Source organism: Corythoichthys intestinalis, chromosome 18, assembly GCF_030265065.1.
Source record: "Corythoichthys intestinalis isolate RoL2023-P3 chromosome 18, ASM3026506v1, whole genome shotgun sequence".
Taxonomy (NCBI): Eukaryota; Metazoa; Chordata; class Actinopteri; order Syngnathiformes; family Syngnathidae; genus Corythoichthys; species Corythoichthys intestinalis.
This window is the reverse complement of record NC_080412.1, coordinates 24,144,144-24,258,526: the sequence shown is the minus strand read 5'-3', so window position 1 is coordinate 24,258,526 and position 114,383 is coordinate 24,144,144. Positions and strand designations below refer to the sequence as shown.

The 114,383-nt window shown below is 38.5% G+C and overlaps 1 protein-coding gene and 2 long non-coding RNA genes across 4 annotated transcripts; 1 reads left to right on the top strand and 2 right to left on the bottom strand.

The window, feature by feature from the left end:
* Positions 1 to 2,105: 2,105 nt before the first annotated feature.
* LOC130906165 (uncharacterized) lies at positions 2,106 to 14,741 on the bottom strand. 2 transcript variants are annotated; one of them, XR_009061238.1, is made up of 5 exons: positions 14,603 to 14,741; positions 12,219 to 12,250; positions 8,090 to 8,252; positions 4,893 to 5,018; positions 2,106 to 3,673 (listed from the first exon to the last, which is right to left on the bottom strand). It is a non-coding gene; the product is annotated as an uncharacterized LOC130906165 (long non-coding RNA). The 2 variants fall into 2 exon arrangements; XR_009061237.1 differs by having other exon boundaries at positions 8,090 to 8,241.
* Positions 14,742 to 15,765: 1,024 nt separating this feature from the next.
* On the top strand, positions 15,766 to 53,288 carry wnt11 (wingless-type MMTV integration site family, member 11). Its single transcript, XM_057821360.1, has 6 exons — positions 15,766 to 16,033; positions 20,573 to 20,762; positions 33,524 to 33,768; positions 39,173 to 39,450; positions 39,541 to 39,833; positions 50,932 to 53,288. Exons 2-6 carry the CDS (start codon positions 20,680 to 20,682, stop codon positions 51,104 to 51,106), a joined length of 1,074 nt encoding a protein of 357 aa, XP_057677343.1. The 5' UTR covers positions 15,766 to 16,033; positions 20,573 to 20,679; the 3' UTR covers positions 51,107 to 53,288.
* A 34,805-nt stretch (positions 53,289 to 88,093) lies between these two features.
* LOC130906277 (uncharacterized) lies at positions 88,094 to 89,320 on the bottom strand. The gene is made up of 3 exons (XR_009061278.1): positions 89,240 to 89,320; positions 88,972 to 89,067; positions 88,094 to 88,303 (listed from the first exon to the last, which is right to left on the bottom strand). It is a non-coding gene; the product is annotated as an uncharacterized LOC130906277 (long non-coding RNA).
* Positions 89,321 to 114,383: the final 25,063 nt, after the last annotated feature.

Here is a 114,383-nt window from a genome sequence, read left to right as displayed (position 1 = left end):
ATTGTGTGTGTGAACTGTCTGTTATTGAAAATTAAAGATCAAAACAACTCTTTTGACACCAAATCTGTGCTTTATTCTTCATATACTTGAAACATATGTACACAGTAAATGATGAAGTGCACCAACCAAAAATACGACATAAAGTGATAAAAAGTTGGCAGTTTTTGGCCGACTGTGTCACCGCTTCGTGTGGCCACTCGATTCCGACCACCCACGTCTCGGTGGTTCTTCCATTTATTTATTTTTTCGATCGCCGACCTTGCCATTTGGCAGTCACAATAATAATTTCTTGACGAGACTTGCTCTTCGATGATACTCCCGTCGGCTCGGTGCATTTTTGCGTGTAGAAAATAATGTTTGATTCTATTCTACAATGGCGGTGTTTTCGCCCGGAAACAACAGTCTGAACGGACCAATCACAGTCCGTTTTCGCTACGTCAACGCGTCTACGCGACGCGAAGGTTAGAAAAATCGAGAGGTGCGCGTCAGGCTACGGCGTAGGGTCGTAACTCGATTCTTCCTTGACGGCGTAGGTCTGACGCGGAAGTATAACTCGGCCTGAAGTACTACCTGGTCTACGCTTCCTGCGCCAAAATAAAAGCACACATCACAAAACAAAAGTCAACCTTCTAATCAAATACACATTTCACCAAAGGGCAGAACAGTCATATTATATTATATATAAATATAGTAGCAGTATGGCCCTACGTTCCTCGGTTTTGTGTAACGTGCAGGCAGTACAACCGAATGGCAGATAAATTATACTTTCCCTAGAGATGCAGCCGTAATGTAGTAATAGTAAAAGGACACCATAAACTTTTTTTTTTTTTTTGCGCAAAACATTATTTTTTTCCTGCCAAACCTCAGAACTATCCCTGGTCTTGTCTGTTCTGTATCCTGATGGCACTTTTGCGGGACCATACGACATCTTCAAAAGTGCCAACCATCTGTCACATGAAAAGACTGCCCTCTTAACACAAAAGAGAAAAGGAATGTAACAAAATGGCATGCACAAGATGTAGGTCTGGTTTTGTCCTCCAGGGCACAGATTGGACAGAGGTTGGTTTTGGTTTTTTTTCCTTCCGTGGTTTCCACTGTGGGCCACACCATACAGAGGAAGGAAATTAGATTTTCACGTTTTTTTTTTAATCTGAATCTGTCATTGGCCTTTAAGCAGGGATAATTTGACAATTACCCTTTTTTCTGCTACTTCCTGTTTTTTAATGGCAAGAGACAACATGTTGATAAGGAATTTGTTTATTTGTCTATTTTGTATGCAGGGATGATTCCTTTTGATCATATTATAGCTAAGCCCATAAACTTCATAATATATTGATGGGGTGCGGGGCTGATTAATAGGGGGTCTATCTCCGTCAAAGCTGACCGAGTGGACACACAAAGAGCTTTTTACGTTGAAAATTCTTGTGAATAAATGCTTAAATCCCTGAATTCTTTATAGATATGAACGTAAAACAGTCTCAATTCTTGATTAAAAGCAAAAAACTTGGGAGTTAGCGTTTATTTAAGGTAAATATTGCGGATTATGACGCCAATAATTAATGTCTTCCATTTACTTTTTTGACAGCGTTTCAAAATGCATGCATGGTACGAAAAATATAATTACCTTGACTCTTCGAACAAATCACTCCCGAGACAATCCTTCCTGTTTGTATGCGGTACAGCTTTCGTACTTTTTCAACCTAAATCCGGCGTTGGATCGCTGCATGTGTTTAACAATAACTGTGACCGACCTAAGCGGCGAGTGGGACAGTCCACTACTTGAAGGTGTGGCGCATTGTCTGGGAAATGTGTCCCATCGATATCATGAAGTCTATGCTAAGCCTTTCGCGATATGCAATAAGTCCATTTATTGCACGGTAAATAAAAATGAGGTTAGTTTTCTCGGCTGCGATTTCTAGCCACGTGGGTGCGTGCATATATTTGTGAGTACGTGTGCTGCGTGCTCTTGGCCCACGTGCATGTTGATAGCATATGAGACTCCAATTCCTTTCACAGATGTTTATTTGTCATCCACACGCCGTAGAATTAACGTTTAGACATACAAAATATATAAACCAGGGGTCCTCAAATACAAATGTTGAAGGTCCAATTATTTTTTTCATACAAGCATGGATCCATTTATTAATGTCGGTCAAGTACAAGGCAGGTCCAAGGTGGTAAAAAGGGGGTTTTCTTTTTGACCAAACAAAAATACAGTGCATATTCTGATTCAATGAAAAATAATTAACGAAACAGAAACTTGACTTAAAATAAAAATACCACCAAAAAAAAAAAAAAAAAACAATGCAAATACAAAGTTTACACATGTACACTAAATAATTGACAAGATCTGTCACTGAGGTGCAAACAATAACTATTGACAGTACATTTTGTAACTGTAGAACCCTGCTGGACAAAAAAGAAAATGTGCAAGTAGTACAGTACATGTGCAAATGTACAGAGCATAAATGACAAGCCATGTCATTAAGGTGCAAACATAATATTTATTGACAGTAACTTTAACTCTAAAACACTGCTCAATGAGAGAAATGGCATTTAGGGGTCACAAAGCTGTTTACTCACATCATCAGCCAGTATATATATATATATATATATATATGATCTTTATTCAGGAGTCACACGGGGTGTCCATATCACACAAATCAACATAAAAAATGACATAAGAAACACAGAAACAGAAACTGAAAAAGCAAAAACATGAAAAAGGCACAAACTATCTGCACAACAAACAGGCTTTTACTCCAATGGTGCCACATGCTTGACCTACATCTATAACTATTTTTAGGATCCGTTATTTTCATTAAAATACTATTTTCGGACTTATTTAACCGACACATGAACTTATACATCAGATTTCTTAGTAGCGCTTTAAAGGTGGGTAACCCATTACTGACAAATAATTGGCTGGCGCTGTACCATCTAGGCACCTGCAATAACAGCCTTCAGTGCGTCTTGTGGTTGATGAATCTGAGAGTGAGATTTGTTTGATTTTTGTTGTCACTTCCTCCTTTTCTTTTCCTTCGAACATTGCTGCAATCACTTCAGTCATACACTCTTTTATTATTTCTCCATCAGAGAACGGCTTATGTTTGGCCAACACCTACGACACTCTGTGTGAGCACTCCGTTGCAATTTGTTGTTGTGTCATAGATTTAACAATAACCTTCCTTGACTCCTGATATGACTGTTTCAACCTGTTAATTTCTTGCCTTCTTAATTCTGATTTAGGAGGAAACTTCTCTTCAAAAGAGCTGTGCTCTTTAACATAATGGTGTTTCAAATTTTCATTTTTTATCAGAGCAACTATCTTGAAGTATATTAAGCACATAGGTTTGGTACTTGCAGTTGGTAAAATGGACGCATATTCGTCATTCCATTCCTCATTGAAACAGATTTTCATTGTCCAGTTTTCTTCTCTTGGTCAACTTTGAGCATGCCATTTTGTTAGATTCGGTCTTCTACTGGAGGCAAACAGAAAACAAACAGCTTGCAAAGTGCCGGGTGCGACTGGTGTTTCACACTGCTGCGGTCCGTCCACTCTTGCTAGCTAGCAGCATGCAGGCTCTCTCAGCCAATCAGCACATCCATGCACGCTCTCTCAGCCAATCAGTGCATCCATGCAGGCTCTCTCAGCCAATCAGCGCGTCGTTATCTTAGAGATGACAATAGAAGTAGGAACATGGAAGATATTTGACTAAAAATGAAACTGAATTTAGTAATAGAATAGTAGCGCATAGCGATAGATCGGCAATTCATACAAATAATATATGTTAAAAAAAACTTTTTTTTTTCTTTTAATGAAAAGTGCCGTTTTCCCTGGGTCCGCAGAGAGGTGTGCCGTGGTCCGGTCGTGGACCGCGGTCCGCTAATTGAGGACCCTGGATATAAACCATTGTAAAACATTGTAAAGCATTGCTAAATTAAGGCTAATGGAAAAAAGACAATATACCTTAAAACCTTGGCAGTCTTCTCCAAAACGCAAACTTGCAGTTAAAAGGTGACACTTCAAACATGAAATAATAATAATTTGGCTTCAAATTTGCTGACATGCGCACTATGCTGGACAAGTGGACATTTTCGACTAAATAAACACTTTTGATGGGCTGTAATTGGCAGAGAACAAAAATGGCTTCTGGTTTCTCACCTATTTCATATTCTGCACTTAGTTCGCTTTAAAATGACTCCTTATGCATTGTGTGTGTTTTTTTTAAAAAAACGTGTATTATATTTAATACAGTTTCTTTATTTAAGAATAATGATTTATTGCATTAGAATGGGTGATTTATCAGGATGTATTGTCAATACATTTGTGGTTGAATTGGTTAAAAAAAATGACAATAATATTGCATATTAATATCGGCTATTAAAAATTGTTATCATGACACGCCTACTCATAGCACACTGTTTTCCCAATAATCGCAAAAAAAAAAAAAAAATGGTAACACATGGAAATAAAATTAATAAATATAGACAAACAAACAAACAAATATAAAGTAAAATTAAGAGATAGCCACTTATAGGGAAGTGTTTCTTAGGAGAATACTACACTTACACTGCCTTGTTTAAACACGATTGACAACAGGAATAAAGAAATACTTCTTTCAGGGTTTAAATTTTGTCTTCACTATAAATTATACCTTCTGCAGGGATACTGAATATTTACAATATTCATTAAAAAAAGTCCTCAATTTACCAAAACATCTATTTCCACCTCAAGCCACGTATGAGTCAAAATTAGAAATTTGCTTTCAGCCAATCTCAACATGAGGGAAAAAAAAAATACTAAAATGCTCCTATATATGGTAAACTTCATCCACATCTTTCAACAAGCACGTGACGAGCACATTACCGATTCTGAACTCTTAACTCACCTCACATCTCCCCAAAGTTGTCATCCCTTGTTGTGTTACTCAGAAGGTGAGATGAATGAAAAAAAAATCAAAGGCTTTGCGGGTTGACCTCAGTTCAGGAATGAAGAGGCTGAGTGTAAAGTCTTTCTGAAAGCGCCACAACACCCACACATGTAACAATCTGTGCCCATTCACAGTTGACTGCAACGTAAAACACATCTGCCTGGAACCACAACCTGGAACATACACATACTGAATGGCCACAACATTAGGTACACCAACTCAATATCTTAACAAAAACACAAATAATGATCCCTCGCTACTTCATGGCTCAACTTTTGCACCTTCCGTGCATCGCAGATTTAGAAAAAATATTCATCAAAAATTCAAAATCGAGAAAAAATATTCATCAAAAATTCAAAATTGAGAAAATATGGTGTGAAAGCAGGGAGAGCCCGCACAACTCAAAATCCACCTCTCTGATTGGATGGCCAGCTAAGGGATCCCTCCAGACACGGGAATCTCGCAAGTTGATTGGTTGAGACGTTTCACCCAGCTTCCCTGATGTTACTTTTTGCTGTGCCTTTTCTTGTGCCTTTTTGTGCGAAATAGTGCTTGTGACACCCTCGAAAATGGCTCCTGGCATTTCGGGTTCACTTCCAGTAGATATTTGGTTACTTCCAGTTGATTCGGGGGCATTTCAGGTTCACTTCCTGTACGTATTGGATGATTGCCTGTTGATTTTGAGGCATTTCAGGTCACTCCCTGTTGATTTTGAGGCATTCCAGGGTCACTTCCTGTAGAAATCAGGTCACTTCCTGTTTATTTTGGGGGATTTCAGGGTTACTTCCTGTTGATTTGGGAGTACAGATAGTCGCCGGGTTACGAACGAGTTCCGTTCCTACGCTGGCAATGTAACCCAAATTTCGGCGTAAGGCAATTAACCCTTTAAGTACCTTTTAACACCCTCCAAATATATTTTTTAAAAACTATCCAAAAACACGTATTTTACGTCATATTAATAAAATGATGTTTAAAAAAAAAAAAAAAAAAAAAAATTATATATATATATATATATATATATATATACATTAGGGCTGTCAAAATTATCGCGTTAACGGGCGTTAATTAATTTTTTAAAAATTAATCACATTAAAATATTTGACGCAATTAACGCATGCACTGAATGAGCCGCTCTCGCATTGCCTCAAACAGATTTCAATGAGGCCGTTTATGGACATTAAGAGTGAAGAGAATGCCACCGGCCGCTTGGGGGCAGTGCAGCGCCATTCCATACTAATGTTATTCCTTCTAATAGTGGGAGAATTAGTAGTTGTGAGACGTTTATGCTGTTGCTTTGTGCTCCACACATATTTCGGTAAGTTTGCTTACTTTTAGTGGCAGTTATGTGTCTCTTGTTGTATTTTGGGTAAGATATGCTCAGAGATATATCTGTTATAAAGGCGAGTGGACACAGGCGTTCTTTGGGCTGCGCCGTTTATTGGCATACGCTTCTGCAACTCCTTCACAACAAACAGAAGTATCATTTAGTGAAAGCACAACAAAAATAATATTGCTATCTCTCAAAAAAAATAATGTTCACAAAAAGAAAAGCACTTCAGTCTGTAGTAATGAGGCCCTATTCTCACACAGCTAAACAACAATGCTAAGTGAACTGGCATTACTCAGAGTTTGGTCACTCAATTCTTATTATTGTTATTTTTATTCTTCTTATTATTATATTAACTCTACTTTTGCTTGAAAATTGTACAAATTTTATTAAAACGAAAATATGAAGAGGGGTTTTAATATAAAATTACTATAACTTGTAACTATAACATTATCTTTTATGAACTACAAGTCTTACTATCCATGGATCACTTAACCAGAAAGAATGTTAATAATGCCATTTGTGGATTTATTGTTATAATAAACAAATGCAGCACTTATGTACAGTATGTTGTATGTATATATCCGTTTTGTGTCTTATCTTTCCATTCCAACAATAATTTACGGAAAAATATGGCATACTTTAGAGATGGTTTGAATTACGATTAATTAATTTTTAAGCTGTAATTAACTCGATTAAAAATTTTAATCGTTTGACACCTCCTAATATATATATCTTTTTAAATATGACATTACTTCCCGGGAATTAAAAAAAAAAAAAAAAAAAAGACGAGAAAAAACAGCAGACGAGACACGCGTAGTAAAGTCGAAATCTCTGAAGTCGGATACATCACATCCCGGGTACTATCTGTATTTCTCGTTCACTTCCTCTAAATATTGGGTCACTTTATGTTGATTTTGAGGCATATCAGGGTCACTTTCTGTTGATTCTGAAGCATTTCAGGTTCATTCCCTCTTGATTTGAGACTTTCCAGGGTCAGTTCCTGTGGATTTGGGGGCATTTTGGGGTCACTTCGATTGAAAAACAATGGGAGTAAATGGAAATTTTTGTGCTATTGAAATGAATGATGTGTAGGGCCAGTGGGTATGTGTCTGGCAAATTTGGTCCAAACATTACGTTTTTAGCAAAAAGTAAGAACTTTTTTGCCCCTTAGCGCCTGGATTTTAAAAAAAAAATTTTTTTAGAAGTAATGTGATTTGGACAAAAATTGTAGGAAAAATAGCATTTTGAAATTTCACTTTTGAATTTTTTTTTAATTTTATTTTTTAAACAAACCAGCATTTTGAGGGAGTGGGCATTTTAGGTGTATTAAATGAAGGAGAGCCCGCGTTTTGGTGTATGAACAGTGTTGGTGGGTCAATTGGTCTTGGCTGGGCGGCGCGCTGAATAAACGCCGTTGAATATTATAGAGGGTAGCTTTTGCATTGCATGCAAAGCTATCATCAATTAATATTTTATTGACATGTTTCAAACTATTTTTGATGTTCCAATGATAACATATGCATGTATATGGTTTTATATACACTAAGTGATATGATATACATATAAACAAAAAACACATGTTAAATAATATAGGGGGTGACACTACTTCCCAGTTTTTCACTTTACACGGTCGGTTCTGGTCCCAATTAACCGCGATAATTGAAGGATCACTGTAATGCTTTACGTTTACTTGCGTTTCGGCTACACTGCAGCACAGTCCATTTTATTTTCGGGTACAGCATTAGAAAAAGCTTTTCTAAATACTCGTAGCTGGATTCTTGTGGTCTGTGAGCGCGTCAGCTATGGAAGAAAAGCCTAGCAACACCTGATATGCAGCACAACCTGACGCCACCCATGTTCGCTCTAGCAGCTGGAAGGTCAAGGTCTGGGCAACAGCTCACTTCTGCCTCTGCCGAAGCATTTGGAGTGGAAGATATTCTCAGGATAAACTGGTTCTCCGACGTACGGTACCACTGACTGGTGGGTTGCTCACAAAATGGAAAAAACATAGCAACATCAGACAGATTTCATGACATTTGTGTGTAAACAATAAATTGTGACCAATTGCATCTATATAAACACAGTGTTTTGTTCAATGGGAAATATGGGGTTATTTCACATTATTTATATTTGTTGTATTATGGTTTTACATATACAATATTACATTGTAATTATTACTCAAATACACAAGTCATTTTAAAATCCATCCAAAAATAACTGAAATAAAGATTCAAAATAGCAAAGTTACCATGAAATAATGGGTTGAGTGTTGACAATGTTAGCGGTATTGTTTGCATTTTATTTACTTACGTGAGAGGAGCAAAATATAATGTGATTCAGAATACATTAAACTACGACCAAAATGGCAAGAATCAACATATTGTGAAATGGATTCTTCTGCCAGAGAATATAAAATGAAATAAATTATTGGAAAATGTTGGATATAGCTTTTGAGAATTACTGTGGTGAACGAGTTGTCTTGAACCATCCTAAAAACCACAAGTCTGTCATTAAAATAAAATTCTCCGTGTAATCGGAAAAAAACGCATACAGTGGTATCTTGATTTACAAGTCCTTCGACATCGCTTCCGAATTGCGAGCCGTCGCCGGGTCGAGCTGTCTTTCTTTGTGTTCCCAGGCCAAAATTTGAATTATGAGCAAATTTCAGATACAGTATGCTGCCGCTAGTGTGAAGTGAAAAGAAGAAAAATGTGCGCTCAGATGGGTACTGAACGGGGCAAATAATTAAATAGTAAACGAAAACACTCGTTGGCATATTAGGAAAGTTAAGTTTCTATGCGAACATTATCAAAATTCACAATTTTGGGAAAATTTAGAACTAATTTCAGTGTTCCAAAAATGAAGTAGTCCATAGTTTGTTTGTTTGTGAGGTTGAAAAGATTTTCTCAACAAAAGAACCACATTCACTAACACAGATTTAGACAGATTTGTGAACAATATACGGGGTGGCAAAAAAACTAAAAAAAAAATAACTTTGTAACAATCCATAAAAACCTAGAGTGATGGAAGAGAACTATTGCATTCATAGTAATTGAACCCTTAAAACTAAAAACAATTATAGAATTTTCCTGCATGAATGCATTCTCGAAATCTGCTGTTGACCACTGTGACAAGTAAAAAAGTATTTGGTGAAAAGAATACTCAAGTAATGAATGAGTAACAATGTGAGCAAATTTTACTCACGTAAGAATAGCGTTACTTCAAAATGATATTACTTAAGTAAAAGTAAATGTAGTCATCCATAAAATGCATTCCAGTATAAGCAAAAAAGTATTTGGTGAAAAGAATACTCAAGTAATGAGTAACATTGTCAGCAACTGCTTAAAATGTTAGATTTTTACAAATAATGTTATATTTTTTTCTCTAAATTAACTGTTATTATATAGTATTATACTCAGAGGTGGGTAGATTAGCCAAAAATTATACTGAAGTAAGAGTAATAGTACTTCAATATAATATTACTCAATTACAAGTAAAATTAGTCATCCCAAAAATTTACTCATGTACGAGTAAAAAAATATTAGTTGAAAATAATACTCTAATAATAACATTGTGAGCAACTGCTTAAAATGTCAGATTTTTACAAAAAATGGTATATTTATTCCTCAGCACAAATTCATCTATTTGAACTGTTATTACAATGTATTATACTCAGAGGTGGGAAGAGTAGCAAAATTTTTTACTCAAGTAAGAGTAGTGTTACTTCAAAATAATATTACTCAAGTAAAAGTAGTCATCCAAAAAATGTACTCAAATACAAATAAAAAAATATTCGTTGAAAAGAATACTCAAATAATAACATTGTGAGCAACTACTTAAAATGTCAGATTTTTACAAATAATAGTATATTTTTTTCTCAGAAAAACTTCATCTACTTGAACTGTTATTATACTGTATTGTACTCAGAGGCGGGCAGAGTAGCCAAAAATTTTACTCAAGTGAGAGTAGCGTTACTTAAAGATAATATTACTTAAGTAAAAGTAGTCATCCAAAAAACGTACTCAAGTACAAGTAAAAATGTATTTGTATATGGTGAAAAGAACATTCAAGTAATGAGTAATATTGTTAGCAACAGCTTAAGATTTTTTTTTTTTTTTTAAAACCAATTTTATTATTTTAACAGCACAAAATTATCTATATGAACTGTTATTACTATAATGTACAGTAACCCCTTACACAACCACATTAAGCCAAACAAATAAATAAATAAATAAATAATCATTGAATTCCGGCAAGAGAAAAAAAATTACAGAACTGAAGCATCATTCGTTCAAAGAGCATGAGTGCCCTCTAGTGGAGAAAATAGTCCCTTGTTTGAATAGTTGAACAGTTCCTTTATAGTTCCGATTATGAAATTAAAAGAATCATATCTCAGGTTCTCCGTGGTCATTCAGTAGCAATTAAAAACTGGTAGAGAGTTTAAAATCCGTACTTTCTAGTCATTTTGATGGCAGCGCTCTATGTCAAATATTTAATTTTTTCTGGTTCTTTAAAGACACCACGTGATTGGTCCGCTCAGACAGTTGTTTCCGGTTCAGCGCGAAATCACCGCCATTTTCAAACATTGTTTTGCTATACGCAAAAATGGACCAAGCCGACGAGAGTATCATTGAAGTGCAAGTACGCCAACTTCTACAATGTCTCGTCAAGACATTATAAAGAATGCCAAATGGCAAGGTCAGTGATTGCATAAAAAAATGGAAGAACCACCGAGACAGGTACATGTGTGTTCGTAAGCGAATGGCCACCCGAAGCGGTGACACAGTCGGCCAAAAACTGCCAGCTTTTTATCACTTCATGTCATATTTTTGGGTTGTGCATTTATTGTGTACATATGTTTTCTGTGAGTCTGTGACTTATTTACATTTCACACTTCATGTATATATTTGGTGTCAAAAGAGTTGTTTTGATGTTTAATTTTCAAAAACAGTTCACACACGTGAGACATCATCACTGATTGAGAGTGCCTCGGTGCTTTTATGATAACGGATGGGGGAAGAAGGAGAGGAGTCGATGATGGCTTTCCCCACTTTATTGCGGCAACAATAAAATAAATAACAAAATAATAGCGAGCTGCCGCGCATAGTTGCGGACATTGCAGTATGATCAACATTTGTTGTTCAGTGTTGATGAGCTGAAGATCCACAATCAAGCATTCCATCTCCGTTGGCATTGTGTAAGCAGAAGAAAACTAGAGGAAGTCGACAAGAGTCCCCCTAAACTGTACAAACACAATGCCATACCTCTTTAGTGGCTTGGCAGAGAATTACAGAGCAACACATTCCCTTGCCGCGGAACTATTGAATGCTCATTGACACCGTAGTAGCTTTGCCGTCACTGCAACGCAGAAGCATAACTCAGGCTTTAGAAGTAATTTTTTTTCTCAAAAAGTTACTCAAGTAAATGTAACGGAATAAATGTAATGCATTACTACCCACCTTTGATTATACTGTCAAAAAGATGACACAAAAATCATCGAACTTAGACAACACTATGACCCATTACCCGTCCAAAGAGCATGAGTGCCCTCTAGTGGAGAAAAAGCATTGTTACCTCTGATTGGTATAATGGAGTCATGTGTTTATTGTAGCGACATCTCATTGGTGAAACGGAGACAGCCACTGTCGGCATCTCTGGCAAAATTAAAGTCAATTTGAAGAATAAAAACGAAAAATATAACGAATCTAGTGTAGCCCAAAGTAGTGGAGTAAGAGTATTGTTTCTTCTTCACAGATCTTCTCAAGTAAAACTAAAAAGTATTGCGTGGTAAACCTACTCGAAGATGTACAATTTTCTCCAAAAGTTACTCAAGTAAATGTAACGGCTTACTACCCACCTCTGAGCTAAACATAGACATTATTAGACCCGACACCAGTATAAAGAAGCTTTAAAAAAAAAAAAAAAAAAGGCAGACACACTTAGAGTTACTGTACCTGGTCAATCTGTCGCTGTCTCTTTTCTTTATCTAAAACACAAACAAAGCTTGTAAGAAATGACTATCAAAGTAATGGCTCGCATGAAAACAGTGTTAATTCGCCACAGTTTCGTGGAATGATTGGTATAACTGACGTCACGAGTAGTGGCGGATAAACTAGGATATCCTTATTTGATCGGCTAAGACAGTCTTAATATTTAAGAATGTTTTCCACCACTTCAGAGGACAACTTTCAGGAAATATTGATTACCTTGTGTACAGTATGTATTTGTTTCCATATGTCTGTCTGTGTTTTGTGTTCAAGACAGCTCAAGAATGAATAAAGGGATTATTATCAACTTTTCAACATATGTTTGAGATTTCAAACATTCATTCTTCTTCTGAAATGCTTATCCTTACAATGGTTGTGGGGTGCTGGATCCTATCCGAGGTAACGACGGGCAGGACGCAGTGTCCACCCTGAACTGATTGCCTACCAGTCACAGGGCAGATAGAGACAAACAAACATTCACGTATGCCTATAGAAAATTTGGAGTGTTTAATCAGCCTACCATGTATACACACAGGCACGGAGAGGCTGGAGAAGGGATTGAACCAACAATCTAAGAGCTATAGGACGGACGTGCCATCCACTCTGCCAATGTGCGGCAGGTTCGAAACAGAAGAGGTTAATAAATTTCGGGGTAATGAAAACAACGGTAAGATAGGTCAGAAAATAATTTTGCAATATATTTTTCTGTCTATAAAATATTGAAATTTGCTAATAAAATCTAGACATTTATTCCGGAAGTTTTCAAAATGCTTCTTTAGGAGTTTTTGAAAACAAAGTTTTGAACTGAACGGTGTATCAACTGACCCAACACATATGCACTGCAAAAACACACCTCCCTGAAACTAGTTAAATTCTTTTGTTTTCAGTGTCAATCTACTAGAAATAAGTGAAATGATCTGCCAGTGCTTCAAGTAAATTTTACTCACGTAGATTTCTTTAAATAAGAAAAGTAGCTATGACTTATTTTAAGCAAAAAGTTAGTATATTTAATCTTTTGAAAAAATATATTTGTGTCTAAATCATTCAATCCCAGAAAAAGTTGCGACACTCCAGTAGGACCCGATTGCCAGCTGCACGTCAGGGCAGTGGGTGAAGTTCCCCATGTTGAAGATCCAACTTTGCCGCTACTTCCGACATGTTTGAATGACGCCAATGGGATAAAAGCATGATGAAGCAAGAATAATGGCCACTAGGGCTCCAGCCAGCCATCGGACTCGGCTTGAGTCCAAGCCGAAAATAGCGCACCTAAGGCGGATGACTTTGATGTGAGGCAGCGCTTCTATGGTCTGAGACGAGAGCCTTTGTGTCAAAATGATTCAATCAAACCTTTTTCTACTTAAAAAAAAAAAAAAAAAAAAAAAGTGTGTTTAAAACTTTTAGTACTTCAAATAAAAAATGAGTTCAAAACTTTTTGCTCTCCAAAAAAGTGACACTTCAATTAAAAAAAATATATATATATTTCAAATTTAAAAAAATGTTTTCATAAAAATATATATAGACATATTTTTAGGGAAGGGCCATTCTACTTTTGCAAATGATTTTTTCTTTGATTGAAAATAGTTTTTTTGATTGAAGCAACTTTTTCTGGGATTGAATGATTTAGACATATACCCATAATATGGCCCAAACACAAAAGGATTGCTGCAATCAAAGACATCAGTTTCAATGAAAGATTAAGTGTTCCAATGCAAATTTCTGAGTCTCAAATATTTTTTCGCACTCCTCTATGATTGACTTTTTTAAAAATTTTGATTGAAGTGATTTTTCTTTTGAAAATGTATATATATTTTTTGTTTTGAAGCAACTTATTTTTTGATTAAATAATAAAGACACAAATGTCTGAGCCAAAATGTGTGGCCTGAATGCAAAACTACATCTCTTCAATCAAAAAAGTAGTTTCAATTAAAAAAAAAAAAAAATCAATTAAATAAAAATAGTTTTCAAGTGCATTTTTTGAGTTTCAAATTTATTTTTGCATTCAAACACATTATTATTTTTTTTGATTGAAGTGACTTTTTTAAATTGAAAGTGTATATTTTGATCTAAGCGACTTTTTTTTTTTGATTGAAGCAACTTTTTTCTTTGGATTGAATAATAAAGTCACAAATCTACATCTGTAGTTATGCTGTTATATCGTCCCTACCCAGTGTTGTTAATAACGGCGTTACAATATAACGGCGTTACTAACGGCGTTATTTTTTTCAGTAGTGGGTAATCTAATTAATTACTTTTCTCATCTTGGCAACGCCGTTACCGTTACTGAGGACGGAAAGGCATGCGTTACTATGCGTTACTATATTGGTCGAAAAGTCTGAGGGAGACTGACTCACCGAGACGACAGAGCAGCGCAGGAGTGTGGAGGAGGCAAGAAAGTTGTGACGCCGAACAAACGCGATGCTAGGTAGCTCCAATAACACAATACATGTGGTTGCCGATAGCCTTCAAACTACGCCCGCATGTTATGGTAGATATGGTAGACATGGTAGATATCACATGTACTGTATATAGATATAACTAGATGCCAAATGACAGACACTAAATGCGTTAGTAGACAGCCGCCATCTTGAAGCAGTAGACTTTTTAAGATGGCTCTGTTGTAGAGAACCTTCCTAGCAAACCTAAGTAACTTTTTATATAAAATACTTCTAAATCGGCAAAATCTTGACTTGAATCTGTCTTTAAATGATGAAACAGTTTTAAAACGTTCGTATGTCGAAAGTAGAGAGAAGGGAACTAATGCAATAATGGGAGCAATTCTAACAACTTTTAACACTTGATTCAGGGTAAAGAGTAAATTAGGGTAAAGAATTGGGCTCGGGCCAATTGTACCAAAAACCTTCACAAAAAACTTCACATAGTGTGGCCAATGTTTTTTTTTTTTTTTTTTTTTTTTTTTAAATTGAGGAAAAAAAAAAAAAGTAATTATCACCAATTACTTTGCCAAGTAACTAATTACTCTTACATTCAGGTAATTGAGTTACTAACGCAATTACTTTTTGGGAGAAGTAATTTGTAACTATAATTAATTACTTTTTTTCAGTAAGATTAACAACACTGTCCCTACCAATACTGAGACCAAACCTACGCCCTTGCAAAACATAACCGTAGCTTTCTAGCCACACAAATGTGTGTCAATGTGTTATTTCAATTTTTAAATTAAACTTCATAAAACTAGTTTTTACAGTTTTTACACTTATTTTTGTATTCATATTAAGTGAGAGGGTAGATTTCAGTTATTACAAAAATAAATATACATATTTAGAGTGGAATCAGGAGGCCACCTTCACTTTTACACTAGTGTATTTTCATACAATGAGCTGTTATGCTTCTCAATTAAAGAATACGAGTACTTTTGCCAATTGTTGTGCACTGCATACAAGTTCCATGGGCGCGCCCCGGTCAGGTCACGGCCGCGCGCTTTCTTATGCTAATTCAGGTGTGACATCAGCAGCCACATCAAAAGTGGGCTGGGGTACTTTAGAGCCGAGTGTGCCTTCTCTGGCTCACTCCAGCACAACTTTTGAGTTGCTCTCTGTTTGTCTCTCGCGCTCTCAGACACACGCGCTCAACTCAACGCCCTGGGAAACACACCATGCGTACCTGTCCGGAGTTATTTTTGCTTCCCATGTTGGATTTTTCGGACAAATCTGGCTAAAAAAAAACAGACAAAGACACACAGAGGATATTAGGAACTTCTCTCGTTTGGTTTCTCTCCAATATTGCTTGTTTGAACGTGCCAAGAGGATCGCCGCAGCTAAAGGGTGAGGTGCAAATTTTTTTTTTTTTAAATTAGATTTTAGCAAAATTTTCGGAGTTTGACCAAATTAGTTGATGTGATGGTCAAAAGATGTGTCAGTGTTTAAAAGAAGTTGTCACAAACAGCAAGTGTACTTCCATTTTAAATGCTTTTTAAATGCTAGTTTATGCGTTCAAAAACAATCCAATTAATTTTAAGTTACGTTGCTAATTTAATATTTCAAATAATATATCTAATTTATATACTTACGTTGCTAGTTTAATATATCAAATAATATATCTAAATTATATTCTATCTATCTATCTATCTATCTATCTATCTAGTTTTTAAATGATCTATGTTTTTTGGGTTTGCAACAAGTCGTTCAGGCGTAAACTCGTTAAAATAATCGTATCAGGGATTTTACAGCAGTTTCGCTTGGGCCACTGCCAATCAGCATTATAGGTCCATTATCTCCTACCTGTGTGTTTTAACGCGCTCACTTAAGCGCCAGCACTTCAAAAAGATGACTATCGGCATCTCGCGGTGCTATCAGATGCTGCTGTTGTCCTGCACAGGCTGCAGATTACTGTGCTCCCACTACGGTTTAAATGTTTTTGCATGTTTAGTGAAGTGGCAGTAACACCAGGTTGAAATGCAGACTGAGAAGATGTGAGCAAATAAAGGAGGAGACTGGCACACTCGCTCTTTGAATGTTAAAACTCATACATTCATGCCATACTTAAAAAAAAAAAAAAAAAAAAAAAAAGTCTTTTTTCCTGTTTAATTGTACTGCAGCCTATTCAGTATACTTAACCATGTGTATTTTATGCATCTGTAGCTCAATGTGTGAACTTGGTTTGGATTGTAAAGTGGTAGTTTGACTACCACTGTGGGTTTTCCCAAAGTACAGAAGCAGAAAATGCACTTCGAACCAAGAATAAAATTGGGACTGGTTGCTGGGGAGGTGTCAGCTTTGGCGTACTGCCAAGCTGCCTTTCAGAAGGTCACTTGGACACCTCTTTCTCCGGGCATACTTATATTTGTTTGTCTTATATACAATGAAACAATACAGTAACAAAACCAAAATAAATTACATACTGTGTTTTCCCAAAATCAACTTAAGGGAATACTTTCACTGCAAATTCATGGTTTGTACGTGTATCTACAGATTGATTGCTTGTGTGCCGAGTATGAGGGTGTTGTTGACAGTGAAACAATCCACTTTTTTATCACTTCCTAGAACTCACCACTAATAAAAATAAATAAATAAATCATGTATACACATAATTTTTTGTAGGGCAACAAACGAGTAAGCCCAAATGAAGTTTTAGTTCCAAATAAGCTTCAGATGCAAAATATTTCTTTATATCTTTGTAGCACTTGGCTAGGCCCCATTTCAACGTGTATGTGTATTTATGTATAATTTTGAATATATATTGGGTAGTTATAAAATTTAGTTTTGGATCGGTATGCGTTTTGGAGTTATACGTAAATGAAGTGGAGTGCACTGCGTGGTAATATATGATTTTAAGATTTGAATGTTTCACAAAAACCTGCACAAGAATACACAGAAATTATGATACTACTACAGCAGGTAGTATTTATGAATTTTATGTTATACCTTATATACTATAAATATATATGCATGTATGATCAGCTGTCCCGTCAGGGGTCATCACAGTGACTGACTCGTATGAATCGTCCTGAAATTTTTACGCCAGGTGTGGCTGACAATGAATGCACAAGAATACACAGAAATTACGATACTACTAGAGTATATAGTATTTATAAATATTATGTTATGCCTTATATACTATAGATACATATGCTATGTATGATCAGCTCTTCCTTGTCAGGGGTCATCACATTCAGGCACTCGTATGACTCGTCCTGCAGTTTTTACGCCATTTGTGGCTGAAAATGAATGCACTGATAAGTAAAAAGGTTCCTTTCACTCATTAGGTTTTTTAGTATATGAGAAACAAAAAGCTTTTAATTTACCGGAGACTATGGCTCCAGACTACAATTTTTTTACAAGGAGCACAGTGCTCCCTAATTTAAAATTTTAGGAGCGCAGAAGATTCAGGGTCGCACACTGTAAATCGACTTGCAAAGTTTTCCTCTAAATTTCACTGTTTAACCAATAAATACTTTCAAAACAAATGCATAAAACTACAAAATTACGAATCTATACTTTATTCTCTATCAGTTTATATTTTATTCTCTATCAGTTTTGATAGTTTAGGTTTTTCTTAATGGAGACCCATCTGTAACATAGATACGGAGTGTTCCATTCATGACAAATATATATATATAAATGGGAAAAGGAGTGAAAAAGCAGAAGCTAAAGATAGTCGTGGGTTTAAGTCAGGGGTCGGGAACCTTTTTGACCGAGAGAGCCAAAACACCCAACATATTTTCATGACTATTTACATTGTAAATTCTCACTGAAGGTAATAAAACTATGAATGAACACGCGTGGAAATATGCACTGAACAAAAACAGGTGAAATAACTAAAAAAATGTACAATATTTTAGTAACTTTAAACTAGCCACGCTGTGCTCTGAATCCTTTTTTGCACACGCTTGCCATTACCTGATGAGCTTCAAGAGGGAGTCACCTAAAATGGTTTTTGACTTCACAGGTATGCCTTTTCAGGGTTGATTAGTGGAATTCATTGCTTTATCAAGCTGGTTGGGAACTTCATATGTGTTGCATTGAATGAGGTGTGTCCAAACTTTGGCCTGTACTTACAGTATATATATCGTGGAAAACACTTTGGTGACTTGAACTTCCGCTCTGAGACCCCTAAATTTCAGAATTGTCCGATTTGCACGTGTGCACATCATTGGAAAGCTTAAAATGTAAATTTTTTGGGGGAAGAAAATTTTGTAAAGGAGGGTATTTTAAAAATATATTTTTTTTAAACCGCAAAACCCTAACTGGAGGGGAGAGCATGCGAGAGCAGAATTAAAGACGCCATGATTTTAACGAAATATTATTGCGTACTTACCTTTTTTCGATCCAAAAACTCCATACAGCATGTATCATCGAGTGTCAAGACACAGATATGAATGGCCGCAGCTGGATTTTTTGGGGGATTTTATGGGTGAAACATGGTAATATAACAAGGGTCGCGATGCAGAAATTGCAGACGTCAAGGACTAATTGAGATTTTCATTTTCATATATTTACCCTTTTGAACGTTTTTTTTTTTTCCCAATTTTTCTTTGTTTGGATCGATTATTTATCATCTAAAATATTGGGGAAAATGCGACAGTAACAAAAAAAAAAAAAAAAAGCAATTAAGTGATAGTTATGAGGTAGATATCCATGACTTTTTTACAGATGACAATTTTATCATTGTGACGTAATTTGTTTAAAACTTTAAAATATGCGAGTAAATAATTTTTTTAAAGTCTTTTTTTTTTTTTTGACGAAATATCAGACATCAATTAATGATTCTAAGCTAAAAATGACAGACATTTTGAATAATCAATATAATTACTTGCCTTCTTTTTGTGGCTGGGTTGAAACAAAAGCGGTTGGGCGACGTCTGTAAACGGGGGTTTCCAGGGTAAAACGAACAAATTAAAAATAGTTCGGGGACTTAATGCACCATGAATCTGCTATGGCAGCATATACTAGTAGACATATTGTTCTATCAGACACAACAGTTCGTTTGGCTTAAAATACAGCAGTTTATTTAATAGAGGGGTGCGAGAGCATAAATTGCTTTTTCAGCCTTGTCTGTTTTTTCCGCCATATATGTATACAGTATACCTGTATACATAAACTGTATATTCTATGTTCTGTTGACAGCATGTCCGAGTTCGTTTTGTGAGCACTGTTTCTTTCGTGAACGTATTTGAATGCATCACACAAGAGTGCGTGGTCACGCTCTGCTTTTACAAGCAGTTGTCGAGGTGCGATTGAAATAAACCTTTAGAAAATGTCAAAGAAAATAACATTGTTACGTGGAATGTTACAATCGTTACGCAGTTGGACACTCACCATTTGGAAAATAACAAATAGAAACATGGTTTGGTGTGACGTATATTTCCTGGAAGTGGCGACCATAACTTAATAAATAATTTTCCCCTATGATTTTTTGATTTACTCCAGGTCGCTCAACATCGAGTCTGGAGCTGGCCAAGTGGTGACCGCTTCACACATTGTCCATCTCCACCTTCTTTTTTTCTGTTGTATTTTCCCTTGGTAAACCAGCTTGTTACATTACCGTCAACTAGTGGATTTAACCATGAAGGAGTTAGAAAAAAAACCTCAATGTTACTGCTCGCGCATGTGTTATTAGGTGGAAAAAAATACTCGCACTGGCTATAACTGTAGTCGCAAATTGCGACCATTTGCAGGATTGGACTATTTAATAATAGGTTATTTTTAAATGAGTGCCTCCAGTTTTAACGTAAATGTGGTCTGTCCGTGAGAAGGGAACCGTCATTAGATATTCTCTGAAGTGAGGCTCTGTTTCAAAATGACATGTAAAGCAAAAATGTTAGAAATAACACCAAAATAAATTTTGTTCTTCTAATACAATAGGGTTTACCAGACAAGGCCTTCCCAAGATGTTCAACCTGTAAAGTCAAGACGCCCAAACAAAGTCTTTGGTGTTTTTCTGCTTGGTGAACCACAGTCCTTGTTCAACCATGAGGAGGTGCTCTCACGTTCTGCCTCTCACTGTGCTCGCTGCTCTACTGCTGTCTCAGGTCTGCTCTGGCATCAAATGGCTGTAAGTATCCCTTTCTTCAATTTCCGCCACTTTACAAGCCATCAGTTCATGCGATGTCATGAAAATACACCACGGCGTGTGACGGTTTTATGCACGTTGGGGTGTTTTATAGAGTGAAGTGCCCTTGGCGGCTTTGAAGTGGGCCCTGACATTCTTGAAGTTGCTCCTGATGAGGGGAACGCTTGTGTGTTCAGTCCACGTGTATGTCATGAAAGGGATAGGAGATTAACGGGTAGTTCCTCTGGCTACAAACGGAAACCTCTTTAATAACTTTGATGCGGCTTCAGTAAACAGAGACAGCGAGGTTCACTTCTAAGCTATCTGATCAGATTTACCACCAGCGTATAATAATAACAGTAATAATAACTTTAAAAAAACAAAGATGGGACGGCTGGGCAGAGACGCCTGAAAATTTGTGGTCTTCTGTGATAATCCTTGTGAAGAATGTGAGCGCAAATCTGTATTTGTCACTGTTTTCATAGTACAATAATAGTCAACGCTACCTAGAATAATCAAAGATATAAGCAGACTTGATAGTTTGGGTGTTTGAGTTCTCCACATTTTGCTCAAAAGTCAGACAGAGAAATTACAGCTTTGGTGTGACCTTGAAAAACAACTAGAAAATGGTTACAGTTTATGTCTTAATGCTGGAAACAATATAAATGTACTGGATTCTGTTTACACATCAAAGATACATGGACAAAGGGTATTCAAGAGATGTTTTTTTGGGGGGGGATTACAGTTGTGTACATGCGAGGGTGAACTGATTGTTGAATAGATTTGAAACATACCAAAATGAAATTTTACCAGGTTGTTGTCAAGTCAGTGTAGCCTAAATAGGATTTTTGACAAATAAGTGATGTGAAGTGCCTTGATTGTTTGAAGATAACGCTAAAACAATAGTTCTCACATGTAATGTCTGTCCTTTGTGGAAAAATCCATTAAAGCAACACTAGGTACCTTTCCACTCTTTATGAAATATTTTCATAACATTTGTGATGATATGTCGACTGACAACTAGTTGAATGACACCTCTTTCAAATCTTAAGGGGGTCTGTATTACTTTCACCGGCACTAATTAACTGTGAGGAGGTTGGTAGGAACCCTGCCTGCCACACAAACAAAACTATAAATGTGCTGACTGCTTTACGGCATACGTCACTTCCCCCTTTCCCCATTCATTATAAAGACAGAAGTCGGTGCGTACGCTTTCGCATGAATTCTGCAAAGATGGCAGAGCAACAAGGGACAAAAAGTTTTGTCCGAGGAGGAAAAAAGGGAGGCTAGCAGGATATACAGAATAAACGTTGGCCCGGTTTTCACTCACTGGCGTGGGCCCCCCCCAGACGAACTCATCAGCGCTGACGAGTTCAGGTGGATTGGGGGGGGGGGGGGGGGGGGGTTAGCCACATAAAGCCACAGGTCGCTAACTGTTACATGATATTGTTTAGCCACAACTGCATTTATTACCTTATTACTATTCATCCTTTACACAGCCGATGAAACCAGAAGTGTTGTTTAATCCATCTGCAGGTGACCCGGTGTTTGATGTATGATTAATAGATGATTTTACGACACTGCGGGTGTGCGCTGGTCCTCATGGGAAACGCAGTCTTCCTTAGGGCAAAACACTACCGCTTTTGTCCACCGGCGCCACTAAAACCGACCAGAACTGAAAAGTTACATAGTGTTGCTTTAAAGATCCAGGAATAATGATTATTTTTTAAAATGTACACCATTGTTCAACATTTCACTAAAGAAAACCCACTCATATGCCAGGGGTCGTTACAGGATGCAGCATATACAGTGGGGAGAACAAGTATTTGATACACTGCCTCAAATACTAAACAGCCTTACTTTTAAAGTGGGGAGAACAAGTATTTGATACTAGTAAGTAAGGCTGTTTAGTTCATCTTCAGAGAGGTCAGTTTTATAAACGACTAAATTAAAAAAGAGAAAGTTCTTTCCTCTCTTTCTTTCATGAAAAGCTAATCCTTTGAGGTATAGTACACTTAGGTTCTATGCCTTATCCATGTAGTTTTATGTACTGTAACATTCAGTCTGAGAGACATATAGTACAGTGTAAATTAGAGGCGTAAATTTCCAATTCTTAGATTATTCGCGATTCGGCCGTAGAAGATTCGAGAACGATTCACAAACTTTCAAATTCCAATTATTGAATTATACCAGGTAAAGCGGAAGTAAAACACAGTTAGCGCGGTCTTTGGGGCGCAATAAGGAACGGACCGAGAGTAAATATCATGTTCAACTCATGCCGCTAGATAAAAAAAAAAATCATACCTGACTGGGGCCGACTGCCGCTACAAACAAACGGCTACAGTAGATATCATATATACGTAGAACTAGATGCAAAATGACAGACGATGGCGGTGTTAGAACATGTATTATTGAACAGAGATGCGAATTGACGGACTTGCCTGCGTCAGTAAACAGCCGCCATCTTAAAGCAATAGACTTCTCTGGAAGGCTCTGTTGTAGCGAATCTATTTAACTTTTTATCTAAAATACTCCAAAATCGGCAAAAACTTGTCCTGAATCTATCTTTAAATTATGAAACAGTTTTAAAACTTTGACATGTCAAAAGTAGACAGAAGGGAAATTATGGGCGCGCGGGTGGCCCAGGGGACCACCCTGGGTCCCGGGGGGGGGTGACGGTGGCTCCTTTGCTGGGCGGTTGGAGGAGGGATGGGCTGCGCATGGATCCCCCCGCCCCCCCGCCCGCCCTCCCTCCCCGGGCTGGCTGGGTGTGGGCCGTGGCCCTGGGTTGGTGCCCGCGCGGTCTCTCCGCCCGTCTGCGTGGCTGTCGCGCGCCCGGTGGGGCTTGCGTGCTGCTGGATGTGGTAGGGCATGCTCGGGTTGGGGGTTCCGGTGCCGGGATTGGCGATGCGGCGGCGTAGGGTTGGTCGCCAACGGGCTTTCACTCATAAGAGATTCACACGATTACTGGGTTCTAGATCACAGAACTGATTTGTGTACACTCTACCCCTTTCAATCACTTAGTTTATAGTCTTATAGACACCCCCACCCCCATTCTCCTCTTTCACTGGCCAATAGGCCCCCACATGGTGTAAACCGGAAATACATCTCGCTGACGATAGCACCAGCATATTAGTAACTAGTTTAGATGTTCAATGTATTTCTTGTTGTTGTTTGTGTATGTGTTTCTTTTCTTTCTTCTCTTGTATTTCTTTTCTTCTGTCCCCCCATAATCCCTTCCTGTTCGCTGCTTTGTCATAATAAAAAGGTATTTTGAATGATCACAATGGGAGTATGTCAGACTCTCAATGTGAAACATTAAAACTGTTCAGAATCCGGGCACTTAGACTTCCATTCTCTGTGTCAAACAGCTGAACAGGACAGGTTTAAAAAAAAAAAAAAAAAAAAAAAAAAAAAAAGGAAATTATGGAATAACAGGAGCAATTTTAACAAATATAACGGTTGATTCACAACAATAAATTAATTGAATGTAGTTTAAAGCTGCTGCTACAGAATGGGGACTGGAGTATTTTATTTATTGGTATTTTTGTATATTTGTTTACTGTTATATGTTAACTTGATACTGAAATAGTAATTTGGTTTAGCCTGAGAGGATTTTTGAACAATTTTGGAACTAATGTGCAGAACATTTAAGAAAGAAAAAAAAAAGGACGGGGGTGCATCAATAATCGTTTTATAATCGAATCGGAGCCTCTGAATCGTAATTGTAATCGAATCGTTTGGTGCCCAAAGATTCCCAGCTCTAGTGTAAATGCTAATATACAACTTAATTAAACATGATAAGTGAACCAAACTCAATTTTTATCAACCTGTTGTGAACACAAATTTTAATCGTGTAAGTAGCAATTTAGGGCTAGAAAACGTGCCTAAATTGATGTATCTCATTAAGTCAAATTATTAAAAAAATAATTTTTTGTACCCAGTGTTCTATGGGTGTTATTTCAGACATGCGCAGATCTGCCTCGTCTATTTTGCGCTTTTCTGCCACTAAATCATTCTCGCACATGTCCACGATAAACCGTAGCGTCAACCAGAGCTCTCTTCAGCACTTTCACTTACTTAACTTACTTCACATCGATTTGGTAAGTAAATATTTTACTCTTGGTTATAAAAGAGTAAAATATTGTAGCGACTGTCATTTATATGTTCCGCCGCAATGTGTGATGGGTAGTTGTAGCAACCACGAATGAGAGAAGTGATTGCTGTTGTTATTTCATGTGTGTTCCCTTCAATAAAGTGTGTTGTTTCGTGGGGTTGCGCGATATATAGGCATGTGCTGGTGTGATATTCTGACGGTATGATAACCGTAAGCCAAAATATCACGGTATCACGGTATTGCAATTAATGCTCTAATATGTGTTGGTTTGAGATATCTGGGTATAAAAAAACAAAACAAAAAAAAACAACCTTTTTTCCGTTGAACAGAATTTTTATTGTTCAAAACACATTAGCAATTTGGAACATAAGTATAATGTTAAGTTAAAATAAATTTTAAAATTTGAAATTAAATTAAAATAAATGCAGTCCTTTAGGTGAACCTAATCCCACAGCCACAGCTCAACATTCTTACCATCAGAACAAAAATAATTGAATTATTTTCTATAAAAAAAGCACGTGTGTATGACTCGTATCATGTTTACATTATACACGCACTCTTTCTCAACACAGATGGTTGCCAGAGAGAAAGACACACACGTTTTACCACGGCTAGACACACTAATCACACTAGAGTTAACTCTTGTAGCTGGTGGAAACATTCATGACAGTGTTTACTCACCTTTAATAAATGCAAAATCATATTGGAGGTATTGCCATACCAGCGATTTCGATTTCTTTGATGGGGGGAGTTTAGGAGTTTCACTTCCATAAGCCATCGTGTAGCCCAGCTAACTCACTGACACTGAACAACAACCGGTGGGGGAGGGTTGAGCCTTGCAGCTGCAAGCGAGGGATTTCTCCTTGCATTTTTGGGGCATAAAAAATGGCTACGGACGGTATGAAAAATTTTGTGGTTTTGAAACCTTGACATTTTCATACCACGGTTTTCCTTGAAACCAGTAATTGACACATGTCTAGCAAAGTATGGGGCACTAGAACAGCAAGTGTTAAAAACGAAAGACAGTCTCTGTCATTCTTCTCCATGTCGCTTGCTACAATATTTACTTATGAAATCAATGTAAAGGTGTGGAACACAGCTCGGATAATACTACATAAGGTTATACCTATGATTGTTCATTTCACACCAAGCATTAACAAGGCATTCAGCAGCATGTCAAGAACCAATATCTCTTGTGTCTTAAATGCAGTGTTGAGTATTTTAGAACAGTTTAATTTCCTGGAGATAATCCACTGAGTGTTCTCCCTACATTTATTCTGGAGTAGGATCATTACTGTTTGAAAATGTGTTATGAATTAAATTAGGATGTGCTTTTAATATTGTAGGATTATTTCAGGTAAAAAAAAAAAAAAAACAAGTTCACCCGCATATGACAAATGAGCAGCACTAAAGCTAAGGTAACTAAGGTATTACTTTAGTACTGGAAACTCACAATAAATAAGTTAATGTAATCTAATTCATTCATGTTAATTTAAGCCCTTCTAACTCAAAATTAGCACTTTACTGTAATCCAATTATTAGGGTTGAGTCCTTAAAACTTGAACTAATTAAGTAAAATTGCATCTCATTAATGTAAGTCACATAAATTACATTTTTAAGGCAGCAAGTTTGCATTTTTTTAAGTACAGTCAACTTATTATATTTTAAAGTGTACCTGTATAAATGCCTCTGAAGTTTTATCACCTACGTACAGTGGGGAGAACAAGTATTTGATACACTGCGAATGGGTTTTCCCATTGACTGTGTATCAAATAAACACTGTATGACAAATGAGCAATGAGTTAGACAGAAAAAACACTGAAGGGACCAAAAACCAAAAACGTTCAACCTCACTGTAATAAAAAGAATTACAATAATTAAAAAACCCCACAAAAAAAAACAGCACAGCGGTTGAAATACTACTAATTCATTTACAGCGATATATGCATCTACCCTAAGACCTATAATCTTTCATTTCTAATGTCAATGATTTTTTTTTGTTCTTAAATGATCCTTTATTTATTCATTAATAATATTTAATTTTCCTGAGTTTCCCTGAAAAGATGTTGTGCAGCATTAAGTGTGATTCCAACCAAATTCCTTAATAGCTTCCCCCAAGCAATGCTATCTGTTGACTCCAGCTCTCAACCGAGCATTTTTGCATGTTTAATTTCCTGCTGCAACACATTGGATACTTTGAACACAATGATTTGTTTTATATATTAAATAATTATTATATCTATTTTAATCAGTTACCGCATAGTAGTCTACACATCACATTTCAGCCTGACGAGTAGGTGTGCTTGAGGAGAGCAGAACTAAATACGTGTGTGGACTTCATTTTTGTTATTCTTACTAATGCAACATTTAAAATGGAGCCAAATGAAAAAAAAAAATCCATGAACATTAAGCACGATTGTGGTGATTTAAAAAGATAAAAAAGAGGTCTTAAGACACAAAATGTTGCCTCTTTTACTCATAATTACTCTGCATTGTACTAACGACAAAAAATTGATCATGACAGTCTTCAAATGAAGCAACCACATGATCGTATCGTAGTAGAAATATAATTTGGGACAGAACCAAGCCTTTAAGTGGGGTGATCCCCTCTGCCTTGACAGGTTTGGATGAGGTCACGCTGAAGACAGAAAAAGCAATCACGAAACACCAAAATAAGAAGTATATATGTATGCCATGCTAACTCAAAGTGCACAGTATTTTAGTCCTGATGTTGCACGGTGTAGTATAGTAAAGCAGATGCGATAATAAACACCTGTGCATGACCATGAGTGCTGTGCCGTCACAGTTTATCATTGCGCATAACCCCGTGGCCCCACGGAATCTATAATGTGAAACAGGCCTCGATGCCTGCACCACCGCCTGTTTCTCACGAGCATGGATCAGACGGAGCCTCCCTTTGCCTGTGGTTTCTCTGTAAATTCATGAAAGCTAAATAGGTTGTAATATAGTCCAATATGTTCTTCTAATAGTTTTTAAATAGACCATTAACATTGAACTGAGGCCAAAGAAGACAAACCCTCCCATTGTGCAAAATGGAAACGGTGAGGAGCGCATGCTAGATATGATCTAACTGGATCAGAGAAAATCAAAAATATTTTTGGTAATATCTCATCACCAGTTCTGCAATGAAACCTAAAAGGTCCGAGCCAAGAATATGTCATATACTGTGTTTTATTGATCTCCTACCAATTTTTATATTAGATTTTCACAGTAGAAAAATGTTTTTTTTTCTTTGATGAATGTCACATCAAAACAATCCCTTTTAAATTCAACTGTAATGCCCTTTTCCCACTGAAACTAGTGGGTCAACGCACGTTTTTTCCAAGCCGTTGCAACCCACTAGCAATTGGCATTTGGCACCTTTCCCATTGACAAAAAAAGCCGTGTCTTTTTTTTTCTCTTTTCACCCGTCTAACCCCCCACCCCTCCTCAGCCGTGCGTAAGGTTACGTGACGTCACCACGCTAAGATGAACGTCGACAAGTGCGACCGAATTCATTCAGTTCAAGGAAGTAAACAATGCAGAGCAACATGGAAGCCTCCTTTCCGTTTGTGTTCTCTGTTTTCCTGCTTTTTACTGCCCTCAAAATGGTCGAAATGCGGCAAAGGATCAACACTCTGCTTGTGCTGAGGCAACGTAGGCGACGTGAATTCTTCTTCTACTAGCTTTGTTGTTAGCATCGACGTAACTACGGTTGTGGGGCGTGTTAAATGGGAGGCGACTGGCACGTTGTTATGACGCATCATATAAGAGCCTACATCACCACCTAGATTAGGGTGTTGACTGTTGACCCGGGGTTTTGCTTTCACACTGCATGACGATCAGAGCCGAGGCGATTTTAACGCGGGTCGCTTGGCGTGTTAATTGACATGGGTCGAGGCGGGTCACTGCACCTTTCCCACTGCCACCAAAAGCCGATTGTTAGTGGGTTGGAATGGTTTTTTTTTGGCCAGTGGGAAAGGGGTATATGTTAAACATTCCTTGCATATAACACATCCCATTCAGCTGTGTCTAAAACTGATTCAAGGATCGACAACACCAATAGATATAGCTTTGCCACCTTCGTGAAGTTGAAGTTTGTGCTGCAACGGTTTTGTAGATATTCTACTTTTAATTTGTATTGATGACGTCATGCAGACCCCCTCCTATGGCAGAATTGATTTGTAGTGGTGCTGTTCGTTTGTGCTGGTTTATGCTAGGGGTCGACCTATATGGGATTTTCAAATGCCGATGCCAATACTGATATCTAAAAAAAATTTCAGCCGATTGCCAATTTCAATGCAGATTTTGTAAACCGATATTTGAGGCCGATATACTGTACGTTTTTTTTAAAGCATGTAGATTATGAGAGCAAATTAAAAATGCTTCATCAGCTTCAAATTTACAATAATGACCTGAGACTTTAAATATTAATTCGGTCTAGTGCTACCAAACTAAGAAAGCAGCACTTATTTTTATGATTATACACACTCGGCAAGAACATTCCCGTAATTTTCGGACTTAAAGGCACACCTGACTATAAGCCGCCACCCACCCAATTTGACACGAAGACGGCATTTGTTCATACACTGCTGGCCAAAAGTATTGGCACCCCTGCAATTCTGTCAGCTAATGCTCAATTTCTTGCAGGAAATGATTGCATTTACAAATGCTTTGGTAGTAATATCTTCATTTATTTTGCTTGCAATGAAAAAACACAAAAGAGAATAGGGAAAGAAATTAAATTATTATCATTTTACACAAAACTCCAAAAATGGGCCGGACAAAAGTATTTGCACCTTTTGAAAAATCATGTGATGCTTCTCTAATTTGTATAATTAACAGCACCTGTTACTTACCCGTGGTACATAACAGGTGGTGGCAAAACTAAATCACGCTTGCAGCCAGTTAAAATGAATTAAAGTCGACTCTACCTCTGTCCTGTGTCCTTGTGTGTACCATACTGAGCGCAGAGAAAAGAAAGAAGACCAAAGAACTGTCTGAGGACTTGAGAAGCAAAATTTTGCGGAAACATGGGCAATCTCAAGGCTACATGTCCATCTCCAAAGACCTGAATGTTCCTGCGTTTACCGTGCGCAGTGTCATTAATAAGTGTAAAGCCCATGGCACTGTGGCTAACCTCCCTAGATGTGGACGGAAAAGAAAAATTGACAAGAGATTTCAACAAAAGATTGTGCGGATGGTGGATAAAGAACCTCGACTAACATCCAAACAAGTTCAAGCTGTCCTGCAGCCCGAGGGTACAACAGTGTCAACCCGTACTGTCCGTCGTCGTCTGAATGAAAAGGGACTCTGTGGTAGGATACCCAGGAAGACCCCACTTCTGACCCAGAGACATAAAAAAGCCAGGCTGGAGTTTGCCAAAACTTCAGAAAGTCAAAAACAACTTTGAAGAATGTTCTCTGGTCAGATGAGACAAAAGTAGAGCTTTTTGGGAAAAGGCATCAACATGGAGTTTACAGCGAAAAAAACGAGGCCTTCAAAGAAAAGAAGACGGTCCCCACGGTCAAACGTGGTGGAGGTTCCCTGATTTTTTGGGGGGGTAGCTTGCTGCCTTTGGCGCTGGAGTGCTTGATCGTGTGCATGGCATTATGAAATCTGAAGACTACCAACAAATTTTGCAGCATAATGTAGGGCCCAGTGTGAAAAAGCTGGGTTTCCCTCAGAGGTCATGGGTCTTCGGGCAGGACAATGACCCAAAAAACACTTAAAAAAAATCTACAAGTTGGTTTGAGAGATAGCACTGTAGACTTCTAAAGTGGCCAGCAATGAGTCCAGACTTGAATCCCATAGTACACCTGTGGAGAGATCTGGCAGTTTGGAGAAGGCATAGCCTGGTACACCAGACTCACCGCTGTTCCAGCTATTGAGTCTGGCCACCATTCAGCGGATAAAATTTCCAGGGCGGAGCAAGCCATTGCAAACAGACAGCGGAGTGGACCAATTAGCGACGGCCGGACGTGACGCTAGTAAAGCAACGAGGGACTTGCGTGCGGAAGTAGACATAGGAGGAGAGCGGAGTTTATTCAACATGGCTAGCGCGAGACAGACTGTTGTCAATGACTTGTGTCAATGTGTTTTTGGTAATTTAAAATTGATTTTACTGTGGATTGGAACATATTCTCGGCTCTACTGTTCGCCATCTGTGTAGTTGTGGAGAAGACTTCCAATGTGGAAGAGTGATGTTACTCGTTAAGAACACGTCACGCAAATAAACGAATCCGATTGGACGGTTGATTTTGTGCTTGCTCAAGAGGCCGTTAATGGGCTGGGTCCCAGACTATTCTCACAGTGTTTGAAAAATACAGGGCGAACAGTGCGGCCGTGCCAGGCAGAGAAGGCACCCTTCAAATTTCGGAGACCTGGAGCAGTTGGCCAAAGAAGAATGGTCTAAAATTTCAGCAGAGCATTGTAAGAAAACTCATTGATGGATACCGGAAGCGGTTTTTTGCAGTTATTTTGTCTAAAGGTTGTGCTCCCAAGTATTAGGCTGAGGGTGCCAATACTTTTGTGCGGCCCATTTTTGGAGTTTTGTGTAAAATGAGAATGATTTAATTTTTAAATTCTCTTTTGTGTTTTTTTTTTTTTATTGCAAGCTAAATAAATGAAGATATTACTACCAAAGCTTGTGTATTTGCAATAATTTTCTGGGAGAAATTGAGAATTATCTGACAGAAGTGCAGGGGTGCCAATACTTTTGGCCAGCAGTGTAGATTAGCCGCACTGGAATATAGGCTGCAGCTGTCCTCACTGCATTATGGGATATTTACACCAAAAAATATTAACGGATAACATTTTTTTCTCAGCAGCATCATAAGACTGGCATAAGACTAAACGAACCACTATGTAGCTTTGAACCAATTGGCTGCAAAGCTTCATTGCTTCAAGAAGCTTCATTTGGCCATCACTGCTCACTTGGGGGAGACGGTCAACCTCTGCTCCCACCTGCTGCCTACACTGTTGTTGCCCAACATGCCTCCTAGCATGCATTGCAGCACTACAGATGTAAATAACAATCAAAGTTCATGTTTTGTGCGAATTGTTTCTTCAGTTACTGTTCCAGTTGTTTCATTATTTGCTAGTTATGGTATTTTGTGTCATCCGGCAAATTATCTCACTTTTGAATGGATGGATGTAAAAGATCCGAACTGGACATTAATGGAATCAATGACATAATTTGCCCGATGACACTATATGACATCTGTCATAAGCATTCATTTATGCCCTGTCATGTCATAATTATGACGGTCTTATGGCAATGTTATGACGCCGCTGTCAAATAAAGTGTTGCCTATAAACCCAAATTAATCCACAAATAAGCCGCACTGGCTTATCGCAAGTCGCAGGATTCAAAATGAGGGAAAAAGGTAGTGTCTTACAGTCTGGAAATTGTGGTACATTATTTTCAAATAATGAAATCCACCAGGACGTCACAATGAGATGTAAATGAGTGATAGTTTAAGAGGATGATCATGGTGCTAAAGATTAGTGTGCGAATGCTACACTAATGCTACGAATTGCATTTAGAGTGTAAGGATCACTCAGAAAACATCTTCACAGGCTAAAGCAACATTGCATATTCTCTCATGCAAAATTAGAAAAAAAAAATCATCTTACAATTTTTACAAAATAGGCAAGCCTGATGCTTTCTATAGCAGTCTGCCTTCAAGCTGCTGCAGGGTCCTTCTGGGGTCCTACCGTCACTCAGTTACAACAGTCAACAGTTGGCTTATTTTATTTTTTAATTGGCCGATAGCTGATGTTGAAAAAAAAGTCCATATATCAGCCCGATAAATCGGTCGACCCCTAGTTCATGCTGTAAAAAGTTTTGTTTTTGTTGGCACTGTTTTACAGTTATTACAATTTTTTTTTTAGGTCATCCAGAATTTACCCAACACCTTATACAATGGGTTTAAATAAGAATAAACATTGTTTGTTGTGGTAAAGGCCATAGTAAAAATATAAAATGTGTAATATCAGTAGAACCGTAGCAACACCAAAAACAGTTTTTACAGCACAAACGAAAGCTAACATTTCTGGGTCAATTGGAATAGGGGTCTGTCTGGGTGGACACTGGATGACCTGAAAAAAAAAAAAAACATTATTTGTAATATCTTATAGAGCACAAATGCAACACAAACGAACGGCACCACGGCGGTTCCCTTGCGCCATAGATGGGGGACGTTGTGATGTCATCGATAAAAAAATTAAAAGCAGAATATAGTACAAAACCGTTGCAGCACAAACAAATTTTTTTAATGCACAAACCCGGATGAATGAAGCATAAACGATTGACAACTTTTTTAGCCGGTTTAGATCAAAGTTGACCTCAGATTGACCTATAAAAGAATTGTAAATATTTAAAAAATGATAGGAGAACAAATCAAACATTTTACAGGACAAATGTAGCACAAAGGATTTAACATAATTTTTATATAAATTTGCATCCGATGCAGGGCCAACTTTAGGGAGGTGAGTTACCTGGCATGGAAGTAAATAACAATAACTTACCATCAAGAAATACTAATGTGCTTTTACTATTTTACTTTTGGGGGTGGGGGGCAGTGAATGTGACAGAAGAAAATTTTGCCTACATTCATGAGTGCTTTCTTCCTTTACTCCACAGAGCCATATCACACACACCTAAGACTTTGCACATCAACCAGACTCAACATTGTAAACTGTTGCCTGGTTTGGTGTCGTCCCAAGCTCAACTGTGCCGTAGCAACATGGAACTCATGCAGACTATCATCCAAGCAGCCCGTGAAGTCAAGAAAACATGCCAAAAGACCTTTGCTGACATGCGCTGGAACTGCTCCTCCATAGAGATTCCCACCGATTCATCCAAGTATCGTCCAGACCTTGATCGAGGTATATCCATTTCATTTAATGTAAAGGCTTTCGTTACCCAAAAGACACTCAATTTGATTTTTTAAATCTATTAAATCCATGAAGAAACTTAAGTATAAAAAAATACTATGGTTTTGGAATGAGAGGGAAAATAAAAGCAAACGTCACTGGGAAGCTGATAGTTGAATGCAGGTCCTCACAACTGTAGGTCAGATGTGCTAACCACCGTGCTACCACACCATTCATATTCTAGACCAGGGGTCAGCAACCAAAGACTCCGGATGGCTCTTTGAACCCTCTGATATGGTTCAGTTTTCGATGAAATCAACGAATATTTTAGTGCTGCCTAACTCGAGTAATTTGTTTAGAATTAAGCTTCTGGGATTTGTTTAATTAGAGTGACGTTGTAATGGTTTGTTTTGAAAGTGTCTCATTTAGTTTTATTGATTTGGGTGGCTACACTGCCCTCTAGTGGCAACAGTGAATATGCAATAAGTCATCTAACATAGCTGAATTCAGCTGCTCCCTGTTAAGGCCAACATAATGTATTTTTTTTGTTTGAGCTAATATGTTTGTTTATGCATGTTATTTAGTTTAGAAGTACAATTAGCTGTTTTTGTGGGAATACGTGTTTGAACGATTTCTTCAGAGCTATGTAAAAAAAAAGTATTTTATAGCATTTAAGCTAGCAGACTTGCTCTGCAAGTTAGCCAATTATTCTTTTGTTGTACTTAGATCCTCATTTATCGATTTTTTTTTTTCTTTCTTAAATCATTTGAGGCTAAGCTCAGGTATTTTCATTTAGTTTTAAATGCTTATATTGCTCTTGTGAAATAAAAGTGCATTTCTGCACAGTTTGACTAAACACTCAGGAAATTTATTTTGTATTGCATTTAATGCTCTTTTGCAAGTGCAATCTTAGCAAGCCAACATAAATGTTATTGCAGGCATTAACAGTTGTTTCTTTGTTTTACGTCTTTTAAAATTTATTCTGCAATGCATTCAATGTTCGTAATCCGATTACTTGATCATTCTAACTAACTAATCGATAGATTAATCGATTACCTAAATCATCGATAGCTGCAGCTCTACATTATTTGATTAAAAATTTATTCTGGTGCCTTTGAGATTTAACAAAGAAGTTTAACTTTCCTTATGTAGTCAGATCAAGTCAAGCTTACTGTTTTGTCTTGACTTGTGAGTAGGCTACAATTTCCGAGTAGCAATCGTGAGTTTATATAGATATATATTTACAGTATATATACATTTGAGCTGATGCAATCATTTCAAATGTCGATATGCGTGTGGTGCACAATGTTGTCTTTTCTATGGAAGCATGGTCACAATGGCTCTTTCAGTGTTAAAGTTTGCCAACCCCTGTTCTTGACGCTTCATCTCTGTCCAAGGATGCTTCAATCATACCGCCCTTAAGTCATACATGAGCTGAGTTCTCTGCATTCCAACATTAGCCGTTAATGCTTTGCACATATCATCACCAATTATATCCATGCTCGCTCTGCATGACAGTTGGGCTGTAATGGACTGTGTTTGATCAATGTATTTTGGGATGCCGGACAGGTTATTTTCTGTTTTCCATAATAGATGTGAAATATATTCACTATGAAGACCTACACTTGTCTTTTGAAGTGTACAACCATGTAATATTAATCAGTTCCATGGAAGTTTAACAGCATCAATGTGCTCGCCCCGACATAAAAGATAAAAGATGGTAAAAGATTACGACGATATTGGTTGTGGTGCATTTTTATACCATCCAAATGTCAACAAATATAATAAGCAGGGTGATTTTTTATTAATTAGCTCTAACTCAACATTTAAACTTGTAGATCATTCAATCATTAAAAGTGGATTTTTTTTTTAAAGTTTAAATTAAACTTTTTGATCTCATCCTAATTTGCAGGAATGATAAATAAAGTATCAACATGTATTCTAGTAAATGAATAAAGATTTTACAAACCTCAATGCACTCAGTTTTTAATACAATACGTCGTCAAAATATCCACATTTTCCATTTCATTACATATGGTACATTCTTTTGCCTTTCATACGAATCGGTCCACAGTGAGTACTCAACGCACAGCCCTGGTCAAAAGCCGTCATCCCTTAAAATCCTCTGGATTGTGTGAGAAAAGCAGTGGATGAAGTACTCACTTTTTGTTACTTAAGTAAAAGTATACATACAAGATGGGATGAGACGAGACGAGAGTACTTTAGTAGGTAAAAAAAACGGTGTTCCGCCAAAATGTGCTACACCGGCGAAACGTGCTACAAGAGGCGAATTTGGCGCTTTCCGCTTGTTTTGTTTAGATGCATACAGACAGAACATAATAAAGATGTCTTAAGAAAATACTTAAACGTAGTAATATCAAATAAGGGTGGCTTAAATACGCTCCGTGACTAATGTGGTCAACATCTGCTTTAAAGCTCACGCAAGAAAACACAATGCTTAAAAGTATGAGAGGGAAACACATGCAAAAAGTATTTTGAGTTAGGTAATAAAAGAATCAATAAAAACAAAAATAGTAAGTGCTTGCTGCTTTTAACCGACGTGCGTATGTGTTGGACATCTCGCTGCGTAAAAGGAATTGCAGAAGACCGGCAGTGTTCTTCTAGTGAGTGTCAAACTACGTCATCACCCCGAGCATCCATTGGGCGCATAAAAGATGGCGCACTCCGTAGGTCAAAACATGTACTAAATATTACAGATTTTTAAATCAATGGCAATATTTTATGTGTTTCTAATAACATATTTTGGTAAAGGAGAACAATTGTGGCTTATTAGAGCCTACAAATCTTTAATTGCAAGGTTCCCTTTCTGTAAATGTACAAGTATCTTAGAAAAAAAGTAAGAGTACAAAAGTGCTTTAAAATTGACTTTACAAGTAAAAAGTAAAAGTATTTTCTCCCGATGCAAAAATGTAATATTCATATATACATACATACATACAGAGATCTGAGTAAATATTCAAAGAAATAACCAAAAAATTCATTGACTGCTCAGTTTTATTCAAAACTTTACAGAATGGAAAAAAACAAGCAATAAAATTAACTGCACTGTAAACAGAAGCTTAACAAGCTCAAAAACTGAAAATTATTGGTCTATTGGTCAATATCTTGTTCACCTGCTTAATCTTGCTTGTACTCGTGTTGCTGCCTGTAGTGCTCAGTTACGGTAAAGTTGCACAGGGCTTATCGATTCCACCACTGAAGAAGGGGGCAACAGGTGAAAAACCGTGCAAGACAAATCACTTGAATGACTCACTGCAGCAAGACGAAAGTCACTACAGCAACAACAACAAATTGCTGTACAGATGCATTTCATATTGTGTGAGTATATGCAAAAAAGTTAAAGAGGTAGATAGGGCTGCTGCTATTGATTATTATAGTAGTCGATTAATCGATGAACAAGATGGTTTGAATTAGGGCTGCAGCTATCGAATATTTTAGTAATCGAGTAATCGACTGAAAATTCTATCGATTAATCGAGTAATCGGATAAAACAAATATTTTTAGGTGAAGAGCAATTATAAATATACATGAGAAAACAAGACATTTCATCTAATCTTGAACCATTTTCAGTCAATCAATGTCTTTATTTTCGATGTATATTGTTGAAAACAGCCAACAATGTCATCTCAGATATAACTAGAATTAAAAAAAAGACAAATTCACTGCTTTCACTCAAAAAACCTTTAGATCTTATTAAAATATATATATATTTATACCTAAAAATGCCATTACGCTTGATAACACACATCACTTAAAAGTTAGGATTTTTTCCCACCTGTTTCAATTGAATTTCTATTTGTGTCAAGCCATTTTTAAGTACTAGTTAAGTTTTACGCTACTCTAAACTGTAAGTCCTGATAGGATTTTGTGTTTTTGCAGTGTTCAAGATAAATGTATGATACAGGCTGTATTGGAGCACATTAGGGACCAGTGCTACTTGGTGTTTTATCCAGCAATGACTACTAAGCTAAAATTGATAGTTAGCATTATTGAGTTTTTATTTTACACCCTTATCACTCCACAAAGCTATGTTATGTTAAAACCTGTATGTAAGACACGTTAGCCACGCATCGAAAGTGGTCATAATTAATAGAAACCTAGCCCTCCGCAGGGCTAACGTTAATCTTATTTTTTAGCGCTTAGCGCTCTACTGCTTTAAGATGGCGGCTGTTTATTAACGCTGCCCAGACGCGGCCGAGTCTATCATATTGCATCTAGTTCAAAATACATGTGATCTCTATGAGACTCCTCAGATGCTACCTGCTACCAACTTAACATCACGCGGGCTAGTTTTTAGCAACGTCGGCGTAGTTTGGAGCGGCTGTCGGCTGCGGAAATGTTTTTTTTATATTTTTTTATTGCTTCTTCCTCTACGCACGTGACGTCAGCGCGTTGTCCCGCATTAAAAGTAGTCCGAGCGAAACGTGATGCTTAGAGCTGTCAAAATAAACGATTACTCGAGGTGAATAAAATTACTCGGATCAGTTTTTAAACTCGAGTTACTCGAGTTGCTCGAGTATTCGTTTCAGCTCTAGTTTGAATAATCGCGTAATCGGAAAAGGAACATAAAAAATTTAAAATACCTGAGCTGAGCCTCAAATGGTATTTAAAAAAAAAATAAAAAAAAAAAAATGAGGATCCATGTACAACAAAAGAACAATTGGCTAACTTACATAGCAAAAGTCCGCTAGCTTAAATGATATAAAACTTGCATGTTTTTTTTTCTCACAATGCTCTTAACACATGGTTCAGACACATATTCCCACAAAAAAGGTTAAATATACCTAGAAACTAAATTATGCAGGCATTAAAAAACATTAGCTTGGCTTATGTTGATCTTAACATGAAACAGCTGGATTCAGCCATGTGAAATGAGGCAGACTAGAGGGCAGTGTATCCACCCAAATCAATAAAGCTTAATGCAAACACTTTCAAGACAAACCATTACAACGCCACTTTAATGAAACGAATATTCGAAGCAGCAAAATTTAATTTGAATACTGTTTTCAAATCGAATACTCGAGTAATTCGATTAATCGTTGCATGCAGCACTAGAGATAGATAGCACCTTGTATAAAAGAATGTGATGTCCGGTTTTCCCATGCAAATAAAGACTGATAAAGACTCAAGCAGATGTAATAGGATGTAATAATTGGTATTAATGGGAAAGACAGGGCAATCTGACTCACTCACATTTGATTGGCTCCAATAGTACTAGCGTTTATAAAAGGTCTTGCCTCACTTATAGAATGAGGAGGTAAACATGAGGATTTTATTAAAAATAAGAAATGACATTTTACTATTGACACAAACAAATGGTCACGGTCCAATTGAAAAAGTCTTACTGTTCATTTCATTTTCAGCCTGTGACGTTGATTCTGGTTTCATTCACTAGGAACCAGGGAGTCTGCATTTGTCTATGCACTTTCTGCTGCCACCATTAGCCACACCATTGCCAGGGCATGCACGTCTGGAGATTTGCGTCTGTGCTCATGCGGTCCCATCCCAGCTGAGATCCCGGAGCCTGGTTATCGCTGGGGGGGCTGCGCTGACAACCTGCACTATGGTTTGGTTATGGGTTCCAAGTTTGCAGATGCTCCAATGAAGATGAAACGTGCAGGCTCCCATGCAAACAAACTAATGCACCTACACAACAGTGAAGTTGGAAGACAGGTTAGCAAGATTTAGCCGAAATGTAGGAATATGCATGCTAGCTAAAGTCACATTCTGTCCATGCTTAAGTTTCATGCTCTCTGTCAACAGGTACTGAGGGAGGCAGTGGTGATGAAGTGTAAATGTCATGGTGTATCTGGCTCCTGCTCAATAAGAACCTGCTGGAGAGGCCTTCAGGATTTAAGAGAGATTGCCATGGACCTGAAAATCAAGTATCTATCAGCTACCAAGGTGGTTCATAGACCCATGGGGACACGCAAGCAACTGGTGCCCAAAGACATTGACATCAGGCCTGTGAGGGAGAATGAGCTGGTCTATCTGCAGAGTTCCCCAGACTTCTGCACCAAGAATGAGAAACAGGGTTCAGTTGGTACACAGGACAGGTGAGACTGCCTTTCAACATACTTTGCTTGGTGTATGATTCTAATTAAGTAACTCAAATGAATGATGAGATGTAAACAAATGAGAGTGAGAGTTTAAGTGGATGCTCACCATGCTTAAGCTAATGCGAATGCTACGCTAACACTCAGTAAACACTTAATAACATTGCGTATTCTCTCATGCAAGATAAAAAAATAGTCTTACAATATTTAAAAAACAGGCAAGCCTGAAGCTTCCTGTAGCAGCCTGCCTTCAAGCTACTGCAGGGTCCTTCCGGGGTCCTAACGTTAATCAGCGGCAGCCACAGTTGCCCACACAGATGCCTGATCAAATTTTTTTTATTAGCTTATTTTTTTTGTTAATCATCCAATGGTCAATGTTGGAAAAAAGTCAATATATCGGCCGACCTCAAATTTTTTTTTTAAATAAACACCACAAAATCAACAACAATAACTAGTATTTCAGACTCCCCTCCGGCACAATAAAACTCTTCCAGCATTTAAAGACAGCTCTAAAATTCTTGATGTCCAAATTGCTGAACAGGAAAGGTAAAAATAATAATAAAAAAAACAGACACAAACTAAATTGTGCCGCTGTGTGAAAACGTAGCTCTTAACAACGACAAAATTACACACGGATGAAAATAGGAAATGACCAATCTTGACTGTCAACTTATCCAGGATGTTGACTTAGGGGAGTGATGTCCTGCCTGGTGGCACAGTTTAGTTAGCGGACTGAGTGATAACAACCTGAACACTCTGTCTCTGGCTTGTCTGAGCATGTGTCGCTAAAGACGGCCACTGTGACTGGGATCCTTGTGCTTTTATCTGAAACAATGACTAATGCACTTATACTAGGCCCGGGTGAACTCGGGCTGTTATCAACTGAATGGCGCGCACACAGATTTGGAAGCATTTAAAGGTTTCCCCTAGATAAAGGGTAGCCAACACCATTTTGCTCACTACAACTCAAGGCTGTGTGCGTCTCTCCTGGCGTGTGAGAATTTAGCAGGCGACGAGGAGTCATTTTGTCTGGGAGTCTTACGCATGTTGCGATTTGGCTAAGCTGTATCATAGTAAAAATATGGAACATTAGCATTATCTTTTGAGTGTGGTCAGGGGAGGGTGATTCAAGGCGCCAAGTGTGGTACCTTGACACCTTCCCTCCTCAATACACCCACTCTAAAGCTCCTTTCAGACTTATATTCCGCTAAATTCCCGTGTAAAATGAGGCAGGATTTTCCCATGTCATGGCTTTCAGACATGGGGAGATTAACCGGGAATTACCCGGGTTGGACACTTTCAGACTTGTGCCATGTTGGCGACTCGTGAGGGTGGGGGTTTTTATAACCCGGACATTACGTCACAAAATAAACCACACATTTCCATAGATGGGCAATGGAATGTATCTTCCTTGAATCTAAGATCAAGTAACAATTTAATTTCGTTATGTTTCCAGTTTAATTTCGCTATCTTTCCAGTTTGCTATGTTGATAATTGCGATGTTTGTTTACTGGTTTTTGTCTTACTGCGATGAAACAGGAAATGACGATCGGCCTGCCATGATATTTATTTTATCAGCCTTCGTGCTGTGACCCGGGAATTAAACGGCTGCTTTCACACTTGCCGCGTCATGGGTAAATCCCGTACAATATACTAGGACGCGACCTAGTTAATGTCCGTGTGATCTCCCTTGTCAGTAGACCTGGGAAATTGCTTTCAAACATAAGGGCTACCTGTTTAAATCTCGTGATTTAACTGGAGTTCAGCGTATGTCTGAAAGGGGCTTAATATGTTCAAGTCCTTGATTTTTGTTGTAATCTTTTATTCTGTTACTTCTGTGCTAAAGTGTTTAATCCGCATTACCTAATGGTCTCAGCCCAGAAGCATAGTTTTGATGTTATTTTTTCCACTTCTTTTCATGCTCGTTGTCCTTATCCTCCCCCTATAATGTATGTGTCTCTCTGTCTTTTTTGATGTGGATATCTTTTTATGTTTCTAACATAAAGATGTTTCCCTCATTCTCATGAACATACTCTCATACCTTTCATCTTGTTTGTCTGCATTTTGTACGGTATTTTCTATCTTTTTAATGGATATGACGTACAGTAAAAAAGTCATACGGGAAAACACAAAAGTCAACAACAACAAGTAAACATCTTTATTGAAGTGTCCACAAGGACAACTTCACTTCACTCGGATTTTCAATGGTTTATTTACAACCGAGAGCACGAACACGATTACTGTAAGCAGTAGCAACAAAACAACAGCCTTTGCACTCCCGGAAACTTGTCCACCCCTCCCACTCTCGCTGTATTTGTACCTAATTTTTTGTGCCACACGTCATTTACCAAACAGGCTTGAATGCTTGACACTCTCAGTACTAGTACAGCTATTGAAGCGGCTCTTCGGAAGTAAAACAAAAACCGAAAATCAAGTAAATGCTTATACTCAACATTCTAGGTACAGTTTAATTACATTCTTGGGAGAGTTTAATGCTGCAATGATTAATCAATTAACTCGAGTAATACATACGATCAGAAAAAAGTTTTGAATCAAATTTTGCTGCTTCGAGGATTTGTTTAATTAGAGTGGGGTTGTAATGGTTTTTTTTTTTGAATGTGTTTGCATCTAGTTTTATTGATTTAAGTGGATACACTGCCCTCTAATGGCAACAGTAATTGTGACATAACTCATCTAACATGGCTGGTTCTAGCTGCTCCCTGTTAAGACAAACATAAGGTTGTAAGTTTTTGAGTTAATAAAATAGTTTGTGTATTCATAATTTAGTTTAGAGGTATATTTAGCAGTTTTTGGTCTGAATAATGATGATTTTTTTTTAAGAGCAGTGAAATTAAAAAAAAAAAAAAAGTTAGCGTTTTATAGCATTTAAGATAGCGGACTTTTGGTATGCAAGTTAATCAATTGTTCCATGTTGTACTTCGATGCGCCTTTATTTTATAATACTTAAGTTCCTAATACCTAAGTGAGGCTAAGCTCATATATTTTATTTTTAAATGGATTTATTTTATCTTGTGAAATGAAAGTGCAGTTCTACATTGTTTGAAAGAACACTCGGAAATTTTAATTTGTATTCACATTTAATGCTCTTTTGAAAGTGCAAGCCTTTGTTTTACATCTCCTAAAATTTTATTCTGCAATGCATTAAATTTTCCTAATTAAAATTACTTGATTCTTCAAACTAACTGATAGATTAATCGATGACTTACATAATCGATAGCTGCAGCTTTACTTCAACTTACGTCGATGTATAAAATTTCGCTCCAACTAGGACTTGAACCCAAGCTGCCACAATGGCAATTGAGTGCACAGTCAACTGTGCTAAACACCTTCCAGCATACCCTTTTTAAGAGAAATGAAGAATTTGAGTTATTTCCATTTAAAAAATGAATTAGCATGAATAATTGGAGGTTTTATTTTTTTACAGTGTAGACTCAATGAAGTCATACATCATATGAATGCCATATCAGGCTTCTTTCAGCCACTTTACAGATAAACAGCTGACATGCTTCATGTCAAGGACACTCACTGGATGTAATTTCTGCTGCCTGACATCATCCACACGAAGATGCAACATTTATGCTTTCAACAAATCACAAGGCACTCGGGTTTATGGGGGCGTAAGAGGAAGCACTCAGCAATCCAATGCCGGTGCTCATAACAGTTTGGATTTAAAGGACAACTATTGCAAACTTTGCCTTAAATATCCACTATTTGTCACTCACCGGTGACCACTTAAAGCAGAGGCTTTATCAGTCTTGAGACTTGAATTGACCTCCCGTTTACATTGTTGGACCTGATATGTGCAAGACCTGGAAGCAATAGAAACTCTTGATATTTTCTGTGATGGCGAGACTTAACAGGAAATTGTAGGATAGTATGCAGCATTGATTATAAGGGAAGCCTGAGCAGTGTAAAAAAAAAAAAAAAAAAGATTAAAAATCTGATGTTGAAACAAGGGCGTAGATTTGCATAGGGACGATAGCACATAACACTACCAACTTTTCAGGATGCTCAAATTGTCCCCACCAATCTTTGAGCAACCTTATATGCATTATATAATGAGTTCAGTTATACAGGAAATTTAGATAGTCTTCCCATATGTTGTAAGGATAGAATTGACCCTACCATTATTAATTGAATTATTTTCATTATGTTCAAACTTAACATTTACCCCTTTTCACTTGCAGAATGTGCCGGTCGATTTCGCCCCCCTCAATTGCACATTTGTTTGGCTGATGACTTGACACACACACGCTCACACTCACACAGTTCTGAAAGAAATACATATAGACATATACATGTAGAAATACATGTAGATGAAGACGATCGGATATTAGAAGTTTTTTTTGGCCAGCAGCAGCCACTGTAATTTAAGCCAATGTTGTGGAGGTGGGAAACACACCACTAATTTTGCTACTGAAAGGCCGAAGAGCATCAGAGTTAGCATAAATTAAACTGTGTGTGAACATGCTAACCTGCAAAACTCGAGTAGGAAGCTGTTTGGAAGTGTCCTTCTGTTTGTGTTTTCTACTGTTATTATGAATTAAACTGTGGGAAATGTAGTGAACTCTGCTGGAAACTATAGAACCAGAAAAACGTGAGCAAGAAGCTGCTTAGAGAGAGACGGGTGCATATATGTTGCTCACACAACACAACATAAACACAACATAATAATAATTAACCATGTACATTAAAAAAGAAAAAAAAAAAAAAGTTTTTGGGGGGATGCCGTAAGCTACCCACACTAGCATTGGGATCGACTGGTCGATCGTGATTGCCGTAATGACCACCCCTGATTTAGCATATCAATTAATTAGGTTCATTTTTTAGCGAAATGAAGCCTTGACCCCCGTTCACCCAATCTGTTTTGTCCTATTAATGTCCCATCCCGAGCAAAAAGTGTAGATGCAGATTATGCTATAGGCTATATCGTCCCTACAATGTTGAGATCAAACCTACGCCCTTGTGTTGAGATTATAGGTGTAACGTTACACACAAGTCACGGTTCAGTACGTACGGGGATTACAGTTCGGTATGGGTTTAGTAACACAGGAAAAACAAATAGGCTTTTTTTTTTTTTTTTTTTAACACAGCATCTAAACTAAAAAGCAGCTCTCATTAAAGTGCAAAATAAATAGAAGAAAACAAACTTTTGAATTTGTATTTTTATTCTTCTTGCATTCTTTGTTTAATTCACAGTTTATGTCCAAAAATAGACAACACCTTTGTTTTGTAGGAATTGACTGAGGAAACAGTTTAAGTCAGATAGCACTCACCAGCTGACAACCTTGGAAACTTTTTTTTTATTTTTTATTTTTTTAATATAAAAATAAGATACTACCATTTTCAGCGTTGGCTGACACACAGTTAACTGTAAACCATTACCAGTGAACATACACTCCCACATAAGATATGTATATTTTTATTTTGGATAAAATAAAATAAAACATGCAAATCATTCCAAAACTGAAAAAGCGTCTAATGTAATAGTGCAAGAATAAATACTCGCTCAGTGTTTCAGTGGCTTCAGCCTAGGGCTAGAGCAAAATAAACATTTCTTGATTTGAAATCTAAAATAAATACACTTCCAAAAGGTGTTAATAATACTACATTTGATAGATTGTTCCCACTCTGTGCATTCGCCAAAATTTCCCTAGTTGTTAGTATTTCTTCTTTTTCCCATAATGTTGGTTGCTGGTTTAGGCGCATAACCTCTACTGCCCCTGGAGTGGAGGAGGACTAACTCTGACATGGATTTTTTCTTTTATTTTTACCCCAATGTATTTGCCGAAGCGTGATCCCCATATCTTGACAATACGGGACAAATACAAATAGCTTTAAACTCTTAGTTGAAATATAATCTCACAGTCCTATTGTAATGCTTCACCTTCAGTTCATACGTATGCTTCATAACTAAGGTTGCCAGAATTGTAACTTTGTAATAATGGGAACACCGTAAAAGCTTTAATGTCAAATTCATGACAATCTATCTTAAAAAGAACTACATATTAGCTGTTGTTTTAAAGCAAACAACAACTGTATAAAGTAGAGATCGACCGATATAGGGTTTTAAGGACCGATACGATTACTACTAGTAGTTAGAGGGGCCGATAACCGATTTTTGGAGCTGATTTTCCTTTGCAGTAAAAGTATAAAAATTGGCGTAAACAAATTGAATAATGCAAACACTGAACTTCATTGAAATGCCTAAAGCATGTTTATTGGATCACACAAATAGAAAATAATAGCTCCAGAAGTGCCTGAATTTCCAAGACTCAGATAAAGACTCTTATAAAGTTAAATACAAGGTTAAGCAAATAGCTCTGTGAAATTTTTCCACAGAAAAGAAAGTCCTGATGACCTCGTCTAAGTATCCTTTGAGCAAGATACTACACCCCACGTTGCTCCTGGTGCTGCGTCACCAGTAGGTAGATGAGGATATAGTGTGAAGCGCTTTGAGGGCCTTAAAAGTGTGCAATACAAGTGTAACTCCATGTAGCATTAGCATTTAACCAATCAGAGGACGGGGTTAATACTAGTGCAGGAGAGGCGTGGCTGCATCTGAGCCGAAAGAACCCAGTTTTAAATCAATTTTTCCAATTAAAAAAAAAGGCCGATACTGATATACAGTACGGTAAATTTCAAAATATCGGCGCCGATAATCAACCCGACCGAAAATCTGTCTATCTCTAGTATAAAAAGTATGTGTAATTAGTTTGATGGTGACATCACTGTGGTCTTTCTCACTCTCCACCACTCCAACCAGGTTTTGAATCCACATTGCCCCTGTGTTAGTCGAGCATGCTAACTATTGAGCCATCAGAGAAAAGAATAGAAAGCTTTTATCGTCATTGCACTGAGTACCACGAGATTTAGTTTCACCATAACGTGCCCCATGTAAAACAAAACAAAAAAGTTCAGTAAGGCTAATATGAAACTCACAGGTTACAGAGTACACAGATTGTGAATAAAGTGAATAAGTCACGAGCAGCAAGTGGTCATGTAGTGGCCAAATAACAGTGCGAACATTGCTGGCCGAAAGTATTGGCACCCCTGCAATTCTGTGTGCCAATACTTTTGGCCAGGACTTTATATGCCAATTTACAGTACTAAGATGATAGTGCAAATTATATTTTATGCATAGATGTTGTCTTAAATGTGCAAAAATTGTATAATGTAACTGTGCAAATATACACTCATCGGTCACTTTATTGAGTACACCATGCTATTAACGGGTTGGACCCCTTCTTGCCTTCAGAACTGCCTCAGTTCTTCGTGGCATAGATTCAACAAGGTGCTGGAAGCATTCCTCAGAGAGTTTGGTCTATATTGACATGATGACATCACACAGTTGGTGCAGATTTGTCGGCTGCAAATCCATGATGTGAATCTCCCGTTCCACCACATCCCAAAGATGCTCTATTGGATTGAGATCTGGTGACTGTGGAGGCCATTTGAATACAGTGAACTCATTGTCATGTTCAAGAAACCAGTCTGAGATGATTCCAGCTTTATGACATGGCACATTATCCTGCTGAATGTAGCCATCAGAAGTTGGGTACATTGTGGTCATAAAGGGATGGACATGGTCAGCAACAATACTCATGTTGGCTGTGGCATTCCAACAATGCTCAATTGGTACCAAGGGGCCCAAAGAGTGCCAAGAAAATATTCCCCACACCATTACACTACCACCACCAGCCTGAACGGCTGATACAAGGCAGAATGGATCCATGCTTTCATGTTGTTGACGCCAAATTCTGACCCTACCATCCGAATGTCACAGCAGAAATCGAGACTCGTCAGACCAGGCAATGTTTTCCCAATCTTCTATTGTTGAATTTCGATGAGCTTGTGCAAATTGTAGCCTCAGTTTCCAGTTCTTAGCTGAAAGGAGTGGCACCCGGCGTGGTCTTCTGCTGCTGTAGCCCATCTGCCTCAACGTTCGACGTACTGTGCATTCAGAATGCTCTTCTGCCTGCCTTGGTTGTAACGGGTGGTTATTTGAGTCACTGTCACTGTTGCCTTTCTATCAGCTCGAACCAGTCTGGCCATTCTCCTCTGACCTCTGGCATCAACAAGGGTTTTCCACCTACAGAACTGCCGCTCACTGGATATTTTTTCTTTTTCGGACCATTCTCTGTAAACCTTAGAGATGGTTGTGCGTGAAAATCCCAGTAGATCAGCAGTTTCTGAAATACTCAGACCAGCCCTTCTGGCACCAACAACCATGCCACGTTCAAAGTCACTCAAATCACCTTTCTTCCCCATACTGATGCTCGGTTTGAACTGCAGGAGATTGTCTTAAACCATGTCTACATGCCTAAATGCACCGAGTTGCCGCCATGTGATTGGCTGATTAGAAATTAAGTGTTAACGAGCAGTTGGACAGGTGCACCTCATAAAGTGGCTGGTGAGTGTACAGTGCCTTGCAAAAGTATTCGGCCCCCTTGAACCTTGCAACCTTTCGCCACATTTCAGGCTTCAAACATAAAGATATAAAATTTTATTTTTTGGTCAATAATCAACAACAAGTGGGACACAATCGTGAAGTGGAACAAAATTTATTGGATAATTTAAACTTTTTGAACAAATAAAAAACTGAAAAGTGGGGCGTGCAATATTATTCGGCCCCCTTGCGTTAATACTTTGTAGCGCCACCTTTTGCTCCAATTACAGCTGCAAGTCGCTTGGGGTATGTTTCTATCAGTTTTGCACATCAAGAGACTGACATTCTTGCCCATTCTTCCTTGCAAAACAGCTCGAGCTCAGTGAGGTTGGATGGAGAGTGTTTGTGAACAGATTCCACAGATTCTCGATTGGATTCAGGTCTGGACTTTGACTTGGCCATTCTAACACCTGGATACGTTTATTTTTTAACCATTCCATTGTAGATTTGGCTTTATGTTTTGGATCATTGTCCTGTTGGAAGATAAATCTCCGTCCCAGTCTCAGGTCTTGTGCAGATACCAACAGGTTTTCTTCCAGAATGTTCCTGTATTTGGCTGCATCCATCTTCCCGTCAATTTTAACCATCTTCCCTGTCCCTGCTGAAGAAAAGCAGGCCCAAACCATGATGCTGCCACCACCATGTTTGACAGTGGGGATGGTGTGTTCAGGGTGATGAGCTGTGTTGCTTTTACACGTTTTGCATTGTGGCCAAAAAGTTCAATTTTGGTTTCATCTGACCAGAGCACCTTCTTCCACATGTTTGGTGTGTCTCCCAGGTGGCTTGTGGCAAACTTTAAACGAGACTTTTTATGGATATCTTTGAGAAATGGCTTTCTTCTTGCCACTCTTCCATAAAGGCCAGATTTGTGCAGTGTACGACTGATTGTTGTCCTATGGACAGACTCTCCCACCTCAGCTGTAGATCTCTGCAGTTCATCCAGATTGATCATGGGCCTCTTGGCTGCATCTCTGATCAGTTTTCTCCTTGTTTGAGAAGAAAGTTTGGAAGGACGGCCGGGTCTTGGTAGATTTGCAGTGGTCTGATGCTCCTTCCATTTCAATATGATGGCTTGCACAGTGCTCCTTGAGATGTTTAAAGCTTGGGAAATCTTTTTGTATCCAAATCCGGCTTTAAACTTCTCCACAACAGTATCTCGGACCTGCCTGGTGTGTTCCTTGGTTTTCATAATGCTCTCTGCACTTTAAACAGAACCCTGAGACTATCACAGAGCAGGTGCATTTATACGGAGACTTGATTACACACAGGTGGATTCTATTTATCATCATCGGTCATTTAGGACAACATTGGATCATTCAGAGATCCTCACTGAACTTCTGGAGAGAGTTTGCTGCACTGAAAGTAAAGGGGCCGAATAATATTGCACGCCCCACTTTTCAGTTTTTTATTTGTTAAAAAAGTTTAAATTATCCAATAAATGTTGTTCCACTTCACAATTGTGTCCCACTTGTTGTTGATTCTTGACAAAAAAAATTAAATTTCATATCTTTATGTTTGAAGCCTGAAATGTGGCGAACGGTTGCAAGATTTAAGGGGGCCGAATACTTTTGCAAGGCACTGTATATACACACTATACCCAGATTACGCAGTATCCAGATTGAGTCCAGTCTAGCTTCTAACTCCCAGTATGCGCTTTTGTCAGCAGGTAAGGTTTTCCTCACCTTCTATTCGCACAGCACTTCCTTCAACGAGTCTTCATTAGCTCGGTAGTCAGCACGTTGGACTGCCGAGAAAATGGTGTGGGATTAAAACCTGGTTGGAAAGGGGAGAGAATCAAGAGCTGGTTACATATGGCTCAAAGTATAAAATGATTAAAAAAAAATTTCTTCCACAATTTTCAGTTTTGAAAAAGTCTAACCTCAAATTTACTGTTAATGAAGCACTATACTTTAAAAAAAATTTTTTTTTTTTTTTTAATGTATTTTACGGTTTTCCCGTTTTTTACAGTAATTTATTTTGAATTGTAATAGATAGTATGCATCTATGATTTTCGAGTAGCCTGAGTTGAGTCCCCAAAATTTTAGATTCAATGTTAAAACATGATCTCACATACCTATTGTAATGCCTTAGGTTCAAATGCATTATAATGAGACCTTGCCTCCCAAAATATACAAAGAATGTGTGGGTGATCCTATTTCCCAGCTTGCAACAATGTCATAAACCTGCCCTTCACTCTCTTCCTTCACTCCTGCTGCCACCATTTACTTAAGCTCCCCTCTCGTCATACTGGTCATTAACACTTTGCCGTCATAAAACCAAGCCATCATGTGAAAAGGGCACATTTAAGACGAGAGGCAGGCCTGTGAATTCAGTGCGATTTATGGTAGGGCGGTTCACTGCCTATTCAAGAGTATCCAAAGCATCCAGCGCTAAAGAAATGTGACAAAAGACAATGCGAGAAAAATGAGGGCGCATCGGTCGGTCAACAATATTTAAAGGGCCATTGTGGGCTGTAACAGGCTCTCAGTTTGTACAAGCTGCTGGATGAAATGTTTAGAATGAAGCCATTACGCTAATTGTCTCTTGTGGGAAGCCAAACTGGAAACAGGTTGTCTTTCAAACAAGGCCGTTCACTCAATCTTCTAACTTTATTTATGCTAATTGCAGGCAGTGTAACAAAACTTCAGCTGGCAGTGACAGCTGTGACCTGATGTGCTGCGGCCGTGGCTACAACCCATACACGGAGAAGCTCGTGGAACGTTGCCATTGCAAGTACCACTGGTGCTGCTACGTGACCTGCAAGAAGTGTGAGCGGATAGTAGAGAGATACGTCTGCAAATGAGGACGCCGTCAGCCGCGGACGAAGCAAAGCACTACGATACCCAGAAGGCAAACCTTTTGTCTTCAGATTTAGCATGTGTATTCCACCATGAAGTGGTCTGTTCTCGTCTCATTATCACTTTAGTATCCATTTTCCAAACTGCAAGTGGGGTTTCTACTGAATGTGGAAAGTGACGACAGTTTATGTGAAGACCGCCGTCCTGCTGGGTAGTTCCTTTTTCTTGTTAATGACCATGAATTCCGCCAATGCGGATGAGGAAAGTCTATTTTATTATAGTTCTAATAAAAAGTAATAACCGTGGATTTTAAAGTTGGAGGAGGAGGAGGAGGTTGTCTTTCCCCCTAGACAGAAATATGTGGACTTGTGGGACATTTTAAGGTACAGTTGATACTTTTTCCTTCTGCATCAATGGACATGAGAGGAAAAGCATACAAAGGGAACATAAAGTACTTTTTCACACACTTTTGGACTGTGTGTTTCTTCAGCATGACTTTATCCCTACGGACTGAAAAGAGACGGATAAAGGACTTGAAGATTAATCATCCTATACATCTTGACATGCAGTCTGTTCAAAATATATTCTATTTTTAAGAGCATTATGAATTCATGGATTTTTGTGAACCACTTTTGCGTGGATGTACATACTCTAATTTTGTATTATGAAATAAAGATAAGTATTTATAACTTGTAATTTTCACCATGACGTGATTTTGTCCTTCTGATCTTGAAAGCAACAAGAACTTTTCCTGCTCCCTACAAAGGTTGAGAAGTGTAATGTACACTGACAGTGGTATATACAAAATCTCATCAGACTAATTATCACACAGACAAAGCAGGAAGTTGAAGAAATTTAAAATATTTTGTGTGTTTTTTTTGTTGTTTTTTTTTTAATGTCAATGTCTGATCTTGTTTTTCTTTATCTCTGGAAAAGAAAGTGATTTAATTGCAGGTAAATAACAAAACAATAACATTGTTTTACTCATTGAACCAAATATATAAACAAAAATGTATATTCTAACTGAGGAAAAAGTTAGTACACCCTACCACCTAATAGCTAGTGTTACCCTCTTTGGCTGAAATAACTTCAGTAAGACTCTTCTTGTTGCCATCTACCAGTCTTTGACATCAGTCTGAATAAAGTTTGTCCCACTTCTCAACCCCAAATACTTTCAGCTGTGAGATGTTTGAGGAATTTCTTGCATGTACAGCCCATCACCCCACAGCAACTCAATGGGATGAAGATCTGGTCTATGACTCTGCCATTCCAGGACTCTCCATTTCTTCCTTTTCAGCCAGTCCTTGGTGGATTTACTGGTATGTTTTGGGTCATTGTCATGTTGCAGGGTCCAGTTTCGATTCAGCTTTTTCACAAATGATCTCACTTGTTCCTCAAGCGACCTCTGATAAGCGATAGAATTCATGGTGGAATCTATGATGGTTAGCTGGTCAGGTCATGCTGAAGCAAAGCATCCCCAAACCATGACATTTCCACCCCCATGCTTAACAGTTGGTATGAGGTTCTTTTCCTAGAATGCTGTATTGGGTTTACGCCAAACATGTCCTCTGTTCTGGTGTACAAATAATTCAGTTTTAGATTCATCTGTCTGAAGAACATTATTCCAGAGGTCCTGGTCTTTATCTACATTCACTCTGACAAACTTATGTCTGGCCTTCATGTTCTTCTTGCAGAGCAAAAGTTGCCTGCAAACTTGTAAAGTCTTTTTCTGATTGTAGAGGCATGCATTTTCACATCAACGGTAGCAGGAGCCTGCTGTAGGTTCCGTGATGACATCTTAGGGTTTTTGGAGACTTCTTCTTCTCATCTTGTGGTCTGTTCTCGGGGTGAACTGGCTTGGACGACCAGAACTGGGCATGTAGGCAGTTGTTTTGAATGTCCTCCACTCATAGACTATTTTCCGGACCATGGAATGGTCTTTTGAAATCCCTTACCAGACTCATAAACGTCCACAATCATCTGTCTGAAGTCCTCAGACAACTCCTTTGAGCTCACCATGGTGTTTTCTCTCACTTCAACAGTCAGGGGCACACCAAACTACATGTGAGGTTTAAATAAGGCAAGCCTCCTTCAAAACACTAGGAAATTATGTTCTCATCATGAGCACCTGATGTGATAACCTGTGTGTAATTTTAGCGGGATTGAATGTGGGGGTTTCCTAATTTATTCCTTAACAGAAATTGCATTTATTTAAAATTACATTTTACAGAAAGTTATTAAAAAAAATCTTTTTTTTTTCAGTTTCAATTGTCTAGTTCTATTACTTGAATCTCTCAAGATTGTTAAAACTGATATTAAATATCCATATGACCAAATATGTTAGAAAACACAGGCTTCCATAGGGGGTCTTAATTTTTTTACATGACTGCAGTTGGAAACAGGACGAACGTTTTAATGCCTACAAGCAGGCAAGAGTGTCTCAAGAGTGATTTGATCGAGGATTCAAGGTAATTATTATATAAAATAGCACCATGCATGCACATTGAAATGTGAAAAGAATGGGAAAAAATTGCGTAACTTTTGCTTGAAATATTTACGCAAAATGAATGATAACTACCCGTTTTTTTTTTTTTTCTTTCCGCTTTTAACCAAGAATATAGACTGTTTTACATTCATACCTATAGAAATTCTGGGATTTACGCATTTATTTACAAGAATTTTAAACTTAAATCGCTCTTTGTTTTGTGATGGCCGCCATGTTGGATTTTTTTCATCCATACACAATAGCGTAACTTTATTCAAATAATCAGGTAATTTTTGTCCAACTGCCCATTTTTTGGGCCAAAAAACAAATAATTTAGACATGTCTGCGATCATACAAAACACGATTCGTCTTTTACGGGTTTTATTTTATGTAACATTTCAATCTATAAACGACAAAGGCCAGATAGCCGGCAAGACGTGCTGAGGCAAAAACTTACATGATATGTTAAATATTGCTATTGATCCTGAAAATATATAGGTGATTATTTCTGTATTTGGTGATTTTTGTGCATATAGTGTAAAATCTGAGAATTTTATAGCCGTTTTAGCCATTTTGTTATACTTATTTGAAAAAGAATCGGGATTTTATTAGGGAACGACTTTGAATTTTTTGATGCCGCTGCTCATAGAAACTCATATATGCCTAAGGGAGGTGCCTGTTTTGATTTTAGGTCGCTAGTGGCTTTGGTTTTGAAAATATATTAAGTTTTTGAAAATAGGCCCCCTACAGAGCGGCCCCGTTTCCCGTCAGCTGATAGCGAAGTCATGCATAAATTACCATATTTTCACACCAAGCCAAATCAACGCACACGCTCAAATGTTACTAGTGGCACGCCCTTCTATCACACGCAACCATCTTCCTTTAAGGTTCTAATGCTGCTCTCACTTTTCAAAAATTGCTCAGTCAGACAGACACATTTTGTCGACACAATAGACGCACCACATTATTAGGCGCACTGACCATTTTGGAGAATTTATTTTTCGGTGCGCTTTATCATGGTCGTGAAAGTATGGTAAGATTTTGGTGGAATTTAATTTGATCAGAATCCAGAAACCAAGAAAAAACATTCAACATTTATAATAGCAAGAATGGAGAAAAACAGGTTAAATAGGCATCTATTAAAGTAACATGGTAAGATTTGGGAGGAATTTAATTTGATCAGAATTCAGAAACCAAGAAAAAACATTCAACATTTATAGTAGTAAGAATGGAGAAAAAACAGTTAATTAGGCATCTATTAAAGTAACATGGTAAGATTTGGGAGGAATTTAATTTGATCAGAATTCAGAACCAAGAAAAAACATTCAACATTTATAGTAGTAAGATTGGAGAAAAAACAGTTAATTAGGCATCTATTAAAGTAACATATTAACAGATATTCAGATTATAGCCGAAATTATGTATAATAACTTGTATACCAAACCCTCGATCTCACTGCAAATCACTACTATAATGGCTGTAATCAGGGCCGGCCCAGGCCATTTGGGGGCCCTAAGCAAAATAATGCAAAAGGGCCCATATTTTTGGCCCACCATTTCGTCACAGTGTACTGTGAAACCCATACATGCAATCCAAGCCATACGTCCACATTTTGTAAATTAATCAGATTGTGTTTCACTGCACCCCACTTCTCACCCCAAATGATTGTCAGTACTTACAGTAAATAGCGCCAAACATTTTTCTAAAAGAGGAAAGAAAGAAGTTAGGGAAGAACTTATTTTTTTAAGCTTGTAATCAAGTATCAAAACTCACAAAAGTCAAATAAAGCAAACTGTCGTAAACAAAATAGAATATAAATTAAACGGTTGCCAGATTGGGCGCCCCCTAGTGGTCAGGGGCCCTAGGCAGCTGCATAGTCTGCGTATAGGCTGGGCCGGCCCTGGCTGTAATCATTATGACTAGTTATTAGTTAGTGTTATTACTAGCACTTCTGAACAATTACACCAACTCTGGAAGTAGAGAGCACTTCTAGAGTTCCCTACTTTTGGCAGTCAGTATGAAAAAAAAACTTATAAATTGCACCTGAAAATAAGTGGCGGGCCCAGCCAAACTATGATGAAAAGTGCAACTAATAGCCTGAAAAATACAGTAACTGTGAGAGAGCAAACATGTCTTACTTTTTAAACATACATAATGTATTCCTCAACAACTCTTCATATTTGAATAATGAAAATGTATCATACAAGGGTTTTTTTTTCCCTCTCAGCATTTGATTGTTTAAGTTTGTATACAATTACAGTCTTATATAGGTGAAATTTTAAAAAATCTAAAAAGGATTACCTATGTTTTTTTCTTTTTAATGAAAAAGACAGTTCAATTCAATCAGTTAATATAAAAATACTTTATGTGAAAGACATTATAGAATGAATCATGTAATAACGTGTAAAACATGAAAAGTAACGTCATTTACTTAGCCGAGTAACTAATTACTTTTACGTGTAGGTCACGGAGTTAATAACTTAAAGGGGAGGGATATTAGTTGTTGTTTTTTTTTCCGGCAAGCAGCGACTACTGTAAGCAATGTAAAAAAAAACAAAAAAAAAACGTCATTGTTGTGGAGGTGGGGAACACATCACTAATTTTGCTACTGGAAGTCTGACCTCCATCAAAGTGAGCATAACATTAAACTGTGTGAACTTGTTAACCTCCAAAACTCGAGTAGGAAGTTGCTGAGAGAGAGGCGTCCTCCTGTATGTGTTTCTACTGTTAACGTTAATTAAACTGTGAGAAATGTTGTGAACTTCGCTGGAAACTATAACCCGGTAGGGATAGAACACTACCAATTTTTCAGGATGCTCAAATTGTCCTCACCAACTTTTAAGCAACCTTATTTGCATTATATAATGACTCCAGTTATATACAGTGGGGTAAATAAGTATTTAGTCAACCACTAATTGTGCAAGTTTTCCCCCTTAAAAATATTAGAGAGGCCTGTAATTGTCAACATGGGTAAACCTCAACCATGAGAGACAGAATGTGAAAAAAAAACAAAAAAAACGAAAATCACATTGTTTGATTTTTAAAGAATTGATTTGCAAATCATGGTGAAAAATAAGTATTTGGTCAATACCAAAAGTTAATCTCAATACTTTGTAATGTACCCTTTGTTGGCAATAACAGAGCCCAAACGTTTTCTGTAACTCTTCACAGGCTTTTCACACACTGTTGCTGGTATTTTGGCCCATTCCTCCATGCAGATCTCCTCTAGAGCAGTGATGTTTTGGGGCTGTCGTTGGGCAACACGGACTTTCAACTCCCTCCTCACCCCGTGGCGTCAAAATGATAACAAGAACGGTGAGCAAAAATCCCAGAACCACACAGGGGGACCTAGTGAATGACTTACAGCACAGGTGTCAAACCGATTCCAGAAAGGGCCTAGTGGGTGCTGGATTTTATTCCAACCGATAACGCGCAGAGAGTTTAACCAATGAACTTCCTGCTGAAACAAGCAGCACCTGACAAAGTTGAACTGATTAAACATGTAAAAGATCTACTTGGTGAAAAGGTGTCCTCTTCATTGGTTGGAAAGCAAACCTGCACCCACTTGGCCCTTTCTGGAACCGGTTTGACACCTGTGACCTACAGAGAGCTGGGACCACAGTAGCAAAGGCTACTATCAGTAACACAATGCGCCGCCAGCGACTCAAATCCTGCACTGCCAGGCATGTCCCCCTGCTGAAGAAAGTACATGTCCAGGCCCGTCTGCGGTTCACTAGAGAGCATTTGGATGACCCAGAAGAGGACTGGGAGATTGTGTTATGGTCAGATGAAACCAAAAAAGAACTTTTTGGTAGAAACACAGGTTATCGTGTTTGGAGGAAAAAGAATACTGAATTGCACCATACCCACTGTGAAGCATGGGGGTGGAAGCATCATGCTTTGGGGCTGTTTTTCTGCAAAGGGACCAGGACGACTGATCTGTGTAAAGGAAAGAATGAATGGGGCCATGTATTGAGAGATTTTGAGTGAAAATCTCCTTCCATCAGCAAGGGCATTGAAGATGAGACGTGGCTGGGTCTTTCATGACAGTGATCCCAAACACATTGTCAAGGCAACAAAGGAGTGGCTTTGTAAGAAGCATTTCAAGGTCCTGGCCTAACCAGTCTCCAGATCTCAACCCCATAGAAAATCTGTGGAGGGAGTTGAAAGTCTGTGTTGCTCAACGACAGCCCCAAAACATCACTGCTCTAGAGGAAATCTGCATGGAGGAATGGGCCAAAATACCAGCAACAGTGTGTGAAAAGCTTTTGAAGAGTTACAGAAAACGTTTGGCCTCCGTTATTGCCAACAAAGGGTACATAACAAAGTATTGAGATTAACTTTTGGTATTGACCAAATACTTATTTTCCACCATGAGTTGCAAATAAATTCTTTAAAAATCAAATAATGTGATTTTCTGTTTTTTTTTTTTTTTTTTTCCACATTCTGTCTCTCATGGTTGATGTTTACCCATGTTGACAATTACAGGCATCTCTAATATTTTCAAGTGGGAGAACTGCCACAATTAGTTGTTGACTAAATACTTATTTGCCCCACTGTATCTTTTGGTTTAAATATCCCATAATACAGTGAGGACAGCTGCGTCTTATAGTCCAGTGCGGCTTATCAATGGACAAATGCCGTTTACGTGTGAAATTTGGTGGGTGGCGGCTTATCGTCAGGTGTGCTTGTAGTCCGAAAATTACGGTAATTGTTTAATCTTAAGAGTTTCAAATAAATTCGAAAAATTTCTCAAGTCAAGGGGTGCTTGAAAATAGGCATTTCCGCTCTGTTAGCTGCCACAGTAGAAAAGTTTCCTTGAATTTTCCACAAAGAAAAAAAAGGAACTCACAAGTATTTTTCTGAGGGGCAAACCTACAACGTCCAAATGTCAATTAAAAAAAAAAAAATCTGATTCATCTCAGAAACAAAGGCGGAAACAGCAATATGGTGCGGTTTTGTGTGCAGCACATGTTCCCCTATGACATGGCTTGTGTTACTTGAAGTGGTTCTCATGATTTTACCCTGACATAAATAGCTGTGAAAGATGGTGCACCCTGCTGTGGGGCCACATGATGTGTACTCAAAAGTGCACGACATGCACCCAGTGGAGTTTAACACTTCTTGACCGCAGCATGTCGAACACAAAAAAACCTCAAAAACAACTTCAAATACTCAAACATCCGCCAAAGACAAGTCCAAATGTTTTGTTTGGTTATATAATTCGCACATTTACCACTGGGTATCAACATGTCAGATCAATAGGACGTGCTCGTTTATTGCCAATCTTGGGTTTTTTCCACTTTATATTTAAAGATCATGAAGCGTTTTTTGCCTTACACCCAAAGTCAACTGGAATAAGCTCCAGTTCATCTGTGGACCTAATGAAAACAAGCAGTATAGAAACTGAATGGATGGATACCAGTGTTCTAAAAGCAGACACAGGCAGTGGGGGTCGTATGCGGCATACTGTGGTATTCCGGTTTGGGGGGTGGGGTGGACCTGATTGTGTGCAGGTGAGTGAGGGTCTGAGGAGCCTGCTCACAGGCCCGTCTGTCGACAGCATCAAGGACTCTAGTCACTGGCATTCCTCAGTGTGGCAGATGGAGAGAATAGCCTAACTGTTTGTCTATACATCAGTGTGCAATTCTACGTCTTTTGCCTTTTTGTGCGTAAACTCAAGTTTCACATTTTGACTGCTTTAGAAGTTGCCCTACAAACACAACAGAGTGCTGTATAATATATTTTAAGTAATAGAAGCAATTGAATGCTTGTCATGCACCCGTCAGTGTGTGTCAGGCCACAGAGGAACATTTTTCAATTGTCGTGGTTTTCTAAGGCAAACTTGCCAAACTTCTACAACGGCTTTAAAGTCAAAGAGATGAAAAGACCAAAACAAAGACTGTGGCTTAAGCCCCCATCTGTCCGTTTTCATTGACAATTTAGCTGTAAGGAAATTTTTTCATGTATTGCCACAAATTAAGGGAGGGACTCCATCAGTGTTGTTTTCGTCAACTATGACGAACAACGAACAATTTTTTTCATGATGATGACGAGATGACAACGAACTAAAAACGTGGTTTGGGAGACTAAAACATAACGAGACTAACACCAGATGAATATGCGCCATCTTTTCCGTCACATGTTCACAATGTATGACATTTTATGTGTAGTTAGCCTGCATCGTAGCAGTGCCTGGTTGTGTCACTCATGTGACATACTGCTGCTCGCCAGTCTCCAGACTTGGGCACATGCACATGGATTTGTTATCTTATTTTGGTCAGAGATAATATGCAATGTTGCTTTAGACTTTAAAGGTCTGTGTTGAGTGATCATCAAACACTAAATGTAACTCTTAGCGTTACCATAGCATTCACGTCTGCATTAGCATTAGGCTGATGCTAACAAAAAGCATCCTCTCAAACTCTAAGACAACTTTTTTACATACATTTCGTGGCGTCCAGGTGGGGATAATTCATTGAAACAAATGTACTGTTTTCCTGCTGAGTGTGTATTTTCACCAAGTTGGCGATGTCCTCGTAGACGCTAGAATATGTGCTTGTCTGTCAATTGCCACGTTTACATGGAGCCAAATATTCCAATTACAATCAGAATATTTGTTCAAACCGAATAAATGTGTTCCATATAAACACCTCATTCGGAATGAACAGGCCAGAACCGAATGGAATTTCATTCCGATTCACAGGGGTGGAATATTCCTTTTCCCAAACCGATTAGAAGTAAAATTATATCATGTAAACAGGGAAGCGGAATGGTGTCTGGTTGCGTTCTTTCTGCACATGCTCCGTACTGACGTGGTGACGTCACTTTGTGACGTAAGTAACGTCACTTGCAACATGGTTTCCAGGCACAGCGCACCTAATTGGAGTCCGGCGGAAAGATTGTATTTAATTCAAACTTTAAAAGAATTGAATATAATTGCTCGCTTAGATGGGCGTAAAACGAGGAACAGTGAACTATTTAAAAAAGTTCACGAGAGGTTACACGAAGCCGGAATAGACCGGAGCGTTGACCAGATTAGAAACTGGTGGAAAACCGGCTACTACAAGGCAAAACAGCAAAACAGCAGAAGCGGATACGACCCCACAAACACAACAAGTGGGTTAAAGTTAAAACAGCAGCACTCCGACGATCGATCTCCATGTTTTGCAACGTGACGCTTTGTTTTGATTAATCTGCGCATGTCAGACGGCAGTTGTCAAACGTCCTTTCGGAATAAAGGCAGTCACATGTAAACGCTGGATCGGAATAGATGAAGTGACATGTAAACAGCTGATCTGAAATTTCCATTCGGAATGATTTGAATCGGTATGAACAAAAGTCAGCATGTAAACGTGGCTAATGTCATTTGAAATACTTGGAAACCTTTGCTTATTTATTTACATACGAAAACATTTTTAGTAAACGTCGACTAAAACTTGATGAAATTAGTCTTGAGTTCCTCAACGAAGAGTAAAGGAAGACAAACACATTTTGAGATGACTAAGACTAAGTATTATTGTCCAAAAGAATAAGACGAACATTAAAAGGGCTGCCAAAAACAACACTGGACTATTAAATTAAAAAACAAAAGATAAATGTCAGACTATAAGTCGCACCAGCCCTGAAAAAAAATGCACAATGAAGAAAGAGAGAGAAAAAAAAACATAATATAGCATTTGAGTGTTAGTCGCATTTTTGAGAATTTTATCAGAGTCAAGACCAGTCATTATAAATTACTAGGGTTGTTCCGATCATGTTTTTTTGCTCCCGATCCGATCCCGATCGTTTGAGTATCTGCCGATCCCGATATTTCCCGATCCGATTGCATTTTTTGCTCCCGATTCAATTCCAATCATTCCCGATAATTTTTCCCGATCATATACATTTTGGCAATGCATTAAGAAAAAAACTCGGACGAATATATACATTCAATATACAGTACATAAGTACTGTATTAGTTTATTATGACAATAAATCCTCAAGATGGCATTTACATTATTAACATTCTTTCTGTGAGAGGGATCCATGGAGAAAAAGACTTGTGACTTTATATATTGTGACTAAATATTACCATCTAGTATATTTCTTGAGCTTTCAGTAAATGATACTGTAGCCCTGCCCAAATGCATGATGGGAAGTGGAACCATGACTGTGCGTAGTGCTACCAATTGATATATCTTCTCTGCGTTGGGAAATAACATAAGGTGTTAAGATAAAGATCAATAGCTACCTTGCTTCCCCACAGTGCTTCCCATGATATTTCTAATCGTAGGGAGTGGGATTGTAAGGCTTTAGCCAATTTTAAAAAGGCTCCAAAGGCTGTCAAAATTCACTCTACTCATTATACGCTGCCTTTTATCTCTCTATATAGGTAAAACGGCGCCATTACATATTGAGCGCGACAATGCGTGAGTGGGTCGTGCAGCGCATGCATTAATTACGTTAATTATCTTAACGTGATACATTTTTAAAAAAAATAATTACCGCTGTTATCGGGATAAATTTGATAACCCTACCTTAAACCTAAACTAAAGACTCTGGATGAGTGTAACATATTATGTCTGTAACGTTAAATACAATTAGAAAACGATTTAATTTAAAAAAAAAAAAAAAAAAAAAAATTTTTAAAGGCATGGCCGAGATTTTTTTGCCGATTCCGATACTTTGAAAATGACGTGATCGGACCCGATCGATCGGCATCATCTCTATAAATTACTGTAATTATTGTAATTTTTAAAAAAAAAAAAGAAAAAAAAGGAGGAAACAGGCCAAATAGGCGTCTGTTACCCTAACATATTTATAGTTATTCAGACAACTATAGCAACACAACATAACTTGTTTCCAAACTCTTAGAATACTGTCCAAATCACTTCTGAAAAACTCGCCCTCTCATTGCTGTTGCTGCAAAGGACCAAAAACACCCAAAAAGATCACACCTGAGTATAAGTCCCAGGCCCAACCAAATATGAAAAAAAAAATTCCAACTTATAATTGGGAAAATGCAATGATTAATCTTGATTAATCAGGTTTCATCGACACTGACAAAATTATCCCAAATAAAAACAGCTTTTGATGCGAATAGATTTTCAAGTGCCTGACTTAATCAAATGACAAACAGACTTGAACACTGTAATGTTAAATTTGGAATTTTGAGGAAAAACAGTAGAAACAAAGTATTCATTGGAGAAATTGAACAACCTAAAGTTAAAAAATGTATTTCTTTCAGAACAGCCGTAAAATAAAAATAAAATGAGCATGAAGTGTACATCTTTCTCCTTCTAGTGGGAACCTGCAAACAAAACAATACAAAACATGGTCATTTGAAAGGCTTTAAGGGAATGAACAACACTTTTATAATGTGTATCTCAGCAGAAAGAATGCTGTTTATTACATTGAAATAACACAGAATTCAATTTTTTTAACATGTCCTGTTCAGCTGCTTTAACATGGAAAATGGGAATCTGAGTGTCCTTATGGTCTGAACAGTTTTAATGTATCAAACGGGAGTATGATTTACAATGATCCCTGGTTTTCACGGTTAATGGGGACCAGAATACGCCGCGATAAGAGAAAGACTGAGAACTTGCCAATTTTTTGTGTGTGTGTGTTTTCAATGTATTTATTCAGATTTAGCATTGGAAAGAGATATATAAATAAGATGTTTTTTCACTTTTCCCCCCCCAAAGAATAGTTTAAAAAAATAAACATATGTATATACAGTATATATTCTAATAAATGTTTTTTAAGCACTTTAAGCACACGTTTTAAACATGTTAATGTCCCACCAAATTATTTTTAAACAAGAATAAAGCAGAAAAATGCTTGGCTTTATTAAATGCTTTATTGAGTGGGTCATCTCAAAACCGCTCAAGCTGCTCACATACACACAATGAGTTGCCACAGCAACTGTTAGACAAGTTAAATGATGATTGACGCATGCGACAATTTGAAGTTCGCTTCTCTGGCAAGTTCAAACATTAAACGTCTGTCAATCATCGTTAACTTTAATAAACAACTCCAGTGCACTGCCTGACCAACAGAGAGCAGGGATGGAGCGAGATTGAGACTATGCATTCGGCTCGGGACAGCTCATCTGTATTTTTTATTTTATCTTTTTAATTGATAGAGAATCCGCGATGGACTGAGGGCGCAAAATTTGAAGGGAGAAGTAGCGGGGGATCACTGTACTCCCGTTGTTATTATTCATTGTCTTTCGTTCATTAGTAGAAAGAAGCGAGCAGGAAGAGGTTATGGGGGGACAGAAAGAAAAATAGGAGTGAAAAAAGCAGAAGAGGAAAAGAATACACAACAAGAAATACATTGAATGCCTACACTACTTATGAATATACTGTAGTTGTGCTATCATTAGCTAATTGTATTAGGAGAAAGAGGGGTGGATGAGTCAAAAAGAGATGTGATTAGTTGGGGTGGAGCGAACACAAATCAGCAATGTGAGGTGTAGAACCCAGTGTAATATGAATCACTTGTACGTGTGAATATGTTGACATCTTATTCTATGCTGCCTGATCGCTAATCCTGGCACCAACATTCTCTCTACTTGAGTGTGTCTAATTGCACCCAGTCATGCGTGAATCCCATCAGATGCGTGATAGTTCTGCAGACAAGTGGAAATGCTGCACAGGGGCCGCCCCCGGGCCACGGCTCCTCCCTAGCCAATCGGGGGTTGAGCCAGCACAGCCCATCTTTACTCCGGCCGTCGCCATCCCCCTGGGACCCAGGGTGGTCCCCCTGGCCCCATTAGCCGGCCTTTAGGGAAGGGATGAGGGGACGCGCCACCGCTCCCCACGCCCGCCCCCACCACCGACCGCCCACCCGAACCACCATCCACCGCCACAACCCCCAAACTGACATGGCACACGGCAGGGCCCCCACGGCCTACTAGGCTTGGGGCAGGATAGACTCCCCACCCGGAGTGGGTGACATCCCGCTGACCCATCGGTACTCAGCCAGCAACCTGCGCTAGGGCCCAAGGAGGATACCCAGGTAGAAAAGAGAGCGGAGGCGGAAGCCGGAGAGCGCCAAGAAGCCATGCGGCGCGGGACCGGAGCCCTAGCACCCCCCCCCTGCAACCGTTAGCCCAGGTGAAGTGGAGGCCACGCCCCAGAGAAGCGACGCCATAAAAGTGTGGGACCCACCTACCGCCCTATTACTGTGACTGTCAGGTCCCTGACTCGCAGCCATTACACAGCACCGTGATGCGATTGTGTGGGGAGGGTAGTGCAGTGTATGCATTAAAATAGGAGAGCCCGGCTGAGGGCAGTGTGACTGGAAGGTCTTCCAGCTGCACACCCCACCGCCCCTCATCGAAGCCCCCCACCCCCCAAGAAGTACAATGTATATGGTGCGTTAAAAGCGGTGCGGGAATGGCGGGGCCTGCGGCGGGGAGGCAACTGTTTCTGGACCACATTATTGGATATCAACGTTAATAGTTAAAATTTGTCATTTTCTGTCAAATATTTCCACATGCGTATAGCATACGTCCACTGTATGCCTTACTATGAACAGCGTCATGATATTGGTGCGTGTTGTAGACACCATTTTCTATTATGAATAAAGTCCTCATTAGCACAAAGTTGACCGCGCTTATTATTTCTGGCAAAGAAGACGGAGTTACACTTGGCGCAGCTGCCCTTATTTCTCGTTGTGAAATCTTTTATAAGACTAGAGGCCATCTGACTAAAATAATATATTGTGGTGCCAGGGCAAAGGAGATGTGGGAGGTGTATAGCAAAATATTTCACTGAACATTACAGACAAAACAGGAACACAGAAAATGGTGAAGTAACGCTCAATAAAAACACTTAAATGTAAGCGCAGCACTTAGTTTCGTGGGTAGATTTTGTGAAGACCACAACAATATATGTATATTTGTGCACAATTTTCATCATGTAACTTTGCTTGTTCCATCAGTTTCCTCTTTTTAGGAAAAAGGTTCAAATCAAATTTTGTTGCTCCGAGGATTAATTTAATTAGAGTGGCATTGTAATGGTTTGTTTGAAAGTGTTTGCATTTAGTTGCATTGATTTGGGTAGAAACACTGCCTCTACTGGCAACAGTGAATATGACATAACTCTAACATGTCTTGATCCAGCCACCCCCTGTTAAGACCAACATAAGGTTGTATGTTTTTTTTTTTTTTTTTTTTTTTTTTGAGCTAATGTGGTTGTTTATGCATTCGTAATATAGTTTGGAGGTATATATAGTAGTTTTTTTTTTTTTTTTTTTTTTTGTGGGAATATGTGTTTGAACGATTTGTTAAGAGCATTGTAAAAAAAAAAAAAAAAAAAAAAGTTTGCATTTTATAGCATTTAAGATAGCAGACTTGCTATGCAAGTTAGCCAATTGTTCTTTTGTTGTAATTCGATCCTCATTTATTCATTTTTATACCATTCAAGGTATTAGGTTCAGGTATTTTATTTTTAAATGCATTTATTGCTCTTGTGAAATGAAAGTGCCATTCTGCATAGTTTGAAAAAACAGGAATTTTATTTTGTATTCGCATTTAATAAAATTTTAGCAAGCCTTTGTTTCACATCTCCTAAAATTTATTCTCCAACACAATAAATGTTCCTAACCCAATTACTCGATTATTTGAACTAATTGGTAGATTAATCGATTACTTAAATAATTGATAACTGAAGCACTTAATAATTGATAGCTGTAGCCAAATAACATATATATATACAGTACTGTGCAAAAGTTTTAGGCAGGACACCTGCCTAAAACCTTTGCACAGTACTGTATATTTTTATTATATTATGTATGTACAGGATATACTGTATGTATATATTTTCCCCAAGTGGAAGCTACCATGAGCCTGATAAATTTAATAATTAAAAAAAAAAAAAAATATATATATATATATATACATCAAGGGCATAAGGTTTGCATAGGGAAGATAGAGACATAACACAACAAACTTTTCAGGATGCTTAAATTGTCCCCATCAACATTTAAGCAATCTTATTCGGCTGATCCCACCACACACACACGCACACTCACGGACTCACAGCCCCGACAGAAATACAACATGTCGACAACGTTCTGCCTCCACCGTCGCCTTCAAAGAGAAAGAATATTAGAAGTTTTGTTTAGGCCAGCAGCAGCCACTGTATGTAATGTAAAAAGGTTGGGGTCCGGAACACACCATTAATTTTGCTACAGAAAGTCTGACCCGTATCAGAGTTAGCATAACATTAAACTGTGAGAATTTGCTCACCTGCAAAACTCGAGTCGGAAGCTGCTTAGAGAGAAGTGTCTTCCTGTATGTGTTTTCTAATGTTAACGTTAATTAAACTGTGAGAAATGTAGTGAATCGAGGTTTACGTCCTTCTCCACAACTTCAAATTTTATTTTATTAATGTGGTGTTAAAGCAGCCTAAAGGAGCTTTCATTTTTTTTGTTGAGTTTGGCTGTGCTTGTGGACAAAAGCAGTAGTATTTTACCTGAAGGAAGACTCCATTTTTGTCTTATTTTTGTTATACCCTGACTAAGATGTGTTTCAGTTATATTTGATTTCTTTATTTACACATGAAATGTTGAATGGCAAATGTTGTATTTATTGTGTATATTATATAACTTAATTTAATGTTATAACATTGCTATTTAAATTTGCTAATAAAACCCAGACATTTCTTCTGGAAGTTTTCAAAATGTTTCTTTAGTAGTTTTTGAAAACAAAGGTTTGAATCGAACGGTGTATTGAACCAATACGTATGAGAGTTAGTAAAAGTCAATACAGATTTATTTTGCATTCTCTCATTTTTTTGCAGTCTATCAATTAATTGGGTTCATATTCTTGAAAAATATAGCCCTGACCCCCATTCACCCAATCTGTTTGGTCTTATTAATGTCCCGTCCCCAACAAAAAGTGTACATGAAGGTTATGCTGTTATATCGCCCCTACCAATGTTGAGACCAAATCTACGCCCTTGATTTACACAATATACATATTTTCGGAGTGTTTAAGTTCAGAATATGAATTCTACAAGAAACACACAATTATTTCCACCATCCAGATAAGGACAAAAAGTAAGAAAAATAATGACCAAGAACAGCAGTTTTTTTGTCTGTTTTGCTTGAGTATATGTTTGATTTTTTTTTTAACCAATTTTGAATGTTAATTTGAATCAATTTAGCATTTTGAACCAATAAAAAAATTTGGGGGACCAAATTTGACCAATCATAAAGGCAGAACTGCAGTTTTATGTTTTTTTGTTGTTGTTTTTTTGTTTTGTATTTTCATGTCCATTTCAGAATTTATTCAAAGAAGTACACTCTGGGAATTTATCGCTACCGGGTCTAAAAGGTATGACAGAGAAAGTATTTCACACCATCGAGATTAAGTCTGACTTGTTTTATAGTGAACCAGGTCAGCTGACCCTCTGAGCAACCGTTGTTATCATTAAACCGTGCAACTATTCATTTAACCTCAGACTAACCCTAACTCAGTTCAATACATTTTACACAATATTTGCCATTGAGGACTACTTGTGCAAACAATACAATCCAGGTTGTTAACATTAATTTGGTCCACATTCCTTCATTTTTGTGTCTGTCAACACAAAGCTGGAGCTGAGCGGAAGAGCGGCCGGCTGACTCATTGAGACATGAATGGGCTGCCATTTAGCCCGGGATCAGGTAAAATACAGCTGTATAGCCCGACCCTCAACTGGGTTGTAAAGCACATTGTTAAGTCAAACGAATACAAGACAAAGCAAAAATGCATAAAGAATGGAATTAATCACCCTTTTTTTGTTCATCGTGTCTTTGCTAAAGGGTCCAAAATTAGGGGAGAACTGAGTTAGTTATCACAAGAGCAGTGTTGTCACAGATTACTTGAAAAAGTAATTAATTTCTGATTACTGATTCCACCTCAAAAAAGTAATATTGTTACTTTACTGATTACTTTATTATCAAAATAACTAAGTTAATTTTAAAGTAATTTATCAGTTACTTTTTACCAATTGTTCTCCCTTATGCTGCCTCAACATAAGAATGACAACAGAAAAATGTCATCGCACGTCATTGACTTTCCGATAATTTAATTTAAAGGGAAAGATCAAATTTTTTCACATAAGGCCTAATCTCGAGTTAGCGGGGTTTAATTAGTCGATGGAATTGATTTCAAACACAATTCACTCCAAGCCACTCCAGAGGTGCTGAAACTAACAAATAACTTACAAACTGCATGGAATTAGTTGAAATCAACTTCACCGAGTAATTACACACCGCTAACTTAAAGACTAAAATAAAAAATTCTGAATTTTAGGTTAGGGTTAACAGCATATCAGTGCCAATATAAAACAATGCAAATTGACTGCACAATCATCAACAACAAACAAATGAATTGCAGAGTGCAATAAACACAAACCGGAAGTACGCCGTACACACACGCGGTCAATTTGGCCACAAAACTAAGCGGTAACTAAGCACTTTGCACTCGATCGGACTTACAACACATCCCAACGATGCTAAACAAACACGTCACCTCACGGCATAAATGTGCAACACGAATTAAAAAATGGTCACCGAGTTCGCGAGGACAAGCCGGAGGGACGACTAATGCAATGGCAATGGCAAAGCTACGAAACGGCCGGGCATATACCTGCTCCAACCTGTCGATGGAACCCTACAGAATGAAGGAAAAATACTCACGTTCATTCATGGATGCACACACACCAACATTCCCTCGCACATTTCAACAAGTGGCTGCACTCGGCTCAAATGTGCTGGCACATATCAGTCCCAAAACACTTAGCACGTGTGACTCAAGACCAAAACAGGAAGACTTATGAGCGGTTACCATGGAAATGAAGCAGGAGCTTTCTAACATTTTCTATTCAAAATGCTTTTCGTACATGGCTACAATATTCTTCATTCAACATACAAGGTAATACGAAGCAATAACAAAATAGTAACGCACAGACACTAAGGAAACTAACTTTAATCAGATTACTGGTTTGCAAAAATGAACGCGTTAGAATACTTGTTACCAGTGTTGTTAATAACAGCATTAGAATATAACGGCGTTACTAATGGTGTTATTTTTTGCTGAAGTGAGTAATCTAATTAATTGCTTTTCTTATCTTTGCAATGCCATTACCATTACTAAGGATGTAAAGGCGTGCGTTACTATGTGTTACTACGTTGGTTGAATGACGCGAGAAAAGTGAGAGACACGGACTCACGGGAAAAGCAGAGCGGGACTGGGAAGGAAAAAGGAGTTGTGACGCTGTTGCAAATGCGATGCGAGGTGGCTCCAATAATAACTGACTGTAGCCGATAGCCTACAAACTAGCCCACATGATGCTGCGATAGATATCACATGTATAGAGAAGTAGATGCGAAATGATAGACTCGCCGGCGTTAGTAAACAGCTGCCATCTTAAAGCAGTAGACTTCTCAGTATGGCTCCGTTGTAGAGAACCTTTCTAGCGAACCTAAGTAACTTTTTATCTAAAATCTTGACTTGAATCTATCTTTAAATGATGAAACAGTTTCAAAACTTACACATGCCGAAAGTAGACAGAAAGGAACTAATGCAATAACAGGAGCAATTTTAACAACGTTAACGGTTGAGTCACAACATTAAATGACTTCCAAACACAGCAAGGGTTACTATCTAGTTGTCGCAATATCCGCAATACCCCTGTGTCTAGTCAAGTTTAGCGTAAAGATTTGGGCTAGGGCCAATTGTGCCAAAAACCCTTTGAACTTCACATAGTGTGACCTTTACAGTGGGGCAAATAAGTATTTAGTCAACCACTAATTGTGCAAGCTCTCCCACTTGAAAATATTGGAGGCCTGTAATTGTCAACATGGTTAAACCTCAACCATGAGAGACAGAATGTGAGAAAAAAAAACAGAAAAACACATTGTTTGATTTTTAAAGAATTTATTTGCAAATCATGGTGGAAAATAAGTATTTAGTCAATACCAATAGTTCATCTCAATACTTTGTTATGTTCCCTTTGTTGGCAGTAACGGAGGCCAAACGTTTTCTGTAACTCTTCACAAGCTTTTCACACACTGTTGCTGGTATCTTGGCCCATTCCTCCGTGCAGATCTCCTCTAGAGCAGTGATGTTTTGGGGCTGTCGTTGGGCAACATGGACTTTCAACAAATTGACTTTTATCTATTTAATTTTTTTATTTTACAGATGAAAACCTTTTTAGTAAACGTTGACTTAAAACTAGACAAAATTAGTCTTTGTTTCGGTTTTGGTCAACAAAAACTAGACAAACATTTTGAGATAAATAAAATATGAATAAGACTAATAATTATTATCGTCCAAAAGACTAAGACGAAAATTAAAACGGCTGGCAACAACAACATTGTCTAAAACGATGGTGGGAAGTTATCCATGAAAGTAAAAATTGTAACAACCAACCCTGTTCTCCCCTATCTCTCCGTACTTGGTGTGACCTCTTGTTCTGTGGGAATTGCCTGGTAATTGAGAAGGTAAAAAAGCTGTCAATGGACAGCAGTGAAAATATTAGGGGTTAATGTCAGCCTGGACAATATAATACCAATTGCCATTGTTTGGGGAGGGCTCGAGATAACTTGCTGTGAATAAGGGAGACAAAGAATTTGGCTGGAGTAGTAAAGGCATTCAGATGTACTGACCCGTACTGTAAATGGACTTTTGTAGAAACCCCCACCCCCACTCTCGCCCTCCAGCCTGGCCGTATGTGCTGGTAAAGGCCTTTTTTTTCATTTTGGTTTGTGTGTGTTCTTAAGAGTGTTGCTGGGAGATAGTAAATGATGCAAAGCATGCACGATTCTAAAAAAAAAAAAAAAAAAAAAAAAAAAAAAAAAAAAATCCCAAACCAGCCAATGAACAGAATTGGCCATGTGAGAATGTGAACTATGAGAATGATTTGCCATACTGCGTGGACAGAAAAAAAAAAAATTCAATAATAAGTATACGCTTTATGAAAGATACACGATAATATCGGTCACCGATAATTATCGGCCGATAATGGCAATTATGACGTCACACAGATAATCCAGATGATAAAAAAATTCAACCGATAATGCAATCCGATAATTATATACTTGATTTAGCCTCCAAATGTGCGCAACCAAAGAATTCAGCACGCCGCCTCCTCAACCCCTCCCCTCTCTGAAGCCCCTGAGGGAGGAGGGGTTGAGGAGGCGGAGTTACACGACAAGAAGCAGTTGAATATTATGGCGGCTGTTACTAAAAAAACGACGCTCTCGCCATCTGCGAAATATGTACCGTAGAAGTTCCACGAGGCAGAAAGAAAGCGTCCTCATTCAAAACCACTAACCCAGCAGCCATTTAAAACTGCATCACAAAGATTTTTGGAACGAATACGAGGCTGCTCCTAGCGGGAATGCTAAAGCTACTGTAAACACTAAGTTAAACTACAGGGCTTGTGACGATACAGAGTCGGGCTGTTTGGGAATGCAGCCGAAGGCGGGTGGTAAATTCGCATCTAAGGCTAAACACCGGCACGACTGGAGACCGATAGTCGGCAAGTAGCCGTCTTCTGACGGAGTCCGCCGCTCTGGCCTGTCCGGCAGGCCGCCACCGCCGCCTCGCCATAGGCCTCAGGCGAACACCCCGGTTTCTCGAGCGTTCCCCCACGGCGTGCGAGCAGAGCCAGGACCCGAATACGCCGCGGCAAACCGGCCGGGGCGGGCGGATTATTCGGTATGAACGTAGCTGCCGCCGAGACGAGACCCGTTTTTTTTTTATTTATTTATTTATTTATTTTTTTTAACCTAAATGACCCGAGAGCCAAAGCCCTGGATAAAAAAATAATGCAGTTTATACAACCACCATTCTTCATGAAAAAGTGACGTCCAGTAAGCAAGCTTATCATGACGGCACAGTGGTTAGATGATAATTTAAACATGGAGAAAACGAAGTCAGCCAGTCAATAATGCATTCAGTATGTAAAATGACGAGCGGTCAGATGACTTTGTAACGCTGCCTTTATTTTCGGCTTAACAAAACTCAGGCACAAAACAACACGCACGCGGATGCGAGCTCCAACTCCGTCCAAATAGTACTGCCGTGTATCAGTTTAGCTGCTGTAAAGCAAATGTCGTGAAAGCCGCAAATGTAAACAAAGCGCTGCAGAATGGGTACATGACATCTCGCTCTTTTGAGTTAATCATTTTCACAGTGTGCAACAAAGCATATAACATTAGCAATCACTTTTCAAATTATTTAACTTATTTCTCTGCTCAATTACAGTCACAGTAGATAATCAAATTCTTAAATCAATATTCTGTAGCCACAAATATTATTCAAAATCTTTCCTTCTTCCAAGTTTTTTTTTTTTTTTTTTTTAGGATAGGATTAAGTATAATAATGTATTGCTTAAAACAAGGCTGTTAAGATAATTTTCAGCTAGCTATTTTTCTTCCAAGAAATCTGAGAGAAATACACTTGAAGCGATGGCAGATAATTTCACTTATTGCCAATAGATTTACACTTACAACTGACTAGTTTTAAAGAGGTGTGTTTTGCAGTGTATTAATGTTATATATGTTAGGAATGGCTTACTTTTAAAGGCATTTTTGTGCAACTTAGGTATTTACTCTGTAAGTAATTGTTGCCAAAGGTTTACCATTACACAATGTCAATTTGTCATTATTTAGATGTTTGAATTGACGACTTGTTCATATTTTATGTTGAAAAAAAGGGCAATAAATTATATTTTTGCACAGTAATATTTTCTTTTGTGTATACATTAAAATTTTACATAAATCTTTTAATAGAATTATCGGCTTGACATTATCGGTTGGAATGAGGAGGAAATTATCGGTTATCGGTATCGGTTGAAAAATGTATTATCGTGCATCACTACGCTTTATATATCTATTCTAGAGAAGCTTAAACTCAATTCTTTGGAAAGGCACTTCTGGGTGTCATTATGATCTATTAAGGGAACAAAAAGAGAGTTTTATTTGTTTAGAATGCAGATAGGGATCACTTTAGATTTTTTTTTTTTGCTATGTCCCCAATGTGTTTCATTGAAATTATTCTCTAAAATAACTAATATAAGAAAAAAAAAATTGTTATGTTTTTATTGTCCTGAATTACCTATCTTACATCATGTGTTGTCAAGGGGCGTCGCTAGACCAAATACTGGGGCACAGGGGGGGATTGTCGAGTGAGCTAAAAAATTTTTTTAGCACTTATATATCATAAAAAAGTCAGAAACAGTGCTTCAAACCATATATAATCAAACCAAAACACAAGTTTCTGTAAAAAAGTGAGTTTTTTTGTTTTTCAGCCATCAGTATTCAAAATCAATGTTGACAGTCTACAGTATTCACCTCTATCTCTTCTTCGCCATTTCCTACACTCTGTTGCTCTACTTTGCCTGGACAGAAATGGAGGTACATCACTATACAAAATACACAAGCTTTGGTAGTAATATCTTCATTTATTTTGCTTACAATAAAAAAACACAAAAGAGAATGAAAAATAAATCAAATCATTATCATTTTACACAAAACTCCATAAATGGGCCGGACAAAAGTATTGGCACCCACAGCCTAATACTTGGTAGCACAACCTTTAGACAAAATAACTGTGAATTACCGCTTCCGGTATCCATCAATGAGATTCTTACAATGCTCTGCTGGAATTTTAGACCATTCTTCTTTGGCCAACTGTTCCAGGTCTATGAGAGTTGAAGGGTGCTTTCTCCAAACTGTAATTTTCAGATCTCTCCACAGGTGTTCTATGGGATTCAGGTCTGGACTCATTGCTGGCCACGTTAGAAGTCTCCAGTGCTTTCTCTCAAACCATTTTCTAGGTCTTTTTGAAGTGTTTTTTGGGTCATTGTCCCGCTGGAAGACCCATGACCTCTGAGGGAGACCCAGCTTTCTCACACTGGCCCTACATTATGCTGCAAAAATTGTTCGTAGTCTTCAGCCTTCATAATGCCATGCACATGGTCAAGCACTCCAGTGCCAGGGGCAGCAAAGCAACCCCAAAACATCAGGGAACCTGCGACATGTTTGACTGTGGGGGCTGTGTTCTTTTCTTTGAAGGCCTCGTTCCCCCCCCCCGTAAACTCCATGTTGATGCCTTTTCCCAAAAAGCTCCACTTTTGTGTCATCCGACCAGAGAACATTCTTCCAAAAGTAAGTTTTGACAAACTCCAGCCTGACTTTTTTATGCCTCCGGGTCAGAAGTGGGGTCTTCCTGGGTATCCTACCATATAGTCCCTTTTCATTCAGACGCCGACGGATAGTACGGGTTGACACTTTTGTACCCTCAGACTGCAGGACAGCTTGAACATGTTTGGATGTTAGTCGAGGTACTTTATCCACCATCCGCACAATCTTTCATTGAAATCTCTCGTCAATTTTTCTTTTCCGTCCACATCTAGGGAGGTTAGCCACAGTGTCATGAGCTTTACACTTATTGATGACACTGCGCACGGTAGACACAGGAACATTCAGGTCTTTGGAGGTGGACTTGTAGCCTTGAAATTGCCCATGCTTCCTCACAATTTTGCGTCTCAAGCACTCCGACAATGCTTTGGTCTTCTTTCTTTTCTCCATGCTCAATGTGGTACACACAGGGACACAGGACAAAGGTTGAGTCAACTTTAATCCATTTTAACAGGCTGCAATTTTTAGTTAGTTATAGCCACCACCTGCTATGTGCCACAGGTAAGTAACAGGTGCTGTTATTTACACAAATTAAAGAAGCATCGCATGATTTTTCAAAGGGTGCCAATACTTTTGTCCGGCCCATTTTTGGTGTTTTGCGTAGAAGGATAATGATTTAATATTTTTTTCTCCATTCTCTTTTGTGTTTTTCATTGCAAGTTTGCGAGTTTTGTGCAAAATGATAAAGATTTAGGGGCAGTTTACATGGCGACTCTGCGACTCGAAGACGCAATGACTGTGTTGCGGAGTGGCCTCGCATTAGTATGGTGTCGGTGAAGATGGAAGGCAAAGACGCAAACCTTGGAATCCTGCCTCCGAAGTGGAAAAATTTGATTGCGGGGGCTTGAGGGGGGCTTGCTCCGCATGCATATCAAAAGCTCCCGCGGCGCTGGACCGCGCCGATAACATCAGCACTCGTACATGTCACATTGGGCGTGCGCAGCGGTGCTCCTAAACATTAAAAACAGCAAATATGGTGGAACGTTGGCTTTAATTTACTGTTTTTATAATATTTTTAGTTTAAATAGGTGGAATGTTTCCATTTTTGTGCCTTTTTGAACAAAAAGAAAATGCCATTGCTTGGAGTGGGCGGGCATGTTGTCTTCCGGGCTGAGGAAGTCAAAGTGCATTATTTGCTGTCGCCTTGTAAATCTGCACTGCCCCCTAGGGCTTGGCATGAATACTACATCGTTTTCATGCGGAATTGCGACATTGTTCGAATGGAGACGGAACCATAAAAATGCAAACATGAAATTTTTCGTCTTCGCGGAGAGTCACCATGTAAATGGCTCCTTAATTTTTCTTTTCCATTCACAGTGTTTTTTCATTGCAAGCTAAATCAACGAAGATATTATTTCCAAAGCATTTGTAATTGCAATCATTTTCTGGGAGAAATTGAACATTACCTGACAGAATTATAGGGGTGCCAATACTTTTGGCCAGCAGTGTTTTCTCACAGCATGTTCATCCATTTTGCATGTAAAGGCTTATGCAGTGAAGTAATGACTAGAATTTTGACTAGAATGCCTAATTTGTTTTGTTTACATTTACCATATTTAACATCTTTTTATACTTTTGTGATAACTACGCTTGTTAAATGCTTAAAAAACATCTGTAACAAGTCTGTATTTCTTTAATAAGGTTTTTCTTTTTATTTAATCAGAACAGTTTGACTTAGTAGCTTTAAGTCTGCCATTTGACAAATGAGGCAATTCACCGAGTCCAAGTTTCCAAGCTGCATCTTTAGCACTGTTATGTGAAACTGACCTGAAGTCATTTTTGTTTTTTGATGTTCGCAATACATTTAAGTAGGAACACTTTATCTTAAAGAAACCAAACATCACATGACATGTTTTGAATTTTACAAAGTCATTTTCCGACAAAACTCAGCTTTAGGTCTCCCGGCTCCGGTGATCTATTTGCACGTCGCAATGTGGGGGATCATCAAGACGGATGGAAAAGGCCAAGGAACAGAATGAGGCGAGTTGAATTAATTTGAATAAAAGAAACTGAGAGTTAAGTACGCTGGGAAAAGTAAACACTGGTCTGGGGTAATCACAGTAAATCTGTTCTGAAGAAGGAGGGCAGTGGGGGGGATGCAACAGTCTGCTCCCACAGTGGAGGAGTTCACAAAGCCAGCGAGAAGAAGAACTAATACACCAAGAAAGAGGATAAAGAGAGTAACGGCATAGCCAGTCTGGCCGTGTTCAACTATGTCAACAACAGCGTGTAATATAGAGAGAGAATAAAGCAACCGACGTACTTGAAGATATTTGGATGGCACTGACTTTACAGTATACGAGCCATTTAGTTTTAATAATACTATACTTGAAAAATTAGCCTTCAGTTTTCAAATTTTCTGTTTCATATTCAGCAATAATCAGTAATAAACTATCAAAACCTTGCTTAGTTCTGCTAGCAGATCAGTTTTGTTTGATATTTACAATACTTGGCATAATCACGTGTTAGCATTTTCTTAAGAGTATAAATTAGCTGTTTAGCTACACTGCAAATTTACAGCGTCCAAATCAGATAATTTTTTTTCTTAAATCTAGTCGAATAATTTTATCTCCATCTTGTTTTGAGTGTAAAGACTAATTAACGGATTAATGGGTCACTTATTTTTTAGCAATAAATTAGTATATTTAATAGGGCTGTCAAACGATTAAAAATTTTAATCCAGTTAATTACAGCTTAAAAATTAATTAATCGTAATTAATCGCAATTAATCGCAATTCAAACCATCTATAAAATATGCCATATTTTTCTGTAAATTATATATATATTCTGTAAAATAAATTGTTGGAATGGAAAGATAAGACACACGATGGATATATACATTCAACATACGGTACATAAGGACTGTAGTGGGCATTTCACTCTACTGTCATTTAAATCTGTCTATGCTGTCCTCACTCCGAGGCGTCTACTTTTTCCAAAGCTTGACAACTAGTGAACGACGCCTTAATAATCAGACTTCTTCCTTTTTCATCTGATTTATTAATAAAATGACCTCAAACCATTGTCCTCTTTAGACCGTCGTAAAACTACAAAAAAAAAGTACACAAGCATTGCATTAGCAACAACGTTAGCTTAGCACGCTATACCTGTTCACTAAACATAAACAAAAGCGTCTCATACAAAAAATATAACATTTCGCTTACTAACATAATATGTACATTCTTTACAACAACCATACTTACGGACAAATCTTGTCCAAGGATCATATAAGCACAACATTACAACGTAGGCGTCAGCCCGAGACTTCGTGCAGCCATATTGAACAGGCAAGAAAACAATAAACCATGTAGCAAAGCGACCACAAGAGTTCGCTGTTAGACAGCACAAAAAGCCTTGCTGTAAAACTTACCAAAAGGCAGAATTACTATCTGAGCGGGACATGTGTGTTAATTGCGTCAAATATTTTAACGTGATTAATTGAAAAAATTAATTACCGCCCGTTAACGCGATAATTTTGACAGCCCCAATATTTAATCTTAAAGAAGCTTGTTTGTCAGAAATGTTGTTAATTCAAGAATAGATGTTGTTTAAAACATTATTTGAAAAAAAATAAAAAAATTATTGATTTAGGTGAAAAATGACCAACTTTTAGATGTATGGGCTTACTAAAAGCAAATAATAATATTTAATTAGAGTAAATGGAATAATCTGACACATTAATCTGTTAATTAGTATTTTTCACCTTAATCAGGAAATTTGCTTTCAAATAATGTTTTGAACAATATGTATTCTTGATTTAAGGAGATTTCTGACAAACAAGCCTTTTTAAGATGAAATACACTAATTTATTTCTAAAAATAAGTCTGTTAAGCTTTTCAGTTTAAAGATAGGTAACTTTTCAACCTTTATGTAATATTTTCATTTTCATAATATTTGTGTTGATTTGCCATCTGTTACGCTTATTTTCAGCTAGCTATTTTTCTTATTTCAAGAAATCTGAGTAAACTTAACATACTACTAGCACTGGCAGATAATTTCACTTATTTCTAGCAGATTTACACTGAAAGCAAGGGAATTTAACTTGTTTTAGGGGAGGTTTGTTTATGTAGTGTAGCTGTTACTGCTTACCAAGAGGACAAGCCTATTTATGTAAATAAGTAAAGAAAAAGCAAGAATATGATTGTTATAGTCTGACTGACGTATTTTTCAGACTATAAGTCGCACCATAGTATACCGTAATTTCCCGAATATAACGCGCACTTTTTCCCCCAAAATTTACTCGTAAAATCATGGGTGCCCGTTATTCACAGGTACAGGGACGGAGACAGAAAAAATTCATGATTCATGTTCCATTGTAAGCATGGACCAGCACAATATTACCTAATCCGAACAACAGTGATATAATAATCAAGTTTCATGTGGTAAATAATTGTTTTCATGATATTTTTCACATCTAATAAAATTAAAATGTTTTTTTGTACTATTTGTTTATTATTTACCGGTACATTTTTCTTACCTTTGCGCTGCAACGTGCCGGCACACGGCGATGTTGTCTTTAAGAGAACGTATACGGCAATCCGTTTCGTATAAATGTTGACCGTGTGGCGAGCTAGGACAGGAGTCTGAGGAAGACTGTCGAACCACTGAGCCAAGCCGCGTTGTTTTATTTACACTGAAACTCACAAAGTAACAACGTACGTCTTACACGCAAATCGCGGGACATTTGTTTACTTCCGGCTGTTCGCTTAACTAAACTCTTCCCCCCGGGAACTACACAACTTGCCAACATTAGTTCCGCTGTTGAATTCTGTTAAAACTCGCTACAACTCCTTACTTTGTGAAAATTATTTTCGTATACTGTGAGCAATTTTACCACAGAAAATTAATATTCTACATTTAAAAAAAAAAAAAAAATGACAAAAGGATTCAAAAATGCTGCAACCGCGTACTTTATAAAAGTTTGAGACACGAGGCTCATATTTATTGGTGCTATAATTAGGGTGCACTTTATACACGGGTACAAGAATTTTCCCTAAAATTTTACAGGTAAAGTTGGGGTGCGCGTTATACACGGGTGCGCATTATATTCTGGAAATTACGGTAATTCGCACCAGCCAAAGAATGCATAATGAACATGAAAAAAACAAAAAAACATGTATAAGCTGCACTGGAGTATGAATTGCATTTTTTGGAGGCAATTTTTAATTTACCTGAAACCAAGAACAAACATTATACATCAAAGTACTAATAGTAAAATGGAGAACGACAGGCTAAATAAGCATGTATTAATGGAACATATTAACAGTTTTCAGATGACTATGACCTAAAAAACAGAACATAAGGGCGCTTTCACACTAGCGCTGTTTGGTCTGTTTTAAATGGACCAGAGTTCTTTTTTTCTTAGATAGTCCGCTAATGTTAACACACATCTGAACTCTAATTCAGACCAAATAACCGAACTCTAGTCCCCTCAAAAATCGTGGGTCTCAGTCCGCTTTAGTTGCTCCCTATTTTGCTTGTGAATGCAACTGGAACAGGATGCGCTTTACTACTTTATGTGCAGCGTCATAGCGTGTGGCTGTGATGCTTTTGGCCCGTTACGCCCAGGGAATCCTTGTAAGCAGAAGTACAGCGCAGACGCGATGCAAAGTCAACAATGGCAAGATGACAGACGAATAGGCTTGGCCAAATGTCGTTGTGCTGCGTTAAGCAGTTGCATTTGATACACAGATTCGGGTTCTAATGTGGCGATTGTGTTTTGGTCTTGATAAAAAATCAGTCAGGAAGCTGCAGCTAGTACAGAATGCTGCAGCCAGAGTCCTCACAAATACAAGGAAGCTGGACCACATTACACCGGTTTTGAAATCGCTACACTGGCTTCCAGTGAGTCAAAGGATAGACTATAAAATACTACTGCTCGTCTACAAGACACTTAATGGCCTTGGACCAAAATACATGCTTGACTTGTCAGATTCCTATGAGACATCTAGACCCCTAAGGTCGTTTGGAACCGGTCTTCTGCATATTCCAAGAACAAGAACCAAGCAGGGTGAGGCAGCATTTAGTTATTATGCTCCTCACCTCTGGAACAAGTTACCTGAACGTCTGAAGTATGCTCAAACTGTTAGCTCTTTTAAATCAGGGCTAAAAACGCTTTTGTTTAGTACTGCATATCCATAACTGGCTATATATTTCAATCTACCTGCTTTCTATTCCTCTTGTGCTTATCTCCATTGATGATTTCAATTATTATTATTAGTAGTAGTTTTTGTTATATTTTTATTTTTATTTATCTATTTATATTCTATTTGTGATTAAATGCGGATCTTTTGTCTTGGTTTTTACATTGTATTGATTTAAATGTGATTTTTATGATCTTCATGTGATGTAAAGCACTTTGAATTGCCTTGTGTTGAATTGTGCTATATAAATAAATTTGCCTTGCCTTGCCTTGCCTTGCCTTGCCTTGCCTTGCCTTGCCTTGCCTTGCCTTGCCTTGCCTTGCCTTGCCTTGCCTTGCCTTGCCTTGCCTTGCCTTGCATGCTGATGCTGAATGTACTGTGTGAGAGTGACTGGCTGAGATAAGTGCGGCCGTTTTGTGAGTCTCGTTCTCCTGGAAGTGGCGACAATTTCACAGTCCAAAAGGTCACGAAAGTGAGAGCGATTGTACACCTGTGTAACTTGGGGTCCCTTTTGTAGTTTAATTTTCCCCTATGCATTTTATATATACTCTGTTTTGCTCGGCATTGAGTCAGGAGGGAGCGACCCTGCCGCTAGCCGTGCGGTCACTTGCTATGCTATTATAAAGTACGATTTTTTTTTTTTTTAATTCAAACTTACATGCATGCAAACTTCTGCTTCACAAAAGATTCAGTTGACAAAAATTGACACGTACAGATGCACAGTTATATTATCATTATCATTTTTATTTCATTTTATTTTTATTTTGTCTTGCATCTTATGTATATGGTTGCATTATTTCTTTGTTGATATGAGGCCTAATTAAATAAAGCGGACTGATATTATTGAGGAATAGAAAAGGGGGGTAGGTTTTAATAAGCAAATGCTTCATCCTACTCCTTTTTGGACACAATGAATAAATTCTAATATTTATTATTATTATTATTGTCTTAAATATTGTAGCTGTTATCTCAAGTATTATAATTGGTTTGTCTATTTTTTTTTTGTTTTGTTTGTTTATTACTTTTATTTTCTCATGTCCAAAATAAAGCATTCTCATTCTCATTCATCATTGCAAAATGAAATAAAGTATTTAAAAAAAAAAAAAATCTATACACAGTTCAAACTCAGAGGATTTTCACCACTCCCATTGACTAGAAGATGCTGACAAATGTTTCGAGCAGCACTGAGAAAGCAAAAATGATCTTATAAATGGAGTGGCCGAGCCCTTGACGCCAACCACACATCACTAAAGGCATCAGGCCAATTGGTTTTATCTTTCGTCACCCTGCATGAATGCGTTTTTTCCTTACCGTAACTATTACTCGCAAGAGTTAAGCCCAAACTCATTTATACACCGACCACATTTTGACGTCGATTCTCTTCATCTGCTGAATGGTTTGCACGACACAAAACTGTGGCCAGAAAAAGTGTTCATATCATAAGTTTCCTCAAATTGGGATATGAATAATTAAAAAAATAAATAAATAAATAGTGTATGATAATTATTTTTCCCACTTTTCAACTTGGTTGGGAAAATAATATTTTCCTTAACTGTAACTGCTGAAGAGAAGAATGACTTGGTCTCAGCAGATCTGAAATATGGTGGTCTAAAAAGAAAAACAATTTAGAAAAGTCATGTAACAAAAGATTTAATGCAATTGTCATCCCATTCAAAAACCTGTAAATCACATTTTTACATGTTTTTGCATGTGTTTTTCAGATTTACAGTGATATTATAAGTTACAGATGTTTGTTGCAATTACATTTATTGAAGTTTTTATGTTTAAAAACCAATGGATGGATTTCATGAGCTCCATGGGACCAAAAACTGGGAAACATCAACTTCGGTGTCACACTCTGTCTTAATTAGAATTTTTGCCAGATTTGTGTACAACACAGCTTTTTGCATTCCACTTTTTGGAAAATGTTATTGCTGGAAGGCTATTTTTCCATATAATCTACATTGCTCTACTAAGAACAGATGTTGGAGCTTGTTTATTGCTAATAAATAATTTGTTCCTATTGTCAGTTTTCCGACAAGGTTGAAGAATCATTTGATTTCCGCTTGCTCCTTAAAGCGAGAATGTGACACTATTCAGCCTTGTTTCAGTATTTGGATAACCCCAACAACTTAGGTCGAGCACTGGAACATGCTGACAGGCTTAGGCTCAAATGCTAAAATAGTTTGCTCCACTTCCTTCCACAACCACGGACATATAGAGGCTTGTCTTTAACACCCCAAATTTCCCCAATTTGATTAAAGCTTCTTGAAGTTGTAAATATGACGCGCCAAATCGTTGCTTTTTTTTTTTTTTTTTCCGTTTTTTTTTCCCGCGGCAACACACGCACAGGCAGGGCTCGGCAACTCTGGAGCCAAATGCTGATCTTTGATCCCTCTGATGTGGCTTTGTTTATAAAAATTAAAAAATGAGCACAACTCTTAGCAAAACGTATGCAATCACCAGTCTCAGACAAGCACTCACTCAGGCATTTTATCATGTAGAACAAACTCAGATTAAAAAGCTAGAAAAAAATAATGAATTAGTTCAAAAGTGCAACTCTTTAGCATTCAGAAACACTAAAAGAAATGAATAAAAAACATTGTGGTGGTCAGTAAATGTTAATTTTATAGAGCAAGGGCAGGGAAATATGTATGGAATCACTCCATTCTGAGAAAAAAATGTGGAATCATGAGAAACAAACAAAGAAATAACAATCAAAACCCATCTCTAGTATTTAGTAGCACCACCTCTGGCTTTTATGACAGACTTTTATGCAGTGTCTGAGGCATGGACTTGATGAGTATTCTTCATCAATTTGGTGCCAACTCTCTTTGATTGCAATTGCCAGCTTATCCTTGCAGGTCGGCGCCTTGCTGGCAGGTTTTCAATAGGGTTGAGATCTGGGCTATTTGCAGGCCATGACATTGACTGGATGATTCTTTCTCCAGGAATGCATTAACCGTTTTAGCTCTGTGGCATGATGCATTGTCATCTTGGAAAATGACAAACATTTTCAATTGAAGCTGTCTAGAATTTCAATGTAAACTTGTATATTTATTGAATATTTAATCACAGCCATCTCCCCGGTGCCTTTGCCTGACATGCAGCCTCATATCATCAAGGACTGAGGGAATTTGGATGTTTTCTTCAGGCAGTCATCTCTGTAAATCTCACTGGAACAGCACCAAACCAAAGTTCAAGCATCATCACCTTGTCAAGAGTCAAGAATCTGCATTGGACAAAGTGTCAAGAGTCAAGAATCTGCATTGGATGCATCCAGAAGAGTCATCTGAGTGTGAGGCTGGCGATCATAAATTTGCCATCTCCATGAGCAGAAAAATTCTATGGGATTGAGGAATGGGGAGTATGGTGGGAGGAACTCCATAACCATTCTGTTGTGGGTTGCAAACCATTGATTGGTAGAATTGAAGCACTGTTGAAATTCGCCTCGCCAGTCAAGCCGCACGGAAACAGCGACAGCCAAAACAAGTGCTGCTCGGCCGATGCTGCCTCGCATGCGCCAACCAGGAAGGCGGAAGTTCACGCGTTCATCTCTGATATTAACCCTTTGTACGGACTCCATGTTCCAAAAATTTGAAAAAGACTCTCCGAAAACAGGTTGACAATTTATTCGTCGACAGTGGTCAAAAACAAGCCAAAAACAGATGACGGAGGGACAATTCTGGATCCAAAAGAAGGCTACATGTTTCCGAGCAGCAAAATCTGTGTTATCTCAGTGTCCGGTGTTTTTAAGTCCGTGATGTGGTGGGCCGGCCGAAGGTGTGTCCGGGCGTTGCTTTGGGATCATCCCTCTCTGGCCGTTTTCGGGCTGTTTAGGTTCATGCGTCGATGGGACGTGGTTGCCACAGCACCGACGTTGGTCTTGATGTCCCAGGCACCTGCTATCAACTTTGTTATCCGGGCTGGCTCTACTTGTTTTATGACAAAGCGCTTTGTCCTTGGAGTTTGCTGGGAGAACTGATTGCAAGAGTTGGTGCGTCAATCTTGCTCGTGACGCACACGTCGGGCTCCTGTGATAAAATGCCGTTGTGTATCTATTCTGTTTCTTTAAACTATGGTGTGCTATTTATTTTACATTAGGTGTGTTAGAGTAGTGCAGTCCTACAGTGAATATGAGAAATGATACTATTCCCTGATTGATTATATTACGTGTGTTTGAGTAATGCAAACAGTTAGACGGTGCCTAATTGAAACGCTAACATTTTTCCTTTTCCCCCTCATGAGCGCCGATAAGGTGATTTACTTTACCGTGTTCAAGGCCACTGAGTGGAGTCTGCCTAAACTATAGTTAAATGAATGTTATACTAATGCAAACAATTATATGGTGTGTGCGAGAACGGTACGTTTTCCCTTCACCCTGATTATGTTAGAGTGGTGAAAACCCACATTGTCCCAAACTATCACAAATTTTGGCAGGTTAAAATAAGTTACGTAAAATAATTAACGAAAATGTTTAGAAATAAGTACACGCATGTTGACATATTCTGACAACATGTTCATGCATTTTGCATGTAAAGACTTATGCAATGAAGTAATGACTAAGTGTAGTTGGTAGTTGGACTATTCAATAGAGACCCATGATCATCCATTTTGACGATCATAAAAAATGCAACTGATAATGTTGGAAACAGCAGAGAATTGTACAAAATAATTTGCATGGATGCACAAAAACATCTGCACCTTGCTCAAAGAAATGAGAAACTTTTTTGATGTGCACTAATGACACGATGTTGCGAGAATTGAACGAGTTCCCAGTTGATCTGAGAAACGTACCAAAGCAATTGAGAAAAACTTTAAGTGAATTATTTTCATTATGTTCAGACTTATATTTACCCGTTTTCACTTGCTGAATGTGCCTGTGCTTTTATTTTCCCCGAAACACACGTTTGATTGGGTGATGACTTGCACCCCCCCCCGACTCCTAAAACACACATACGCACTCACAGCCCCGACAAAAATACAACATGTCGACAACATGCCGCCTCCTCTCCCCTTCAAAGTGGAGGGTGTCACATTCTGCTGCTGGTCAGATTTTGTTTTGTTACAGAGCCAGCTGTGGGGGCGTTCCCGACGTCCCACCTGCAGCTAATTCCAGCTAATCAACACAAGTATATAAACGCCGGCGATCCAAGACAACGGGCCGAGATATTAGCTAGCTGGTCGCCATTCGACACCTTGTACTTTCGAGTCGCATTGTATTTACTAACTTGTTCGTCATCTGCCTTTTTTTGTGATCCTCTACCTTCTACAGGTATTGAGTGCGTCTATTTTTGTTGTCTTGTCTTCTCTCTGCCCACCGCTTAGTTTCGTATTATTGATCCCCGTCGACCTATTATCACGGACCCATTTTGTTATTCCCTCTTTTCCGCGATTGCAAGTTTGTTTTGTTTGTATTTAATAAATCCTTGAACGCTTCCCTTCGGTTGTTGTCTGCTCTTGGGTCCTATCTTGTTTTCCTCATTCGCAGACCGTAACAGAGGGATATTAGAATTTTGTTTTTTTGGCCAGCAACAGCCACAGTAGGTAATGTAAAAAGACGGCAATGTTGTGGAGGTGGGGAACATACCACTAATTTGGCACTGAAAGTCCAACCTGCATCAGAGTTAGCATAACATTAAACTGTGGGAATTTGCTAACCTACAAAACTCTATTTTTGCACATAAACAGGTGAATTAAAGATTGTTAGAACAATGAAAACACAAATTCCCAAATTTGATTATTTCTTCGATTTGTTTTGCTCATTAATAAAAGCTGAATTTTATTTTTATAATTTTAACTTTCAAACGCTGTGATTAAAAAAGCCTTTTACCGAACCATGACGCCTGAACCGAGGTACGTACTGAACCTTTGTCTACCATTACATCCGTAATATACAGTATATACTGTATATAAATGCATTTGCTTGTGAAATCACATTTTAAAACGTGGATTTTTTTTTACTTCCCAACCTCTGGTATAGGTGGTAAAACTTTCCTTTCAGATGTCAATAAGCATGTACGGCTCCCAGTGTTGTTTTCCATGGAAACCAGGTCGAAATAGCTCTTTTAGTGTTAAAGATTGTCGACCCGTGAAGTAGACCTTCCCAAAAAATAGCTCCAGTGTAGATGGAAACAAATATGCCTGAGAATATAGTGACGTCCCTGTAGTCTGGTTCTTCAAAAAAAATTTCAATAATGTAGATTTCACCTTGTAAGAGTGATTTTGAATGGTAGTCAGGGGCACCCGTATCCCCCTTCCACGTCCCCGTTTAATGAGTTCCATATTTCTCAGCTCGGGTGAGGTAATACAATTCATTTGGAAGTGGTCTGAATGGGAAGGGCAGACAGCAAGTCATTATGTATGATTAGTGCTGTTTGTCGTGGTAAACTGATTTGTGAGTAATCAGCGTGGTGACATGCGTGATGGGAAGGCTGAGTGTCAGTAACCTTTTCTATGGCTTGGATGGCACAAATGCAGTTATTTTATTGACACTGGAAAATTTAACAGGTAATGCACATGTGTCAAACTCAAGGCCCTGGGGCTAGATATGGCCTGCCATATGATTTTTTTGTGTGTGTCTCACGGAAGCAAATTATTTACACTGACTTTAAAGTTCATACAAAAAAAAATAAAAATTGTTGTCAGTGTTAAAAACTTTGGGATGTTGCAAGCAAATCTCCCAAAAATAAATACATTAATTAATAGGTGCTGAATCATGCATCTGGTTTTGTATTATTATTGAGTCATTTCATGCATGGATTCTGATTTTATTTTCTAAAATATTTGAATTACATTCATAGTACAGGGATCTCACTTTGCGTACTTTGCGGCTCCTATTTGACATCCAATTTTACTATTAGTGTTGCAATTTTGCAATGGGCAATAAAAACTTATATAGATAATAATAGTTGAAAAAACTGAATGAATTAATTGAAGGATCCATTTTTGGGGGGAAAAGAAACTATCATTTAAATAGTAATAACATTTAGAAAAAAAAAAGCCAGGTAAATAAAAAATATATAAATAATTCTAAATAAAATAAGATTAATTTTAAAAACTGAATTGTAATAAATTGAGAAAAGAAAAGAAGAATTGAGCGATCAATTCAGTGTAGCCCCTGTGTTTTTTACTGTGGCAATTTTATTTTTTGTTTTTTTTTGATAACTCTCTTGTGAATTCACATCCCTGAACTCTTTGGCTGCCATTAATCCGCCGGATGATCTCTTCCAGTCCCTCCCAGATGAAACGGATTTGGACGTCTACTGCCGTCAATAGGTGTCTTTAATATAAGTTTCCCTCTTTTACTAGCTACCAGAATACATACACAACCCAAGTTAAACTAATGGTAACTTTTTGTATGGATGTCCACTGTAGTGTCCCTGAAAGGGTAAAAAAAGATCAAATTAAAAAATACAAATTAAAAATTATGTTAACAATTCCTCAGGAGTAGAATTCAACTAATGTATTTCTAGCCTCATCAAAAGGACAAACAGTAAGTAAAAAATAAAAATGTATTATCCCGATCATATGCATAACAGGCTTACATGAGGGACAGAGAGACATTCAATTCAGGTTATTTATTTACGAAAATATGAATAATAAAAGCGATGACATTGAATTTGATTTTAACTGTTTTATTTAAGATTCAAGTTGATTTTTTGGGGGATGTGGACAAAAGAAAAATAACATTTTAAAGGGTTCTTCAGACTCCTATAGTGAGCAAATTATACTTTCTTTGCGTGTATTTTAGGAATTGGTGTCAGAAAAAGTAAATATACTTAGAAACTGTACGTTTTAGTATTTTGTATGTAAATTATTTAAAATCTGAAGGATGGGTTGCAAAATATTCTTGAATTCTGCTCAAATCTTTATTTGAACCACATTTACAATACCTAATAATAATGATAATAATAATAGTTCAAGAAAGCGCACTTATCGAAGGACAAACTGCATAAATCCAAGACTAAATGGCCACATTTGATTTGTGTTCCTGATAGTTGAACGGTGCCTCAAACATGCACGCAAAGAACAAAATAGTCATCATCACCTGCTCCTCCAAAATTGTTGCTGCTTCTTCTGTGTTTTATCCAGTTCATCTATTTTGTCACAGATAACACCAACATTCTTCCACCCTTTGCAAGGGCTGGTTGAAACATGATAAACACCATCATGAACACATTTAGGAGAATTCATCACACAAACCACATGTACTTTGTTTCACTGTGGTCAAACTGTATCATATTATCTGGCAATACACAAAAGAAATCTGTTTTTTTTCTCCTTTGGTTGAGAAAAGACAGAATGAGGAACTTTACCAACAACGGATGTCAGTTCTTCTGATCAAAAGCTTGATGGCCATCAGTCAAGTTACCACAGAGTGTACAACAGGAGCAAATTACAAGGCGCAAGTAGGTGTGACGCGTTTAAGCAATTAACACCCACATTGCAGTTGTTCTGCCTGTGGATTCATTCACTGCTCATTTCATTCCTCATTACCCCTGCTGCCCCTTTCATTGCCCAAGTGTGAGTTGCACATTTCCAGCTCTTTATAAATAGCCGACAGCTAATATTTACTCCCGACTTTCAAGCCCAGGCAGAGCAGGACTGCTTTACATTCTGTTGCTCGGGCACTAACTGATGCCCTCATTAATTCAGCACAGGGAAACAAACATTTGTCCTTTCAGGGCCTTGTGTGATTTTGTAGAGGGGCCCAGCTGAGTGACAGCAGCGATCTTGTTAGGCAGGTTTGTATTATGACCCGGGTGTGCGTTTGCATTCATCAGCATGCGTTAGTGAGCCAACTATTAACCCACAAAAGCAACCAGTTGAAGAATTTGCATAGATTTGGTGCAAAATAGTGCACTATGTGGTGCAACATTTTATTATGAAAATAAAAACAGTACAAGTTTCCCAGAAAAGGGAATGCTTAGTTTTTTTTTTTTTTTTTTTTAAAATCAACCAGAAGTGTTTAAAATGTGTCCTTATGCTGTTTTCTTTTGGTTCAAATGGAAATTTTATTTGATTTTTTTTGGGGGGTACAATTTCAAAAGCTTTTTTTTTGTACTACAGTGATCTCTCGCTACTTGGCGCTTCAAACTTCGTGCTGCCAAAAGCAGTTTCGTGGCGCATTATCCCCCGGGACTATTCTTAATTGTCCGTTTTACCCGGGAGACCCCTGTTTACAGACACAGCGCAACCACTTTTGTTTCAGTCTAGCCATAAAAAGAAGATAAGTAAATATATTTTTTATTGGAAATGTCTATCATTTTTAGCTTTGAATTATTAATTGATGTCCGCTTTTGTTTCAATCTAGCCATAAAAAGAAGATATGTAATTATATTTTTTATTTGAAATGTCTATCATTTTTAGCTTAGAATCATTAATTGATGTCTAATATTTAGTTTAAAAAAAACGATTTAAAAAAATTACTCACTCACATATTTTAAACTTTGAAACAAATTATGTCACAATAAAAATGTAAATAAGTCACGGATATCTACCTCATAATTATCGCTTAATTGTATTTTTTTCGTTACTGTCGCATTTCCCCCAATATTTTAGATGATAAATAATCGATCCAAACAAAGAAAAAATGAAAAAAAAACAACAAAAAAACGTTTAAAAGAGTAAATACAGTATATGAAAATGAAACTCTCGACCACTCCTTGATGTCAGTGATTTCTGCATCGCGACCCTTGTTATATTACCATGTTTCACCCATAAAATCCCCCCAAAATCCGGCTGTAGCCATTCACAGCTGTGTCTTGATACTCGGTGATACATGCTACATGGAGGAAAAGAGATAAGTACGCGATAAGATCTCGTTAAAATCATGGCGTCTTTAATCATGCTCTCGCATGCTATCACCTCCAGTTCGGGTTTTGCTGTTTAAAAAACTATTTTTAAAAAATGCCCTCTTGTTCAATTTTCTTCAATTAGAATTTTTTTGCTACGAGTTCCATGTAGTTTTACAGTCCCCTGCTTCGATCAGAGCATCGGACGTTAAATTAAGTTGAAGTTGTGTGACACACTATTTCCTTTTGCTAGTCCTTTCCCCTCCTTTTTTCTCTCCTCTGTGGTAAAACCAAGTCTTTGCCTTGAAGTTTTGATCGCTGTGCATTCCAACTCAAATGGATTCCCTCAAGATTTCACATCACGATCCTTGTTCCTCAATGCGTGCAGCACAATTCCGAGCTGTCAGCAACCATTACCATACATAGATTCCAGCGGCAGATACCTGGCTCTTGGCAGAACATCTGTGATGATGGCTTTTCATGACAATACCAAATACAAGTTATTGGGCTGATATGAGGGGATTTATTTGATGTGTTCTTTTTTTTCATGTTTAAACTGGAAACGCATTTTCCCAATCATTTTGTGTTTTGTGCAAAACTACAGTACGTTTGCTGTATGAAAATGTGATGGATCAAACTTGTAATCAAATGTGACTCGTGCATTATGAGCCTCTTATCACATACTTTAGTATAGTAGTGCAAATGCAGAACAGCCCTCACTTATAAGTACATTTGACAGCAAGGACACGGCGCACTTCACATTGACGGACGGCCTCCTGAGCATGGAGGCCCTCTTACTTCTCTTAAGCCTGCCAACTGGGGATTAGCACTACCACACTGACTGCTGACCCCTTTCCTTTCTGCAAGCATGCTGTAACCTTGTCAGCTCATTGGGACCGTCATAACATCACCGACTGCCCGTGCGTCATCTTCCAACATTCTTTGGTGCATCACATGGCATGCGGCTGATTGGAGTAGCAAAATTCCAGCGTAGCGGGCGTTTTGTTGGAGGGATTTCCTGATGGCTTTGGTGCAGTGTAGCAAAATTGCTGCTGCTGAGCAATCACTGCTTATGAGATGACCACTGGGCCAGAGTCATCTGACCGCTGGAGTGTGGCCTATTTTGGAGCTGTACCTGAACGCAACTCACTCCAGTGTGTTCGCGAGTGTTGGCCGCACTGAGAGCAGCGATAGGTTGGCAATGTTAAACACTGAGGAAAGTGCTATTTTACCTAAGGATTTCATATGCCGTTAATCTATTGGTAACAATACCGTTGTCAACGGATCCGTTGACAAGAAGAACTGCTGCATTTAAATCATTGTTGTTGTTTGTGTTAGCATGCTAACGGTTAGTCGCTTTCCACGATGCGTTCAACAGGAGTTGTTCGCGCAAGGCATGTCTTCGAAGAATTTTTTGCGATATATATACAGTATCCATCCATCCATCCATCCATCCATCCATCCATCCATCCATCCATCCATCCATCCATCCATCCATCCATCCATCCATCCATCCATCCATCCATCCATCCATCCATCCATCCATCCATCCATCCATCCATCCATCCATCCATCATCTACCACTTAATCCGGGGTCAGGTTGCGGGGGAAGCAGCTTTAGTAGGGAAGCCCAGACTTGCTTCTCCGCAGCCATTTCAACCAGCTCCTGTGGCAGGATCCCAAGGCGTTCCCAGGCCAGCCAAGAGACATAGTCTCTCTAACGTGTCCTGGGTTGTCCCCGGGGCCTACCGGCGGTGACGAGAGGAGGCATCCGAACCAGTTGCCCGAGCCATCTCAACTGGCTCCTGTCAATGCAGAGGAGTAGCGGCTCGACAGAGTCTCTCCTGGATGGCCGAACTTCTTACCCTATCTCTAAGGGAGAGCCCGGACACCCTGCGGAGGAAATTCATTCGGCCGCTTGTATCCAGGATCATGTTCTTTCGGTCATGACCCACGGCTCGTGACGTTAGGTGAGGGTAGGAACTTAGATCAACTGATAAATCGAGGGCTTCGCCTTTTGGCTCAACCACTTCTTCACCACTACAGCTGCTGAACCGATCCGCTTGTCGATTCCCGCTCCCTCCCTCACTCGTGAACAAGATACTTGAACTCCTCTACTTGGCGCAGAATCTCATCCCCGACCCGGAGAGGGCACACCACCCTTTTCTGACCTAGGATCATGGTCTCGGATTTGGAGGTGCTGATCTTCATCCCAACCACTTCACACTTGGCTGTGAACCGCTCCAGTGAGAGTTGGAGGTCACTGCTTAATGAAGCCAACAGCACCACATCATCTGCAAAAAGCAGAAATGCAGTGCTGAGGTTACCAAACCGGACCCCCTCAACGCTTCAGCTGTGCCTAGAAATTCTGTCCATAAAAATTATGAACAGAATCGGTGACAAAGGCCAGCCTTGGCGGAGTCCAACCCTCAGTAGGAACAAATTTGACTTAATGCTGGCAATGCAGACCAAACTCTAACACCGAGGGGACCGAACAGCCCTTACCAAGGGGCTCGGTACCCCGTACTCCCGGAACACCCCCCACAGGACTCCCCGAGGCACACGGTCGAACGCCTTCTTCAGATCTACAAAACACATGTAGACTGGTTGGGCAAGCTCCTATGACCCGTCGAGGACCCTGCCGAGGGTGTAGAGCTGGTCCACTGTTCCACGGCCGGGACGAAAACCACACTGCTTCTCCTGAATCTGAGATTCGACTTCCCGACGGAACCTCCTCTCCAACACCCCTGAATAGACTTTACCGGGGAGGCTGAGGAGTGTGATCTCTCTAAACTTACTTTTTGGCAACTGTTGACTTCTGTCGGAGCTTTGTACTGGTGTAATCTGTAAAATCCCGTTTGGCGTCACATCGTTGTGCTGCTGATGATTGAAAACTTGATTTTGCCTTGGCTACTGGTGTTCGCTAATAGGGTAGCTGTCAGTGGGCTAAGCCACGGTAGGTATTATGGGAGATCTAGTTTTGAACTGCTGCCTTTTGAACATGTTGGTTGAAACATTTGTCAGTTTATTTTGGTTATTGTTTCCATGCAATCTAGAACATTGAATGAGAATAACAATTGAGTGGCACATAGCCTACTGTGTGTGTGCGTCTTTGAGTGAACTTCGAGTAAAATTCAGGAATCTCGAGGCCGGGCCGAGTGTCCTCTTTTTTGGAAATCAAAATATGGTCACCCTAAGCTAAGCAGTGTGACCAAACTTGCTTTTTTTTCTTAGTCACCAATGCATCTGGTGATTAGTAGTTAAAGTTTGTAGATGATTGACAACTTTTTGGCTTTGATCTAGCGAGAGAAGGCTCGGTAGCGATACCATCAAAGGCACAAATCTGTGGCAACTCATTCAAGTGAAAGGTTGTTCTCGACAGCGTGCGCGTTAAAGCGTGAGTGAATTTGAGAGGACTGACAAGCATTTTTCTGCGTTATTCTTCTTTAAAAATAATTAACATTATGAAGGCGGCACGTTGGAACAATGGCTAGCATGTCACAAAACTGGGATCGTTCGTTCAATCCCAACTAGTTTGCATGTACTTCCCGTGCCTGTGTGGGCCTTTTCCGGGTTCCTGCCACATCCCCAAAAAACCGCGCATGGTATGCTGATTGAACACTCCATATTGTCCGTAGGTGTGAGTAGGTGCATGAATATTTATGATAGGCTTCAGGACCCCCGCGACCCTCATGAGCAGTGTTGTTAATAACGGCGTTAAAATATAACGGCGTTACTAACGGCGTTATTTTCTTCAGTAGTGAGTAATCTAATCAATTACTTTTCTCATCTTGGCAACGGAGTTACCGTTACTGAGGCAGGAAGGTGTGCGTTAGTATGCGTTGCGATGTTGGTTGACTGACGCGAGAAAAGTCTGAAAAAGACGGACTCACGGAGACGAGAGAGCAGAGCAGGAGTGGGGAGGAGGCAAGGAAGTGTGACGCAGTTGCAAACGTGACGCGACTATGCTAGGTGGCTTTAATAATACCTGACTGTAGCCGATAGCCTACAAACTACGCCCACATTATGCTTCGGTAGATATCACATATATACAGAACTAGATGCAATTGACAGACATGGCTGCATTAGCAACATGTACAATGAAGAACTAGATGCATCAGTAAATAGCCGCCATCTTAAAGCAGTACACATCTCAGGAAGGCTCTGTTGTAGAGAACCTTCCTAGTGAACCTAAGTAACTTCTTATCCAAAATGCTCCTAAATCGGCAAAATCTTGACTTAAATCTATTTTTAAATGAAACAGTTTTAAAACTTACACATGTCGAAAGTAGACAGAAGGGAACTAATGCAATAACGGGAGCTATTTTAACAACTTTAACGGTTAATTCACAACATTAAATGACTTCCACACATAGCAAAGGTTACTATCTAGTTATCGCAATATCCACAATACCCCTGTGTCTAGTTAAGTTTAGGGGAAAGAATTGGGGTAGGGTCAATTGTCCCCAAACCCTTTGAACTTCACATTGTGTGACCTGTTTTTTTTTTTTTTTTTAAACATGAAAATTAACACCAGTTACTTTGCCAAGTAACTAATTACTCTTACATTCAGGTAACTGAGTTACTAACGCAATTACTTTTTGGGAGAAGTAATTTGTAACTGTAATTAATTACTTTTTAAAAGTAAGATTAATAATACTGTACATGAGGATAAGTGGTTAAATAGATTAATGAATTATATGAATGTTATGGAGAATGATTAAAAGTATGGTGTTAAAGTTGATACAATGAAAAATGTGGGTTTATTTTGTGCTGGCGAAAAGTTTCTTTCCCTACTGAGCAGTGGGTGCCGCTAAGCCCCTCCACAGCCATAAAGCACTCAAAGGCAGACACACTTTGAGTTTTTCCTCGTTGAAAGACCAGCATCTGCCACTGATTTTTGCCCTATTGTACTTTGCTTTGTTTCTATGTGGTGCACGTTACGGCGAAGCTTTAAATGTCTGTATACTGTATTTTTGGGACTACAAGTCGCACCGGAGTATAAGTCGCATTTTTGGGGGAAATTTACTTGATAAAATCCAACACATAGATCAGACATGTCATCTTGAAAGGCAATTTAATATAAAAATACAATAGAGAACAACATGCTGAATAAGTGTACAGTGTACAGTGCATGAACAACGAAATGCGAATATACTGTCCTCACCAGGACGTTACGGCTCGGTCCTGGCTATTCAGAGGGCTAAACTCCCAAATGACTATGCTGGATGTCCGTATAATTTGCTGAATCAATTTCGTCCTCGATACCAAACAGGTTCATATCGACGTAAATAAATGATAATTTGGTGCTTTTACAGCAATGACATGACACAAACGGTTAGCATGCATTCGCTAGCATTAGCCCATCGTTCAAACAACCACACGACTGGCTCTAAGTCTACTGGAAAACACACAAAAACAACAGAAAAGATTATACACACAGGCGTTGCCTCTGTAGAGCTATTTTACAAGCATAAACAATGAACGTAGGTTCGCAGCCGTGTTTCTCTCTCGCTAACTCGCCCACTCAGTCAGAGCTACGTAGCTGTCGGTCTTCTTCTGGCGTGTGAGCACTCTTCTTCATGTAAATAAGTGCAAGTGCGCCCCCGCGTGGGCGTGAAAGCGCCACAAACTAAAAGCATGCATTTCAATATAAAAAAGTCAATAATACAATTGAACACACATTGCCAAAGGCAGAACGCGAACGTGGTCATAGCTATTAAATTATTCAGATAACTATAGCATAAAGAACATGCTAAGAAGTTTACCAAACCATCAGTGTCACTCCAAAACACCAAAATAACATGTGAAATGATATCATAATGTGTTAATAATTTCACACATAAGTCGCTCCTGAGTATAAGTCACACCTCCAGCCAAACTATGAAAAAAAACAGCGACTTATAGTCCAAAAAATACGGTACTTTGTACATGACAACAAAGGCTTTCTATGCTATTTTTCTATTCTATTATATTGCTGTCCTTTTGTTAGAAATCACCAATACACTACATTTTATTTATTTATTTATTTATTTATTTATTTATTTTTAACGAACATCAGACCTCTGCATTCAGAGTGCTGGGTAACTTATCATAGAAAACAGAAGAGTGGATGTTTGCCCCCAGGCTTCTCAAACATTCCCTATCCTTATCACTTTCACTGTCTAAAGTTGTGTAGCGCTTCAGTCACACAAGGGCCAGATTTGCTTTAAATTAGATCATGTTGAACTCCGATTGAATCAACACAGTCTCCCAACTAGGTGCAGATGTGCGTCCATCTATATTTCACTTTTGCTTTCTGAAGTCTCTTTGATGAGGACTCCGGCGCGAATCCTGAATCTGTCATCCTTGCCATATTTCACAGATATGACTTTCCATCTATCTTGGAAGCCTGGCCATATTCGGAAACCGTGACTTTTGAGTCTTGCGTTTAGCATGAGAGGTGTTTCGAAAAATGGAAATTGTTAAACATTTGACTCTTTTTTTTGGCCTTCTGTGGTCAAGGTTGGCTCACACACGCCACTCAAGCAGCTTTGACAGACGCTACAGTGGATGAATGAAGGGATGGAGATCATTAGAAATACATTAGAATACACTGAAATCTTGCTCTCTATCCCCGAGTCCTCAGTCTCAGTGCTCTACTACGTCAATCTCAACACATCTGTTTGTTAAATTATATTTTCTTTGCTTAGTAAAACATTTTAGTTTGTACCACAAAACACATATGCATTCTAAAGAATCAGGAATTGCCTGGTGCTTTCTTTCGTGACAGTTTGAGATTGTAGAGTGGAAATCATTATTTGCCCATGTCCCTGACTCAGGGGAGAGGCTGTGACCTTACAAATGAAAAGGGCACATGAGATGGTTCCCACATGAGTGACCCTGCTTGCCATTTTTCTTTAATCATCTTTGGCCCTAGACGAGAGGAACTATTAAATATCTGTGTTACAAGCTCTTTCTGTTACCTGTTTTCATCTTTGTTGTATGTCAAAAAGAAAAGACTGTGGATGGATAAAGGGCTGTTTTATTGTGGAGAGTAATTCATGGTGTCAAGACAAACAGAGCAGAAACACACTGTATGGCTCTTGTAGAATAAATATTTTGGGTTTTGGCTCTCTCAATCTAAAAGGTTCCCGACCCCTGCATTAGATGCTTAAATCATAAAGCCCAGGTCCTAGGTTTCAAGGCTAAATACAATATGTAGATAATGTTATATACAGTCCTCACATTTATAAGTTCCCTTTATGCATATGGAGCCTTTTGTTCTCAGTATCTTGCATCCACATTCTTAATCATAATTGAAAAAATATTTTAAAACCCCACTGCAAAAATTAAAATATTATGGTATTGGAATTTAACCCCTAAAATTCCCCTGGAAATGTTTTTTCTTTGCACAGATTAAAATCAAGCCAAATCGAAAAACTGTCTTCAGTAAAGTTATCATTAACTATACATCTAACTCCCCGTTTATCCATGTTTATTTACAAAAAAAAAAAAAAAAAAAAAAACACAGAGCTCAATTAAATCTACATTTACTCTCACACCAATTTCTTTTTTTATTGTACATCCGACCACATGTCTTAGTGCATGCATATTGATTATCAAAGACTTAAGCAGACAAAGGGGATCTTGAATTGTTCATCATTTATTATGTACCAGGATGGTTGTCCAAAACCTTTTTTTAAATGCGAAACTTAAAAGAAAAATGTAGTTTTGTAATACGCTATGGTACAGTATAATAATAACTGTTCATTTACTGTATATAACCTTGTGCTGGAAAAAAAAAAATTAACATCGTAAGCAGTTACTCACAATTTCACCCATTACTTGAGTATTCATTTCACCAAACTTGAGCACATTTTTTGGATGACTACTCCGCTTTTCTTTCTTTTTTTTTTTTTTTTTTTTGAGTAATATTATTTTGAAGTAACACTACTCTTACTTAGCAAAAAAAAAAAAAAAAAAAAAAAAAAAAAACAATTGATTTTCGGCAAGCGAAAAAAAAAAATACAGAAATGAAGCATTATTTGTCCAAAGAGCATGAGTCATCTTGTGGAGAAAATATATTCCCTATTATGGAACTTAAAGCATCATATCTCTGGTTTTCCGTGGTCAATCGGTGCCAAATAAAAACTGGGAAAGAGATTACGAACCGCGTTTTCTAGTCACGTTGATGGCGGCGCTCTATATCAAATACTTAATTTTTTACGATAATTTAAAGATGCCAAGTGATTGAACAGGCCGGCGTGATCATAGAACGGCAAGCTTGAGTCTGATTGCTATAATGGAGTCATGTGATTATTGTTGCATCGTCTCACTGGTGAAACTGGTAGAGCCACTGTCTGCCTCTCTGGAGAAAAAAAGTAAAATCTAATATGTAGAACAAAGAGGAAAAATGTAACGACTAGTGTAGCTCAACGGAGCGGAGGAAGAGTAGCGTTTCTTCTTCACAAATCTACTCGAGTAAAAGTAAATAGACTGGCTCAGTAAAACTACTCTTAGAAGTACATTTTTCTTAAAAAGTGACTCAAGTAAATGTAACGGAGTAAACGTGACGTGTTACAACCCACCTCTGGTAGCGAAGGATACTTTGGGCCGCTCACAGGGTTTGTGGGTACACCTTCTGAGGGGCAACCATGACTTTACATAGTTGATAAATTCCTGAGTATTCTGTTAACACGCACAAAAAACAGGGAGCCTGAATTGATCTGCTTACTAAAGAGAAGTTAAACATCTTTGTTAAATCTCGTAAGCACCAGAAAAATTGTGACCAAAAATTCATTAATATAAAACCGACTCGCATCAGAGGGTTAAAAAAGCCTCAGAATGTACACGAAATGCATGCAACTCTAAATTCAGACTTGTATTTTCTGTCTGTAAGATTTTATTGTGTGATGGTGAGCAACGTGCTGAGGATCACAAAAAATGTTGGTTTTTACCGATTAAAAATTGAAAGCATCAAATGAGAATTTTTCTTGCCAATGTTTTGGAAAGTCTAGCTTTCTTCAATAGATATATTCGAACCCCTTGTGTCTACTTTAAGTTTTGGCTGTGTTTGGACGACAGATGAAATTATGTGAAAATCACAGCCAAAAACAGACCTGGAGACCATCTTGCCATTCTCTGCTATTGAAATGGCACTGATCCTTTTAATGGTCATATCAAGCATGAAGCTGGGCTCCATTTCCATGTTACTTAAACTATATGCAAAATCTCCCCTGCCAAAATCAATTACCACCTCCAGTGCTGCAGCTGTGGCTCAAAAAGCCCAATGAGCCAGAAAGCACCTCGGTTCTACCAGGAGTAAAATACCGCAGAATCAAACAAGTGGACTTCCTCCTTCTCCACATGCCTGAGCAATGTGTCAGAGCAGCCATGGCCAGGCTAGATGATTTATGAGCAACTTTACTCCAGCCTCCTCTGGCTGACTCCCTCAAGCCAGGACAAGAAAGTTACTTCACAAATCAAAGTCCTGATATGTTCAATCATTAAAATAACTTTGAGTGATATAGTGAGATAGGAGTTTTTATGATGGTGTTTTGTTGTTTTTCTTACTTATCTCCATGTGTTGGCGACTCTTTGTGCTTGACCTCGGCTTTTTTATGCTCTGCTCTACTGACCTAGCTTTTTCCTTGTTTGTGACAATTCCCGGCTTGTGCGGCATAGGCCTCCAACTTGCTTGAATGACGACCATTTCCTGTCTGCCCCTTTCTTCTCTCTCTTACAGTTACTGAAATCCTTTCAGTTACATACAGTGGGGCAAATAAGTATTTAGTCAACCACCAATTGTGCAAGTTCTCCTACTTGAATAGATTATAGAGGCCTGTAATTGTCAACATTGGTAAACCTCAACCATGAGAGACAGAATGTGGAGAAAAAAAATAGAAAATCACATTGTTTGATTTTTAATTTTTTTTTTTTTTTCCAAAAATACGGGGGAAAATAAGTATTTGGTCACCTACAAACAAGCAAGATTTCTGGCTGTCAAAGAGGTCTAGCTTCTTCTAACAAGGTCTAACGAGGCTCCACTCGTTACCTGTATTAATGGCACCTGTTTTAACTCATTATCGGTATAAAAGACACCTGTCCATAATCGCAGTCAGTCACACGCCAAACTCCGCTATGGCCAAGACCAAAGAGCTGTCGAAGGACACCAGAGACAAAATTGTAGGCCTGCACCAGGCTGGGAAGGGAAGACTGAATCTGCAATAGGTAACTGTGGGAGCAATTATTAGAAAATGAAAGACATACAAGACCACTGATAATCTCCCTCCATCTGGGGCTCCATGCAAGATCTTACCCCGCGGCGTCAAAACGATAACAAGAACGGTGAGCAAAAATTCCAAAACCACACTAGGGGACCTAGTGAATGACCTACAGAGAGCGTGGACCACAGTAACAAAGGCTACTTTCAGTAACACAATGCGCCGCCAGGGACTTAAATCCTGCACTGCCAGACGTGTCCCCCTGCTGAAGCCAGTACACATCCAGGCCCGTCTGCGGTTCGCTAGAGAGCATTTGGATGATCCAGAAGAGGACTGGGAGAATGTGTTATTGTCAGATTAAACCAAAATAGAACTTTTTGGTAGAAACACAGGTTCTCGTGTTTAGATGAGAAAGAATACTGAATTGCATCCGAAGAACACCATACCCACTGTGAAGCATGGGGGTGGAAACATAATGCTTTGGGACTGTATTTCTGCAAAGGGACCAGGACGACTGATCCGTGTAAAGGAAAGAATGAATGGGGTCATGTATCGAGAGATTTTGAGTGAAAATCTACTTCCATCAGCAAGGGCATTGAAGATGAGACGTGGCCGGGTCTTTCAGCATGACAATGATCCCAAACACACAGCCAAAGCAACAAAGGAATGGCTTCGTAAGAAGCATTTCAAGGTCCTGGAGTGGCGTAGCCAGTCTCCAGATCTCAACCCCATTGAAAATCTGTGGAGGGAGTTGAAAGTCCGTGTTGCCCAACGACAGCCCCAAAATATAACTGCTCTAGAGGAGATCTGCATGGAGGAATGGGCCAAAATACCAGCAACAGTGTGTGAAAAGCTTGTGAAGAGTTACAGAAAACGTTTGGCCTCCGTTATTGCCAACAAAGGGTACATAACAAAGTATTGAGATGAACTTTTGGTATTGACCAAATACTTATTTTCCACCATGATTTGCAAATAAATTCTTTAAAAATCAAACAATGTGATTTTCTGTTTTTTTTCCCACATTCTGTCTCTCATGGTTGAGAAAGAATACTGAATTGCAGCCGAAGAACACCATACCCACTGTGAAGCTTGGGGGTGGAAACATAATGCTTTGGGGCTGTATTTCTGCAAAGGGACCAGGACGACCGATCCGTGTAAAGGAAAGAATGAATGGGGTCATGTATCGAGAGATTTTGAAATTTTGACAATATATGGTAGTCCATATAGAGTGAGGAGTAGAAGTATTTGCACCTGTTGTCATTTTTCAAGTTCACCCACTTATAAAAAAAGTCAGAGGTCTGAAATTTCAATCAGAGATGCATTTCCACTTATAGAGACATAATCTAAAAATCCAGAACACACATTATATGACTGTTCAATAATTTATTTGTAATTTACTGGGGTTCATAAGTATTTGTACCCCTGAAATTTACTGGGGTTCATAAGTATTTGTAGTATTTAGTGCAAAAGACTTTGTTTGCAATTACAGAGGTCAGACGCTTTCTGTCGTTCTTCACCAGGTTTTCACATATAAAAACAGGGATTTTGGCCCATTTCTCCACACAAATATTTTCTAGATCCGTCAGGTTTCGTGGCTGTCGTTGGGAAATACATCCAAAGATTTTCTATTAGATTGTGGTCTGGTGACTGGCTAGACCACTCCAGAACCTTGATATGCTTTTTACGCAGCCACTCCTCAGTCAGCTTGACTGTGTAATTCGGATCATTGTCATGTTGGAAGATCCAGCCACGACTCATCTCCAAGTTCTCTGACTGAGGGAAGGAGTTTTTAGCTTAAAATCTGACGATACATTTCACCATTCATCCTCTGCTTTACACGGTACAGTCGTCCTGTAACCCTTTGCCGAGAAGCAGCACCAAAGCATGAGGTTTCCACCCCCATACTTCACAGTGGGGATGGTGTTCTTGGGATTGTACTCATCCTTCATTTTCCTCAACACATGACGAGTAAAGTTTGCACCAAAACATTCTACTTTGATCTCATCTGACCACGTGACTTTCTCCCATGACCTCGCTGCATCATTCAGGTTGTCTCTGGCAAACTTCAGACGGGCCTTCACTAGTATTGGTAGGGAAACTTTCTGAGCAATGCATGATTTTAAACCGTACTATTCTACCGACAGTAGCCTTTGAAACCGTACATCCAGCTCTCTTCAGGTCATTGTCAACCTCCTGCCGTGTAGTTCTTGGCTGAGCCCTCACTTTTCTCATCATGAGTGATGCCCCACGAGGAGAGATTTTACATTGAGCCCCAGTTGGTTAGTTGATAGATTATCAGTCATGTTTAACCTTTTCAATTTTCTAATAATAGCTGCAACTGTTGATTTATTTTCACCAAGCTGCTTTTCAATTGTCCCAATTGTCCCATAGCTTTTTCCAGCTTTGTAGGGCTCGATTTTTTTTTTTCTCTGGAGTATTTTGAAAGCTCTCTGGTCTTGCCCATGGTAGCAGTTGGATTATGACTGACTGTGGGGTGCACAGGTGACAATAATGAGCTCAAACAGGTGGTGGGTGGGTTATTACTCATGGGGTAAAGGTGGACTTTTTTTCAAGGTAGACTGAAAACTCTTTGAGTTTCATAATTATTGCCGATTCTCAGGGGTACAGATACTTATGAACTCCAGTAAATTACAAGTAAATGATTGAAAAATCATGCAATGTGAGTTCCAGATTTTTTTTTAGATTATGTCTCTATAGGTGGAGAAAGATCTATGACTGAAATTTCAAATCTCTACCTATTGTCTAAGTGCGTGAACTTTCATAATCACAAGGGGTGCAAATACCTCTGCTCCTCACTGTATATGATGAAAAACATGTGCGAAAAACACTATTCACTCAAATTCCCGTGTGGTATAAAAGGGGGTCATGTTGGCTTTGCAACTCAAACAAAACATCATTGGCTCAATAGTGTCTTTGAACCAAAACGATGTGATGAGATTTCAATAAAGATTTTTGCTGACACCTATACATGAAAAAAAAAAAAAAAAAATTATAATGAAGATGATAAACTGAAGGAAAGATAATTGCTTCAAGTGAGAATTCCTCTGTTGAATACTTTTTGATTGAGCCTCATTCTGCACACATTCAATATACCACTAACAAAGAGCTTGTGGAGCAAGCAACCATGGGATATTAGATTTCTCTTGAAACCCCAAAGCCAGTCATTGATGGGGACCTGAGATGTTTCACTCAGTGGGAAACAAAGACTTTTTATTGGAGTTTGTCCCAGCAGGGAGTTTATAGCCTTTCCAAAGGCTCCCAGAGTGCTCCTAGTTGCTCCCTCGCCGTAGTGGTGGTATTACAGTGTGGAGGCCCATCTGCTCTTATGCAGAAAGCTGAAGAGCCGAGGCTAACTCAGCAGCGTATTAGCATCCATCACTGATATTCCAAGGGACTTTTACTTTTACTTCACAGTATGTGTTTGAGTGTGTGCTCTGATGATCACAACATTTAGGCCCAGTAGATGCCCAGTAGATACGGATTTTTTGTAATTCTAATATTTTTGCAAAGCCGCATCATATACTGGACTGTCTCAGAAAATTAGAATACACAATATTCTAATTTTCTGAGACAGTCCTGTACATTAATCCACCATTTAAAGCAGGGGTGTCCAAACTTTTTGCAAAGGGGACCAGATTTGGCGTGGTAAAAATGTGGGGGGCCGACCTTGGCTGACGTCCTTTACATAGAACAATATACATGACTGTCTCAGAAAATTAGAATATTGTGTATTCTAATTTTCTGAGACAGTCCAGTACAGTGTATCACAAAAATGAGTACACCCCTCACATTTCTGCAGATATTTAAGTACAGTATATCTTTTCATGTGACAACACTGACAAAATTACACTTTGACACAATGCAAAGTAGTCTGTGTGCAGCTTATATGATAGTTATTTTCCCCTCAAAATAACTCAGAACTGTATAAAACGAATAATAAGCATGTTTTCATTGTGGAGACATAAATCTTGGGATAAAATATGTACAGCATGTTGTTTGATTTTATACATTCATGTCTGATGAAACTGTTACAGTGACCTTTGTGTGCACCAATTGTTGCCGCTACTCACACCAGCTGTGATAACACATAATCACTTTTGCCACACACATAGCCACAGCAAAATGTTCCACAGCAAACAGATGCAAAAATGTCAGGGACATGACTAAGCCATAACCTTGTACGCCCTGAAATTAATCGAGCTGCTTGACTGGACGCTAAGTTACTAAATTCAGATTGTTGATTGTGTTATTGTACAGTTTTGATGTATGTTCCATGCCTGAATGTGCATCTTTAGTTGTATGGGGGACGGGAAACTGATAAGCATATGCTTCATCACGTCCGCCTTTGTCTTCTTCTTCGGTTCCTTCGGGCAAATCATATCACATTATGTAATTGTCAATGACTGTCAATGATACCGATGATGATGATAATAAAATTCCATTCCATTCCAAAATATAGCCATTAATATCGAAACTCCTGGCAACAAAAGTGAGTACACCCCTTAGAAACTATGTACATCCCTAATTGTCCAAATTGAGCACTGCTTGTCATTTTCGCTCCAAAATGTCATGTGACTCGTTACAGGAGTGCTGTCAGCATTGCTGCAGAGATTGAAGAGGTAGGGGGTCAGCCTGTTAGTGCTCAGACCATACGCCATACTCTACATCAAATTGGTGTGCATGGCTGTCACGCCAGTAGGAAGCCTTTTTTGAAGACGGTACACAAGAAAGCCCGCAAACAGTTCGCTGAAGACATGTCAACAAAGCACACGGATTACTGGAACCATGTCCTATGGTCTGATGAGACGAAGATTAGTTTGTTTGGTTCCGATGGTCTCAAACATGTGTGGCTGCAACCCAGGGCCGGCCCAGGCCATTTGGGGGCCCTAAGCAAAATAATGCAAAGGGGCCCATATTTTTGGCCCACCATTTCGTTACAGTGTACTGTGAAACCCATACATGCAATCCAACCCATAAGTCCATATTTTGTATATTAATCATACTTCAAACTTCCCACCCCAAATGATTGTCAGTACTTACAGTAGATAGCGCCAAACATTTTTCTAAAAGAGGAAAGAAAGAAGTTAAGGAAGAACTTTTATATTTTTAAGCTTGTAATCAAGTATCAAAACTCACAAAAGTCAAATATAGCAAACTGTAGTAAACAAAATAGATATAAATTAAACAATTGCCAGATTGGGGGCCCCCTAGTGGTCAGGGGCCCTAAGCAGCTGCATAGTCTGCGTATAGGTTGGGCCGGCCCTGCTGCAACCAGGCGAGGTGAGGCGTGATAAGTGTGTCATGCCTACCGTCAAGCATGGTGGTGGGAATGACTCCCCCCCCACCTCTTCAATCTCTGCAGCAATGAAGCGTAGGGGGCCCAACAGGAAACTGAAAATACTGTCGTCATTTTATCTCACCACAAATTTTGAACAGTCATAACTTGGCAGATATACAACATAACGCCAAACATCCCGTGCTTGTTGAGAGTCATATCCTGAAAGGCCCTGTAGGGGTCATTTGCATCAACCCCACAGCGCAAACTAGTGGCGACAGAAAGTCACTCATTTTACTTACACATGTCCAGTTCTTTTCAGGTTGGTCATTGTAGTTACAAGGCCTTTTGTAATACATTTTAGGGCCCATGTCCACATGTCTCTCTGTCTGTTGCCATGATGACTCTTTGTTTGCCATTACAAGAAAGCAGATTTTTTCATGGATTTAGGCAATTTACAGAGCCAAGAAATATGGCACACTTGGTCCAACTGGCCCAATTAGAAGATTCGTTTTGAATAAGGGCATAGCTGAACAGCTCAGGAGCACCTCCTTTTTTGTAGGACCCTCTTCAATAGGGTTTTTTTTCTCCCAGGTGTGTGAAAGTATTCCTAATCCCAAAAAAAGAGGCTCAGTTCGGGCATGTTAGGTTCTATGAGATGATGAAATGGGGACAATCTGCTATTACCCTGACCTGCGTGCGGTCTGAGCTGCGTGACGTCCAAGTTGTGCCAAACTGCGATGGTCCGTTAAGTCCTGCTTGCAGGCCTAGTTCTTATTATTATTAATATTTTAAAAAAATATTTTATACTATTTACTGTATGCCGTTTTGATGCTACTGCAATAATCGAAATTCCCCAATGGGGTATCAATAAATGATGATCTGATCTGATCTTATTTCATGCAAACCATTGCTTTCTAATTTGTCAATATTTAAAAAGTTCTGTCACATATTTTCCACTCTCAGTTATGAAAGTCTGCTTGTTTTGCGTAAAATGACTAAAAGAAACGTGTGACGCAGTTGGCACATAATAGATTTCAGTTCCATTCTAATTATGGTGCTCAATGTTTTCATAAACCACGAATGGGTAATTAACTAACAGATGGTGTGTGTACTTAGGGAGGAATGCTCCAAATGTCTGGAACTCATTTGTTCCTTTGTCATGTCAACCATTGATCTATTGGATCCGAAATCCCCTGAGACCTGGTGACAATGACTTATTGTATTGGCCTACTGTATATCATTAGACTCTTTGCTCTGTCTAAGATGCCTAAGAGACATTCTGTGGTTTCAGAGAAGGCAATCTGCCCCCCCCCCCCAGTAACAGTTGCAACAGTGACATCTTTATAACAGATTAAAACAAGGAAATCTTATAGGTAATCGTTAGCGCTTATAGCTAAAAAAACAAAAACAAAACAAGAATAACACGTGTTACACTAATGTTAATGAAACAGATTAATTTCCGTTCTTTTTATTGGTAGTGGTGGTGCAAATACTAAGTAGTAATACTAGTATAAGAATTTAAAGTAATTTATTTACTTAGTCTGAGATAGTTGAGATGCTATGTAGTGACCTGTTCAGCTCTGCTGTGCTTACACCATTGTATGACATATTATTGAGAAAATTATTGGCGTTTGCGAGCCAGAACACCCAGAACTGACAGTCAGCAGTGATTTGTTTAACTTCCTCTAATCAGAGTCAGCATAACGTGCCAGCAAGCCATCATTCACAAAACAAAGATGCACGGAATATGTAAGCATCTGTCACATAGGACTAAATCCAGCAGGTCTTTCAGCTTGTGTGCAAGGACGTTGCCTTTGGCTCTTATCAAGAACAACCTTAAAGAGTTCATGAGAATTTGTACTTAGTCACCTTTGACCTGAGGTCATTTGTGTCCCAGCTGAGATGCAGAATGAAGCACTTAACACAAATAGCATGAAAAACAACAACGCAGTATAATTTTATTTGCCAGAATTTGAGATAAAATCTTATTTATGTGGCTTCAAACATCTAGAAATGTAAATAAATACTAAATACTTTATTATAGCATGATCAATATTTTTTCTATATCGTAAGTCTGTGACTTATGGCGTTAACTCCCAAAGCTAGCAACTTTTAGCTAGCATCTTTACATGGCCCTGCACCAGACAGAAAGCTCAAACATTTCAATAATCTCTAACCTTGTACATGAGTGTGTTTCCCCACCTTGAACGCCATCCAAAGCTGTGCGCTGTCCAAACTGACAAGTCAAAATACACCATAAAAATAAAATACACCTGGACTAAACCCTTGTTTCCAGACTACGCTGCATCTCTGCTATCTGTACTAGGTTTGATCGCCTCATATTTCTTTTTCATATTGTCTCACTTTTTCTGTTTATCATTTTTACATTCGATAAGACACGCCTGGATTCTGGCAAGATGTTGTCAGTGGAGACCCCCTCCCTCTCCTCCGTACAAAACAAGTCTTACACAAACCATTCTATAAAATACAATCGTTACGAATTGATGAAGCGCTCACATTATTCTGAATTTAAGTTTTCTGACACTGCACTAAGGTGTGCATTCCTCGAATCTCACTGTGTCACTCCCCCGGGGCTGCTGTGACGTGATCCTCGTGATAGCAGGACAAGATACCAGGTCCTGGTACTGAATTGTTGTGTTGTGTGGTTCTCTGTGGTGGGAATTTTTGCAGTCCGAATACTTAGATCCTGTGCCTGAGGCAGGTACAAGCCCTGAGTGTCCGAGAAACAAATTTGCAACTCCTAATTGTGTGCTCCAAATGACGTGTCATAAATCATGTCAGCTCGTACGGATGCAGCACCCTGCGTGAGCATTTGAAGCTTCCAAAAGACTTCGGCTTACTTATTCCCTTGTTTTTGTCTGAGCCCCTTTCTCTCTCATCAGTCCCAGGTTTTGTTCTCCCTATCCTGGGGACAGGGCCTCATCGGTTCTGCCGCCCTCGAGAGCATCTGGGGTGGTACCCGGACCGCTACTTTGGTTCCTGTGCAGCAGTTCTATTTATAGCGTGGATAACCTGCATTTAAGAAACGCATTATTAACTATTGTATATACATATATATGGCGGAAAACACAGACAAGACTGAAAAAGCAGTTTCTGCTCTTGCACTCCTCTTTAAAATAAAACTGCTGTCTTTTAAGCTAAAACAACTGTTGTGTTTGATAGAACAATATGTCTATATGCTGCCATAGCAGATTCATGGCGCATTAAGCCCCCGAACTATTTTTAATTAGTCCGTTTTACCCTGGAAACCCCCATTTACAGACGTCGCGCAACCGCTTTTGTTTCAACCCAGCCATAAAACAAAGGTAATTAATTATATTTGTTACTCAAAATGTCTGTCATTTTTAGCCTAGAATCATTAATTGATGTCTAATATTTCGTTTTAAAAAACAAACGACTCTAAAAAATTAATCCACTCAAATATTTTAAACTTTTCAACAAATCATGTCACCAATGAAAAAAATGGTGTCTGTAAAAAAGTCACAATATCTACTGTACCTCCTAACTATCGCTTAAATGTAATTTTTTTGTTACTGTCGCATTTTCTCCGAAATGTTAGATGACAAATAATCGAACCAAAAAAAATAAGTTGAAAAAGAAAATCTTGACCACTACTTGATGTATGCAATTTCTGCATCGCAACTCTTGATATATTACCATATTTCACCCATAAAATCCCCCCAAAATCCAGCTGTGGCCATTCACAGCAGTGTCCTGACAGTCGGTGATACATGCTACATGGAATTTTTGGATCGAAACAAGGTAAGTATGCGATAATATCTCGTTAAAGTCATGGCATCTGTAATTCTGCTCTCGCATGCTCTCACCTCCAGATAGGGTTTTGCTGTTTAAAAAACATTTAAAAAAAAAAAAAAAAAAGCCCTACTGTTGAAAATGTTTCTTCCCCCAGAAAATTGAGATTTTAAGCTTTCCAATTATGTATCACACGTGCATATCGGACAATTTTGAAATTTGGCCAAATTAGGGGTCTCAGAGCGGAACTTTAAGTCACCTGAGTGTTTTCCGCCATGTATATATATATATATATATATATTATCAATATACACAATTATTATTATTGTAACATCCGCAAGGAAGTCGCCAGCTTCATCAGGGTTTTAGTCATTTATTTCAGAACTTGTGCAACACAACACGGCAACTCGTCGTAGCCGATGCCAACAACAACATGAAAAGTGAAAGTAAAAATTCTTCTGCACCTCTCTCACTCTGTTGTCAGCCACACGGTACATTCATTGCTATTTGTAATTGTACCAGCCTTATTAGTTAAGGATTTAGCATAGGTTTTTTGGCGGAACAAATTTATCCAAATGTAATGTATTCTTATGGGGAAATTCCGCTCGACATACGACCATTTCGACTTTCAAACCAGGTCCTGGAATGAATTAAATTCATATGTAGAGGTACCACTGTACCTGGTTCCCAAGTTACTGCACGTCATTGACACTCCTGGCATTCAAACCCTGCCCTGTCACACCCAAATCTGCCCTGTCTTCCCTCTTTCTGTCCTACCATTTTTTTTAGATGTATCCTTTCTCCACATGTGTCCCCTCTGTAAATGTAGTTGTAATGAGCTTGCAACGCTACTCATAGCTAGGTGGCAAATGCTGTATATTCAATCATGCCTTTTGTGCAGTAGCATCGTATTGTTATTGTGAAATATTGTAATTGTAACGAACAGCATTTGTTCCATGTTTTGATGCATGCTTTATGAAAGATTTTTGTCTCAATTATGGGGGCATTGAAGCAGATTAGGACATCTAAATGGAAAACGCGTCTCTACTTATGGAATTTTCAGTTCACGAAACTACTTGCAGAGCCAATTAATTTCGTAAGCAGATGTACCGCTGTATGGTGAAAAATAAATTGTGCAAAAAAAATGTAGTCACATCAGTGCCGTGTTTTGGTATGCAACTGTTTCATGGTTTTGTTTAAGTGAACATTTTTCAAAAACTGACCTGTATTTTTGCATTTATTTAATTTCACGCAAATTTAGTTTGCACATTTAAATTCTCTCCATTCTGTTCCACTTAGACGTACACAATAATACGGTATAATAGATAAACTGTCTTGTGATTAACTGCGTATCCAAGAATCATGGCATTATGATACCAGTGTTAACATGTAGAAATTTGTATTGTTGTGGGAAACACTCTTGAATTGGAGATTGCTTTTTTTCCCCTCACCAAATACCATATACTCTCAATACTAGTGTAAATTGAGGTAACATAAATACACAAGCCAACATTTAAAAACCCTGTGAAAATTATACAAACAGCAAATAGCCATACTACTAGGTTTATCAAAGTCAAAAGCCTGACAAAGTTTTTTCGTTCCTTCGCTTTTTCTACACCAATGACAAAGTGTTTATTTTGTTTCAAAGGTGCAAAGCGAAAGCACTTAGCAAAACCCCGACTGGAGCCAAGAGTGAAGACCCGCTTCAAAATAGGAGGCTCCCCGCGCTCGGTTTCATTGTGTGTGTAGTTGATGAAGACCTTTGGCCATGGCAGGACTTTGGTTTCAGGTCAGAATGTGGACACATGCTGCCAATAGCTGAATGGCACTCCACCCTCCTCTTGAGACAAGAGGTCAGGGGGCAGCTACATCAATACAGCCCCCTGACCTCAAATCTTCAACCCTGTGAGCGCCTCATGTCTCCTTAGTATCTTCACCATCAGGACACGAGACCCAACAGAGCTGCGTATGTTACAGGTGTTATTTACAGAGAGACAGATGATGATGACCAGACAGTCACACATCTCCAAAGGTTTGTAATGTTGGTGTTTCTCAGTGGCTGTGACCCTCAGCAGGGGTGGGCTGCTTTCACTTTGAAGCCTCAGGGGAGCTGACTGTAAATTAGGCTTTATTGCAGGGAAATGGATGGGTCAGGTACCTGCTGTGGCCCGTCGTTAGCCCTAAAAGAGCCTTATCACCCTTGGCTCAATCTGGCTTCTCAACTACTGTGGATTACAAATGCAGCCACTGCTGTCGTGTCTCTGCACCCCTGCTGTCCAGATGAAGCATTGTCACAATGGAATACAAATGAAGCAGTAAGAAAACCGCATGGGATTATCCTGTTCCATTTACCAGTTGTTTGTAAACGCTCATGAAAGACATGCCTCCCTAAAGTGTTATTCATCCATCTTTACTGGAACTTTACGGGAAACACTGTTGTTTGTGTTTTGTAAAATACATGTGCACTAATTTGTGGCCTTTTGTCTTCCCATTTGAATTATTGCTTCCAAGAGAGCTGCTATCAATCTTTTTTTTAAAGCAGTAAACAATCCATTCAAATTTCCATCCATTTACCATCATGATTGTCATGGGTGAGCTGGAGTTGATATCGGTAAATGGCAGGGTACACCATGGAATAGTTGCCGGACTATTGCAGTAAACATGAAGAAAAACAGACATTCGAGGCAAATTTGTTTGTCGCACATTTAATACACAAGGCAAAAACATCGCCCTTTAAAGAGGCTGACAAAAAGAAGAGAATGGGGTTGGCTGTCACAAGTTAGTTGTCACACTTCAACACATAATTTTTAAGGTCAATTGGAAAATTTTAAAGGTCTTCATTTTTTTATACAATAGGTTTGAAAGCCTTACGATTAAAAAGTATGAGGAAAAAAGCTACAGTTTAGATTCACATTTCCGAGCTAATTGCTTGGTAGTTGTTAGCATGGGTGGGTAGTGTAGCCCAAAATTTTACTCAAGTAAGAGTAGCGCTACTTCAAAATAATTTTACTCAAGTAAAAGTAAAAGTAGTCATCCAAAAAATGTACTCAAGTACAGGTAAAAAGTATTCGGTGAAAAGAATACTCAAGTAAGGAGCAACATTGTAAGTCACTGATTACGATGTATGATTTTTTTTTTTTTTTTTTTTTTTTAACAATGGTATTTTTTTTCTCAGCACAAAGTTATCTGTATGAACTTTTAATATACTGTACAATAACTCATTACATAACCACATGAAGCCAAAGAAATACAAATAATAGTAATAATAATAATTGAACTCCAGCGAAAGAAAAAATAAATAAAATAAAGAAATGAAGCATAATTCGTCCAAAGAGCACGAATGCCCTCTAGTGGAGGAAATAGTTCCTAGTTTGAATAGTTGAATTGTTATAACTGTAGTTCCTTCCTAGTTACTAACAGTGTTGTTAATCTTACTTTAAAAAAGTAATTAATTACAGTTACAAATTACTTTTCCCAAAAAGTAATTGCGTTAGTAAGTCAGTTACCTGAATTTAAGAGAAATTAGTTACCTGGCAAAGTAACTGGTGATAATTTTCATGTTTCAAAAAAAAAAAACAAGAAAAAAACAGGTCACACAATGTGAAGTTTAAAGGGTTTTTGTGACAATTGGCCCTAGCCCAATTCTTTACCCTTACTTAACTAGACACAGGGGTAGTGCAGATATTGCGACAACTAGATAGTAACCTTTGCTTTATTTGGAAGTCATTTAATGTTGTGAATCAACCGTTAAAGTTGTTAAAATTGCTCCCGTTATTGCATTAGTTCCCTTCTGTCTACTTTCGACATGTGTAAGTTTTAAAACTGTTTCATCATTTAAAGATAGATTTAAGTCAATATTTTGCCGATTTAAGAGCATTTAGGATAAAAAGTTACTTAGGTTCGCTAGGAAGGTTCTCTACAACAAAGCCTTCGTGAGAAGTCTACTGCTTTAAGATGGCGGCTGTTTATTAACGCATCTAGTTCTTTATACATGTTGCCAATGCCGCCGTGTTTGTCATTTGCATCTAGTTCTATATATGTGTGATATCTACCGTAGCATCATGTGGGCGTAGTTTGTAGGCTATCGGCTACAGTCAGGTATTATTGGAGCCACCTAGCATCGCGTTTGCATCGGTGTCACAACTCCCTTGCCTCCTCATCACTCCTGCTCTGCTCTATCTTCTACGTGAGTCCAGACTTTTCTCGTGTCATTCAACCAACATAGTAACGCCGTTATATTGTAACGCCGTTATTAACAACACTAGTTACTAATATGAAATTAAAAAGATTATATCTCCGGTTTTTCATGGTCAATCGGTGCCAAATAAAAACTGGGAGAAAGGTTAAAATCTTTGCTTTCAGGTTATGTGGAGGGTGCTCTCTGGCA

Excerpts from the sequence above, each read along its gene's own strand:
- wnt11 (XM_057821360.1), top strand. The coding sequence starts at position 20,680 with ATGAGGAGGTGCTCTCACGTTCTGCCTCTCACTGTGCTCGCTGCTCTA. Across the intron at positions 33,769-39,172 it reads TCGTCCAGACCTTGATCGAG|GAACCAGGGAGTCTGCATTT; the intron begins GTATATCCATTT and ends TTCATTCACTAG. Across the intron at positions 39,834-50,931 it reads TCAGTTGGTACACAGGACAG|GCAGTGTAACAAAACTTCAG; the intron begins GTGAGACTGCCT and ends TGCTAATTGCAG.